The following is a 144,179-nucleotide window of genomic DNA, read 5'->3' on the forward strand; positions in this document are numbered from 1 at the left end:
CACAATGGTATAAGAGTCGATCCTTTATATGATAATCCAATTCTTCTACTCGTTTGCCTTGAATTAAAGTTGCATATACATCTTTAAAGTCTATATCTTGAGCATATTGTTTAATGTAGCTTTCATGTAGCACAAAATTATGCTTAAGTATAGTAGATGCATTTATAATAGGTTTAGATAACATGTCTGCAACTTTATTGTGTATGCCCTTTTTATATCTGATGACTAAATGAAACTGTTGTAGAAAACCCATCCATATATAGTGCCTTGATTGCTGCAACTTAGTTTGGGAGTGTAGATATTGAAGTGGTTGATGGTCAATATGTATTAATGTCTCTTTGCCCATTAATTAATGTTTCCACTTTTTCACACTCTGAACTAATGCATACAATTCTTTATCATATGTAGGATAGTTAACTACTACAGGATTAAAAGTCTCAGAATGATAACATATGGGTTTACTGTGCTGTGTCAACACTGCTCCCATGGCATAGTCACTGGCATCTGTTTGGATCTCAAATGGTCTTTGAAGATCAGGCATTGCTAGTACAGGTGCTGTACTAATCTTTTCTTTCAAGGTGTCGAAGCCTTTCTGCTGTTTGCCTCACTAAAACACCTTGTTCAATCCTGTTAAAGCATGTAAGGGAGCTGCAATTAAGGAAAAGTTAGAAATGAACTTCCTCCAATATTGTGCTGCTCCTAAGAAGCTTCTAACTTCTGTAACAGATTTGGGTTTAGGCCAGTTTACAATGACTGCCACCTTAGAGGGATCTATCTTCAATTCACCACCCCCTACTATATGACCCAAATAATTCAGAGATGTTTTGCCAAATTCACATTTTGAGAGTTCAACATGAAGTTTTTCTCTTTTCAAAACATCTAGTGTCTGCTTAACATGATTTAAGTGTTCTTCCCACGTTTTGCTAAAAATCAAAATCTCATCCAGATACATAATAACAAAATCATCAAGAAAAGGTCTGAGTACATCATTCATTAATCTCATGAAAGTAGCAGGAGCATTAGTTAAGCCAAAAGGCATAACCAACCACTCATACAATCCCTGCTTTATTTTGAAAGAAGTCTTCCATGCATCTTGTTCTGCAACTCTGGCTTGATGGTATCCACTGTGCAAGTCTAGCTTGGAGAAATAAACGACTTCTTTCAATTGATCTAAGAGATCATCTATGCGAGGAAGGGGATAATTATTTTTGATTGTTATCTTATTCAGTGCTCAGTAATCAATGCACATTCTCCACGAGCCATCTTTCTTTCTCACCAAAATGATTGGTGACCCACATGGTGATGTGCTAGGTCTGATGAACCCTTTCTCGAGCAACTCCTGCACCTGCTTCTTGATTTCAGCATTCTCTAAAGCGGACAACCTGTACATTCCAATGTTAGGCAATGGAGCATCTTGCTGCAAAATAATATCATGTACTATTTCCTTTTTGGGTGGCAGACCTTTAGGTTCTTGAAACAAGATATTATACTTTGAAACAACCTTTTCTAAATCAGCTTGCTGTTTAGCATTACAACCCCAATACATTGGTTTTATCAGGTTTCTTTTCCTTTACAACCATCAATAAGAATTGTTTGCATGAATTTATCATTCTTTTCATCTGCCCTGAGTTTATGAGAGTATAATTATTCTTGAGCTTATGAGCTCTTACAAAGTATTCGATTCCATCTTTAACAAGTAGATACTTGTTATCAGCTCTATAGAAAATAGCTTTCCTATCATACAAGTAAGGACTTCCTAAAACAATTCCACATATATCCAAATGAATTATGTCTAACTCAACCTCATCTACAAATGCTAACCCAAAAGAAAACTTGAGTTTGCACTGTCTAGTCACTTGTAGTTGTGCTTTATCATTTAACCATCCTAATGGGTATGGTTTCTTGTGAGGTGTAGTTGCTAATCCCAACTTCTTTACAATTGCTTCAGAAATCAAATTTACTTGTGAGCCACTATCAAACAAAGTATCAATCTTTTGATGTTTGGAAATAACTCGAATATGGAAAAGCTCATGCCTTTTTCTTCATCAATAGTAGATTGTGCAGAGTTACTAGTAGATACTTCATAATTCTTACCTCTTATACCTATGGCTGCAATGGTTGTTTCATCTCCCGAGTCTGACCCCAAATCTTTCTGAATAGTTGCAGCAATCTTCTTCTTCTTGCCCTCTAACTTCTTAGGCCTTAGATCTGGATGCAGAATCCAACAATGTTCATCATCATGCCCATCCTTTTTACAGTGAGTGAATGAAGCCTTGTTTTTCTGTGCAGTGTTAGCCTTCCTTACTTTCCACTTCTGCTTTCTTTTCTCCTTGTTCTTGCTTGCAGTGGGTTGGGATGATCCCCCAACTTCTGGACTTCCATTCTTTCCTCTAGCTTCTAGATGAGTAGCTTGTACATATACCTTATCTATACTAGTGGGACTTGTTAGTGTCAGTCTTTCCAGCCTTCCTCCAGTGATCAAATATGCTCTTACAAAGTGGTCTCAGAGTTTCCAAGTCAAATTTTGTCATTTCAAAGAGTTTTCAAGCAAAATTTGGTCACTAGGCATTAGGTCTAGGGTTTGCTTTAACTTCTTCTAAAGTTGTCAAAATGTCGGTCCATGTCATTATTCAGCTGAGTCTATCATCATTCATAGGGTTTTCATTATCATCTCAGTGTCTAATGAGTCATTGTACACCTTGTTCATGCTTCAGTTGCGCCTTGGCAAGGTCATTTCCCTCTCCTAGGGTTTTGAAAGCTAATTTCTCTTGGATGGTAAAATCACTAGCACAACTTGTATCCAGATGTTCATACACCTTCCCCTATCTTTCATGTACCTTATCCAACACTTCCCATCACTGAGATCCCCCAAATTCCTCATTTTTGCACAAACCCTAGTTTCTAGCTACAACTTGGCAATTTTCTAGGTTGGGCCTGTGTTTTTCCCTTTTGGACCCCTTCCCCTCGCTCAATCTCTGATATTCCACTTTCCCCTGCTTCCTAACATCCCTCCCCACTCCCAAAAATTTCCCCAAGAATTTAGAAGCCCCCTATCCCCTTCATTTCGCTTCATTTCGATAGAATTCCTTGTTTCACACATCGGGATAAGTTTCACTCAAAAGATGTTTTAGATAAATCAAAGATGAATTTTGGGAAACTGAGAGAGGTTTTTGTTCAAAAAATGCCAAGGAAGAAAAACCTCATTCACTTTTTACACAGGTGTCATGGCTTGACAGAAATATCAAAAATACCGTTGCCTTAGGAGAATCAAAGACACCTCTGAAGTGACCTTGGGAAAATCAAGTTTTTTCCTAGCTTGGTTGGCCAAATGATTTTCTTGATGGGAAAAATGATAACTAGACACAAATATATTTCCAATGAGCTATCATGAGCTCAATTTGGGGTTGAGGAAGGCATTCAAAAGTTGACTGCAACAACACTCTTCCTTGAGGTAGCCTCATTTGGCACTTTTGACCAGTCTTGGGAGATTTGATTTTTGATAGGTCAAATAAACTCCAAATTGAAAAATTCCAGTTGGGTTGGAAAGTAGACTCAAATAACTTTCCAACGAGCTATCCTGCACCCAATTTTGACACCGAGAAGGCCTCCAGAAGTCTCTTGTAAAAGCACGCGACCCGTTGAAGGCGCGCGACCCATCAGGACACATTTGCCAGTGCAAAAATTACAATGGCGCGACCCGTTGAGGGCGCGCGACCCGTTGGGGATTTCTCCACAGAAATTTTCCAGTGAGTCACAAATCAACTTCTTTCGCCTAAATTTCTTCAGGTAGGCCTCTAAATCATGGTGATTTTGCTTGGTAAAGAAAAAATGAGCATGGAAGATGTGTCAAATGCCATCAAGATGAAATGGGAAATTCATGTGTATTGTGCTTAAAAAGGTCAAAGTGCAAGTAAAGCTAGGGTTTTGTTTTGCTGTGCTCAAGGTCATCCTTTTCATCCCCACTTTTTCCCCACATTCCGTTATCACCTCCCTTATCATTTTTACCCAATCTCCCTACCAAAAATACTAAAAGCCCTAAAACCCTACCCCTACCCCTAAAAATCAATAACATAACCCTAAACCCTACTTCCCATAAAACCCTTGCATATTATGATTATGTGATGTTGTATATGTCATAATTTCTTCCCTAAATTCACTCTTACATATATTTTCCCTAAGTCCCCCTCCCTAGCATTTCCCTTGTGCTATTTGTCCCCTTGAAACAGCATCTCAAACAGTCAAAACAACAGGGCATCCCATGGGAGGAGTTTATCTCTCGTGAGTTTTTCACAGCGCCATCATCACCCCCTGAGATTGTTCATGAGGAGGGAGGACCATCACAGCAACATGACATCCCCGTCACTAGACATGTCAGCTCCTCACCTTTGGTTACTTATCGGAGAGGCCAGAGGGCCTTATTTGCAGCAGACAGGCGAGTATTATCTCCACACCAAGTGGAAGGGGTCTCGCCTTCTTCATCGGCTCAGCGAGTGTTATCTCCACATCAGGTGGAAGGGGCCTCGCTTTCTTCAGCAGCACAGGTACCAGGGAGGGGCAAATAGCCCAAGATTGATGAGGGACCATCAGGTGTTCCGGATATAGAGTTTATTGATCTTGATGTCAGTTCTCCTAGCCGAGAGGCAAAGGAGATCATTCAGCACCTCAGAGCTGAAAATGATGCCTTGCATAGGAGATTAGAGGGGGCACAATGGACCATCACATACCTCGAGCAGCGCAACAAACAGTTGGAGGATGAGCAAGCACTTGATGAGCTGTGGAGGATTCGTAGTGACCGCATTTTGAACCGGAGAAGACCCGGTGATCCATTGCCCGCTGACCGAGAGTCCATGCTCATCCGGGTAAATGCACACTTGGAGAGGCTATTGGCTAAGGCCAACCAAGAGAAGAAATTGCTGAAGAACATGAAGAACCATTACTGGGCAAGAATGCATGTGTGCAAGGCAAAGATGAAAATGTTTCAAAGGCGGTTGACTGAGGCACTAAAACGGAGAAAGAGGCCCAATCCCCTCCGTATCTTGGCTGAGGCTTCACTCAAGGATCAAGGCACTAAATAGCCTAGCCACAGCACAAATCCCAAGAAATTTTGAGAATTTTGGGTCAATTTTGATTTTTCAGGCAATTTACAGGATTTTGCTCATTAACGGGTCTCACCCCCCGCGCGACCCTACATCATGGCAACTCCATTTTGCAAAAACTCAGCATTTCCAGACTTGTCATGAGAAGTTACATATTCTCATCAATGGACTTGAGATTTTATGAAGTTTTGGACCTCCAGAAAGTCAAAAAACAAGCAAAAATTGATTTTCTGCCACAGTTTTGAGTTGCAGAAAGCAGTCTTGGGAGATTGCAATTTTGGAGGGGCAAATGACCACCAAATTCAGAATTTCCAGTTGGGTTGGAAAGTAGACTCATAGACCTTTCCAAAAAGCCTACTCTTGCTCAATTTGGACACCTAGAAGTTCCCCAAATGTGGTCCCAAAGGCGCGCGACCCGTCAGGCAGAGGCGTGCGACCCGTCAGGCAAACTTCTCCAGATTTCAGTGTACAGCCCAGAAAAACGCAGTTTGACCCTGTTTGACTTTTTGGGGTGGATTATTAGGCTCTTTGATGTAATTATTGTAATTTTATGACACTTTTACTCTTATGTACCTCTTATAGAAGATTCATTCATGAAAAGGGTGAAAATTAAATGAATGAATTGGTTTCCTAACTTATAGAGGCAAGTTGTTTTGACTGCCTAGTTTGTAGTGCTTTGTTTAGAAGTAGTTGAAACAGCTCCTAGAATAGTGAGCTTGACCCATGGAGGCAGGGAAAGAGGTTAGATCATCTATATCATGTACTTTCTTGCTCATTTTCATGGTTGGACTCTTGAGGGAGAAGCTATCATTGTATTATTCATTGTATCTCTGCAATTTTTGGCTAAGGAAGACCAGGGTTTTGCAGTCCTCTTTGGGATTCTTGTGGACTCATGTGTTGATGGTGTGTTTCTCAATGTACTTGTAAGTGTGTTATGTGACTCATTTCCTTTCTTTTACCTCTGCACATTAAACAAATGAAGTGTTAAAGTAAGAATTCATGCCTGCCATGCTCTGCTTTTAAGTTTGTTTAATTCCAATGTTTTCTACTATCTAAAGAGAATTCAAAGTTATTGTTTGCTCTCTTTAGCTCTTCACCTTTCATTCCTGATAATCCACCTCAATCAAAGGCATCAATACTGTCTCCTACCTCGCCCCAAAGAACCCCCTGCAGAAACTGTGTCCAATCCCCGCACCCAAAATTGCCCTCTCCTCAATTTGCCACCAAAAACCCAAAAAATCCCAAATCAAACTCTTTGATCAGTTTACTAGCCTAATATCAGTGTTACCTTATTGGTCATCTCATCTATTGAAGATTTTATCGAGATAGACCGGAGAGAGCCTTCTCCTGCCCCGTAGGGCTAGCTACGAGGCTAAATGGTTTGATGTTGCCTTGAGGTTTACCTTTCTCAGCCTGAGGTGAAATTTCAAGCGCTAACAGGACTAAACATGAGGATAGTATGCCTCATGTAGTTGTGTAGACCACCAATGTACTTCAACAGAGTCTCAGGTGAGTCTAATGAGATTCCTAGAATTAATGCTCTCTTTCTAAATTCTTGAGTGTACCCTTGCACACTTTGCCCTTTCAACTGTAGAAGAGTTTTCCAACTCATCATGGCTTTCTGCATGTAGGCCAATGGATAGAACTGCTTTTTGATTGCAGAAACAAATTCACTCCAGACATAGATGGTATTACCATGTCTTTTTATGTCAGCTTGGGTTCTGCCTTCCCACCAAACCAAGGCAGTGCCTCCAAGGCGTAGGCTTGCCAGCTGAATCTTGCTCTTGTCTGAGTCGATATTCTGCACTCTGCAATAAACATCAATTTGTCTAATCCAATTGTTCAGCTTTTCTGCATTCAACTCCCCATCATATATAGGTAGGTCAAATTTATCATCTAGTTTGATCAAAGATGCTTTCTTTTTAGGGCTATCAGGAGGTGTGAGAAAGCTTTCCTCTTTCCCTTTTCCTTTTGAGTGGTCATGGGAATGTGACTCATCTTCTCCTTTGTCTTGCTTAGAGCCTGATGAATCTTCATCCATATGTTTTATAAAGTCCCTATAAATTTCTTCTACCATGGAATTTATGGCTAGGAAACTATCTATGAATTGAGGGTTTGGCCCCTTAGAACCTTCCTCTGACACTGTCTTCTGAGGATAGACTCTCCCAATTTCAGGATTAGTTTCGACCAACTCTTCTTCTCCTAATTTGAGCTTTGATCTAGTTAGCATTCAACTGTGAAACCAACACAAGATTGTCTAACCTTAATAGCCTAAAGCTCTGATACCACTTGATCTGAAAATTGCTCTTGAGTGATCTTAGTTAAAGAATTATTAAATGAAGGTATTACAGACTCATGTGCTGGTGTGTGTCTATGTTATTTTTGGCAATGGATCGGTCAGATTGTAAAATACATAGACATTGGAAGAATGGAAAATAGTAAGAGGAACATAGTAAGAAAATGCGAGAACACAACAGATTTAATAAAGAGTTCACCCTATTCTCTAGGGCTACATCTCCAGTCCAACTTTCCGTGGTGGCCTTCTTTTATTGTGTCTTCAAAGCAGAGTTTTTTTTTTTTTTTTTTTTTTTTTTTTTTTTTTTTTTTTTTACAGTGAGGAGCTCAATTAGAGTCTCCTGAAACAGATGATGCTTGGTAGGGTGGTTCTTGGATTCCCCAAGCCACTAGAGTACACAGACTCTTTTCCTTACCAGATCTTGACCTCTCTGGTCTTTAATGGGAGAAGCCCAATGTGGTGCTCAATTCCTGACAGATCCTCTTAAGGATTGCTTGAACCTCTCAAGCTTTTTGTCTGCTCGATGCTGCCTTAGGTCAGCTCGGCTCTCTGTTTTCTGCTTTTTGCTTCACTGTCTCTTCTTTGCTCTTGCTCTCTTTGTCTTCATTCTCTTCTTCTCTGTTCTTCGTCATCTTGTTTTGTTTGATTCCTCTTCCGTCCTTCAGTTCGTCTGCTGCTGTTCATTTGGAGTTCCCTGCCTTTGCATCATCGCCATCATCCACAGGGAAGTGGCCACTTGTCCTCTCATGAACTACGCCAGCTCTTCTTCGACGGTTCGGTAATCCAATTGCACTATGGAATGACTCATCTGCCAACTCAGCGGTCAAATCGGACTTCAAACTTTTATGTCGCGGCTTAATTCCCTTGTCAAATTTGGTTTCTCCATCGGACGTGATCTCTGCCGTTAGATCTGGAGCCCCCAGATCTGATGTTATTCGCTCATTTCGCGTGGTTGACTTGCTCGATCGTTAGTGTGCGATGAGCGGTGATTTTCTCTCTCATCCACTGGACACGCGTCGAGCACTGAATGGAATCGCTTGGTTTCAACCAAATCCGCTTACCACTCAAGGGTGCCCCCGATATACCGCCGGTTTTGGAGCGCGGGTCTCGCCTTTCGCCTTAGCGCTTTTCCCACGTTTTCCCAGCTTCCCATTCGATCGAGCGCTCGGGGCCTTTCCTTCTTAAGGGGTTTTACGCGCTAATCATGCATAAAAAATGGCCTTCGTTTCCCGATCTGGGCTTCCCAAGTGCCAATTTTGCCTCTTGCACGAACTCCATGGGCCTCGGTCAGTGCCCTTTGACCGAGGTCCTCATTATTCCTTGCTGGCTACAATCTGCCACTATCCAGAGGTATTCCTGATCACTTCGTGTTCATAAATTCGAAGTCTGTCCTGTCTTGATACAGTCATGGCACTTTGATAATCTTCATGGATCCAATTTGGATCACCAATAGGTTGTTATCCATCCATAGGTAACCGAGTCTGCCACCTTGTATACTGTTAAACACAGAACACAACATTCGGGGAGATTAGTTGTCGTACGTTAAGTCCTTGCTTCACCAATGTGTATATTGTAGTTCACAGTTTCTTGGTAAACCTTTACGCCTAGTTACCGCTTTTTTATTTGGTTTTTTTAAAGTTTTAAAATCAATTAATTAACTACGGAAAAACATCCTTCATGTGGCAATAATAATTAGTAGATCTTAGGTTAAGACTAATGGCAACAATTCCTGAGTCTACCAACCACATAAACCCATTTGATGGGAATCCTACTCCTTTTCCTTGTTTTGGAAATGTTGGTGCTCCTTATATGGAAATGTTGTCACTTCCTGGATTTACCATTGGTTTACCAGTTTGGTTATTTTCGACGAATATCCAAACTTCTCCTGAACCGTGCTGTCCTCCACCTGAGCCATATCAACCTCTGTTGACCCTAAAGTTGACTCTTTCCCTTCTTCACCTGTTCGGTTTTCTTCTTCTTCATCTGGTGAAACCCTGCAAGCTAGTAACCGGGTGGATAAGAAGAAGGAGAGAAAGATTAAGAAGAAGAAAAATGAGGAAGGGGGAAACCCAACAACCATTACTACCGATGCAGTTGATGTTGAGAAACCTTTCAATCAACCCTGGAAAGTGAAATTCCCTTGCAATATTTGTATGGGTGACCACCTTCTTCGAGAATGTCCTGGTATTCCCAAGATATTAGAAGTGTGGTCCACATGTTCACATCGACCTTTGTCATCTGACTATGGAGACCATGTTGGTGATAAACCTTCAATAACTGATAATAAAACCGATGGGAAAAATGAAAAAGTCAAATTTACCTCTAGGTTATGTGAAAGGTATCATCCAATTTAACTTTTTCCTTATATGGATGAAGCCTCTAACGTGTTGTATAACCTTACCTCTTCTTAACGTTGTCTTCCGACTGGTTATTAGAGGCTTTCCCTTAATCCTCCACTAGTTGATCAAGCGAGTGATCAGAACTCATCTCTGATCAATCCTACTCTCTCTGAAAGTCAATCCCATGAATCTGTTTTCAACCAACCATTGGTTGAAAAAATGGTTGACCTGATTCTACTTTCAATTGATCGTATCTGTCCCATAGAGAGTGAAGTTCATACGACTCAAGTTCTTTTGGTTTCTTCAAATTCCAAAGAATTAGGGGGCAATCCTCTTGTTCCCATGATACAGGGGGATGATCCTCCTATTCACACGATATAGGGGGGGATCCTCTTGTTTCCGTAATGCAAGGGAGAAATTCTCCCATTCCGATAGCACCCCGTCAAAGTAGTTTAGTCACTTTCTTTGATTGGAGTTGATTGGCAGGATATCGTCTTCCTTCTCATGTGCCTTTTTCAGATCACAACACATGATTATCATATACCCATACCTGGCACAATCATAGATGAAGGTACATATGTTAGTATTCTGTCCCCAACTACTTGGAAAACTTTAGGTTCTCCGCAAATTGTTCCTGTTACCCAAAATATTTTAGATTTTAACAGAGGAACCACTCAACCATTAGGGATCCTTCCTAAGTTTCCTATTACTTTGGTAGGAAAATCGTCTATCTTGACATTGTTATCCTCCACAATATCTCAAGTCTGAGGAAGGAGATTGATGGAGGTAACCTCAAACCACTTAGGGTTCAGCTGCTAGCCCTGCTAAACCAGAGAGGGCTCTCTCTGTAAAGCTCACAACCAAATATGACTGGAGTGCGAAAAATATATTATGCAAGGTATGCTCAGCCCTAGGGTTTTTCTCAATCAAGAGTGAAAATCAGGGAACTAGGTCAAAAGATCAAAGGTTTTAGTTGTAAGAGATATAAAGGAGCATGGTAGGTATGCCTTTGTGATACTTTGGGGTTTTTTCGATGTAGTTTAGGGTGGAAAAGAAAATATCAAAATGAGCATGGAAAGCATGAATTCATTTATCAGAAGATAGGTAACATAAACATGAAGTTCCTAACAAAACAGAGCTTAAACTTAAGAATTATGTTTAAAACCTCTTAGGAAAATCACTAAAAGCATAGATATGGAAAGAAGATAAAATTATCATTCATATAAAATTATAACAGAGAGAAAACATTATTACAAACTCATAACACAACAATTCCTGAAAAATAGTTGCAAATTTCTTTTGATTTCTTGTAAAAAAAAGGTAATTGAATACAAGCTCCAAGAGTTTTACTCACTGATGTCCAACCCTGAATCTGACTAAAAACTAGATACAAATAGACCAAATAACCATTTCCCCTCTCTCAGGGTTGAATCCTTCAGTTTAGGAATTGATCACATGAAGTGCTCAACAAACCCTAATGTCTAGGGAGGTTAAAACAAATCCTCCTTTTAAACTTTGACCAAACTGCTCCTCATAAATGAGGCCTAAGATTACATGAAAATTACTCTAACAAGCTTATTTACCTCTTATTACATAATTTCAACTCATAAAAGAAGAATTGCATAAGAAAAAGTTGAATTGGACTAAGAAAACTGAGAAAAATGAGTTCCACGTAAAAACTTAATGAATTGCTTGAAAATGTAGCGTGCCTGCAGAAAACATAGCGTGTAGCTTGCAATAGAATTTTGGAGGGGTTTCTGTGCTCCAAATTTAGCTCATGATAGCTCATTTGAAAGACCTGTTTGTCTATTACACTAGAGAGTCCTCAAGCACTAAAAAATATTGATTCTAGCCCTCCAAAACTCAATTCTCCCACAACTACTCCAAAAACGTAGCATGCTGCTCAAAAAGAGGGCAAAAAGGTGTTTTTAAGGCACTTTTTTGACTTTTTGACCTGCCAAATCATGCTGTAGTGGAAGTCTGGTTTGCTAGGATTGATGTAGAGGTCAAAAGGCATCTAGAACACTAAGACATTTGTCAAATAGAGGCCCCCAACAAAAACGTAGCGCCGACCACGCTACCTTTTCTGGCCAAAACTTGCTAAAAACTGGAAAAATGTCCAGAAATTAAAAAAATTGCCAAAATTACTCAAAATTTGCTCCATTGACCCTTTGAAAGATAAGTCAAACTATTAAGGATGCATCAATAAGCAATTCCAAGTTATCCTTCTTCTTGAGCTTCTTTAGGGTTTTCTTGAGTTTTGCCTTCATGCTCTTAACCCTAATTTGACAAATCTTGTTCCAGGTGTAGTAATGCCTAGCCATGTGCCTTTGCAAGTTGGTGGCCCTGTTGGCCCTTTCAAGGAGTTTATCTAAGTGGCAATTAACTTTATCCAACAAATACTCCCTATCTTTCTCAAAATCCTGTTCAATGGATTTGTTAATGTCTTGCTACTCCAAAGGTGTAGATGGCTCACTCATTTGGTCTACTTTCCTCTTCATTCCCTTGGTTCTAGGCCTCTTTAGCTTGATTTAAACTTATATGTCCTACATTTTCTCTAAACCAATGACTTTCTTACCTTTGCCTGGCTCACCCTCTACACCAATTCTTAGGTCTAAGTGATTTCTGCCCTAGGTGTCTTCTTCACTGAAACTTTGCTGGATGAGCCAACCTCCCTTGGTTTGGATGATGCTAGTGGTGTACTGTGGCTAGTAGGCTGCCTAGTAGAAGTCAGAAATACTGTGGATTGCATAAAGGTTTCCCAAGAGATGTTCCTCTGTTCAAGCTGGTGTAGGACAATGATTTTAATTAAAGCATGGTGGTAGAGACTAACTTGGTGATCACCCTGTCTGTTTTACACTTTCTTTGCCATCTTAACTAAATTTTCATAAAGGTAATGAGGTAGGTTGAGAGGATTCACATCGGTGAAGTGCATCGACAATTGTTAGTCAAGGTTGTCATTGATGTCAATATGGAATTTTTGAAAATGGATAAAACCCTAATAGTGTCCTAACCCTAATATAACATTGGTTGAATAATCTAACATGAAACCCTAGCCGTGATATAGAAACCATAAACCTTGATGTCATTTTAAAGATGATGACTAAAGAAACCCTATTTCTTATCCTAGAAGCCTTATTAACATGAAACCCTAACTATGATGATAAAACCATAATGCCAAAATGGATTGCTAAAAGGATGGCATGCCTAATATAAAGAACCATTAAATTACTAACCTTAATCCCCATGTTTGACTATAATACCTAGTTCCAATAAAAGTCACATGAAAAACATATAACTTAAACTAGCTTTTCCTACCTAATTCTTGAAATCCTAATTCCTTATAAATTATAATTCCATATACATAAATTCTTTCCGTAACTCCTAATAATATATGATATTACTAATATTCTAAAAATTAAATCTATCTTAAACTCTCCGCATGTCCCATATTAAAAAAATAATAAATCCTTTAAATCTTTCGCTTGTCACTAGACTTTAAAATTACATAAAAACGGCATAAAACTCTCCTAGTCGGTTGCCTTTAAATAAAAACTTTAAATGCAATTCAAGTGGGCCCTTCAAAAAAATCGTATCGTTGAGGTTAAAAACACACATAATTCTTTCACTACGGCAATGGTCGGTTCCAGCAATCCTAGCCGCACAGGTTGGCCTTCTCATCCAACTGATGTCTCCCTTGGCACAAACAATGTGTATAAATAAAAAAGGGACGTTTAGAAATATCTAAAGTGAGAACTTGGACAAGATGACTAGAAAAATTCGATGAAGGAACAATTCAAGGACCCGTGAGGCAACAAGCAGAGATTGAAAAAAGTTTTCGTTGAGATATTTTTTGAGTAAGCGATATGGTTAAAGGGTGACATTGAGCACATTTTTTAGGTTTATCGTTGCCCAAATTGAGGTGAATCAACGCTAAATTAAGTGTGATATCCCTATGGCCAAGCATAGTTCGAATCTGCTTTTGATATACGCTGGTAATTCTTGAGAATTATCTTATCAAGGACCATTCTCGACTTTGCTGAGCATCGAGCTATTTTGGCATTTGTCTTGGAATATTAGTTTTGCTAGTTAATTTGAGCAGATTTATTATGAATGCATAAGATTGTCCAAGTTCAATGGAGCAGGTCCCATATCTCTGAATTGTTAACCCTGTGCACACAGAAATGAGGAGCAAGAAGTGTAATCTATGCTAGTAGTGTTTGGGTGGTGTAACTTCAGATATATTTGAATGCTTGTACTTTGACTGTGTTCGATTGAAGACCCCTTATTGTAGCTCAAACATGTGGCAGTATTCTGTGAAGGCTCTAGAAGCTCAAACCCCTGCCTGTGAATTGTGATCACAACCAACATCTAGTGGAAGAAGTCCAGGCCTCTGACCTGTAGCTTTACATTGCAGATTGAAGCTCTCACCTGGTCAAGACTTGTTGAAACTTGGACAACAATTCGTACTTCACCTCATATCAGTATGAAGCTCAGACTACATTGCAGACTTGTGCAAAGGAGCTCAGACCAGTGATGATTATCACTACAGCTAGGATACCACAATTTTAGGATTGCAAAAATTACAGTCTCAAGGTTATAACAACAAATTTAGGTGGTGAATATCTTTCAAGTTCTTAAAAAACTACTTATGAATTGAAGCTCGAACCTGTAATCATTTTGAAACAATGATCGTGAACAATGAAGCATTTAGACACTTGAATAGTCAAGTATTTGGAACCTTGGATGGAGAAGCATTTGGTGTTTTTTGACAGTGAAGTATTGGACTGTGAAGAATATTCATTGGAGATACTCTTGGAGTTGTTTTGAAGACCATGATGCATAAACCATCATAAGGTGACTTGGAGAATTTGATTGGGTACCATGAAGGACAATGGAGACACCTTCATGTGAATAGATCAAGGTTGTTATTGATGACATAATGTGGAGACTATAGTAAAGATGAATATTGACAAGGCTTGGTGAATAAGACCTTGGGAGCCGTGAAGTACAACTAAACATATCTTGATGAAGTGAAGCTCAAGGTTGGAGCCCAAGAGGTTGGAGCCTCGAAAAGACAAGGTTGGTGCCTTGAAGGATAGGGTTGGAGCCTTAGAGGATCGAAGTCCTCAAGAAACCAGGTCAGAGCCTATACCAAAGAAGGGTTGGTGCCCTAGAGGTTGGAGCCTCTAAATGCAAGTTCGGTGCCTTGAGAAGATAGGGTCAGTGCCCTAGAGGTTGGAGCCTCATAAAAGACCAAGTTGGTGCTTGGAAAATACAGGTTGGAGCCTGAGAGATTGAATATTGGTGTCTTAATCTAGGGTTGGAGCCCTACACAAATATTGTACTTGATTTATCGAGATTAATAAAAGTATTTATTCTGTTCATTTTGTGTTGTAATTATAAGTGATCTAACTAGTAAAAGTAACAATTGAAAAGGAATACTAATTCAGCCCCCCTCTAAGTATTTCCAACAATTGGTATCAGAGCTAGTACCTTCACTCAAAGCCTAACATCTCGAAGGTTGATCATTAGAACACAAATGTCGAAGCTAAGGAAGAAAGTCTCCAATCCTCCTAAAGATGTGTCTCCCTCAACCACCGAGAATGAAGTCAATCAATTTTTGAAGGCTCCATTGTTTAATTGAAAATTTGATATATGGGAGGCAAGAATGAGGAATTTCTTGAAAAGTCAAGGCATTGAAGTCTAGAAATCGGTGATTATTGATAACATGATGATTGGAGAATCCAAGGAGTACAATGAAAAAGCGATGAAGGCAATCTTGAATAGGCTACCTGATTCTATGAAGGCCAATTTTGAAAAATGTTCGTCAGCAAAAGTCATATGGGATAAACTTCATGGTCTTCACTCAAAATGAGAGTTGACAATGATCTCTAATCAAGAAAATGATGGAAAACAAGAAGGAAATCTGGAGCCCATCAAGGAAGGTGAAGATAAGAGTGATAACATCGAGGCTAAAGAAGACCTAGAAGATGAAGAGAATGAAAAATATTTTGAAGAAGATCTCCTCACTAAAATTATGGCTGCCATGGAAGAGATTAACAATTGGAAAATGGAAAATGAGGAACTTAAGAAGAAAGCACAAGTTGGTGACTAGGACAAGACAAGGAAGGAAGTTGAACTTGTCAAGCTTCAAGTACAAGAAAAATATGAGGAGCTCACCAAGGTTAAGGAAGAATTTAGTCAAAGCAAGAGAAAGCATCATGAAGAAGTCATATCCATGACAAATCAATTGGATAAGACAAAGAAATAGGAAGATACTTTGTCAAGCCGCCTTGAACAAAGGCATAAAAGCTTGAACAAACTTGAAGCAGAGATTGGTCAATACAAGGAAAAGGTATCCTCCATTAGATATCAACTAGAAGAAGCAAGGAAACAAGCACAAGGAGCTGAGAAGGTGATGTAAGCTTTGGAATTCATAGAAGGACAAGTTGATGAAGCAGAAAAGGAGAGAAACACCATGATATGACAACTAGAAGAAAAGGATGATGACATCACCAAGTTAAGATCAGAAATCACTTCTCTGAAGGCCCAATCGTGTGAGCCAACCAAGACGAAGGAATAAATGTAGATCATTCTATCATAGAAGGATGAAGAATGCAAGAAAATGAAGGAATAAATTGTCTTTCTTAAAAATGAAGTTGTCTTACTAAATAAGAACTTGAAAAGTTCTCAAACCCTAGATGACATCCTAAGTCATCAAAGGTATTCCCTAGATAAATCAAATCTTGGCTATGCAGGTGAATCCTGAAGCAAGAATGATGCAAAACCTAATGCTTCAAACAAAAAGGATGTGAGGAAGCCTGGAATACATATTGATGCTCCCAGTTCTAGCGAAGGCAAGGAGAAGAGTCAAGACAACAATGGACCAAATCCCATTCCAAGAAGAAATGTAGATGGTGTCAAGGATGAAAGAAGCAATGGTTATCATCAAAGGACCCCAAGGAAAAAAGACTTCAGAAGTACATCAAGGACACCTTCTTCTCCCAGGTACCAAAGTAAATTTCTTGGTTATTGCTATTCTTGTACAAACTTTGGGCACATGGAAAAAGATTATAGGGCATATCACAAAGACATATTTAATGATTCCCGTCAATCTTCGAGAAGAAATTTTGCAAGAAATCATGAATTCTTATTCACGAACAACATAGAGTTCTTCAAGTGTCATAACATTGGACATATGACACGTGATTGTAACTTGACTTAGGCCCCTACACAAGCTAGAACCATGCCAGAGAAGAAAGTTACACAAATATGGAGAAGGAAGCGAATTGAATCGAGAAGTCTCTTGAACACTCCAACCAACAACACATGTTGTTGATCTGATGATGTCATCCTTGAAATTTAAACTATTTGATGGTGAGACACTTCCAAAAGGAGACCATACAGTTAGGGGGAGTTTGTGATTCTTGAGCATTCTTGCAAAAGTTATCTGTGAAAGGGCCTTATGAAATCCTTGATGAGCTATATTGATAATCATACTTTGATAGATCAATTCTCAGGAACACTCCATTGAAGAACATGATCTCTTATCTATCCAATGGACTATTGTTGAAGATGTCTTCCACTTGATCATTAAGTAGGTAATCTTTCCTGAGCTAGAGGAGGTTGTGCAAACAGGGGGAGTTGGTTCATCATATAAAGGAATGTAAGCACATTTATCATGAACCACATTGCCAGAAAGAAGAGCACCGTGACAGGGGAGTAACATACGTATGAAGAACTACGATTTGTCAAGAAAGAAGCAGCTTGATAGGGGGAGTACTTGGGCACCCCATTTTCCATTGATGTCAAAGGGGGAGAGAATGTTGGAAGGGCAATAATATTGCCATCAATGACAAAGGGGGAGATTTTTAGTCAAGGTTGTCATTGATGTCAATATGGTATTGTTGAAAATGGGTAAAACCCTAATAATGTCCTAACCTTAATATAATATTGGTTGAATAATCTAACATGAAACCCTAGCCTTGATATAGAAACCCTAAACCTTGATGTCATTGTTAAAGATGATGACTAAAGAAACCCTAGTTCTTATCCTAGAAGCCCTAACATGAAACCCTAACTATGATGATAAAACCCTAATGCCAAAATGGATTGCTAAAACGATGGCATGCTTAATATAAAAAACCATTAAATTACTAACCTTAATCCCCATGTTTGACTATAATACCTAGTTCCAATAAAAGTCACATGAAAAGCATATAACTTAAACTAGCTTTTCCTACCTAATTCCTTATAAATTATAATTCCATATACATAAATTCTTTCCATAACTCCTAATATATGATATTGCTAATATTCTAAAAATTAAATCTATCTTAAACTCTCCACATGTCCAATATTAAAAAAATAATAAAAATAATAAATCCCTTAAATCTTTCACTTGTCACTAGACTTTAAAATTACATAAAAATGACATAAAACTCTCCTAATCGGTTGCCTTTAAATAAAAAACTTTAAACACAGTTCAAGTGGGCCCTTCAACAAAATTGTATAGTTGAGGTTAAAAACCCGCATAAATTCTTTCACTACGTAAATGGTCAGTTCCAGCACTCCTAGCCGCACAGGTTGGCCTTCTCATCCAACTGATGTGTCTCTTGGCACAAACAATGTGTACAAATAAAAAGGGGACGTTTTCATTCGAAAAGAAAAAAAAGCAGAAGAAATATCTGAAGTGAGAACAATTCAATGACTGGTGAGGCAACAAGCAAAGATTAGAGAAAAATTTCGCTGAGATATTTTCTGAGTAAGTGATATGGTTAAAGGGTGATGTTTTGAGCACATTTTTCAGGTTTATCATTGCCCAGATTGAGGTGAATCAACGCTAAATTAACTATGATATCTCTGCAGCCAAGCATACTTCGAATTTGCTTTTGATATATGCTGGTCATCCTTGAGAATTATCTTATCAAGGATCATTCTCGACTCTGTGGAGCATCAAGCTATTTTGGCATTCGTCTTGGAATATTAGTTTCGCTAGTTAATTCGAGTAGATCTATTATGAAAGCATAAGATTGTCTAAGTTCAATGAGCGGGTCCCAATCTCTGAATTGTTAATCATGTGCACACATAAATGAGGAGCAAGAAGTGTAATCTATGATAGTAGTGTTTGGGTGGTGTAACTTCAGATATATTCGAATGCTTGTACTTTGACTGTGTTCGATTGAAGATCCCTTGTTGTAGCTCGGACATGTGGCAATATTCTGTGAAGGCTCTAAAAGCTCATACCTTTGCCTGTGAATTGTGATCACAATCAACATCCAGTGGAAGAAGTCCAGATCTATGAACTGTAGCTTTACGATGCAGATTGGAGCTCTCGCTTGTTGAAGACTTGTTGAAACTTGGACAACAATTCGTACTTCACCTCATATCAGTCTCAAGCTCAGACTACATTGCAGACTTGTGCAAAAGAGCTCAGACCAGTGATAATTATGATTACAGCTAGGATACCACAGTTGTAGGATTGTAGAAATTACAGTCTCAAGGTTATAGCAACAAATTTAGGTGGTGAATATCTTTCAAGTTCTTAAACAACTACTTATGAATTGAAGCTCGAACCTATAATCATTTTGAAACAGTGAGTGTGAACAGTGAAGCATTTGAACACTTGAATAGTTAAGTATTTGGAACCTTCGGTAGAAAAGCATTTGGTGTTTTTCTGACAGTGAAGTATTGGACTGCGAAGAATATTCATTGGAGTTGTTTTGAATGCCATGATGCATAAACCATCATGAAGTGACTTGGAGAATATGATTGGGTACTATGAAGGACAGTGGAGACACCTTCATGTGAAGAGTTCAAGGTTAAGGAATTTAGACTTCTGTGATCCATAACTTCTGTGAGTTCAAGGTTGTTATTGATGACATAATGTGGAGACTACAGTAAAGATGAAGATTGACAAGGTTTGGTGAAGAAGACCTTGGGAGCCGTGAAGTACAACTAAACATATCTTGATGAAGTGAAGCGAGGGTTGGAGCCTCGAAAAGATATGGTTGGTGCCTTAAAGGGTACAATTGGAGCCGTAGAGGACCAGAGTCCTCAAGAAACTAGGTCGGAGCCTGTACCAAAGAAGGGTTGGTGCCGTAGAGGTTGAAGCCTCTAAACGCAAGGTCAGTGCCTTAAGAAGATAGGGTCGGTGCCCTAGAGGTTGGAGCCTCACAAAAGACCAAGTTGGTGCTTGGAAAATACAGGTTGGAGTCTGGGAGATGGAAGATTGGTGTCTTCATCTAGGGTTGGATCCCTACACAAACATTGTACTTGATTTATCGAGATTAATAAAAGTATTTATTCTTATTTTTCATTTTCGCTGAGATATTTTCTGAGTAAGCGATATGGTTAAAGGGTGATGTTTTGAGCACATTTTTCAGGGTTATCATTGCTCAAATTGAGGTGAATCAACGCTAAATTAACTGTGATATCTCTGCGGCCAAGCGTAGTTCGAATATGCTTTTGATATACGTTGGTAATTCTTGAGAATTATCTTATCAAGGACCATTCTCGACTCTACTGAGCATCGAGCTATTTTGGCATTTGTCTTGGAATATTATTTTCACTAGTTAATTCGAGCAGATCTATTATGAAAGCATAAGATTGTCCAAGTTCAATGGAGCGGGTCCCATATCTCTGAATTGTTAATCCCGTGGACACATAAATGAGGATCAAGAAGTGTAATCTATGATAGTAGTGTTTGGGTGGTGTAACTTCAGATATATTCGAATGCTTGTACTTTGACTGTGTTCGATTGAAGACCCCTTGTTGTAGCTCAGACATGTGGCAATATTCTGTGAAGGCTCTAGAAGCTCGGACCTTTGCTTGTGAATTGTGATCATAACCAACATCCAGTTGATGAAGTCCAGACCTCTCACCTGTAGCTTTACAATGCAGATTGGAGCTCTGACTCGTTGAAGACTTGTTGAAACTTGGACAACAATTTGTACTTCACCTCATATCAGTCTCAAGCTTAGACTACATTGCAGACTTGTGAAAAGGAGATCAGACTAGTGATAATTATGACTATAGTTAGGATACCGCAGTTTTAGGATTGTAGAAACTACAGTCTCAAGGTTATAGCAACAAATTTAGGTGGTGAATCTCTTTTAAGTTCTTAAACAACTACTTATGAATTGAAGCTCGAACCTATAATCATTTTAAAATAGTGAGTGTGAATAATGAAGCATTTGGACACTTGAATAGTCAAGTATTTGGAACCTTGGATAGAGAAGCATTTGGTGTTTTTTGATAGGGAAGTATTAGACTGTGAAGAATATTCATTGGAGATACTCTTGGAGTTGTTTTAAAGACCATGATGCATAAACCATCATGAGGTGACTTGGAGAATCTGATTGGGTACCATGAAGGACAGCAAAGACACCTTCATGTGAAGAGATCAAGGTTTTTATTGATGACATAATGTGGAGACTACAGTAAAGACGAAGATTGACAAGGCTCAGTGAAGAAGACCTTGGGAGCCGTGAAGCACAACTAAACATATCTTGATGAAGTGAAGCTGAGGGTTGGAGCCTATGAGATTGGAGCCTTGAAAAGACAAGGTTGGTGCCTTGAAGGATAGGGTTAGAGCCCTAGAGGATCAGAGTCCTCAAGAAACTAGGTCGGAGCCTGTAACAAAGAAGGGTTGGTGCCCTAAAGGATCAGAGTCCTCAAGAAACTAGGTCGGAGCCTGTACCAAAGAAGGGTTGGTGCCCTATAGGATCAGAGTCCTCAAGAAACCAGGTTGGAGCCTGTACTAAATAAGGGTTGGTTCCCTAGAGGTTGGAGCCTCTAAACGCAAGGTTAATGCCTTGAGAAGATAAGGTCGGTGCCCTAGAGGTCGGAGCCTCACAAATTACCAAGTTGGTGCTTGGAAAATACAAGTTGGAGCCCGGGAGATTGAAGATTGGTGTCTTCATCTAGGGTTGGAGCCCTACACAAACATTGTAGTTGATTTATCAAGATTAATAAAAATATTTATTCTTATTGTTCATTTTGTGTTCTATTTATAAGTGATCTAACTAGTAAAAGTAACAATTAAAAAGGAATATTGATTCACCCCCCCCCCCCCCCCCCCCCCCCCCCAGTATTTCCAACAACAATATGATATGATACTTATACACTGCTGAAAACCTACCCTCACATGTAAAATATTTCATGATGAAATTCATTAATGGTGCAAACTTTTCAAGTAATATTCCAAAAGGAAAAATACTCTTGGGAGCCTATTTGAACTGAATTTTGATGAAAGCCCTTTAATTTGAAGTGTCCAAATTTGAGTTTTTGAACCAATTTTCCCCACTGTTTGGTATCCCTGTGGCATCAACTATTGTCTCTGATGAAATGATGAAGTCCACCCCCGCAATCTTGACCTTATATCCTCTAAGGTTTGTGGTAAACATGCTGGTTAGTTTAGCATGATAACCCACTTGTTGGATTTGTCCACAAATCCATAGGCAACCAACATTCTGGAAACACTGGTTAGCTAATGGTGAGGAGGCCAACTCCTTGGTGTTAAGGGGTTCAAACCTTGACACTTTTCCTCCCTTGTTGTATGTTTTCTTTTTAGTTTCCATGTTCAAATGTTGCACAACAAACTAGGTTATGAAGAATGGAAAAAACAGAGTTTTAAATAGGGAAATTGGGGATTCAGGTTTTGTAATTTGAAGTGAGGGGAAAGAGGAGTTAGGGAGGGAATTAAGAAATGGGAAAAATTTTGGAGGTGGGTAGGGGTCTTAGGGACCTTAGGGAAGTGAGAAATAGGATAGGGAGTGATGGGAAGGGAAACAAATAATTTTTACACTGTCCACACTACCCTTTCTGCTGAAAATGTAGCATGGGGTCTAGGATTTTCCATATACGATATGGGGATGAATGAGAAGGGTTAGAAATTATAAGGGAAATGAATATCAGTGTGACGAAGGGTAGGAAATGTGGGGAAACTAGTTTAGCTATGTGCCAATTAAATCACGGAGTGAAAAACTGAAAATGTAGCGTGGAAACCCTAGGAGAGGGTTCCACACCCTCAAATTGAAAATTTCACTTTGTTGAGGTGGTGTTTGCCTTTGACATACCTGTATTGTGATGAGAAGACATTCACCCATTGAAGAAAGTGCTTGGAGATGCATTTCAAGCCACCCTTGCAAGATAATATAACATCGAGATGAAAACGTAGCGAGCAGGGTAAAAACGCAGTGTGAGAGTTTGAGATGCACAATAAGAATGAGATTCGATGCTGAATGAGTCTTTTAGGCTATGGATGATCAATTGGAGTCTTTTGTACATGTTAATGATGAAAACAAATGTTTGGAATGTATTTAAAACTTATAAAAACACCTTTTCTTGTATATGTCAAAGGATGACAATATACCCTTCCTTTTGCAGTAATATCTTCATAAATGTTACTTGATACCTTTTATTACCTTTATTTCCTAACATGCTATCTCCCTTGGTGTGAATACTTAAGACACATAACAATGATGGCTTTTTACTTTGAATTTGGACATAGTAATGACAACACTGCTGGAAATGCTATACCAAGACTTATATGCCGACACTTCAACTGATCTGAGACCAACAATTACATGACCATGACAACGAATGAGAACCATGATTACTGAAGGGAGTAGCATAGACCTGCACTCAACAACCAATGATCAAATTTTTTTATTTGAAGACATATTGAAACCATAAAAAAAATTGACCTATGACCCTAACAAAAACTTTGAAAGAGCATATTTGATAACTGGTGACTGGCAGGATTGACATACACTAAGATTGGCTCCAGATGGGGATGGCAACTCCTTTAGGAGGTGTCAAGAACACAACAGACCAAGTAGCTTGATCCATTAGGCTTCAAGTAAAAAACAAAAAGACCAAACTCAAAACTGAAAATTGACCGACAAATTGAATTGGCTTAACTCTAAGACTGACCACTGACTGAGCTTACTTATGACAATAGACCATCGAGATCTTAGGTACTTCACCTCAGGCTTCAAATCCTAATGATAATTGCCCACCTGTTGAAGATATATATATACAATCCAACAAATGGCTACTTATTTGAATCCTACTCACACTTTCCTTGAGCAGGCAAAAAAAAAAAAAAAACAAAAAACTAGGCAACTCCAAATATCCACTTAAAATATGCTCATGATCCATAAATAAAAGAAAATCCATCTTCCTTGTTGACTGTAGCAAATCAGTGTAAGGATCCTTAAAAATTTGAAATGTTACCTTGTCTTGAAATCCAACAAAAATACAAGTTCTCCTTTCATTTTGATTTGAAAGAATACTTTGTTGTTGATCCATAGGAAGGCATAGAGAAGTATGAATTTCTGCTACCTGAGTGTTGGCTATAAATTCTTCAAGCCTGAGAAACTCTGATTCTATCTATGGCATATTATCTATCTCATACTCATACTCTTCCAATTCATAGTCTAAATCATCCTTGAACAGAAAACACTCTCCAAGATTATTAAACATGCCAACCCTATCCTCCCTGTTAGCTGATCTCCTTGCAGGAAATTTATATCACAAATTGACTTACTCACAACAACTTCCTGTATAGTTTCATCAATCTCATGACTGTCATCATTTAAACCCATATTTTCATTTTCAATAATGGAAAAAATTTCACCCACACATTCTTGACTGTGTGAACACTGCAAACCTGCCTTAACTTGGGCTGTAACATGGCTTTTCAGGAGCTGATCTACTTCATCCTCAGATAGAGGAGAACGCTGAACTTTATATAAATCAACACTGGCTTGGTTATTTTCATTTTCAAGATCGGGAATAGGCCTTTCTCTATTTTGATCCCAGTATGTTTCGTCCAAAACACCAATTATTGGATTATGATGAACTTGAGAGGATTACTGCAACTTGTCATACATTGGTTCCAATGAGACTACATGATTTTCTACAAGTCTTCCATTCTTTGCTTTAGAGATATTATCAAAAAACTTCTTCAAAAAATGAAATGAATCAAAACTAAATGGTACAAAATTATACTGCTTTAATTCACAATATGTTTCAGATTCTAAACTTTCATCTATGATTTGAAACTCAATGTAATGCAGTGGCCGGGATTCTGGAGCGAAAGAAGATTCCATATCACAAGTGACATCCTCAACCAATTCATGAGAAGGCTGCCCATTTATGCTGTTGATAACTTGCTTATTTGCTTGCTTATAGTTTTCTCTTATTTTTTCAAATGAGGAGAAACAGAAGGGTAAGGAGTCTTGATAAAGAAGTTCATTGTCTTCTTTGTGCTCAATATCACAAGTGAAAGACTGTTGATTTCTAATCTTAGGAAAGTTTTCTCTCAGTAATTTAAGTGAAGTAAAATATAAAGGCAAAGTCCTTTCACCTGCTTCGAAATTTTTTGGATTCTCTTCATTGCTGTCATGATTGATATGCATAGGTTGAGTGCTATATTTTAGTTGTTGTAACTGAACTTCCTCCTCCAAACAACATGTCATTGATTTCCTTGAAGAGTCGGCCTCTATTTCAACAATATAATCATCATCATACTGATCATACTTGGGTAACTCATCAATATAAGGAATGACATCAAGCACACACATTATATCAGCAGATTGATCCACATGTTTATCTACAAATCCATTTTCATGATTGTCCATAAATGAATACTTAAAACAATCATTTTCTGATCTATGGTAACTAGAATTAGCAAGAAAATGATTAGGGCCAACAACCTTTTCTTCTTTTGCAATAAGTGGGACATGATGTTTCTGAACAACAAGTTCATCTCTCATGGTGATCCTTTATATCATTTCTGCCATTGTACTTACCAAAATGTCGAGCTTCACTTTTGAAGATGTAAGGTGTTCCTTCTTTATGTTCTCTATCTCTATTGCTTCTTTCAACTTTTACCTTTTGACCATTAGATTAGCTTCCATAGCTATTACACTATCCCGCATTTCTTCAAGTGTTGTAGGGTCCCTTTCTCTCAATTTAAATTCCATTTCCGGATCAAACGCATCTGGGTAGTGTAAGAGAGCTAAACCGGGTGGCAGTTTGATATCAACAAGGATTGAATGACATACTTGATTGAACCTAGTTCAAAAGTGTTGCACTATTTTTCCTGCATGTCTTTTCAAATGATATATTCTTTTAAAATCAGAAAAGGATTAATCTTGATCACCCATTTATTAAGGAAGACTCTCACAAACTGATGAAAATTGAAAATTCTTGCAGTTGGAAAGTTTTTGAACCATTTCTTGGCTTCACCTTGCAAAGATAAAGCAAAAATCCTGATACTGACATCATCTTATTCAACCTCAAAAAGGTCAAGAAAATTTTCAAAACTCTGAATGTGTTTTTCAACAATGATGTTACCATATTCTCCATCGAACCTAGGAAGATATTTGTAATAATTTTCACGGAAATCATGGAGTATAGGAGGTAATATGGGTGGCTTGTATCTATATGGAATTTTACAAGGTGTAGGAGTATGTACAAAAGTTGTAGGATTAGTCTTTACCTCTTTAGGCTCATCAAGTTGAAGATGATCAACATAAGATTCAGAATAAGGGTCTTGATCAAAATAAAAAAAATTATCCACAATCTTCAAAGTAAAGGAATCAAATGTGGGTCTGGGATCTTTTCTCAAATACAATATACTTTGGAAAAACTTATTGACATTCTCAGGAAAAGATAAGAAATAATTTATGAAAAAGAACATGAAGCATGGATGAAATTCCAATTTGAAGACCCGATCTTCCCATATTGTCCTTTCATTTTTTTGTTGGTAAGGTTCATCCTCCAGTGGAGTCTTTGAATTAAATTTGAAACTGATTTGGAGTCACCAGGTGAATGATTTAAGCCTTCATATGTGTTTTACCATTGTCCACCATCAACAAATTAGATTTGATCCTTGTCATTCTTTCCTAGGGAAATATGATCTTGTGCTCCTCGAAAATGAAGCCAAAATGTTATCCTGCACAATATCCCAAGGCTGAGAAAGGAGATCGATGGAGGTAACCTCAAACCACTTAGGGTTCAACAACTAGCCCTGTTAAACTTGAGATGGCTCTCTTTGTAAATCTCACGGCCAAATATGACTGGAGAGGGAAAAAGATATTAGGCTAGGTATGTTCAACTCTAGGGTTTTGAAATTTAGGGTTTTGCTGGATCAGGAGTGAAAATCAGGGAACTAGGTGAAAAGATCAAAGGTTTTAGTTGCAAGAGATATAAAGGAGTAGGGTAGGTATGCCTTTGTGAGACTTTGGGGTTTTGTCGATGTCGTGTAGGGTGGAAAAGAAAATATTAAAATGAGCATGGCAAGCATGAATTCAATTATCAGAAGATACGTAACATAAACATGTAGTTCCTAACAAAACAGAGCTCAAACTTAAGAATTTTGTTTAAAACCTCTTAGGAAAATCACTTAAATCATAGATATGGAAAGAAGATGAAATTATCATTCATATAAAACTATAATAGAGAGAAAACATTATCTGTTATGAAACCAGCTCACAAAAAGATAGAAAAGATAGTTGAACGCCTTAGAATTTAGCGTCTTCGAGGGGGCAACCTCCTTTACATTACACAAATGAACAATTTTTGGAAGATACAAATGACAAAACCTCCTTTCTATATATAGGAGTCTAAGGGGTCACAATATAACCAAGCCGACCTAACAATAATAATATAAAGGCACAAAAATAACAATAGAGGGATTCTATGGGGCACAATAATAACAGTATGGGGACAATAGGTGCACAACAATATTAATAAGGGATACAACTACAATAGTAATGGGGGCATCACTAGTATTATAGGGACCTAACATGCCCCTCTCCTTCAAAAAAGTGTTGTCCTCAACGCTTGTGTAGTTCTGGATGCTTCTATATAAAATTCTCATCCTCCCATGTGGAATCTTCAGCGGATAAGTTCTTCCACTTGATGAGATACTCTAAAATGGATCGATTTCGTAGCTGTCAAGTTCTTGTTTCTATGACTTCTTTCGGTTCCAATATAATTTTTCCTTCCCTGTCAAGTTCTGGCAATATTGTTTGAACTGGGAGCTTGTCGCCTATAACCTTCTTTATACATGAAACATGGAAAACTGGGTGCACTCGAGAAGCTGCAGGAAGCTCCAATTTGTATGCCATAGTACCAATCTTTTGCAACACCTTGTACAGACCATAATACTTTGGTGACAATTTATTATCCTTCTTAGCTTGCTCGAGAGACATTTGTTTATATGGTTGTAGCAGTAGGAATACCCAGTCACCTACATCAAAACTTCTTTCACTGCGATGTTGATCTTCCTTTTGTTTCATTCTATTCTACGCCAACACGAGGTTATCCTTTAAGAGTTGGAGAACTTGTTATTGATGCACAATGTGATGTTCCATTGCTTGAACCTTAGAATTTTCTCTTAAATATGATGTGATGGATGGTGGCTGATATCCAAAAAGTGCCATAAATGGGGTCATTTTTGTTGCAGTATGGAAGGAAGTGTTATACCACCATTCAGCCAGAGGCAACCATTTGACCCTTTGTGTTTGTTTATCAGATACAAAGCAACGAAGATATCCTTCCAAATATTTTTTTACTATCTCAGTTTGCCCATTATATTGAGGATGATAAGATGAGCTATGAGCTAACTGAGTACCAAGACAAGAAAATAATTCTGTCCAAAAATTTCTAATAAAAATGGGATCTCTGTCACTTACAATAATCTTTGGGTTTCCATGTAGCTTTTGAATTGTTTCCATAAATGCTGTAGAAACTGTACTGGCTTTAAATGGATGTGATAATGCACAAAAGTGTGCATACTTGGTAAGTCTGTCAACTACCACCATGATGACTCTCTTTCCCTCAGACTTGGGTAAACCTATGATAAAATCCATTGAAACCTCTTCCCAATGTTGGCTTGGAATGGATAAAGGTTGTAATAGACCTGGTGTCTTAATTGTTTCAGCTTTATTTTGTTGGCATACCAAACATTCCGTCACAAACTTTTGAATATCCGATTTAAGGCCATCCCAAAAAAATTCCTTCTTAACCCTGTGGTAAGTTTTTAAAAATCCTGAGTGCCCTCCTAAGGGAGAAGCGCGCAATTCCAGAAGAATCTTTTGTTTGAGTTGGGAATTCTTACACAGTTATAAGCGATCTTTGTACCATAACGAATCATTTTTCCAGCTAAATGTATCAGATGTACTAGAATCTTGTTGTAACTTTCGAATAAGTTCCCACACTTCTTCGTCATTCTTCCATTCCTCCGTTGCTTCATTTATCCAATCTGGTTGGATAATAGAAATGGCGCACAACAACGCTTCCACATCCACATCCTTTCTTGGGAGTGCATCTGCCAAAACATTTTTCTTCCCTTTTTTGTATATGATTTCAAATTCATAACCCAACATCTTTGTGACCCATTTTTGTTGTTCTTCAGAGGATAATATTTGTTCTAAAAAGTATTTAACGCTATCATGATCCGTTTTTACCTTGAAGTGTCTTCCCATTAGGTAGGGTTGCCATTTCTTAAGTGCATGTAGTATTGCCAACATTTCCTTCTCATAAATAGCTTTGTGTAAATACTTTCCCTTGATTGGACGACTTTTGAAAGCAATGGGTCTTTCATATTGCATTAAAAAAACACCAATTCCATTTCCGAAAGCATCACATTCTACAATAAAGGTTTTTGTGAAGTCTGGTGTAGCTAAGACTGGTGCTTGGCACATTGCCTCTTTAAGATGTTCAAAGGCCTTTGTTGCTTCTGGAGTCCATTAAAATGCATCTTTCTTCAACAATGTTGTTAGAGGTGCTGCTATTTTCCCATAATTCTTAACAAACTTGCGATAATACCCTGTCAACCCGAGAAATCCTCGCAAATGCTTTATGGATGTGGTGATTTGCCTTTCCTTAATGGCTTTAATTTTGCTAGGGTCTACCTTAACTCCTTCATGAGATACAATATGACCCAAATATTCACCTCTTGTACTCCAAAGAAACATTTGGATCTTTCTGCATATAATTGTTTCTCCTCCAATAGTTGTAGCACCTTGTCAATGTGTTCAACATGATCCTTCCAAGACTTGCTGTAGATTAGTATATCATCAAAAAATACTAACACAAAATTTCTAAGGAAGGGTTTGAAAATGGAATTCATCAAACCTTGAAATGTAGAAGGTGCATTGGTAAGGCCAAAGGGCATGACCAAAAACTCATAGTGACCCTCATGAGTTCTAAATGCTGTTTTCAGAATGTCTTAAGTCTTCATTCTGATTTGATGATATCTTGAACGAAGATCTAACTTGGTGAAGTAAATTGATCCATGCAATTCATCCAATAATTCATCAATGATAGGAATGGTAAACTTATCTTTAATAGTGAGCTTGTTGAGCTCCCTATAATTCGGACACATGCGCCATGATCCATCCTTCTTTTGCACCAATACTACTGGAGCAGAGAAAGAACTTTGGCTAGGTTGAATTATACCAGCCTCAAGCATTTCTGTAACCATACGTTCAATTTCACTCTTTTGGGCATAAGGATATATGTACGGCCTAATGTTTGGAGGAACACTTCCTGGAATCAAATGAATAGCATGATCATGATCACGAATAGGTGGGAGACCTTCGGGAGTCTCAAATACCTTGGAATGATTGTCCAAGACTTTTTTGAGATCTGGAGAAATAGATGATTTCGATGTGGAAACATCTAGTGAACATAATTGTGCAATTACACCTTGTTGTTCCATTTTTAGAATATTTGTCATACCGTTAGAGCTTCTTATCTTTCCCGGTTTCCCTGCAATACCCCTTAATTCAAATTCCTTTCATTCGGGATAAAATTTCATGAAAAGTTCTTGAAAGTTAAAAGCTATTGTACCCAAGTATTGTAGCCATTGGACTCCTAGTACAACATCAACACCTCCTATTGGAATGGAAAGCATTGGGCTATTCAATACATATTCTCCCATGGATAGCTTGATATTATGGCACTTTCCTGAGAAATTTATTGTTCCTCCATTTACAACCATCACTTGACACTCTGGTGCTGTATATAAGAAGAAATTCAATTCTTTTGCTATCTTACAATGAATAAAATTGTGGGTACTTCCTAAATCAATCAACACTATTACCTTTTTCTTCTTGATATGTCCTTCTATCTTGATGGTTTGAGGAGTGGTAATTCCAGCCAATGCATTACAAGATATGGTCAGATTCATTTCTTCTTTATCTATGCTTTGTTCCTGGAGTATATCCTCTTCTTTTGACCTTTCTTGTTCCTTTTCTTCTTACTCTTCACAATCTATGTAGAATAATTTCTTCTCAGCACACTTATGACCTTTAGTGTATTTGCTATCACAACTGTAACAAAGCCCTTTTGCTCTTTTTTCTTCCAATTTTTGTGGTGTCAACCTTATAGGTTGTGGAAGGCTAGGGGCAACAACACTTCCATCTTTATAGTTGTGAGTGGTAGGCTTCCTAGTTGCTATAATTTTGCTTTCCATTTTTCTTGCTAACCTGAATGCCTTCTCTAATGAATCAGGTTCCCAAAGGCGAACATCATGTTGGATATTATCCTTTAAAGTCCCTATGAACACATCAATCCTATGCTCCTTTGGAATATTTTTTGCCCTTATGCTCAATTTTTGGAACTTCTCAATGTGCTCCATCATTGAACCCTTTTGTTTGAGACTTATCAATTGGCTAAAAAAAGTGTTGCTTTTTGTATCCTCATAATGAGTTGTCATTTCTTCTGTAAAAATTGCCCAAGTGATAATTTGTTTACGAGAGCAAAGCCAATGATACCATAAAAACTTATTTGGTTCCAAATATAAAGTTGCAATACGTACCTTTTGTGTGTTTTTCACATTATTGAGATCGAAAAATTGCTCCATCTGTAGTATCCATTTTGCGGGATCCTTGCCATCAAACTTCCTCATATCGATTTTTGGAATATGGTGGGTCTTTGATCCAACATTAGAGTCTATGAAATCATGATTAACATTTCTTTTGTTCTCATCATGAGTTTCTTTTACTACCCTTTCACTATTAATGACCATTTCTTGTAGCAACTTATTCAAATTTATCTTCAATTCTTCCATCTTATCATCCATGCCATCCATTTTAGCGTCTATGCCATTCATCTTAGCTTCCATGCCATCCCTCTTAGCTTCTACGACTTTCTTTAAACAATCCATCTTAGCTTGTATGCCTTTCTTTAAACCATCCATCTTAGCTTCTACATCTTTCTTTAAACCATCCATCTTAGATTCTGTTACTTTTTGTGCAAGTGACATTTGTTGCACTTGGTCTCGCAATTTTGATATATCATGTTGCATTTCTTCCTCTTCTTCATGAGTCATGCTATAACTTTCAGGTTGCTTACTAGGTGTTTGCATTTTCTTTCCTCGGGGCATCAATTACCGATAATAATGCTTTACTATGCCCTTTGAATTCCTTCAAACTAATTTTTCAAACCAAGCTTACGCAAAAATTAAAAAAAAAACTACACACCTTTTTTCACTTTGTAGGAGCTCGATATTGAATCTGATGTATCTCTGTAATTTCAAATCATCCAGTTCTGAAATTGCGACATGCAGTAGCCCTCTGTGTCCTCTTTCCAATGCCACCAGTCTGATTGAATTTAGATTCTCCAAGGCAGAGTTATACGCAATCTCCCAAGATGACCTAATTATAGAACTTTCCAGAAGAGCGGACTTGTATGAAGTTCCACGTGTCATTGTTTTGACCTTAGTATTTGAAAAATATACACAAGAAACTACAATCCATTATCTTTCTGTAACTTCTTACGAAATTTCAATCTGATTCTCGAAACAAAAGTTATGACGATTTTCCCAAGGTCACCTGTTTGGAATGTAATTTAGGAGTCTGCAAAAAAGCAAACTTCCTCAGTGTTATAAAAAGACATCAAAGGGAAGGCCTAAGGGGGAGAGAAAAGAAGAGCAAGTTTATTATGCTGAGATTTTCCCCATAGACCAGGTCTGAAGTCCTTGGTGCCTTCTACACTTCCCCTATTTTGCATAGGAAACCCTTGTTTCCATGTGTATTTGTGATCATTCATCCTTTATATCACCATTGAGTAAGACTTGGAAGGAGGGGTTGCCCTAGGCCATGAGTGCAACATCACAAACCATAAGAGTGAGATTTGGAGCTATAACACTCAGATAATATCTCCACAAATATAGTGCGAAAAGCTCTAAAATTCAGACCTAAGGTTCAACGCGACTTAGTCTCAAATGGGTTTTTTGTTTCGCTTCTGAAACGTCGTAGAAAAAAGTTATAGCGAAAATTCCACGATGACCTATTTGGAGCAACGAAACCCTGGAATCCAAAGCTCTAATACCAAATGTTATGAAACCAGCTCACAAAAAGATAGAAAAGATAGTTGAACGCCTTATAATTCAGCCTCTTCGAGGGGGCAACCTTCTTTACATTACACAAATGAACAATTCTCAGATGATACAAATGACAAAACCTCCTTTCTATATATAGGAGTCTAAGGGGTCACAATATAACCAAGCCGACCTAACAATAATAATATAAAGGCACAAAAATAACAATAGAGGGATTCTATGGGGCACAGTAATAACAATATGGGGACAATAGGGGCACAACAATATTAATAAGGGATACAACTACAATAGTAATGGGGGTATCACTAGTATTATAGGGACCTAACATTATCACAAACTCACAACACAAGAATTCCTGAATAATAGTTGCAACTGTCCTTTGATTTCCTGTAAAAAAAGGCAATTGAATACAAGCTCCAAGAGTTCTACTCGTTGATTTCCAACCCTCAATCTGACTGAAAACTGGATACAAATAGACCAAATAACTATTCACCCTCTCTCAGGGCTGAATCCTTCAGTTTAGGAACTGATCACATGAAGTGCTCAACAAGCCCTAATGTCTAGGGAGGTTAAAACAAATCCTCCTTTTAAACTTTGACTAAACTGCTCCTCATAAATGAGGCCTAAAATTACATGAAAATTACTCTAACAAGCTTATTTACCTCCTATTACATCATTTCAACACATAAAATAATAATTACATCACAAAAAGTTGAACTGGACTGAGCAAACTGAGAAAAATGAGTTCTAGGCAAAAACATAGTGAATTGCCAGAAAACATAGCGTGCTTGTAGAAAACATAGCGTGCAGCTTGAAAGAGACTTTTGGAGGGGTTTTTGTGCTCCAAATTTAGCTCATGATAGCTCATTGGAAATATATGTCTGTCTATTACACCATAGAGTCCTCAAGCACTGAAAAAGACTGATTCTAGCCCTCCAAAACTCAATTCTCCCACAACTACTCCAAAAATGTAGTGTGTTGCTCAAAAAGAGGGCAAAAATGTGTTTTTTAATGCACTTTTTGACTTTTTGACCTGCCAAATCATGTTGTAGTGGAAGTATGGTTTTCTAGGATTGATGTAGAGGTCAAAAGACATCCATAAAACTAAGCCATTTGTCAAATAGAGGCCCCCAACAAAAACGTAGCATGGGCCACGCTACCTTTTCTGGCCAAAACCTGCTAAAAATTGGAAAAATGCCCAAAAATTCAAAAATTTGCCAAAATTGCTCAAAATTTGCTCCATTGACCCTCTGAAAGATAAGTCAAACTATTAAGGATGCATCAACAAGCAATTCCAAGTTATCCTTCTTCTTGAGCTTCTTTAGGGTTTTCTTGAGTTTTGCCTTCATGCTCTTAACCCTAATTTGACAAATCTTGTTCCGGGTGTAGTAATGCCTAGCCATGTGCCTTTGCAAGTTGGTGGCCCTGTTGGCCCTTTCAAGGAGTTTCTCCAAGTGGAAATTAACTTTATCCAGCAAATACTCCCTATCTTTCTCAAAATCTTGTTCAATGGATTTGTTAATGTCTTGCTGCTCCAAAGGTGTAGATGGCTCACTCATTTGGTCTCCTTTCCTCTTCATGCCCTTGGTTCTAGGCCTCTTTAGCTTGAATTTAACTTTAGTGTCCTCCATTTTCTCTAAACCAATGACTTTCTTACCTTTTCCTGACTCATCCTCTACACCCATTCTAGGTTTTGACATTAGCATTTGATTCACTTTGAGTTGCCTATTTTCCTGCTGCAAAAATGCAATCATGTAGTTGGCCTTAGCCAAATAATCTTTCAAGCCTCTAATATTAGCCTCTTTCTCCATGACAAGATGCTTTAATTATTTTCCCTGTTTTTCATGAATATGCTCATGGAATGATGTCTCATGGTGATATGGAGATGATTCCCTATCAACTGAAGTAGGCTTGGTCCTTTCCTCTTCTTTAGGAGCAAACATAAGCCTCTTCCCTCTAATGTAGGTCTGAGTGATTTCTGCCCTAGGTGTCTTCTTCACTGAAACTCTGTTAGATGAGCCAACTTCCCTTGGTTTGGATGATGCTGGTGATGTGCTGTGGCTAATAGGCTGACTAGTAGAAGGCGAAAATATTGTGGATTGCATGAAGGTTTCCCAAGAGATGCTCCTCTGTTCAAGCTACTGTAGGACAATGATTTTAATTAAAGCATGGTGGTAGAGACTATCTTGGTGATCACCCTTTCTGTTTTTCACTTTCTTTTCCATCTTAACTAAATTTCTGTAAAGGTAGTGAGGTAGGTTGAGAGGCTTTACACCAGTGAAGTGCATCAACAATTTGATATGATACTTATACACTACTGAAAACCTGCCCTCACATGTAAAATATTTCATGATGAACTTCATTAATGGAGCAAACTTTTCAAGCGACAGTCCAAAATGAAAAATACTCTTGGGAACCTCTTTGAACTGAATTTTGATGAAAGCCCTGTAATTTGAAGTGTCCAAATCTGAGTTTCTGAACCACTTTTCCCCACTGTTTGGTATCCCTGTGGCAACAAATATTGTCTCCAATGAAATGATGAAGTTCAACCCTACAATATTGACCTTATCTCCTCTAAGGTTTGTGGAAAATAGATTGGTTAGTTTAGCATGTTAACCCACTTGTTGGATTTGCTCACAAAACCCTATGCAACCAACATTCTGGAAACACTTCTTAGCAAATGGTGAGGAGACCAAATCCTGAGCATTAAGGGGTTCAAACCTTGAAACTTTTCCTCCCTTTTTGTATGTTTTCTTTTCAATTTTCATGTTCAAATGTTTCACAACAAACTAGCTTATGAGGAATGGAAAAAACAGAGTTTTAATTAGGGAAACTAGGGATTTAGGTTTTGTAATTTGAAGTGAGGGGAAAGAGGAGTTAGGGAGGGAATTAAGAAATGGGAAAATTTTGGGATGTGGGTATGGGTATTAGGGACCTTAGGGAAGTGAGAAATAGGATAGGGAGTGATGGGAAGGGAAGCAAATAATTTTTACATAGTCCACGCTACCCTTTCTACTGAAAACGTAGCGTGGGGTCTAGGATTTGCCCTAGAAGCTATGGGGATGAATGAGAAGGGTTAGAAATGATAGGGGAAATGTATATTAGTGTGAGGAAGGGTAGTAAATTTGGGGAAATTAGTTTAGTTGTGTGCCAATTAACTCATAGAGTGAAAAACTGAAAACATAGCATGGAAACCCTAGGAGAGAGTTCCACACCTTCAAACTGAAAATTTCACTTTGCTGAGGTGGTGTTTGCCTTTGACATACCTGTACTGAGATGAGAAGACATTCACCCATTGAATAAAGTGCTTGGAGATGCATTTCAAGCCACCCTTGCAAGAAAATGTAACGTCTAGATGAAAACATAGCGAGCAGGGTGAAGACTTAAGACACATAACAATGATATCTCCCTTGGTGTGAAGACTTAAGACACATAACAATGATGGTTCTTTGCTTTGAATTTGGACATAGTAATGACAACACCAGTGGAAACCCTAGACGAAGACTTATATGTTGACACTTCAACTAATCCGAGACCAGCAATGACATGACCATGACAACTAATGAGAACTATGATTACTGAAGGATGTAGCACTGACCTAGACTCTAAAACCAATGATAATTTTTTTTTATTTGAAGACCTACTGAAACCATAAAAAAATTGACCTAAGACCCTAGAAAAATCTTTGAAAGAGCATATTTGATCACTGGTGACTGGCATGATTGACAGATACTAACAAACGTGATGGTTATCCAAGGCCCTTTGGATTTTAATTTACTCCTCGGCCGTGACTATGTTTATTTCACAAGAGCTCTTGTCTCTTCTCTCTTGTGTCATATGTTTCCCTCGTGAAGGAAGAATTGTGGCCATTGATCAACTTTTGTTCGTTGGTCCTAATTTTACTCCCAAGCAACCATATTCCCTAAATGGTCCTTGTATTCAAGTGGTATCTATAGGTTTTAACCCTGTACATAAATTACCTGCATATGAATTCTAAAACACAGAAAATAAGCAATGCGGGAGCATAACACATAAAACACATATACACAGAGATTTTCCCATGGATCCCAAAACCGAGACTACCAGCTTGATTTTTAATTATGTTCCTTTCAATGTTACAAACATATTTATACATGCCGAAACATCCAATACCATGGACCGAAAACCATTGCGTCCAAAACCATGGACCGAAAACCATCGCATCCAAAACCATGTGCAAAAATCATGCACAAAACCATAGGTAGGTACGCCCAACCTAACATAGGGTCCAAAACCAAAATTTAGAGTGGGGTTACCTGCAGCCCTCAAACCCCTTGGACCCCCCTCGCTACCTAATCGACGCAACAAAGGGGGGGCTCTTCCCCCCTTCTAACCCCCCGGTTAACTACGTGTGCTAGTCGTGGAAAGAATATAACACAACCCAACATTCTCCCACTTGTTGTTTTCTTTCCACAGGGGGCCATAAGAGAGCTTAGTCATTTATCTAGCCCTGCAAAGCTCATTGTTTCTCTACACCAAGAGAACTTCTCAGAGCTCACAAATTTTTTCAATGCAACTGTAGTATTCTTCAAAGTGTCCACCTTTACCAGCAACACCTTTTTGTATTCTATCATATCCCTCAAAAAGTGATACTGAACATCAATGTTCTTTGTATTTGAATGATATGCAGGGTTCTTTGCCAAGAAAATTGCACTTTGGCTGTCATAGTCTATCCTTATAGCTCCTTGTACTAACCCCATACTTGAACACAATCTTTGCAACCAAACTACTTCCTTGCTTGCATGAGTGGTTGCCATGTATTCTGCCTCTGTAGTTGATCGTGCCACAACAAATTATTTCTTACTCATCCAACTGAATGCACCTCCAAATAGGTTAAACACATACCCACTTGTAGATCTTCTCTGATCTAGATCTCCAGCCCAGTCTGCATCAACAAAGCCACGAATATCCAACACTCTATCCAATCCTGGTCTTCCTTAGTAGCACAAACCATAATCATTAGTGCCATGCAAATACTTGAAAACCCACTTCATTTCTGTCTAGTGCTCCTTCCCTGGTTTTGACATAAACCTACTTAATACTCCCACTACATGTGCAATGTCTAGTCTAGTACAGACCATCGCATACATCAGGCTACCAATTGCACTTGCATACGGAACACGAGACATGTCCTCTTCCTCTTATTGTGTCCTGGGACATTGTTCAACATATAACTTTACACCTACAGTAATAGGAACCTTCACCAGTTTACTATCCTGCACATTAAACCTCTGCAATATTGTCTCGACATACTTCCTCTAGTTTAACCAGAGCTTCCTCTTTGTCCGATCTCTTTTAATTTCCATGCCCAAAATATAGTTTGCAGCACCAAGATCTTTCATGTTGAATTTGGAGGACAAATGGGTCTTCAAATCTTGGATAATTTCTTTGTCATTTCCAACCAACAACATATCATCCACATACAAGACCAGATAAATAACACGGTCACCAATTAATTTAAAATACACATAGTGATCTGCTTTGCTTCTGGTGAAGCCAAGTCCCCGTATAAATGTATCAAATTTCTGATACCACATCCTTGGTGACTGTTTTAACCCATACATAAACTTCTTTAACTTGCATACCAGTTCTTTCTTACCCTTCACCGCAAAGCCTTCAGGTTGCTTCATGTAGATCTCCTCTTCCAGATCTCTGTGAAGAAATGTTGTCTTCACATCCATCTGTTATACCTCAAAATCAAAAGTAGAAGCAACAGATAAAAGTAATCTAATAGAAGTTGCCTTGACAACAAGAGAAAAAATATCACCAAAGTCAATTCCCTGCACCTGGGAATAACCTTTTGCTACCAATCGAGATTTGTATTTCTCCACCTTTCCTTCTGCATTTGTCTTCTTCTTGAACACCCATTTGCTGCCAATGGGTTTCCTTCCAGCTGGCAACTCCACTAGATCCCAAGCCTCGTTTTTGTGAAAAGATGCCATTTCATCAACCATGGCCTCTTTCCAGGGTTTTCCATCCTCTGAATATACTGCTTCCTTCACAGTTCTAGGATCATCATCAGTAATAGATAAAGCAAAATTTGAACAAAAAGCAGATGGACTATACCTTTCTGGCTGCCTACTTTCTCGAACCAATCTTCTCACACCCAGAGTTTGTGGCTCTTCATCTTCTGATTCCTCCTCTGCTGTAGAGTTTGATTCTTCCGCCTTTAGCTCAAACTCTATATTCTCAGGTTCCTATGTTTGGACTTCATGTTTAATAACATCTTTCACCTCTCTGAACACCACATCTCGTCTGTACACAACCTTCCTTGTTACTGGGTTCCAAAGCTTATAACCATTTAAACCATCCTTATATCCAATAAAGATGCACTTTTCAAATTTACTATCCAACTTGGTTGTTTTCTCATTTGGAATATGTACATATGCATCACATCCAAATACCCTTAGATGTAAAAGAGAGGGTTTCTTACTAGTCCATACCTCTTGTGGAGTCTTATCCTCCAATGCTGATGAAGGTGATCTATTGACCAGGTAACATGCTGTCTCCATCGCCTCTACCCAGAATTCCTATCCTAACTCGACACCACTGAGCATGCTTCTTGGCCTTTCCATCAACGTCTTGTTCATTCTTTCTGCAACTCCATTTTGCTGAGGTGTAGATGGAGTAGTCTTCTGCCATGCTATACCACACTTCTTACAGAATTCTTCAAATTCCTTACTGCAAAACTCTCCACTGTTATTTGCCCTCAACACCTTTATCTTCTTCTCTGTTTGGTTTTCCACTAGAGCCTTAAATTCTTTAAACCTGTCAGAGACTTTAGATTTCTTCTTAAGGAAATATATCCATGTATTCCTTGAGAAGTCATCTATAAATGATTCATAATACACAAACTTACCCAATGATGGAACCTTCATAGGTCCAAACAGATGACTGTGCAAAAGCTCTAAGATCTGTTTCACCCTCTTACCACCAAAGGGGAAACTCACCCGATTTTGCTTCCCATATACACATTTTTCACAGAAATCAAAATCTAGAGAGCTATTACTCATACCTTCTACCATACCTTTACCATGAAGTATTCGAAGGCTCTTCTCTCCAGAGACCACTAGATTTTCTGCTCCACTTTCAGGAACCATAGAACTGTTGCACCCATCAACAACAATGTTGTTGAAAATGGCAACAAGAAATGCTATAAATAGCATCTCAAGTACCAGTGTTGGATATAGCAACAAGGAATGAAAAATGGAAATGCTAAAAATAGCATTGCTATAAATAGTATTCGAGATACCTTCCTATTTCAGTTAGTACCTGAACTAAAATAGAGAAGTAAAATTCGAATTTGTTCTTAGCATTTGTTTGATTAATAATTAATTAATTCATTTTGAGTTAATTAGTTGGAAAAAATCAAACATGAAGTCTATGTGAGGACATGCAATAGTTATCCCATTGATTGAGGAATTTATCCTTTAGTTAAAGAGATAAGGATGAGTTGTAATTAGTTAGCTCAGTTAACTGAGTTAAGTCCAATTAGATTAGTTCAAATAGTTTGTTGAACTAATTGTAGTTAAGTTAGTTAATGCATGCATGCATGTAACTACTGCACTTTAGATAACTGAATATTCTCTCATAAATAACTCATGCATGTCAGTTGAGTCAGAGACCCAGTTGAGATCAGATGATGGGACAATGTACTATTAGTTGGAGGATTTTTCCTATATAGGAAACTCATCCATGCAGAGGGCATTATCTCCTTCAAGATTGCACAGTTACTTATGAATTTAGTGAGCAGTGTGAGAGGTGAATTCACACAGGTGGCAGCATTTGACCCCAGGAGAAACTGCGAACGGAAATAGGTCACTTGGAGGGCAGAGGAGAAGGTTTGTGAGAGGCATTTGACTATCTATGAGCAGCAGAGGGATTGTACTGAGAGCTGGATAGCTTGTGAGCTAAAGCTTTGTGTAATCCATACATATTTCCACTTGTATAATAATACAGAGATCAGGGTTTTTAGCTGAGGCTTTCCCCAAAGTATTCTTCTGTGTTTCATGTGTATGATTTCTTCTTCTCTGTTATATGTGTTCTAATTGATCTAGCTCAAATTAATTAAGCTTCTGCAAAGTTTTATTGTAGAAGTAGATCTAGTATTTTGCTTTAGTATATTGCATTATCAGGTGATCTATAGTGGGAATTTCTACATGGTATCAGAGAAAAAGTGATCAAAGTGAAGAACAATATACAAAGAAGGGAGAAGTTCGAAGTTTCAAGTTCCTGATTATAGAATTCAAATTCTTATCACATCTCAAATTTCCCCAATGGTGTTCAACGGTTTAATACTCGAGTATGATCTTGATGGCAGCTCGAATTATATAGCCTGGAAGGATCACATCGAAGCAGTATTAGAGGACAACAATGTAAAGGACTTCATTGATTAAGAAGTCCCCAAGCCAGTAGCAGCTAATGCTACATAATTGGTGAAATGGAAGAAATGTGTGGCTAGAGCGAGGATAATCCTTCTGGAGGGAGTTCGAGACCACATAGTCTCGAGTCTCCATGGGAAGGAGATACCATTTTCAATGTGGAAAACATTGAAAGATCTATATCAAAACAAAAACGATTAGAGGAAGCTGGGGTTGAAAGACAAGCTTCGGAAAATCTAGTGTGAAAAGGGCGACACGGTCTCTACATATTTGAACAAGATCACCACCTATAGGGATGAGCTTGGAAGTGTAGGGATCACGACAGTCGATGATGACATGGTGAGTCTTGCTCTCCTCGGTCTTCCTAAGAGCTGGCATAGCTACCAAGACTCGGTAAATGGAAGAGAGAAACTGCCAGATTGGGAACGACTTTGGTCGGATCTGATGTAGGAGGAGATAAGGAGAAGCACCAAAGATGGTTCTTCATCCAAGGAGGATGAAGAAAATTGCACCTTAGCGAGTAAGGCAAAGAAAGGGAAGGAGAAGGATTCTCATCCCAAATCGAGTTCTTCATATGGTGAGAAGAAGTTTGACAAATCGAAAGTGCGATGCTTTCATTGTCATGAGGTGGGCCATTTTGCTACAAATTGTCCACTGAAGAAATCCAAGAAGGTATCCTTGGAAGGATTAGAATGTGAGGCACTAGATTCATAGTTGGATCAGAAGGTGATCCAACTTCTTCCATTCTTCATCAGACACTCTCGTTGGTTTAGTACCTGGATCTACTGTGACCCACTGATCTTTATCCACCAACAGATCCTCCATCTTGAGTTTCCATAACTCAAAACTCCGACCATTAAATTTGTTGATCTCTATCTTTCCACTGCTCGCCATCTTCTTTCACCACTAGAATCGATCCCGAAGATCTCCCACTGAACAGGGTCTACTACAGGCCCGAGCGAAACCGCTCAGCAACAAAGGTGTTCCCTTGAAGCCAAAACAACTCTGATACCAAATGTAGGTTTTAACCCTGTACAGAAATTACCTGCATACGAATTCTAAAACACAGAAAATAAACAATGTGAGAGCATAACACATAAAACACATATATACAGAGATTTTCCCCTGGATCCCAAAACTGGGACTACCAGCTTGATTTTTCATTATGTTCCTTTCAATGTTACAATACATATTTATACATGCTGAAGCATCCAATACCATGGACCGAAAACCATCGCGTCCAAAACCATGGACTGAAAACCATCGCGTCCAAAACCATGTGCAAAAATCATGCACAAAACCATAGGTAGGTCTGCCCAACCTAACATAAGGTCCAAAACCAAAATTTTTTGGGGCACTGCCCCAGACCCCATAGAGTGGGGTTACCTGCACCCCTCAAAAGCCTTGTGACACCCCCGTTACGCAATCGACGCAACGAAGGGGGGGGGGGGGGGGGGCTATGCCCCCCCTCTAACCCCCCGGTTAATTACGTAGGCTAGTCATGGAAAGAATATAACACAACCCAATAGTATCATCCCCGCCACAGGTTAATTATGCGGCCACCTGTTCCATGCCCGAGTCTACTGATGATCTAGTCAGTGATATAATGCATCATGTACTGGGGGAATTGGAACTTGAGCTTTCCATTAGATCACTTCACATGTATCCCTTCAAGAGCATTGTTCTCCCATCTGATCAGAACCTCTTGGAATCTATGACCTCTTATAGGTCGTAATCAAGGTTCCCATGAGGATATTTCTTTTACTATGTCAACCTTGTTAGAAAATGAAATAGGTTCCCATGAGGATAGTTCTTTTACTATGTCAACCTCGTTAAAAAATGAAATAGATCCCCATGAGGATAGTTCTTTTACTATGTCAACCTCGTTAAAAATTGAAATAGGTCCCCATGAGTATAGTTATTTTACTATGTCAACCTCATTAAAAAATGAAATAGGTCCCCATGAGGATATTTCTTTTACCATGTCAACCTCATTAAAAAATGAAATAGGTCCCCTTGAGGATAGTCCTTTTACTATGTAAACCTCGTTAAAAAATGAAATAGGTACCCATGAGGATAGTTATTTTACCATGTCAGCCTCGTTAAAAAATGAAATAGGTTGCCATGAGGATAGTTATTTTACTATGTCAACCTCGTTAAAAAATGAAATAGGTCCCAATAAGCAGAGTTATTTTACTTGTGTCAAGCTCGTTAAAAAATGAAACAAGGTGTCGGAGCAGAGTTCCTTTACTTGTGTCAAGTTTTTTAAAAAATGAAACAAGGTGTCGGAGTAGAGTTCATTTTCTTGTGTCAAGCTCCTTAAAAATGAATCAAGGTTCTTGGAGCACAGTTCCTTTTCTTGTGTCAAGCTCCTTAAAAAATGAATCAAGGTTCTTGGAACATGGTTCCTTTTCTTGTTTCAAGCTCCTTAAAAAATGAATCAAGGTTCCTAGAGCCCACTTCCTTTACTTGTGTCAATCTCCTTAAAAAATGAATGAATGTTCCTAGAGCAGAGTTCCTTTACTTGTGTCAAGATCATTAAAAAATGAAACAAGGTGTCATGAGCATGGTTCTTTTCCTATGTCAAGCTCGTTAAAAAATGAAACAAATCCCCTTCCAATTTGAGTCTTTGATTAGATCTCGTAAATTCCTAGTCGAGTCTTTCACTTGATCTCGTAAGTGAACCTTCATTCCATCCACCTATTAGTAACCAGTAGTCTTCTTAGGTGAATGAAATGAAGCTTGGGGGGCATGTACCTCAAATTGATTCATTATGTTGGGGGCATGCAAACTCATCTCAAGCATAGTTTTTCTTTGTTTCAAGCTTGTGTAAAAATGAAACCAATCTCAAGAATAGTTTGTCTCTGTTTCAAGCTTGTGTAAAAATGAAACCAAATCCAAGCACAAATTTTTCCCATGTATCTATCTTGTGAAAAAATGAAACCATCTTCAAGTATACTCAAGCATAGTTTCCCATGTTTCAAGCTTGTGTAAAAATGAAACCATTCCCACTTTACCTCTCGTGATTGCCATTTTTATCAGCTTGTTTTTGCTAGATGAGCCTTGGTTTTTTCATTCCATCATCACCATCTCTTTGGCTGATCATACACTTTCACTTGGTTGTTTTTACCTTACCTAAGGAACATCTCTGATGAATGGTCTTATTAGCCAATCTCTTGACCTTTACATGTTTTAAGCAGTTCCATCATCACCGGAACCAATTGCTAATATTTTATACCACTCGTTCCTCGAGGAGGAGTCATCTTTCATCTCTTTTCATACTCCAAAAATATGAAAATATTGTCGAGCAATTGTCTTTTCGAACTCGTAAAAGTAAATGAAATTACGTCTACTCAGTATAAGTTTAACCCTTTTCCGGAATGAGATATACTAGCTAGGAAAAAGGAATACCTTAGTCGAACATGGCTAAGAGGTTCTCTTGAGTATTGTTTTATACATTTTCAGAATTAAGAGACTATCTACGGAAAGGGATATCTAGAGTTTTCTTTTCGAACTCTTTTTAAAACTCTCTTAACATGAAAAAGATGTTGAGTTACCCCTTCGTCGGGCTCGTAAAACTTAAACGACGCAGGACTTGTCACCATGATGAGACTGAGCTACTCTTTCCTAGGGCTCGTTAAACTTACCAGGATGTATTCATTCGAAGGATGAACTTATATGACAAGCATATGGTATCCTCTTCAAGCTTGTGATTAAAAGTAAAGAGGTACTCGCTAAAAATAACGGGGGAAAATTGGAAGTAAATGTGTCTTGTATTTTGTATGAAAGGCAACATGTCACTCTTGAACATGACACTCATTTTCATTTTATGTCAGGTTTGGGATATCCTCTCTTAGTCACTTGGCTCTCTGGGTTTGGGAAAACCATTAGCCTCTCATTCAATTGTTAGATATCGTCATCATGACCATTGATCCCATTTTGAGTCAAATGCTACCAAACTCTAGAGTCATGCTGCAGATATGTTCAAGAGAAGTTTCGTCTACAAATTCAAAGCTATTATACTCCATTTGACCTTCTTTGCTACAATCCTGAATCACTCTCACAAAATTTACAAAGTCCTTTATTTCATGTCAATGATGTGGGAAACATTATGGCCCTCCTTCGATGGATCACTTCCTGTTGAATCCAACTCATTATCCTGGAAGATGATCTTGAAAATCCCTTTCAGTACCTTGGAGCTTGCATGCCTCAGTGGCAGGTGCTTCACATTCGATGATAGGTTCACATCACTGGACTTCGATCGAATGATTCTGCAAGTGTTTGACTCCACCTTCCTTGTTCACGCTTGTGGATTGTGATGTTGTACCTTGAGATCCATTGTCATTATTGGTGGTTTCTCTCATGCCTGTTAACAGTTCACATCATTGATCAGTAATGAGGTGGTTTCTACCATGTTCGATTTCAACACATCTATTCACATGTTTAGATTCGTACTTTGGTTGGATCAAAACGGAGATGAAGACCCTGGATTTCATCTGATAAATCCAGGCTACATGGAGTTATTTAGTATTCATGGTTGTATACATGATCCTTTCTAGTTGGATGGCTACGTCCATGCCATAGATCCATACATATGATCCTTTCTAGTCGGATGGCTACGTCCATGCCGTGGATCCATACACATGATCCTTTCTAGTCAGATGGCTACATCCATGTTGTGGATCCATACACATGTTCCTTTCTAATCGGATGGTTGTGTCCATGCCATGGATTCATGTATTTTTAAGTGCCTAGTCAGAGATGTCATATATGATGTATTATTTTTGATTTGCACATCTCCTAATGGTAGTTCTCCAAATTCCTTGCCTTGACTTGTAAATTATTAAACCATCACTTCCTGTTCTGAATTCATGCTTTAGGGGGAATTTTTTATACAGTAATTTTTTGCACTCCTTGACTCATACCCTGAGCTGTCGAGCTTTGCCCAAAATGTCGCAAAGCAACAAAAGTTTCCAATGAATTCACCATGAAAAACATGGATCAGAGCATCCCTGAAGAAAAGAAGAAGAAATGCCTTGAAGGAACTCTGGAAGAGCTTGTAAAAAAACCCTATTTTCAAGCCCAATGCTACTTTTAGCAGGAAAACCCATGCTGGAACCCTTTGGTCTAACTAGGGACTAGCCCTGGAAGTGCGACTTTCGATAGGAAAATCTGGCTAATTCTCTTTAGACAGTTTCTCCAAAAATGGAATAGAAGCTTCTCTTACTAGAAGCCTTGAGAATGGTGAGTTGGTTGTTGTCAATAAGGATATGGTCAAGTTCTCCCATTTTGAGTCCTTGATCCTAACTTTAGGGATCTTCCCCTCAAGATGCAGAACTTCTTCCCCCTTTTGTGGATCCCTAACTCCCTCTCCTTCCCTATAAATGCATTCCCTTACACACTCAAATGGTTGGTCAGACTAGATTGGTCATGTTGTTGCTAAATTAAGCCTAATTGTTGCAAATTTGTGAAGGAGAAAGGAGAGCTTGAGACTTCTTGGCTTGGACTTGGAAACCCATCCTGAAGGAGGCTTCTAACATCAAGGCAGTGGTTGTATGCTTCCCTCTTATGTTTATTATTAATACAATGCATGTTTACTTTCCATAAGCATGTAAACAATTACTTGATTAGTATGATGCTCCTTGATATCTCATATGGTTTACATTAGAATGTATATGTTATGCTTTTCCTTTGTTTTCTTTGTTTGATCTCTCTTGTACGTATTCGTTCGCAACAGAATAGCGAGGATGGATCTTAGAAGTGAGGAGAACGAGATCGAGATCGAAAAGCGACCGCATAGGAGTGAGGTAGGCCATCTTTCCTCTCTCATGTAATTCTGATTTAAACTAGGATATTTTGCATGTATTTGTTTCGGTTGTTACTAGATCCACTCATTGCACTAGAGGGATCGCTTCTATCCGTAGAAGGGATTGCCTAGATAACAATTGGCAGAAAAATTCGGCTTTCCAATTCGAGTAATTCCAACAGGCAGAAGGGCAACTATAGCTTAGATTTTCATTGGGCATATTTCTTGTTTGGGCACAAAATGGTTTTGCAGTAGTTTATGAGAGAATAATTAACATCGAGTGGAAGAGAAAGTGCACACATAGAGATAAATTACCGCAGAGGGTTTCTAGTTTAGAAATATGGTTTTCCAGTTGTAGTTGGTAGTAGTTGTAAGCAAAATTTTTCACTCTAGAAGGGAGTGTGAGTAGAAAATTCAACATCCAAGTAGTGGGAAGAGGGATATTTTTGTTTAGATTCATAGATGGTCACAACTGGGCTCAGAGATCAGGATAGGTTGGAGGGAGCCTCCAACTTTGTCATTTGGAAGGCCAAGATGTCCTTCTTGCTAGATGAATTTGGTCTAAAGACCTATGCAGATAATGTGGTGGGAGTACCTACAGATGCATATCAACTTCGAGAGTACATGAAGGAGATGGAAAAGACAAAGTAGATGATCTTAGATGGTGTATCAAACCATACATTCTCTCATATCTCTAGCAAGAATTATTCCAAGGAGATGTGGGACACTCTCTACCAACTATATCAAAATTATTTCGAGCAATAGAAGATGTTCCTGTAGGAGAAGCTAAGAAACATAAGGATGCAGAAGGGTGAAGGCATAGATCCCTTCCTCGCTAGGTTTAGGAGGTCTGTGATCATCTTGCAGCCATTGGGGAGGCACTTCGACCATCAAAGCTTGTACATTTGGCATTGAATAATGTCTCAAAGGAGTGACAAGTCTTTATCCAAAGTATCTTGGGCCGAGATAAATTGCCTAGATGGGACAGGAAATGGTCAGACCTACAATAGGAGGAGTTGAGGTGATCTCTAGTGAAGAGCACCATCAGTGGAAACAAGATCAAGGGATCGAAGGTTGAGAAGGAAGAGGAGACTGTGGCCCTTACATCTAAAGGTCTCAGTTAGGTACAAGGCGAGTGGAAGAAATAGAAGGACCTATCTAAGGTCAAGTGACTCAGGTGTATCGCATTTTGCCACTACAATAATTAATTTCCTCTTAGGAAGAAGGAAAATCAAGAGAAGCAGGACCATGCAACAACATCTGTAGAGATAGAAAAGTTTTCCTCAAGGATGGAGGAAGATTTCACGATGTTTGCAACTATACCTCTAGGAGTGAGGTGGGGTGATATGGAGTTATAGTTCCAAAGCAACACAATGGTTGGGCAGGGTCCATTGAGGTGTCCTCCTCATGGATCATTACCTTGCTACGGGGGCCCACAATATTCCGTATTAGGATGGACCAATGTTAGTTGATGCGGTTAGATTCCAAAGTGACAGTTGTAGAATAGTTGCAGTCAAGTGTTAAGGAGCGTAGAGCAGGAGGTTCAGTGTAGGGTCATCAACAACACAGATTCTCAGTGGACAGTGTAGAGGCTAGTAGCAATTAGATACTCAAGAGACAGATGCAACACAAAAACACAGTTGATTCATTATTTTGTATGCTTCTCAGTTGTAGTAGTTGCAGTTGTAGCAACAAAAAATGAGAGGGAGTTAGAGTGTAGATGTAGAGTTGACAATAGTATAACAGCCTTAGCAGAAGCATCCGAGTTGCACAGTGGTTGGTGAGTAGTGGCAAGCAGTCATAGTGGCCAGACATCAACAACATACAGAGGGTGATACAAAGATAGGGTGTTGTATAAGTAGTGTAGCAATATAACACCTTCCTCGCTAAGAGGGAGTGTTAGTTTTTAGAGAACCAGAGGTGTTGCAATCTCAAAACCTTATGGAGAGGCTAAAACATGAGAGTTATCCATAACCCATAAATCATTTTGGAAATTCCACCTAGAAGTGTCTCAATTAGATTATTAGCCTATTTTAAAATATTTCCTAAGTATAAACTTAGGAAAAGTGGTTAATTAATCAATATTAATTGAGAATGGTATGAATAATCTAGAAATTGGCACTAATCGATCCATAAAGAATCTCAACCATTGATTATGTTTTAATCTTGCCCATTGGAGTCCCAACTAGAGATTATAAGAGGAGGTCAATAGGTATATGGAGCGCACACACTTGAGATCGATTTCCTTGGGAAATTTGATTTATAGGGAGAAGAAACGTCGCCAGAAGAGTTCGATCCAGAGAAGGTAAACAAAGACATAGAGGGGCAGGGATAATGATTTGGAGGAAGATTTTCCAATTCTGGAGAGCACATTCTAGAGAGGAAAAAATAACAATAGAGAGGTTGCGCAAGTGTTGCATAAAAGTCTCTAAGTGGCAGTTCAATTTGTAGATTTTGGAAGTCGTTTTAGAGTTATGAAGGCATGAAAACTTCACAGAGGTTGGGAGAAATGTTTCCAGAGTTAGTAGTAGGCTGAAGAGACAACTCAGTGTGAGATCCAAGTAACATGAATTTGTGCCTGCGCAGAGCCTATGTAGAGGGTGACGTAGGGCAATTTGTGGAGGGGTTTTAGAAGCCTCAATGTCAAATTTCTCATGGGGTGAGGAAAATTCTTGACTATATATTTTTTTCTAGTATTTTCTCTGTAGGATTGCCGGATTTCAACATCGAGATTGTACTCAAACACTGCTGCATAACAGTAAAAAATATTAGCTACTACACTGGTTTTCCAAAGTTGGGTTTTTTTTCCAGGGACTTTAGTCCGAAAATAACCATGTCAAATTTGTGTGGTTGTGCTAATATTTTCTCAGTTTCCAACGCTTTTATTTTTTGTAGTATTTTTGTGAAGATTATAGTGTGATTATTTCGTTATTGTCATAGAAATAATGTAACACCCTCCTCCGACACTTAACCAAGCTTACTAGTCCATCGAGGTAAATCTGTGATGAAGAGTTACTATGATATGACTCAACTCACTAAGTAAAGTTAAGGTTGTGGAATCGACGAACTGAAACCTTACAGTTCTCCCTCAGGTGCTACAGGACCCCCAGGAGCTAACCAACCACTCCATGTGCCCAACCCTTGAGTTAACTTGCTTTTTCACTAGCCTGGGCTCTCATTCGCTCCCATGACAAGGCAAGCTAATGAATGTAATGCTCTAGTTGCTCCCACAAGCCTGATTCCCAGTGAATGTAGACTAATTTACTCAGTTCTGTGCCAGCGACCCTGAGATCTGAGCCATTGTTTCATGGCTAGGACCCTGACCTCTGCCCAGAACTTGAAACTCTAAAAAATGATAAATAACACAAAGAAAAAGCCTTTACTTCAAATCTTGATCAAGGACTTAACCTGACCCATCCTAACCATGAATTTTTTTTTGTGAAACACATCATGAACATGTAATCTATAGGTTAAAAATGCATATTTGAACATAAGGGTCTCATACTTATCTAAGAATCATCAAGAAGGTATGGTTGTTAATCAAGGTTTTAATTGATGTCAATATGACATTATTGAAGATGGCTAAACCCTAATTGTTTGGAAGCCTTAGCCTAGCATAGAAAACCTTAACCTCAACATTATTAATGATATCAAAACCTAACCCTTTGCTCTAGTCTTTTGATGAAACCCTAAACCCTAATCTTAAGAAACCCTTTGCACTAATATTTTGATGAAACTCTAACCCTAATCCTTTAAAGACCTAATCCCTAACACTAATTCCTAAATCCTAAAATCCTAACCCTAAGGCCTATAACAAATTTATCAATTTAATAAAACCTTACTTTTTAATATAAAGTTAATATTAAAATTTTAACTTTATATTATAATAAAGTTAAAAAATAACTTTAATTTTAATATAAAGTTAAAATTAACTTTATGTTAAAATTTACATGCCACATTTTTGGATGGCTACACTAATTTGCAAGTCGATTGCGTTATAAATTATATTTATAAAAGGACATGCCCCTTCAATTTCATGTTGGCTTATTTAAACAGTGACTAAATCTATAAATAAGCCATGTACCCTCTCATTTGAGTATTTTCCTGAACCTCAAATCTTGGATATAACAATATAACATAACACAAACTAGAGAACAAGACACAGAGAGGACAACTCAGATAGAGAAGACAAGGAGAAGAAAGAGAATAAAATTGGGATTAGAACAAGACCAGAAGAGTAAGAGATAATAGTAAAGTTCAGAATTGGTGGAGGCAAAGGAGACAAATATTGGGTGTTTATGTTTGATAAATCTATTTTTCTAATTTAGATTTGTTGAAGACTTATGCTCGGATTTGTGGAAAGAGAATAATGGACATACTGTAACATACTTTTGCAGTTGTGATCCTTTTCTCCTTAGACTGCAATAGCTTCTCCTCAGTTTCTCTTGTATTGTAGTGACATATCTTGATAGTGGTTGGTGCAACAATTTTGCTTGTTGTAAGCTCGAATTAGTGCAACTACCTAGGGATTGTGGAGCAGTATTTTCCCTCAGATAAATCTCGGTTTGTAGAGTCCTTAGATTTTATTCTATGGTTAAAGAATAAAGGATTGTCACGAGCTTATGTTAAGTGGTGAGCGAGGTTGTGATTGCAACATTAATACTCTCAGACTTTCAGTAAAAGAATGGCTACAGACAATCCAAAAATTTGAAGTATCAGAGCTTTACTGTTGAAGCAATTGTGGTGGCATCAAGGCATATACAGCCAATGGTGAAGAAATATAGGTTGAATAATATTGGACACTCAAGCAAAAATATTTTTGGAGGCCAGATTCGTGGGAGACAAACTTAGCACGGACATGTGACAAAAGGCACACATCTAAGCTTGGATCTATAACATCTTACAGGGAACAAAATTCAGACTGTTGTTTGGGTAAAAATTTGAAGAAGTGTTGAAGAGGACTAGTGAAAGAACAAACCTTGGATAGAAAATATTTTTTTTTAAAGAATTGACCTCAAAATAGTTGAAGAACAAGTAGCTAATATCTTATATCTGTGAATCTATACCCTTGGACATGTTAAGTTTCAATGGAACTTTGAGCATTGGATTTTTGTGATAGGGGTCTCTCCAATAACAATAAATTGTGACAATACTTGAAGAATATATAGGTATTCCTAGAGTATTCTTTGGACCAAATGTTGAAGGAGCATTGAAGACCATGTGTGAAACTTCTTGGAAGCCTTTCGTTGGAAACCTTAAAGAAGAAATCACTGAAGCATCTCTTAGTGTTGTTTAAGAACCTTTGAAGGTCATATTTGAGTATGCCTTGAGAAATATTGATTGGACCTTTTTGGAGCAGCCTATTAGAGACATCTCATTGGAAATATTTGTTAGAAGAAGATCTTGAAGTCATTTTTGGAGACCTTGATCATGATTGAAGCCCTCATGGAGTAACCTTGCAGATATTTTATTGGGTATGATCAAGAGAAATGATGACAACTTGTAAGAAATCAAGGTTGTCATTGATAAGATGAAGAGGAGACAAAGTTAAGGGATAAATGAAGATATACAAGGCTCATTGAAGAAGACATTGGGAGCCGTGAAGTATAATCAAATATATCTTGACGAAGTAAAGTTAAGGGTTGGAGCCCAAGAGGTTGGAGCCTCAAAAAGACAAGGTTGGTTCCTTGGAGGATAGGGTTGGATCCCTAAAGGATCATGGTCCTCAATAAACCAGGTTGGAGCCTGAACCATATGTAGGGTTGTAGCCCTTGAGGTTGGTGCCTCAAAATTGACAAGGTTAGAGCCTTGGAAGTCCAAGACGGTGCTTGGAAAATACTGGTTAGAGCCTGGGAGATTGAAGATCAATGTCTTCACCTAGGGTTGCAGCCCTACATATATTGTACTTGATTTATTGTAAAGAAAAAAATTAATAAAAGCATTTATTCTTATTGTTCATTTTGTGTTCTAAATATAAGTGATCTAACTGGTAAAAGTAACAATTGAAAATAAATATTAATTCACCCCCCTCTTAGTATTTTCAACAATTGGTGTTAGAGCCAGTACCTTCATTCAAAGCTTAGTAGCTTGAAGGTTGATCCTTAGAACACAAATGGCAAAGCCAAGGAAGAAAGCCTCCAATACTCCTAAATATGTATTTTCCTTAACCATGAAAATTGAAGACAATCAAGTTGAGAAAGTTCCGATGTTCAATGGAAACTTTGATGTATGGAAGGTAAGAATGAGAAATTTCTTATTGTCTCAAGGCGTTGGAGTATGGGAATAAGTGATTATTGATAACATGATGAACGAAGAATGCAAGGAGTACCATGCAAACGCGATGAAGGAAATCTTGAATGGGACACCAAATTCTATAAAGGCCAGTTTGGAAAAATATTCGTTAGTAAAGGTTATATGGGACAAAATTCATGACCTTCACTCAAAAGGAGCATTTACCACGACCACTAGTCAATAAGATGATGGAAAGCAAGAAGGAAATCCAAAACCCATCAAGGAAGCTGAAAATAAGAATGATGACATCAAGGCCAAAGAAGACCTAGAAGAAGAAGAAAGCAAAGAAGACTCTGGAGAAGATCTCATGACTAAACATATAGCTGCAATGGAAGAGATTAACAGTTTGAAAAAGGAAAATGAGGAACTTAGGAAGAAAGTGAAATATGGTGACCAAGACAAGACAAGGAAGGAAGTTGACCTTTTCAAGCTTCAAGAAAGAGATGAGGATCTCACCAAGCTTAAGGAGGAATTTCATCAAAACAAAAGAAAGCATCATGAAGAATTCATATCCATGACAAATCAATTGGATAAGGCAAATAAAATGGAAGAAACTTTGTTAAGCCGCCTTGAAAAAAGACTCAAGAGTTTAAACAAACTTAAAACTCAACTATAAGAAGCAAGGAAATAAGCACAAGGAGCCGAAGCTTTGGCATTCATAGAAGGACAAGCTGATGAAGCAGAAAATGAGAGAAACACCATGACATTCCAACTAGAAGAAAAGGATGATAACATCACCAAGTTAAGATTATAAATCACTTCTCTTAAGGCCCAATCCTGTGAAGCAACTAAGATGAAGAAATAAATGGTGATCATTCTATCAAAGAGGGATGAAGAATGCAAGAAAATGAAGGAAGAAATTGTCTTTCTTAAAAAAGAAGTTGAGTTGCTGAATAAGAACTTGAAAATTTCTCAAACCCTAGATGACATCCTAAGTCATCAAAGGTCCTCCCTTGATAAATCGGGTCCTGGATATGTAGGTGAATCCTCAAGCAAGAATGATAATGCTTAAAACAACAAGGATGTGAGGAAGCCAAAAAGAAATGTTGATGCTCCCAATTCAACTGAAGGCAAGGAGAAGAGTCAAGACAACTATGGAAGAAATCCTACCCCAAGGAGACTTGCAGATGGTGTCAAGAATACAAAAGGAAATGAATATCATCAAAGAATCCCAAGGCAAAAATACTTCAGAAGTACATCATGGAAATCTTCATCTCCAAGGTACCAAAGTATATTTCTTGGTTATTGCTATTCTTGTACAAATTTTTGGCACATGGAAAAATATTGTAGGGCATATCACAAAGACAAATATAAGGGTCCCCATCATTCTCCTAAAAGAAATTTTGCAAGAAGAAGTCACGATTACTCATTCATAAACAATATGGAGTGCTTCAATTGCCATAACATTGGACATACAACACATGATTGTAACTTGACTTGGGTCCCTACACAAGCTATAATCATGACAACCAAGCCAGAAAATAAAGTTACGCAAATATGGTGAAAGAAGCAAATTGGATTCGAAAGTCTCTTGGACACTGTAGCCAACAACACATGTTTATTTGATGAAGACATCAAGATGTGATATCCCAAGTGTTTTATGATGAGACTCTGCCAAAAGGGAGACCATGCATACTGTTAGGGGGAGCTTATGATTCTTAATCATTCTTGCAGAAGCTATTCATGAATGGGCCTCATGAAATTCTTGATGAGTCACACATTGACAATCATCTTTTGATAGATTATATCTTGGGAGAAACTCCATTGAAGAACATGATTCCTTACTCATTTGATAAACAATTGTTGAATATTTCTTCCACTTGATCACAAGGAAGTCATCTTTCTTGTATAAAGAAGTTAAAGGAGTTTATGTAAACATGGGGAGTCGGTTCATCACATGAAGAAATGAAAACACATATATCATGGACCACATTTCCAGAAGGAAAAACACCATGATAGGGGGAGTAACATATCTATGAAGAACTGCTATTCATGAAGAAAATAAGCAACTTGACAGGAGGAGTACTTGGGAAACCCATTTTCCATTGATGTCAAAGGGGGAGAGAATGTTGGAAGGGCAATAATATTGCCATCAATGACAAAGGGGGAGATTATTAATCAAGGTTGTCATTGATGTCAATATGGAATTATTGAAGATGGCTAAACCCTAATTGTTTGGAAGCCTTAGCCTAGCCTAGAAAACCTTAACCCCAACATTATTAATGATGTCAAAACATAACCCTTTGGTCTAATCTTTTGATGAAACCCTAAACCCTAATCCTAAGAAACCCTTTGCCCTAATATTTTGATGAAACCCTAACTCCAATCCTTTAAAGACCTAAACTCTAACACTAATTCCTAAATCCTAAAATCATAACCCTAAAGCCTATAACGAATTTATAAATTTAATAAAACATTACTTTTTAATATAAAGTTAATATTAAAATTTTAATTTTTTTATATTTTTTTTGTTAAGCTTGGAAGGACCCTCATTTTTGCTTTTTATATGTGCATTATTCACCCCGCAATAGGGGGAGGGTAGTACAAGATTCAAACCCAATATTTCTGATTCGGTGAGACTTCATTCCATGGCCATCACCACTTGAGCTACCCCAGACAGACAAAATTTTAACTTTATATTATAGTAAAATTAAAAGAACTTTAATTTTAATTTAAAGTTAAAATTAACTTTATGTTAAAATTTACATGCCACATTTTTGGACGACTACACTAAACTATATTTATAAAAAGACATGCCCCTTCAATTTCATGTCAGCTCATTTAAACGGTGACTAAAGCTATAAATAAGCCACGTCCCCTATTATTTGAGTATTTTCTTGAAGCTTAGATTTTGGATATAACAAAATAATGGAGCTCAGACCAGAGAAAAATTCGTAGAGAGGTCAACTCGAATAGAGAAGACAAGGAGAAGAAAAAGAAGAAAACTCGGATTAGAACAAGACTAGAAGAGTAAGAGAGAATAAGAAAATTCAGAACTCGTGGAGGCAAAGGAGACAAAGATTGGGTATTTATGTTTGATAAATATGATTTTCTAATTTAGATTTGTTGAAGATTTATGCTCGAATTTGTGGAAAGAGAAAAATGCACGGACTGTAACATAATTTTGCAGTGGTGATCCTTTTCTCCTCGGACTACAGTAGCTTCTCCTCAGATTCTCTCGGATTGTAGTGATATATCTTGACAGTGGTTGGTGCAACAGTTTTGGTTGCTGTAGGCTCGAATTAGTGCATTAACCTAAGGATTGTGGAGCAGTATTGTCCCTTAGATAAATATCGGTTTGTGGAGTCTTCAAATTTTGTGCTATGGTTCAGGTATAAAGGACTGTCATAAGCTTAGGTTAAGTGGTGAGCTAGGCTATGATTGCAGCATTAATACTCTCAGACTTTCAGTAAGAGAATGGCTATAGACAGTCCAACACTTTGAAGTTTCAAAGCTTTACTATTGAAGCAACTATGGTGGCATTAAGGCATATACAGTCAGTGGTAAAGAAATATAGGTTGAAGAATATTGGACACTCAAGCAAAAATATTTTTGGAGGCTAGATTTGTGGGAGAAAATCTCAGCACAGACATGTGACAAAAGGCACACATTTAAGCTCAGATTTATAACACCTTACAGGGAACAAATTTCAGACTGTTGTTTGGGTAAAAATATGAAGAATTGTTGAAGAGGACTAGTGAAAGAACAAACCTTAGATAGAAAATATTATTTTGTAAAAAAAGATTGACCTCAAACTAGTTGAAGAACAAGTAGTTGATGTCTTATATCTGTGCATATGTACTCTTGGACATGTGATAACGGTCATGCAAGGTCGGATATGGAGTAAGGCCATTATTATCAGGTGATGAGTTTTTCAAGGGAAGGTAAGTATTGGATTTCGGGAGAATTGTACCATCCCACATTTACTCCATGATCTCACATAAGGTGTACTTAGTACTCATTAAAAAGATAAGATTTCATAACCTAAAATATCTTTGTACTTAAACAATTTCTTCCTAATTTGGTAAATGATAAAACAAAGTGTTAATCATAATACAAATTGAATAACATGATCTGCAGGTGGTACAATTATTCTGCCTATACAAAAGTTCATGAAACAAAAGATAAGCTTCAATACACATTTTTGCACTAGGTGTTCCTGCACCAGAACATGTGTTTTTTTTAATTGGGTGCACTCAACAATGAGGATTCCTGTACTGAAGGTGCTTGAACCAACCATGTCTGCACCGAGCAATGCTTGCACTACCCATGCATGCACCAAATTTTCTTGCACTCGAACACACATTCCTGCACCAACGATATTTGTAACATAACAGGAACCAAAAGAAAATTTTGATAGGATATAATTCATAGGTTGGATTAAAAATTTGATGAATATACAAAGGATATTTTATTCTCCATTCTTTGGTGTTGACATATGCCTTTCAATATGATTTGTGAGTTCACATCAAATCCTGTAATCGATCCATGAGGGAAAAAAGAAGTGGGAAAAAAGGGTAAATTTTTATAATGGGAAGGAAATTACGACAAAAAATTCAAGAGCGAAACCACCAAGAGGGACAAATCGAAAAAGGGATTTTGGGGAAAAAATTTCAAGGGAAAAAGAGGGAAATACGAAATTGGATAGGGAAAATTTCTTTGAAGAAATGGATGGTAAACTTTATGGGATAAAAAGAAGAAAATAAGGTTTTTTTTTTTTTTTTACGAAAATGGGAATAGAAGAAGGGCAGAATTTCACCTGACATCTGCCTGTATAGTGCTGATCCATAAAATAAATGCAACGGGAATTGAGTGTTGCTTGAATAAAAATTTCTGTGCCAGCTATCCCAAACTTGGATAAGGGCTTGGTTCCTGTACTTGAACTTGCTTCTTCTTGGTGACAATTAACACATCTAAAGATCAAGCAACATTTCCATTTTATTAGAACTGATCTTCCTGCCAGCAAGCTGGTTTTCAGGTTGATCCTTTTGCAATCATGTCAGTAAACATGATCTTCACAATCATAGGATATATATATATATATATATATATATTTGGATTTTCTTTAAACTTTATTTCAAGAGAGAAGAAATCAAATTACAATAGGCTGGCATAGCCACCTACCAACTGAAGTTTAGATTGTTGCTGCACTTGCTACATGAAGTCTTTCTTTGTGATGGGCTAAAAATATACTTTAAGAATATGCCCATTCACAAGGAAAATTGAATCTCTTCCATCGATATTTTTGACTTCTACAACCTCATTGTCGAAAACTTGAATTACCTCATACGGTCCCATCCAACGAGTATGGAACTTCCTTTTAAAATGTTTAAATCTAGAGTCATAGAGAAGTACCCAATCACCTGGTTGGAATTGTTTCTTCCTGATAAGCTTGTCATGCCACTTCTTGTGTTACTGCTGCACCAAAATATTCTATTGAACAACATCCCTTCGAAATTCATCCAACTCATTTAGTTGCAATAGACGTTGCTGCTGTGCTTCTGAGAGATCTAGACCCAATTGAATTGAAGTTCTGAAATTCTTTATCTGAAATTAAATTGACAAAAGGGATTGTTTTCCATACACCAGCTCATATGGTGTACACCCCATGTTGTTCCTCCAAATGGTTCGATAAGCCCATAAGGCTTCAGGCAATTGGCTAGCCCAATCCTTCCTGTGCATGTTTACTATTTTGGTGAGGATGGATTCGATCACCTTGTTTTTGGATTCCACCTAGCCATTTGCTTGAGGGTGGTACATGTAGATTTCCTGTGCCGATTCTTGTACTGATTCATGACTTCCTGTACCAAGTTAGAAACAAACTACGGTCCATTGTTAGAAACAATTTCTCTAGGAACACCAAATCTAGTAAAAAATTCATTGAACAAAAAATCAACAACTTTTTTAGTGGTAAAAGAAACATCTTTAGCCTCTACCCATTTAGTAACAAAATCAATACAAACCAAGATATGCTTTTTATTTAAAGATGTGGGGTTTATGGGTCCTACAAAATCAATAGCCCATTTTTCAAAGGGCTCAATCATGACTTGAGGACATAAAGGCATTTCATTGGCTTGAACAGGTTGACCCATTCATTGACAACTATCACAATGCCTAACATATTGCTTGGAATCCTTAAACAAAGAAGGCCAAAAATAACCAGTGCGTAAAATTTTATATGCAGTTCGCTTGTCAGCGAAGTGGCCACCGCAAGGTTCATCATGGGAAGATTTTAAGATATCAAACATTTCTTCCTCTCTTATACATCTATGAATAACAAAATTTGGCCTATTGTAAAAGAGGTCTCCCTATATCCAAGAATATGAAGCACTTTTCTGAATAATATTCCTCTTTTCACGAGTGAATAAGTGAGGTGGTGTCTTTCCGGTGAATAAATAGTTGGCTATGTCAGCAAACCATGGAGATTTTTCTAACATAGCAAAATATGCTTGTCAGGGAAATCATCATCAATAGGAATTACTTCACCAGGATTGTTTAATCTGGAAAGGTAATCAGCTAAAACATTAGACTTTCCTAGTCTATCAATAATTATAACATTGAATTCCTATAATAGAAGTAACCACCTAGGCACTTTACTACTGTTAAAGGTTTATTCATTAAATATCTTATAGCAAAATGATCAGTATGCACATAAACTTCATATCCTCTAATGTAATGTCTAAATTTATTAATAGCAAAAATAACGGCTAAAAATTCTTTCTCAGCCACTGTATAGTTAAATTCGGCAGGTGACAAATTTTTGTTGATGTAGTAAATAACATAGGACTGTTTATTCTCCTCTTGTGCTAAGGTTGTGCCAATAGCAGTGTCTGAAGCATCGGAGGAAATATGAAATGGCAGGGACCAATTTGGTCCTCTCAAAACTGGTGCCTGTACTAGTTTTTCCTTCAATGTTTCAAATGACTATTGGTAAGTTGTGGACCAGGTGAATTCACTATCTATAGCTAGTAATTGAAAAGGGGGTAGAAATCTTGGAAATTTTTCAATGAATCTCCGGTAATAACCAGCATGTCCTAGGAAACCTCTCACTTCCCTTTGGGTTTTAAGAGCTTCATCAAATGAGTTACCAAACATAGAAAAATAATCCATATAAATATCAACACATTCAAGATCAACAAAAATATCCAACACAACCCTTTGATATGTAGCGGGTGCATTACACAACTCGAAAGGAAGCAAATGTACCCCAAGGGCATGTAAAGGTAGTTTTGTCTTGATCTGAGGGTGCGATCTGGATTTGGTTATACCCACTGAAGCCATCTAAAAATGAAAAGTACTTTTTACCAGCAAGGGTATCTAGCACCTGATCGATGAAAGGAAGGGGAAAGTAATCCTTGAGAGTGGCTTTGTTTAATTCTCGATAGTCAATGCAAATATGCCATCTCCCATCTTTCTTAGGGACTATCACTAATGGAGAGACCCACTAACTATCAGAAATGGGGTAGATGAAATTAACATCTAAGAGTTTTTGTAATTCCTCCTTAACAATATCTCTTAGTGTGGGATTCATTCATCTCTGGGGTTGTCGGATAGGTCGGGCTCCCTCTTGGATATAGATATGATGAGTACAAGTCTCAGGAGGAATGCCTTTCATGTCTTCATAACTCCAAGTGAATGCATCCAAGTGATCTCGCAACAAGGTAACAAGATTCTCTTGCTGAGAAGAATCTAGTTCTGAACTAATGTGTAAATGTTTGCCTGGACTAATTTCAACAAGAGTGGTCTTGGGCTCAAGAGTACAGGAAGATGATGCCACAATATGGGATAAGGAAGGTTGCAAATCAGAATTTTCTTGGAAATCTAGACTAAAGATCTCATGAAGTGTATCAAAACTAGGCATAGTGTCTAGATTTTTCAAGAAATCTCGTAATTCACCATCCTGGGTGGACTCGATATGATGCTGAATCGAAGAAATAGGCCGGGTCTCCTCATCACTACTGTCATAATCTAACCATAAAGTATCCTTGAGTTCCCGATTAGATCTAGTAGGTGGGTATAAGGTGACCTTTTTCCTAGAGTCTCCATGCGAAATGTATATATCATTGGAGCGACATCAAATATAGGCATCGATAGTGGCAAGCCATGGTCGTCCAAGAATCAAAGGATGTCCTCCCACTAGATTCTTTGGCTAAAGCACAATGAAATACGCGGGGTATTCCCATGAATCTATAGAGACAACCACGTTGTCCAATACTCCATCGGGCTTGATTTTAGATCTGTCTGCAAGTTCAAGCACGGTGGATGTAGGACGAATATGGCCCAACCCATGTTGTTCCATGTTTTGCCTGGTCATCACATTGATGGTCGCCCCTAGGTCTTTTAATACATTAGAGACAAGGATATCACCTATCTGGACAGAAACAACTGTGTTTCTAGGATCTATATATTTCTCCATTGATATGCATCCTATCACCAACTCAGCTGCTCTACCAACAAATTGAATGGTCTGAGGTTCTACTCTCTTCCTCCTTGGCTTTTTAAGACATAATTCCCAAATGATCTTTTTACAGATGGGAATTTCTCAGATAGCTTGAAGTAAAGGGACCTTTATACAAAGATTCCTTAATTCAGAAGCCAGAGTGGACTCGGGGTCACTCTTCTCCATGACCAAACGCTCTAGATAGGGGGGCTGGTTTGAAGAATATGGTGAATATGAAGGTACATGGATGGGCTAAAGGGTGGCATTGTTTTTCGAATGATCAAGAGTTACCTCCTCATTTTTCTCCTCAATAATCACCGTGGACTGTTTTTGTTTTTCTGGTTTAACTACCCTTCTTGATCTCAATTGAAGCTCATTTATCCCAACTAGCAGGGTTCAATAGGTAGGAAGAGGGGATAGTCCAACCGAATGAATTAGTTGTACCGCCTTATTATTAGGATTCGGTATCGGTTGAGCAGGTAGTTGAGGTGGTCTAAATGGTGGTGGCAAAGGCAATGGTGGCAATGATTGACTTTGTTGAGGTAGAGAGGGAAAATATGGTTGTGACATATGGTGTGGTGCATAGGAAGGAGGATATGATGGCATCTGAGCAAGATAGGAATGATATGAATGGTTTGGCCCTCTCCATCCTTGTTGCCAAGGTTGAGAGGACTGTCCATGATGAAAATGATTCCCGTGCTGCCAATGTTGAGAGTGATTATTATTATTATAATAGGAATATGGAGGTGCATTATAGCCATAAAAATGTGGTTCAGGAGCCATACCTGCACTTACCTGTGGCCAGTTTCTTCGTGCTCCCATGGCATGTAATGGCTCAGGTTCAAAATGCTCTCCAAGTATAGATTTTAATCCATGTATGGAGGGGCACTCCTTAGTGGCATGGTTCTCTGCACAAATCACACATTTATTAGCACCTTTCATATCAGTAGGACACTCTCTTAAAGGATGTTTTTTCCTACACTTTGGACAAAAAATAGACAATGACTCTTGTTCCTTTTCTAATTTTTGTTGAAATTTCAAAGAGTCTATTTGTTTGCTAACAGTATTCATTATTTCAATTTTCATGTTGTCCATTTTATTCTCCAAGCCAATGATCATAGCATCTGTAGATCCCAGTTTGTTAGTTTTGCTTCGACCTCCTCTAGTGGATCTAGATTAATTTCTGGAGAACTTCCTGCACAAGTCACAAATTTGTTCAAAAGTTTTATGAGCAATGTCTCCTTGTCCTAAAAATTCAGATTATGTCTAGAATCCTCAGTAAGTCCTTGTAGGAACAAGGTTCGAATAGTACTTAAATCAAATTTGTGTTTGGACCTTTGGAGTATATACAAAAATCTCTCTAAGTAATCCTCCAAAGTCTCATCATCACCTTGTACAATGGTGAAGATTTCGTCTTGCATTTCTCTAGTTTTATAATATTCTTGATATTTATTCAAAAATTATCTCTTCATTTGGTCCCAAGAACTTATAGTGTTTCCTCATAGTCCCATGAACTAGCACAAGGCTGAATCCTTGAGAGTTGCAGGAAACAACTTTAATTTCTGGGCATCAGAAGAATAATCATAACTCTGACACAATATATCAAACTAAAAAAGAAATGAATCTGGGTCTTCATGCACCTTACCATGAAAGTGTGGAAGAGATGAAGGTGAAATATTCTTCATTTGTACATTCACTTCTGAGTTCACTATTGGAAATCCAAAAGTGGACTGCTCTTCATTTACCTGGTTCTCGCCAGTCCCCTCTGCATGGTCTTCATGATCAGCCATTGTTGTGCCTCCAATCGGACCACTTCTAGAAGGTGAAGGTTGACTAATGCTGAATTTAACTTTCTGATCATCATTAGCCTCCTTCTTCCCCTTTTCGAGTTATGTCACACTTGAATCACTGTTTCTAGAATCCAAGCGAACTGTTCTGGCGTGATGAGTCTGGGTTTTCTTCGACTTTCTACCTGCAAAAGAAGGTCCAATATGAGAAGAGTTTTCATAATTTTCAGTATTTTTTCGGCCCTTATTGGGATTCGGACCCCTACCTTTCTTAGGCATTCATTTTAAAAAAATCAAATCCAAAAAACAAAATTCAAATGCTTATAAAGAAAAAGAATATGTTAATTGTTGTAATGAATAAAAAAACAACACTCATAAAATCCTCAAAACAATAGAAGCATATTGCAAAAAAAAGTAATAGTAGACTTACCCATATTGCAGAAAATGGAAAGTTCTTACCAATTTCAAATCGCCTCCCCGACAACAATGCCAAAATGTTGGGTGCAAGAATTACGGTTAGGCAGAATCCTTCAACACTTAATTGTCAACCCGGGGGTTTCGTAAACTTAGAGACGAAGCAAAGGAAATGCTAGAAATGATATGAGCTATTCCTATCTCTATTCCTACTTCTTTAATTGTAATCTTGCAGAATCAAAAAGAAAAGATCACCCGACAATTTACACTAAAGATATTCTAGTGTTGGAATGTGAAAGAAAGTACTCTTGCAGGAAAATAAATGAAAGGAACTCTCAAACTTATTGCAAACAATCTTGACTAATGAAAATGTAAATCTATGTTTATCTTCAGTATAGTTGTGTGCTAGGTTAATAATTGGACCCTTGAAGATATCCGACTTCTTATAGATCTTTCTCCCTACACTAAGTTATTATTCTTGTACTTCTGCAATGTTCTTGCACTAGTACCAGAACAAAGTTTAGGTGCTGAAAGTATATTTTACACATGTACTGAAGATTTATGTCTTCATGCAGGAGCTCTAAGCCTCAGGACTAGAGCACTCTGTTCTTGTATCAGGATATTGGTTCCTGTACCAGAACAAATATTCCTGCACCAAGTTTTCCTGAAACAAAAACTTCAAAATAAATTCCTAAAACAAAAAGTTGCTTTAACCAATCTTAATATCTAAAATAAAAATTAATATCCAAAGTCAAAGTGCACCCTTCTTTAATCAAGGAACTCTCTCATGCAATCTAAAGAAATTATATAATTGCGATTGCATGCTTCAATCCTGTAATAGTTATTCACACGAACTGATATGCATTCATAACCTTCTTAACTCAGAAAGATTCTCTTTGAAAATAATTACACATAGAGTCTGATCTTTCCCTAAATAGTATGAAGTACAGGTACATATTAGTGTGCACAATGGCGTTCAATTTCAAATTACCAAAATCATGTTTAGTTCGAGATATCAAGAACACTTCGGAATGAAAATCACACACTGTAGAAACACATTAAGGCTCATCAATCATATAAGAATAAAAGACTATTATTGTAATGAACCAAAGGAATCAATCTGCGAAACTATAAATGCACTAGTGCAGGAATGCATGCTTGCACGATCCAGGTAGAAACAATATTAAACTTTGAAGAAAATAAATCATAAAATTAAACTTAGTCGAGAATACACACCACAGATCCATCACACAATGATGAAATCAAATATAAGCTTTGCAGAAGGATAAATACATCTATTTAATTCACACTTTGCATTAATTGAAATTAACACACCTTAATTGAAAAATAAGAATACGAGGGAGAACGAGCTGGGTTGGCTGGGCCCTAGCCAACCAGCTCGTTTCCCTGTTTAGGAAACGTAAAGATTCAGCTCTTAATCAATGCATCAACACATAATTACAACGCAAGATTGAGAAATCATGGCGCAGTCCCTTTCTATTAATAATCAACAAATGTACATCATAAGTTCGAATCCGGCCCAGAACGAGGGCGATACCAACAAAATTACAGAAGAATAGAATTACAATATCCTTGGTATATCTATCGCTCGTTACTATTTTCTATTTGAATCCTATATTTTATACATCTGTTCAGGCCTGCGGCCATAACCAAATTACATCAAGCGTTCCAATCTGAGCCTTTCAGCTATAACAAAATAACAATAACAATTCATACTAAGCCTTTCGGTTATAACAAAATTCTAATATAAGTATTCGGTCGATGACTCAATCTCCACCATATCCTTGACTTTCTCTGCTCCGAGCCCAACTCGAGTTGATCGTTCTGGAACAAGGTGTCCGCATGAGGTGGTGAGTTGTCACAACAGTTAAGGATTCGCCAATGGTGCAGGAATCCTACCTGAAGTCGACCATTCTAACGGGATGATCAATACATTTCCTATCAAATACTTCAGGAAAAGAAATATTAGTTGCAAATATTATTAAAGGTACAAAATCTATGAAAATGATTAATTAAGCACATTCGTAACCATTAAACATGAAATATAAAGCTAGTGCAGGAAAAGGAACGATTCTTGGACTAGTGCAGGAATATGGAGGTTTGCAAGGTTAAAACAGAGGTCTAAGGTTATGGTTTTGAAGGGAAAAAGGGGTTAAAACTGAAGCAATTTAACCTACCAACACCTTGTTGATAATTTTTTATGACCATAATCTTTGTTATATGATTTAGGGGCTTATGAGGAGGTTGCAGTGATGTTGAAGTATATGGAATTTGTTCGAGATGAGTTTTATGTGACCAACTTGATGAATAGGTTGGAACAAAGTTTGGATAGGGTATGATGGGTTGTTGACGTCAGTATCACAATGTTAGGTTTTTCAATTTGAAGATTTATGTTGTTTAAAGAGAAAGTGGATCTAGTTTGAAATATTTTGACAACAAGTTGAAGAAGGAGGTTGGTGCCTCAATTAGGTTGGATCCTCTGACAAGTTAAAGCTTGCATATTATATGTTGGTGCTTCAATTAGTTTGTAGCCTATATTGAGTTGCTACTTGCACATTTTCAAGGTTGGTGCCTCACTCAAGTTGTATCTTACAATGCATTATTTCTTGCACATTTTCAAGGCCGGTGCCTCAATCAAATTGTAGCCTATTGCAAGTAGCATCTTGCATATCTTGGGGGTGGGTGCCTCCAGTAGGCCGGTGCCTATAAATCTATGTAATGAATCAAAGAAAAATAAGAAGAAAAATTTGTGGTTTTCTCCCATATGGGTTTCCACATAAAAGTTCATATTTCCTTATGTTGATGTGATGATAACTTCATGGTGTATTGTTCTATTTATTGATCCAGGAGGATCCATGAAGGCTCAATTTTATAAGTCCTCAAATCTTAACAAAATTAGCACGAAGTTGTAGTGCTCTTCATTATGATTCCATTAGAGCAAACGACACTCAAATTCGAGTTCGTATGACTAACTTATCGTAGTTTGAAGTTGATAGGACAAGCAGGAAAAAGGGGGCCTACAACATGCCACATGAGACCCACAATATATATGGCAACCAACTAGTGGCCTACCAGTCAATGAAATTTGTCATTGGATCATTGGTTCCTTCGACCCTACAAAAATATATATTAAAAATCCCATACACACACACACACACACACACAAACATATATATATATATATAACAAAATTCATAACAAATAAAAACAAATTATATTAAAACAAAATATATAAATAAAAGTTCGTTGGTTTGTTATGGGTTAAAAGTGACCATATGTTAACAAGCATACCATATACATATGGTCCAACAAATAAAACCAAAGTTCATTATGCCATATGCTTAGTATGAAGGCAAACAAATGGAAAGGAGCGAAGAGGGCCTGTGGGTTTGACCCTAGGACTCCTTTAATCAATTACTCTGCTAACCAATTTCCCAATGGGTTGATCAATGTTAAAGCCTCCATGTAAAATTTATTTAAACCTAGACTTTGTTGTAGAGGAGAGGAGGAGGTGCGGGACCACAGAGGGACAAAACGATGCACAGTCGAAACTAGGAAGGTCGATGACGAAACCCTATGTGAAGGAACCAGGTGGGGGAAATTCCAGGCGCATATTCCATAGGAATATTCCCTAGAACATTCTATGTAAAATCCATGAGGAATCTAAAAGTTTGCTTGAGGGGCCAGAATTGACAATGTCAGAGTGGGGCCAACTTTATACTCATTTTAACCAAAATTTCTCAAGGATTGCGATGGTGTGGTCTATTTTTTCATTTGAGCAATGAATCTCAGGGGTCATGGCAGAAACCCACATTCTTCATTAATTGTTGGGCATGAAGTTCGAGACAACAATGCATCTTTCAAAAGTGGCTCATGTTTATAGTCGAAAGTTTCATGAGGATGAGACAAACCTATTGGTGTTGTGATTGTGGAGTTTTGAGCAGTCAAATTTCAAGTTACTCCCAGGATTGGAGGTATAATGATGTATTTTTCCATGTACTTTCCTTTCTTTAGCTGAGATTAATGAAGTAGACTCCCCACTACTGAAACAAGGCCCAAAGACGGAGTCCACACTGGACGAACTTTCGTTAACAAACATTGTGTGCATTGTCTTTATGGTCTCCTTTATGTTGATTCTTCTTTAAGTGTTTGCACATATGGTTTTTACATGCTCTTTCATGCAATTTTACTAACATCAACCGAAGAAAAGATCTTGGATAATCTCGGTAAATCTAAGATTCCAAATCTGATATGCTACAAATGGTTATGGTTCATTGCTATATAATTGTTTAGTGATGAAAAGTTGTGAAATGGTAAATTGTTGCCACACTAATTAACCACCCTCTAAGTGTGTTTGTTGGTCTAAAACATCCTGTGCAATAGGTTATCCTCAACCCCCCTCATTCAATAATCACCTTCTCCAATAGAAGTTTAATATGCCAATAAAGATCAATAGAGTGGAGATAGTGATTGTATCACCCCCTTGTATTGCTAATGTTGGGAATCCATGTAGTTATTCCCTCCAATACCTTTTAATATAGAATGTGTTAAAGTTCTTAGTGAACCTATGCTTCTACGTCATTAATTTCCTCCTACATTTCAACTAGGGTGTGTTCCTGATAGTGACTTGTTGATGACTCATCCCAAAACCGAGTATGAGAGCCACCATTGAACCATGACCTCCGCCTCCTAATATTTAGTCTAGGTGATGCCTGGTCATGGTGGTTGGGGCAAGGAATGCATGAAGAGAACAAAAGATATGTAAATATGAGGCACTAAATAGGCAACAACTCCATAGGAGAAAACAATTTAGCCGCAATAACCAAATCCAAAGAATTTCCTAATGAGTCTGACAATGGCACCATATACAAGACAAAATCCAAAGATTGATAAACATAAAGAAATATTTATGAGTGAGGCCTATGATAGAGATTCATTGCAAGGTGAGTAAGGCCTTATAAGGGGAAGGGACCAACAATGAGTGAGCACGAACTCTTGAGAAAGGAACAAGCCCTATTCGTAAAGGCTCCAGAACTGCCAACATGAGCGAGTATAATGGCCACCTTGGTGCACAAGTGATGGCACTCATATTGACGAGAGTGTTTAATCCAAGGTTGGGGGTTCATAAGCTAAGGAACCGATGATTTATGTTTCCAATCTAGAATATGCATCCAAATTTTTTGCGATGTGTGGTGGCACCCCGATTGGGGAATTTATATAACTCTTGTTATATCTAGTGGATTTTTCAATGAAATTTAATTGTCTCAATTTTGTATATTGGTTTTGAATTATGTTGGGACCTACATTTTTTACCCTTTTTCCACATCTTATCCCACTGTTTTACTATCATTTACCTTACTTTACTCTTTTTTTGTACTCTAAAACCAATCCACACCAGTTAAATTGTGTTACTGTACAATGGAGGTAAGATTTATTAATAAGTGTTATTTTTGTATGTCTTTGTTTGGTTTAGGTAGATGTTAAATATATTTATAACTCTTGATTCAAATTGACTGATCTATAAAAGGACTACGTGGAAAAGTCATCAAATGGTCCAACACACAATCCAACAACGTATCAAGCAACCATTTTTGGAACCAACATTATGTACTCAGTTTTGCACTTAATTCAGTACTCTACTCAACATTGGCAACCAGTTAACCATCGACATCCCAAAATCTTCTTCTTCTCGAATATGGAATTAGTTTCTTTGGTTCAAGGATAGTGCCACGATTGGGACAAGTTTGGTTACAATCTGGGAGAAATAATCTTGAATATTTCACTTGACTTAATTTAGTTTAAATCCCTTATATTTTACTCTCCTTGGTCAGTTGGTTGTAACTATTTGATCGTCCTGAACTATTTAAAAGGCCCAATGTTTTATATGTAAAGTTACACACACACACACACGCACACATATGCACGCAGAGATACATGCTTAGGCTGAGTTGGTGATTGTGGCACAACACTCTTTGATTCTGTTATGTTAAGACTAAACTCTTGAACTGATGTTTTATTGAAGTTTTAATATAATTATTGTCTCGGCTTTTACTCTCATTTAAGCGTTCATGTCTCTTTAATATACAAGTATTGAATTGGATTAGGATTTATCTAGGTTGTGGCAAGGGTCCACCATGAACCTTGATCGAGTATTGTAACCATTTTAGTGTGTGGGAAGTGTGTTTTGATTCAGTAGACAAAACTACACTTAATTTCTCATTTGCTTTTGTTAGTGAATTACATAATTCGTGCACTTAATTTCGTACTTGAGTGTTTTTCAAATCTTTTCGTAGATCTGAGTTAACGATAACAAGTGTAATGTTGTTGAATCTTCACAAGTCATGGAACATTTCTACGAGAATAATCTGTACATGTTAACTCTGTGAGTGCTCTTCCAAATTCGTGAATGCTGGAAAAGGAAATTTCGATTTAAAATTAATTTCTAAAGGAGTAAATTCTTATGTTTTAAATTGAATCTCTTGTCTTGAATGGAAGTGTTTCATTGCTTATGAATTTATATATCAGTGGCATGATACTCATGTAGCTTATTCTTTGTTTGAATATTCATAATCGATTAGAGACATAGTATCATTTTTAGAATAAAATGTGTGTTAATGCTTCAGGAATTGTATGTCATTTGTAGTATAGTTGTTTGATTTCTTGTGTGAGATTTACTTGAATCATAGTGCAATAAACATTTGAATATATAGTTGATTATTTGTTTGATTTCATAAGAAGCTTTAATTAGATTTATTTATGTTCATCATTAGATAACTTGAAGTTGTGTGTTGATCGAAATTAGTTCTAAGTTAGGAAATCGTCAGTTATGTCTTTTAAATGATGAGTTTGCTTTGAATTAAGTAGCACATAAGGATTAATTTGAGTTATCATTGAGTTTAATCTTGGTTCATAGCACCTTGGGTATTAGCTTATGCATAAGTTTTGAATAGGGTTAATGTTAAATTGGTTTGAGAACATAATTAATGATAGTTGTCCATTTTATTTCCGAATGAGTTTTTGAGTTAAATACATCGTAGTTAAGAACATAATAGTGATTTGATTTTTGAATAGAAAATAGATCTCATTAATGGTAATTTAGGTTACAATGAAATAAGCTTCTTCACTTCAAAAATTCTAGGTGTGATTATTAGACATAGAGTTGAGCATTTCATACTTAATTTCGTAGTAGAATTGTATAGGGTAAGTTTGAATACGAAACAGAATGCATTGCAACCCAAAGTTTATGGACTCCGGTTGAAAATTTAATTTAGGGAATCCAACGACATATAAAATTCCTAACAAGTTATTAATTTTAATTTCCATGCAAGGATTTATAATGAGGCGAGACACAATAGTTTTTTTTCTATATTCTCAAATAGATTGAAAGGTAATGAATGAAAGTTGAGATTTATATCTGCCAAATCTATTAATTGGAAGGAAGAACAACATTGATATACAATGACTAGACTAATTTGTCACGTCTCCCTTTTTCATCCAATGGTCAAAGCTAACAAAGAGGATGATCAAGCCATTCTAAATGAAACATATGGACATCATTTAGTTGCATCCTAGGATAATTTAATTTAAATCCATTTCATTCTTGTCTAATTGCTTGCCTAAATGTTGTCTAATTCATCCCTATATTCTAGGTGTAATGTAAGTTATTAAAGATTTTATGGTTGAATTATTTTTAAACCATAATTGCTTCATTTTCCTATCTAAAATATAAAATGGGGTTTTCCTTTCTACTATTCGCATGGGTTTGGGTGGAGGATTTGAGCATTTCTTCAATCAAAGATTGGAACTGAAGTATGGTCTCCGCAAATTATAAGTTTTATATTTTCAAAATGTTTTACATTTGAATCGTTTTCAATGTATGATTGAGTTGTATGGTGTTATGCAACCAGCTCACAAAATAGAAGAAGAAATAGATCAACGACTTCAAAATTAGCCTCTTCGAGGGGGAAACCTCCTTTACAATACACAAATGCACAATTCTTGGATGATACAAATGACAAGACCTCCTTTCTATATGTAGGAGTCTAAGGGGTCACAATATAATCAAAGGCTACATAAAAATAATATTGTAAGGGCTTCTATTGGGCACAATAATAACAATATGGGAACTACATGGGCATAACAATATAATAAGGGGGTTGCACTAATAACAATAAGGGGTTACACTAGTAGCATAGGGACCTAACATGCCCCTATCCTTTGAAAAAGTGTTGTCCTCAATGCTTGAGTAGGTCTAGATGCTTCTGTATAAAATCCTCATCCTCCCATGTGGAATCTTTAGTGGGTAAGTTCTTCCACTTGATGAGATACTATGAAATTGATCGATTTCTTAGTTGTCGAGTTCTTGTTTTCGTGACTGCTTTAGGTTCCAATATGATCTTTTCTTCCTCGTCAAGTTTCGGAAATATTGTTTGAACTGGGAGCTTGTCACTTATCACCTTCTTTAAGCATGAAAAATGGAAAACTAGGTGCGTTCGGGAAGATGCAGGAAGATCCAATTTGTATGCCTTAGTACCAATCTTTTGCAACACCTTGTAAGGACCATAATACTTTGGTGATAATTTATATCCTTCTTAGCTTTCTTGAGGCACATTTTTTTGTATGGTTGTAGTTGTAAAAATACCCAGTCGCCTACATCAAAACTTATTTCGTTGTGATGTTGATATGCCTGTTGTTTCATTCAATTCTGCGCCAAAGTGAGGTTATCCTTTAAGAGTTGGAGAACTTATTGTTGATGCTCGATGTGATCTTCCACTGCTTGAACCTTGGAAATTTCTTCTAAAGATGATGTCATTTTTGCAACCATACATTCAATTTCACTCTTTTGGGCATACAAATATCTGTAAGGCCTGATGTTTGGGGGACCACTTCCTGGAATCATATGAATAGCATGATCATGATCAAAAATAGGTGGGAGACATTTGTGAGTCTCAAATACCTTGGAAAGATTGTCAAAGACTTTTTGGAGATCTGGAGAAATAGTTGATTTCGATGTTTGAACATCTAGTGAGCATAATTGTGAAATTACACCTCGTTGTTCTTTCTTTAGAAGCTTTGTCATGCCATTAGAGCTGATTATATTTCCTCATTTCCCTGCGATACCCCTTAATTCAACTTCCTTTCCTTCCCAAAAAAAAGTTCTTAAAAATTAAAAGCTATTGTCCCCAAAGATTGTAACCATTGGACTCCTAGTACAACATCAACACCACCCATTGGAATTGAAATCATTGGACTATTCAATACTTATTCCCCCATGGATAACTTGATATTATGACACTTTCTAGAGAAATTTATAGTTCCTCCATTTGCAACCATTACTTGGCACTCTGGTGCTAGATATAGGAAGAAATTCAATTCCTTGGCTATCTTACAATGAATAAAACTATGGGTACTACCTGAATCAATCAATACTATTACCTTTTTCTTCTTGATATGTCCTTCTATCTTGAGAGTTTGTGGAGTGGTAATTCCTGCCAATTCATTACTCAGATTCATTTCTTCTTTCTATGGGGTTGATTCCTGGTGTATATCCTCTTATTTTTATGTTTCTTAACCATTTTCGTCCTCCTCTTCACACTATATGTAAAATAATTTCTTCTCAGCACACTTGTGACCTTTAGCGTATTTTCTATCACAATTGCAACAAAGCCCTTTCGCTCTTTTTTCCTCCAATTGTTGTGGTGTCAACCTTGTAGGTTGTGGAAGGCTAGGAGCAGCAACACTTCTGTCTTTATAGTTGCGAGTGGTAGACTTCATTATTGCCATAATTTTTCTTTCCACTATTATGGCCACCCTGAATGCCTTCTCCAATGAATCAGGTTCCTAAAGGCGAACCTCGTGTTGGATTTTATCCTTTAAAGTCCTTATGAAGATATGTATCCTATTCTCCTATGGAATATCATTTACCCTGATATTCAATTTTTTGAAGTCATCAATGTGCTCTGCCACTGAACCCTATTGTTTGAGTTTTATCAATTGGCTAAAGAAGGTGTTTCTCTTTGTATTCTCATAATGTGCTATCATTTCCTCTGTAAAAATTTACCAAGTGACAAGTGGTTTATGAGAATAAAGCCATCGATACCATACAAATTGATTCGATTCTAAATATAAAGATGCAATGCATACCTTTTGTATGTGTTGCGCATTATGGAGATCAAAATATTGCTCCATCTATAGTATCCATGTTACTGGATCCTTGCCATCAAAATTTCTCATATCGATCTTTGGAATATGGTGTGTCTTCAATCCAACATTAGAGTTTATGAAATCATGATTAAAATTTCTTTTGTTCTCATCATGAGTTTCCTCTACTATATTTTTTCCATTAGGGAGAATTTATTGTAGAAAATTTGTCAAGTCTTTCTTCAAATCTTCCATGTTGCCTTTCATTTTTTCTTCTATACCATCAATATTAGCTTCTGTTACTTTTTGTGAGAGAGAAATTTGTTTCACTTGGTCTTGCAATTTTGATATATCATGTTGCATTTTTTCCTCTTCTGCATGTGTCATAGTAGAGCTTTCGGGTTACTTACTAGGTGTTTCCATTTTCTTTCTTTGGGGCATCAATTAATGATAATTATGCTTCACTATTCGCTTTGAATCGCTTTAAACTATTTTTTCAAACAAAAGTTATGCAAATTTTAAAACTACACACCTTTTTTTTCTTCTTTGTAGGAGCTCGATATTTAATCTATTGTAACTATGTAATTTTAGATCTCCAAGGTCTGAAATTTTGTCCTATGTAGCCCTCTGAGTCCTATTTCCAATCCCACAAGTATGATCGATATTGGATTCTTCAAGAAAGAATTATGCCCAATCTCCCACAATGATTTGATTATAGACTGGTTCAGTAAAGCGAACATGTATGGAGTGCCACGTGTCACTATTTCAACCTTCGGCCCTGAAAACAATACCAAACAAAATGAATTCCGTCCTCTTTTTGTCACTTATGACAAAATTTGAATCCTATGCTCAAAGAGAAAGTTATGATGATTTTCCCAAGGTCACCTATTTGAGACGAAATTCTGGATCATGCAGAAACCCTAACTTCATTGGATCATATCTTCGAAAATATAGTGAACCAAGATCTGAAATTTTACACGAAGTTCATCAAGATTTCAGCTCCTTGTGATAGTTTTTTTAGCTTTTGAACCTTCGTAGAAAAAAAATTATATCGAAAATTCCATGATGACCTGTTTGTAGCTGTGAAACCCTAGAATCCAAAGCTCTGAAACCAAATGTTATGCAACCAACTCTCAAAATAGAAGAAGAGACAGATCAATGACTTCAAAATTAGTCTCTTTGAGGGGGGAACATCCTTTACATTACACAAATGAAAAATTCTTGGATGATACAAATGACAAGGCCTCCTTTCTATATATAGGAGTCTAAGGGGTCACAATATAATCAAAGCCTACATAACAATAATATTGTAAGGGCTTCTATGGGGTACAATAATAACAATATGGGGATTACATGGGCACAACAATACAATAAGAGGGTTGCACTAATAACAATAAGGGGCTACACTAGTAGCGTAGGGACCTAACATATGGGGACCCACAAATACCTAACAATGACCAATAATTTCTCACTAATCCAATGGTTCACAAAAATAAAAGGGATGTGCAGTAGTATAAACCACATATGATATTATATAATTTCCTCTTTTTGGTGGAAGTCAAGAGACTAAGATGAAAAATAAATTCCCTATGACCTTATGGAGTAACATATATGTTGAAAATACAAATCACATTCTTACTCATTAAAAAAAGAAAAAAGAAAAGTAAAGAAAAACAAAATAACCTCAATTAAATGGAAATGGTGCGTCTTGATATTGAATATTTGGAGTCCCTCAATAAACATGCATTCAAACAAAATGAGGGTTTTTCTTCTTGGTTTTGATGATGGGAGATTAACTTGAGGGATGGCTTCCAATTGATTTACAAATTTCCTTTACAAAGTCTAGCTTCTCTTTCTCACATTTAGAGACATAACTAGGGAGTTAAATGCCTCTATCTTTAAGCATATGTCCTCTCTCCTTATTTCTTGGGTGAAAGAATAATTGGGTGTAGAAATACCCCTCAAATTTGGATCTAGATGCAATGAATGTTATAAACTTGCTAAATGATGCCAATGCACCTACTATAGCTTGGCTCATGTCTAGAAATTCTAATGACCCACTATGATGACACTTATCCTGCATTTCGTGATGAAGGTTGATGGTAGTGCCATAATGCATATTGTAATTTGTTGATGACTATGGTTTACCCTATTTTCTTGCTTTATGTAGCGAAGGATAACAACATGGCTTCAATTTTCAAATCTAAACAAATTATTGCAACCAATTACATGTGCACTAAATAAGAGAAGAAAAAAATGAAACTATATTAATCAAAATATAATGATAATAATATCTCTCTCATTTGGTGGTTTGACTTGAATTAATAAGATGTTCATACATCCTTGCCAATCCATCCCTATGTAGGGCTACTGTGGAAGTTCGAGGACATGATCATCCTCATGAGCTATCAAATACAATACCTTTAAACTAATTGGCCTACAAAACCCCTCTTAGTCCCTCTTGGGAATCTTTTACCGCCACATGCGCACACACACATTAGTTGTCATCTTAGGAGGGATGAAACCAAATATTGGTTAAATGACTAGAAATCTCTAACAAAATAAAGTAAATAGTTTTGAAGCAAAGAGGAAGATATTCATCCCATCAAATATAGAATTAGTTGTATGGGCCTCTAAACTAATGTATCTACATAGTGCATTAGAGGGAAACTATTGTGTTTCCCTTAGAAATATAATGTTCCAATATTGTGACCATATGTGATAGGTGACTAACCTTCTCTACACTAAATGAATGTAAATGAAATGAGCCACCAACAACTTGGAAGCCACTAGGGTTAGTGATATTCAAACCAATATACCCCTTGGAAAATGCAAATTGACTCTCTCCCACAAAGCCATGTAATAGACAAGGGAACTAAGGAAAATCCTCTCCTGTCCTAAACAACTTTATAATGAAAAAAGTATCCTCCTTTATGGGATAACACTATAGATTATGATCAAACTTAAATGATTTATTGGCACGATACTACTTATGGATTAACTACATCAAGAATCATGTTCCCCATCAAACTTTAAGAGACCATTTTTCCTCATAAGGACACAATTTTGTGTTAGGCTTAGAATAAATATTCCTCTCACTCTAATTAGGCTTCCCGCTCAAGTAAAAACTTGTATGTGTCAATCCACTACTGTTGTTGTTATCATTGTCACTATATTTGATTCACATAAAAAATTTCATTAGCCACACACATGTGCTCACACATACAACATGAAAAATATATAGTAAATTACCAGTTGTGATATTTATTAAAATTGAAATGAATCATGTTCGCAAAAAAATTATGAATGACACACCAATGTACCTTGTATATATAGATTCATTGTCTAAGAGTGGCAAAGGCCAAGGGGATTGTCCATGATCTCAAAGGAAAACATGATGCAAGTTCTGAGTGGGATCTAGGTGAAGTAATCAACTACTAAGCGTAGGCTCTAGCTCCCTATCAAGGAGTCAAGATCCATGATTTAGGAAAAATCATGATCCTTTTAGTTATCTAATACTAATAAATTATAATCATGCATGTGCATATCTCAACAACATCCTCCTTGTCAACTTTTGTGAACATACCTATTGCTTCATTAGCATATTCTTGTTGTCTCATCGAATTTGGGTACATGTTCTTTTCTTTCCTTCCAAGCTTCATTGACTACAAAAGTGCATCCTTCCCATTTCTTGCTCCTAATTTGGTGAAAACATTAATATTATTGGAATTCAATGCTTCATATCTAAGTATGCTTTGTAAAACATTTACATTTCATTGATTCATTATCTTTTCTAATATTTTCAGGAAATCTTCTAAGGAATGACCTTGTGACCCACAATTGTTGCAACATTATAATTCAATCATATATTTCAAGGGATCATTGGGGCTAAAGTGGTTTTATTTATAGTGAGTAAAGAAAAACCTTCTTTAGATACCACCCAATCCTCCATATTGACCACCATGACTAACTCTTATTCCACAATAGTTATCTCCTCCTGGCTATTCACCCTCTCTTCCACCTAGAGCACCTTGGTCTTGATTCATTACTTATGTGATATATTGATAATAATCAAGCTTGTTTCTCCCATTATGTTGACACTCAGATGTAGCATGGGTATTTTATTCATATATGGCACACCGGTTTTGCTTGTAAATCCTTAGATTTTGTGGACAATCTTTTGTTTTGTGATTAATCACAGCCTCACAAATTTCATAAGAGAAATCTTTAGAATTTTTAAAATTTTGATGTATATTAGTCAATTCTTTATAGTTATGGTTTTCCTTTCTATGGACTTAATTCATGCACATAATGCACCATGAATCCAATTTCCTTGACTGTATTGTAAGGTCTTGCAATGATTTTTACATTTTATTCAAAATTTCCACCATCATTTTGTCTATTGATGAATTCACCCAATCTTTGTTGGTTTAAATTTGATATGCATTGTTTGGGGCTTCTTTTCATGTGTTTGATTTTGTGCATTCTTAGAGATATCCTATTTTTTGATAACAAAACATCAAACAACCTCTAAATTCAAAGCTGTTATTAAAAAATACAAGGAATCTTGTTGAGAAAATCCCTAAATATTTTATCATAATCCCTTATCAACTCATTTGGAATTTGGTTTATTTCTTTAGATTATGGGCTATAGGATGCTTTTCATCTTATCTTTTGAAGAATAACACAAATTGAATCTTTATCTTATCCCTTGTTATATTGTGGTTTTCTATAAATTTCATAAATAACATGAGAGCCCTTATTCTTTATGCAAAACAAATCACACCATTGCCTAACCTCACTACTAACATCCATTGTGTCTTATTTATTTTCATAGATGAACTAGTGTCTATCTTCATCCCCTTTATATAAGGTAGGTTTCCATTACTAAGAATGTGTCAATTAGGTTTATCTTAGGTGGTTGAGAGGAATGATTAGGATCCTCTCCACTCAAGTTCAATTCCCGCAAATGACATGATGAAATTATATGTTGAGAATGAATATTCCTTCGAGGACTAGAACATGTATATTCCTCATATGGAATATAAATATAAAAATAAAAATTATTTGTTGTTCACTAAATTAATGGTAATCTTAATGGTCTTCTCAATTTTTTTACTCGTTATCTTCTTTTAACTTGGTCTAACACCCCCAATATTTATACTCAATTATGTCTTGTTTCTTCATTAAGAATACCATCATGACTTTCAATTTAAGGAATATGGGTTTCTCAGTAATCAGATTTGTTAGTGAGGGTGCTCCCCTGAGATCCTCAATGTTGATTAATAAGTCATTTTCCCTTTCTTTGGGGATAATGTTTAATAATTTGTATTCTACTCATGGAATTTGAATCCATATTCTATATGTGACTTAACCATCTATATATATTCAACTCTATATTGATGTTGGACTAGGTTCAATATACAAGGGTTGAGAAAGGACTTCATTTGTATTAAGACTGTGTCTCTTGTTTTATATGTTCTTGTCATCATAGGTTTTGATTCGTTGATCTCTATGATTTCAAAATTGTTTGTTAAATGTGGGGTTCCCATTACAACCTTTACATGTCCAAACTCTCTTCTAAAACAAAAACCATTATGGTTTCTTTCCACTTCCACATTTGATCGACCTTCACACCTCAACTCATATAAGCTTAGCATTAAATCAACATAATAATCCACTAGATATGTAGCCTCAAGAACCGTTGTAGTTGCTTCCTCTTCCACACTTGGTTAATCTTCAAAACGTGGCTTAGTGATTCGTAAACTACCATGGATATTCCACTGGACAGTTCTTCACAACATAAATTATAAATTATACTTAAAAATCCTAAATATACATATGAGGGTTTATTTCCCTTTAGATTTATGGATCTTTAAGCTATTGTTTATTGCATATGCATGTAAATTATAATTACATAGAAAATAGAGAAAAACAAAATAAAAACCCACAAAACATGATTTGACACAATATTTAAGTTGGGAGACCATTTCGAGAGAAAACCTAGTTGGAAGGTGAGGTTGCTCTACTCCATTTCTCTGAATAGAAAATGACTGCAAGTATAAATAAATTGTTGGATAGTGTTGTCATTGATGTCAACCCATGGAGTTGAATGGGTTTGACTTTGACCAAAAACACTAGTCATTGATGTCAAATGGTTAATGAATGCTTCTTAGTAATTGTTGGATTACATCAAGATGGCAACTATATTGTTGGATGGTTAAAAACCGAAGTCCTAGGGTTTGTGTTCCTTGGACTGAGGACGTGATGCAGCCTAAGTCGCATATACCCACAATATGCAAATAAAATTGCAAGTCACACTATGTGTCTGTCATGTCCCAAGATGAACACCAATATAAATGGTGAAACCCTCTTAAACCAAAGTTTAAGTCTTTTAATTGAATATCTAAGCGGAAGCTATCAAACTTTACCATAAAACATTAATCCCGCTTATTTCTATTATAATTTCCATATAATAGAAATATTTCGTAACCCACACTTAAACCTTACCTTTCCGCCATTCCAAAAACCTTTACACATATATCGACACTCAACATGTGCTTCAAAACTCCACCGTTAATCTGTCTCATTCGATCCAACGGTTATCGTGTCGTCCGCTCACCAACTAGCTTGGCCAATCTCCACCGTTGATCAATCCCACTTGATCCAACAACTATTGCGCAATCTCGCGTGAAATCTTGCACGACCCATATCAGGTCAAGAGCGCACGAGAAAAGTAGTTTTCTCGTGCTATGTGTCAAGCGCTAAGGGAAATCGCATGAAATTTAGGAATATCACTTCCCACCTTCAGGGCGCGTGATATACCACTTACCATATTTTCAAGACCGCTCTATCCTTCTGCTAACACGTGGTGTAAATCTCTGCCATTCGTCTTCTTGACTTTATTTTGCGGGACTTAATCTTATTCCTATATCGCACACAATCTCGTCCGTTGATCTGACTGATCCAACAGTTCCTGTGCACTGTCACTCTAGTACTTCTTCCTTTCACTGATTTCAATCTTTAATTGATCTCCCACTTGACTCCTTCTTGAAATTTGTTCTGCGTATATTTAAACGCTACCACTTCTGAGCTTTGATTTGGTTATTCAATTAGACTCCAACACTGGATCATCGCAATACTCCTCTGAGCACTGTCCTCTCTCTCAAATTGTTCCTGAATTCCTTGCACACTTATGTTATGCAGAATTACTCTAATCCACACACAGGTTATAATTCAATTACTCAATACACACCACACAAACTCAGAAATCGAGTTATCTGTATTAATAAACAAACATTTACACAATGAAATCCTTCTCGGCCTGATCTTCTATATCAGTGGCCTTTCCTTTCCTGCCCGTAGGCTTACAGTCAAACCCTATCTAACTGACTAACTCTATGCCTTTTAGGCTTACATTTATACAAAAGATTCTGTTAGCCAATTCTGGTTCAGATCCTTAATTTTTTGAACTAAATCCTGAATATCCTCTAAGTCCACTTTTGACTCAAGTGATCCCTAAGGATCCTCTCTAATCCCCAAAATCACGAAAACAATTCCTAATCTAAGACTTACAATTGATTTCCAAATCTCTCAATCCCTACTAATCACTCATCATCACTCATGTTCTTCTACATTCGAGAGCATTTACAAATATCCTCACAATATCTAATTAATTCCTATTTCAATCACTCAAAACGTTAATAATTACATTAATTTGATACATAGGAATCCAACTTCATTGAAAACACAAGACCCCCTAAGTTAACTAGAATATAATGGAATTGTTGAGCTGGATGCTCCTACATTAGGATGTGCCCTGACTTTGTTGAGGGTTTTTGGTAGGTGAAAACATTGAGTTTGGATTGTAGATTTCCATCATTAGATTCTCCTTGAAAATATGTTTCTGTTGATATGTGGTATGCCTCGAGAGACCTCTTGGTTTGAGAGATATTCACAATTGAAGTTAGTGACCACAGTTTATGGGCTAAAACCCCAAGGGGTAGTGACATGACACCTCCTCCTACGATTTTCAACATATGACATTGTTTATCACTGTAATCTCACCCCATATAAGTTACATAACTTCAAAACCAAAGACAATAAATCAATCATTGACTTAATACACTCATGTGTCACCTACAAAACACACCAAAGAGGATTAGTGTAAAATTACTTGGAGTTTAATAAACAAGTTATTTACAATTACTAAATTGAATTAAATTGATTAAACATCTAACTTAAAGAATAACATCAAACTACATTCACTCACAAGGAGGGTCCCTTCCTTGATTTACAGGTATGATCTAATCATTTTAATGGCAGCATTAAATTACAAGGCTTACAAAATCATTTTTTTAATAATTAAAGCCATGTAACGTCTACGTTAAAACCCCTTCCTAAGTTATCCAGTGGTCACTTAGAAGCCCCTCCTAACCTAAAAACAAATCTATAAAAGGGAGACATATTCACTCTCAATACATATCATATCTCAACGATTTATCTTGGTGTCTATCTTTGAAATAACTTCGACCTACCTGTGGTTGGGACGTTTAAGGAAGAAAATGAATTCAGACTTCCTCAAGTACATGGACAAATTTTAAGACAACAAAGTCATTCCTCTTCTATTCAGTTTATTTAGGTAAGTTATTTTTCTTGTTTATCTCCTATTTCATGTTTGGTTAGCCAACTTTCTTTGTGTATATAGACCATGCAGTCAAGGCATACTTTTAGGAATAGCAAAATATATGAGTTGGTTAGGATTCCTTTGTTTCCTTTTACTTTGGTGATTTTTTGACTTTGTTTATTGGGTTTCGGTTGAGAAGAATAACTTCAGGACCTTGGTCCTCATACAACAACAAGAAGGAATCCATTTCATAACCTTGAATAAACTAATTTAGGATTCAGACCTATGTAGTAGGACATATTTCTAAGCACATTACATAGACCTATTGAAGGACAACAAGACATGGCATGATCATTAACTCCATGACCTTGGTTCTCTGTTGAAACATCACTTATAAAATCCTGTACGAAGTATTGTGATTTAGGAATTTCAGTCCTCAAGCAGACCTAAAACTAGGGCACAATATAGTGCCATTTTGTCTCTAAGAATTCACACATCATTGTCATCAAATGTTTTGTCATCCTTGTATAGATCATCATTGAGGTACTTTATTAATGCAGCCATTTGAGGGTTCAGGTAGAAGTCTTATTATTTTATCATATTAGCCACAATAATATGTTCTTCACGGACATAAAGAGTAATCTACAACAGAATACTCTTGGTACCATCTTTTAATAATTATTGAAGCAAATGGTGTGGAAGAAGGGTACTTGCAAGGGTTCTTATCAACGCTTACTATAGTTAGATCAAGTGTAGTGACATACCCTTAAACAATCATTGTAGCCTTCAACAACTAATAGAGCTTATTGACATAGAGACATTCTATAACATATTAGCAATGAGAAAGTAACTAGGGCAGAGGAACAAGTGAGAGGATCTAATTTTGACATGATAGCTTTTACAGTGAAGATGACTATGTAACTATCCTACAAGTGACTTAGTATATGAGAGTATAGTTATGGGCTAATTACATAAGATACTATAATTCTAAATGACATGTTAATCATCTATATGACAACATGTTTGATATGTCACCTTGAACAAACATAAGTACAACATTAGTGAAACTTCTCTTAAGAGCTTGTTAGGATTTGCACTATTTATATCTGGTGATATAGTGTTAAGAAAGTGATGTGATTATATGTAATGGGACAACAATGACATTGATACAATATATTGACTTTGACTTAACACAATTACATGACTTTGACATCAAGTACGTTGATTATGATGTGAAGTATTGATTGACTTAGTGAGCATTATATGATGAGAGACTTGACTTGATGATCTATTCCATGAGACTGTATAATATATTATAGTAGTGCTAACAAATCTTTGGTGAATTGACACACATTTAGTGACTTGATACATTGAATAGTGAAATGAACATGATCGTGACAATGACAATAACATCATATGAGCTTATTGGCATGACACATATTGACACGTCGATATATTAACTTGACTCATAGATTTTTTTTTTTAATGTATAAACACTTGTCATAATGAAGTTGACCTTTGACTTTGACTTGATATCAATAGAACTATAACGAATGTAATCTGACATATTGACATACAACCATGACATACTTGATATCGATTTGTATTATGTATCTTATAGTGATGACCTAGAGGGTTTACCGTCATAATGACATGAATTTACATGGTAGCAGGTCTTTAAGGAAAATCTCATTTTGTTATACAACCTATTGGAGAAGGATGGATAACAGGGCTTGAGCAGTCAAATAACGGTGTTAATTATATGCTAGTAGCTCTTTGCGGAGATAGTTTGAAAGCACTGATTTTAGGGCATCAAGATGACATGAGGCACCTTGGCTTGTGCCATCATTTGATAACAATGTCAGATGGTTGTAACATTGTAAGAGATTTGGAATAATGAAGCAACGTGAAGTATGATTGTCTGCACATGAGCCTTGATGCTTATTCATTTGTGATGTGCAGTGGTTGCCAATGTTTTGAGCTCTTGACGTTGAGCAGTGATCAGATGTGCAATGATCTATGTGTGCAGCACTGCAGTGACAGTGACGTGCAATTAAGCAGTGACAACGATGTGCAGTTGAGCAGTGACTTTGATGTGCAACATTGTGCAGTGATCTGTTTGATTTTTCAGTGATCAGTGGCTATCGGGATTTGATTGATATACAACATCTTCTTTATAGGTCTACTATATTGATTCAAAGCACAAGGGGATCTAGTTTGAAAATTGTGAAACGTGGTATGTCGACTCTTCAGGGTGGCAGGGTGGTGCAAGGCAGGTGATTGGAGTCACCTTTAGGTTGTGGCCTGAAAACACTTCAGGGTGGCAGGGTGGTGCTAGGGAAAGTTGTGGCTTGCATAGGGTGTTGTGGCGTCCATTCAGTTGTGGCTGATAAAACAACACGACAACGAAGCATCCTTTCCGACAACAACTGGTAAACAGAGTGTTGGGGCATTCATCAGGTTATGGCCTAATCTACAGGGTGATAGGGCGTCCTTCTGGTTGTAACAGGATATTAGGGTCTAGTAGCATCCTACATGTTGTAGCCTGTGAATTAGGGGCTTGACGTCTCCCTTAGTTTTAGATGGAATCTTGATGTAATCAATTTTATTTTAACAGGGAGAAGACAATTAATAAAGAAGCGTTCGATGGTTTTCGACCCAGAGGGGGTTTTCCACCTAAAAATCTTTGTGTCCTTTGTTTTATCATTTTGCATTGTTGTATGGTGTTGTCTACTATTGATTATTTTTTATGATCATCTGAAGAAGAACAATAATAATAACTAAAGATTAACTAATGCTATGAAAAATATTAAAAAGTGCTAATTGCTAAGAAATATTTATTCACCCCCCTCTCAATATTCTCAACAATTGGTGTCAGAGCGTGGTTCCTTCAGTAACAACTTAACTGTTGGAAGGCAGTTTTCAGAGCATAGAGATGGGAAAGTCAAAAAGGCAGGTTACAAGGATATCAAAGGAAGGTACAGGTACAAAAAAATCTAAATAAAGTGAGTATTGTGTACCAACCCCTGATTTTGATGCAGATAATTACTAGATATGGGAATCCAAGATGGAAGAACATTCGCAGGCACATGAAGTATGGGAATCAATTGTCTTTGGGGAGACATCTACCGACGAATATAAAAGGTACAATTCAAAGGCCATGAGTGTAATTTTGAATGTTTTGCCAAATTCTGTGGAAGCAAAAGTTGGTCAATATTCAACAACTAAAGCTCTTTGGAAAAGGCTTCATAATCTCTATTCAACACAACAATTAGGTAAAGATGTTATTGAAACTTCAGATCCTTCTGATCATGATGAAGAAAATGGAGAAATGAGTAAGACAGAGTTTCAAAATCAAGTGATCAAGGTGATAAAGGAACTCAAAAGTCAAAAGGAAAAGACAAGACTTTTGAAAGCATAATTGAAGACAACAAAAGAACTCATCAAAGAAAATGAAGAGTCTAAGAAGATGATTAGCAGTCTTAGAACTCAATTGGAAGAAGTCAAGAATATACAAACACAAGACCTCAAGAGAGAAGTCCAACATAAGAAACAAGAACTCGACACAACGTTTGCAGAGATTAGCGGGCTCAAACAACAGATGCAGGAAGCAGAAATTGAAAGGAAGGAATCTGACCAAAGATACATATTCGCAGTTGACCAAAAGCAAAAGGAATTGGAAACCTCTTGAGTTGAATTAAGCAGGCTCAAGATTGAAAATGAGGAGCAGAAGGAACGGATACAGGCTCTCAACAGAGAAGTAGATAAGACCACTCTTATCAGGCTCAAGATTGAAAATGAGCAGAAGGAACGGATACAGGCTCTCAACAGAGAAGTAGATAAGACCACTCTTATCAAGCTCAGGGAAAATTTTAAGAACCCCCCTAAATTTATAAATATAATAAATGGGCGAATATCCATGGTATATAGGAAAAATGGAAGGCGATTTTATCAATAATATAATATGTATATATAATTTTTTGGCGAATCTCTCACCAGGCATGGCGAATATTTTACTCAATTATAAAATCTTGTAAGATCTTGGCGAGTCTTTCACTAAATAATAAAACTTTGTAAAGTCCTAGTGAATCTTAGCATAGGCTACATGCTGGTTTAATTCCCCCATTTAAATAGGCTACATTCCAGGTGAATACCATGGGTCAATACCATGTGCCATTTTGGTGAATACCATGGGTCAATACCATGTGCCATTTTTATTTTTATTAATTCTAATATTAGGGTTAATAATGGTTTTTTGCATGGTATTAATAACAATCTAGTCCATGGTATTTGTCCCATAGTATTTTGGCCATAGGTTTCACCTAAATATAACCCATTTTTTGAGTGTTCGTAAATATAAGGTGACTTATGGAGTAAATATAAAAAAAAATGTTTTATTTGTTTACCATACCTCTCGTTTATTTATATTTTTATTAATTTACCATACCTCTTTTACAAATATGGTATTTGGCCCATAGGATTCACTTAAATAAAACCTCTTTCTTGAGACTTCATAAATAGAACGAGGGTTATGGACTAAATATAAAAAGAGGTTTTATCTATTTACCATACGTCTAGTTTATTTATATTTTTATTTATTTACCATACCATTTGAGTAAGTATAAAAAGACGTTTTATTTATTTACCATACCTCCACTTTACTTATATTTTTATTTCTTTACACCGTTACATGTATATAAGGTGACTTATGGAGTAAATATAAAAAATGTTTTATTTATTTACCATACCTCTCATTTATTTATATTTTTATTAATTTACCATACCTCTTTTATAAATATGGTATTTGGCCGATAGGATTCACTTAAATAAAACCTATTCTTGAAAATGGGCGAATGGATTCACTTAAATAAAACCTATTCTTGAAAATGGGCGAATGGAAGGTTGTAAGTCCTAATTTCAAGGGCTAAATGTACCTTTTTTACCCTCTCCCTTAAAATAAGGTGGGCTATTTGAGGTGATTTGTAAAAATGTACTATGATACAAAATATTCGCCCACTAAAAATTTAAAACCCCTTAATTTCGCCAAAGGGCGAACATTCGCCCCTAAAATTATCCTTGATCAAGCTACAGGTTGAGGAGGCAGAAAAAAGAAGGGAGATCTTGAAAATATGGTTTCAATAAGATCTTTCTCAAAATAAAGAAGAACTTGATGTGGAACTTGATGAGATCAACATGTTAGTGTCGGTCTTGAAAGCCCTCCATCAGTGATCAAAGCTCTTTGCATTTGCATTAGTAGGTGTCTCATCAGTGTCAAAATTTGCATCCCGTTAGGCATGCCATAACCCTGATGGAGGAGCTGGTCTATTCATACCCCTCTTGGCTTTGCTGGATCAGGTCATATCAGTCATTGAGTTTGTCAAGCTGCTCTTGTTTGGTCTTAATGTCAAAATTCTAGGTCTAGGGTTTTGGTCAGTTGTCTTAGCAAGGTCATGTCTCTGAAAGTCCTTGAGTGACCAGCAAGCCAGAGGGAGGATGGTAAACATGTTCCTTTGAAATTTTCATCATGTACAGTTCATTTTTAACCTTGGATTTAAAAACCCTGTTTTTAAAGCCAAGGTCATGATAATTTTTGTAAAAAGAATAAATTTCCAAAATGTCTTCAAAAAGGCAGCAACAACCCTGGTCCCCTTGCCACAGTCCTTCAGATGATCTACCTGCAAAAAGAATTAGGTCAAAGCACTCAAAAAGTCAACTTCAGGATAAAGGAAACCAAGAAAATCAGTGTTTTAAAAAGTGTCAAAATAGACTTTATAAAGTGGGTTTTTGGATGAAATTTTTTAAAATGAGATTATAAAAGGTAATGTTCCCTCCTTTCACTCTCATTGTGCATTTCAAGCTTGCAAGAGAGATTGTGAGAGAGTGATAGGCGAAGGAGGCGAAATTGCAACGGTTTCGGGCAGTTTCTAGGTGCGCGACCCGTCCAGGCTTGTGCGCGACCTGTTGGGCGGTGCGCGACCCGTCCAGCGCACTCCAGCAGTGTGAAATTATAACGAGCGCGACCCGTTGGGCTGTGCGCGACCCGTTGGGGAGCGTGCGCGACCCGTTCAACTGTCTGCCACCAAAACTTCAATTGAATTCCTCCATTCCACTTCAAATTTGCTCAATCGGTCGAGGTAGGCTCTTAATGCATGGTTGTTGATATTGGTAGTGAAAATATGGATGTATGCTATGATTTCATCTTCTAAATTTGCAAATGAATGGACTAATATGGCTGCTTGCTAATGTTTGTAAAATGCTAGGGTTTTGTGACTGTTTCAAGTGTTTTTGTCCCATTTGGTCCCTTCCCTCTTTTCCTCTTTCATTCATAGTCATGCTTGCATCTCTGTCCCATATTATTTGTACATAAAATGTTGATTTTTTCCCCCATCCCTAAGCTATAAACCCTACCCCTCTCACAAGCACATAAAACCCTAATTCCCTCTACCATACACATGCAAAAAATAAAACAAAAAGAAAAGATACATTTGTAAATAAAGAATGAGTCATGTGAAAATAAATGCTGCTGTATATCTAGAGGCATGTACATAACCTCTATATACCCTTGACATCCCCTTGTACATGAAAACCTCCCCTCTATGTGAAAACAATGTGCATGTACTCCTTAAGAACAAAAAGAGCAAAAAAATTTGCCTTATGACACACATGAACTCCTATAAGCAAATTTGGTGTATGGTGTCCCTATGTCCCTATTGATACATATATGCCTCTTCCATGTTCATTATCATACATGTTTTGTCCCATATGAGATGTTCTTTGCAAATGATTTCCCAATGTTAAAATGTGTTCCTATATGCATGACAATTTGTAAAGTTTCCCTTGAAAATTCCCTGTTATTTTCATATATTCCCATTCCTCGTTAAGAAGTTCCCTCCCCTAACATTCCCCTCATGTTTTTTCCCCTTGAAACAACATAGAGTTCAGTACTTTTGCAGGCAGAGGCAGCAGTTCAATTTGTCCTTCAGTTTGCTCACCTTGCTCCAAAACCATGTCAGATACCGAGACTTATGAGCAAGGTGATGACCATTCATCATCTACAGAGATTGAGGAACAGAGGAGGCCTCGTAGAGGAGGTAAGGGAGGCCATCATAAGAGGGAGGAGCCTACTTCTTTGGCAGAGTTACAGGCTTGTCCTTTGGCAGTGAATTGTTTCCGGTACATGTCATGCTATCAGTTTTGTGAGAGGCTCTCTCAGATTCAGCATCATAGAGAGTTGGCCCGCTTGTTTGTCTTACACCTCCATGATGGACATGTCACTCTTGCAGGGGTGAATTTCATATTGACACCCGAAGTGATCTCAGAGGCTACAGGGATACCAAATGTGGGTGAGGTGTGGCCTAAGCGCAGATTACTTGATTTTGTTCACTTTGAGCCTTATGTCCGGCCATCATTTGTGAAACTGTTGACGGGTGTTTTCCCATTCAGATTTCTTCGGTGTGAGTATGCCCCCCTCATGAGACTTATCATGCATTATTTTACATGTGAGGGCAGATTTTCACAGGTGTATTCATATCACATTCGCCTGTTGATGCATTTCACCCGGGTGAGGATGATGAACCTCCCGATCTTCCTGTTTCAGAACATTCAGAGAATGGTGCCCATGTTGCAGAGGAAGACCCCGGCCCAGCAGTACAGGAGCCTTTGTCACTATGGTTTGATCCAGCTTATAGTCTCTCATCAGTTGACTCAGCAGGGTATCTCATGGGAGGAGTTCATCTCCCGTGAGTTTTTCACAGTGCCACCTCAGCCACATCAGGAGGCTATTCATGAGGAGGGAGGACCATCTCAGCAGCCTGATGCTCCCATCACCCGACATGTCAGCTCCACTCCTATGGTCACCTATCAGAAAGGCCCAAGGGCCTTATTTGCAGCAGCTAGGCGAGTATTATCTCCACAGCAGGTGGAAGGGGTCTCGCCTTCATCTTCAGAGCAGCGAGTGTTATCTCCACAGCAGGTGGAAGGGGCCTCGTTTTCTTCGCCAGCACAGGTATTGCAGAGGGGAAAAGAGCCCATGGTTCATGAGGATCTGGTGATTGATCTTGAGGTCAGTTCTCCTAGCCAAGAGGCAAAGGAGATCATTCAGCAGCTCAGGACCGAGAATGATGTTTTGCAGCGGAGACTTGAGGGTGCCCAATGGACCATCACATATCTAGAGCAGCGGAACACACAGCTGGAGGAGGAGAAGGCACTTGATGAGATTTGGAGGATTCGTAGTGATCGAGTCCTAAACCGTAGGAGGCCCGGTGACCCATTGCCTGTTGACCGGGAGTCATTGCTTATTCAGGAGAATGCCCACTTGGAGAGGCTGTTGGCTAAGGCCAACCAAGAGAAAAAGCTGCTCAGGAACATGAAAAACCACTATTGGGCTAGGATGCACGTTTGTAAAGCAAAGATGAAAATATTCCAAAGAAGGTTGACCGAGGCTCTTAAGAGGAAGAAGAAGACCAACCCCCTCCGTATCTTAGCCGAGGCTTCTCTCACTCATCATGACACTCACTAGCCTCTTCACAACACCAAGCACAAAAATTTTTGGAAGTTTTGGCTCATTTTTGGCATTTTTGGGCAATTTACAGGTTTTGGCTTCTCAACGGGTCTCACCCCCGGTGAGACCCTTTGTCATCGTAGCTCCGTTTTGCAAAAACTCAGCATTTTTGGATTTTTCATGCAAATTTACATATTCCCATGCATTACCTTGAGTTTTCATGGAGTTTTGGGCCTCCAAAAGGTCAAAATACAGCCAAATTTTGACTTTCTGCCCCTTTTTTGAGCTGCAGAAGTAGTCTTGGGAGAATTGACTTTTTACTGGGAAAATGACCTCCAAATCCAAAAATTCCAGTTGGGTTGGAAAGTAGACTCAGAGACCTTTCCAACGAGCTATCCTGCACCTCATTCTGACACCGGGAAGGCCTCCAAACAGGGCTCCAAAGTGCGCGACCCGTTGAGGATGATGTGCGCGACCCGTTGAGGAATTTGTGCCAGATTTGACCAGTTCAGCCCAGAATTTGCAGTTTAGCTCCAGTTTGACTTGCTGAGGTCGATGGTGGTCCTTTTGACTGTACTTGTGGCACTTTTTGGATACTTTTACTCTTGTTTTACTCTTCTAGAAGTTTCTCTCATGTAAAAGGGTAAAATTGACTGTATGAACTGGTTTCCAAGTTTATAGAGGCAAGTTGTTTTGACTGCCTATTTTGTAGTGCTTAGTTTAGAAGTTGTTCAAACAGCTCCTAGGATAGTGAGCTCGACCCATGGAGGCAGGGAAAGAGGTTAGATCATCTATATTATGTACTTTCATGCTCATTTTCATGGTTGGACTCTTGAGGGAGGAGCTATCATTGTATATTTTCACTGTATCTCTGCAATTTTTGGCTAAGGAAGACCAGGGTTTTGCAGTCATCTTTGGGATTCATGTGGACTCAGGTGTTGATGGTTTGTTTCTTCATGTTATTGTAAGCTTTTTTATGTGATTCATTTACTTTCTATACTGCTGCATATTAAACAAATGAAGTGATAAAGTTAGAATTCATGCTTGCCATGCTCTACTTTTAAATTTGTTTAATTTCTATGTTTTCTGTTGTCTAAAGAGAATTCAAATCCATTGTTTGCTTTCTTTAGCCTTCTTTTCTTTCTTCCTAATCATCCACTTCAGCTAAAGACATCAATACAGGTTCCTACCTTGCCCCAAAGACCCCCCTACAGAAACTGTGTCCAATCCCCGCACCCTAAATTGCAGCTCCTCAATTTGCCACCAAAACCCCCAAAAAAAAAACCCCCAAATCAACCTTCAAATCAGTTTACTAGCCTAATATCAGTGTTACCTTGATTGGTCATCTCTTCCTATTGAAAATTTACCGAGATTGACCGGAGAGAGCCTTCTCCTGCCCCGTAGGGCTAGCTACGAGGCTGAATGGTTTGATGTAGCTTTGAGATTTGCCTTTTCAGCCTGAGGTGAAATTTCAAGTGCTAACATACTGGCGACCATACTGGGGAGAACATCAAATTTCTTGTTCATAGACGTGTTATTTCATAAGTCTTAGACGGAGCCTGAAGTTACGCCAGGTAGCCTTCGAAAACGCTCTTGTTTTACATCAGCGCAAGTAGATAAACGCTGCTTCAGTCAATCTCCGTGAGCTTGTGAATATAGCGCTTCTCTGACATCTTATCCCCATGTATTTGTTAACTCTTAGCCGTGGATGATAGGTTGAGAGTTTTCACAGGCTGAATGCTTTTTCTTTCCTAGTTATTCTGAGAAAACAAGCTGGCTACAGATCCTAGACCCATTTTCAGATCTCATTCATGCCCAGCTATTTTTGATTATCTTGAAGATTTGGATTTTGACGAAAGCTTTGAGTTGTCTCTGTTCAAAACTAAATCTGAAAGTGCACTTGCAACTCTAGTTCCTAATCCTGATTTTGCAGCTGCTATTGAATTTGAGAGGCATAATAAATTAGTTGAAAACTTCATTTTGAGGAATCTCCAGACACGTGTACAAGCTACTACTCTTGCTGATTTCCTTGAAAATATCTCTGGTCATATTGGATCTTCTATCACGGCGCATGAACAGACAAATCCTCCTTTTATTGTTATCTCTCCCATAGTTACTCATCCTCCATCTACAGTTGTTTCGCCTTCAGCATCACATACTGCTTCTCCTCCTCTTACTCCTCATACCGCTACACCTACTCCGCCTGCTACTCCAAGACCTACCTTACCTAGAAAAATGGCAGCCCGGTTTGCCCCACTTGCATTGCCTGCTAATCTTCATGATATGCCTGCTGATTACCAAAGTAAAATCCCCATGTTTGATGGCACTCCACAAAGTATTACAGCTCAGCAACATATCGATAAAATGTCCACTTTCTTTGATCTATATGAGTTAGATGAAGAAGATGTTACCATGCGGTTGCTCGTGCAAACATTTGCCGGAGAAGTAAGAAAATGGTTCAGAGGGTTAACAGCTAACAGCATTGCTACCTTGGAAGCACTTCAGAATCAATTCTTACATCGGTGGGAAATCAGAAAGGATCCGCTTCAAATCAATGCCGAATACAACAACCTCAAGCATAATCCGGGTGAGTCTGTTCAAGATTATATAATCAGATTCAATACAGTTTATAATGCTATTCCCGATGATTTGAGGCCATCTAGAAAATCAGCACTTCTCAAATTCCCGGATGGTTTTGATCCGGAGATGGCTTATTCACTAAGAGACCGAGATCCCCCTACCTTGGAGGATATGCAGAAAATTGCTGTCAGCGTTGAGGCAAATTTGAATGATAAAAGAGCAAGAATGAAGGCAGAAAAGCGAGTCACCATCAAGGAGGAGGCATCCACGTCAAATCAGGTTCTTCAGCAGGTTGAACAGGTGAAGAGGTTACTTGAAAGGGTCACAATTGACAAGCCGGAACCGCAGATTCGTAACCCAAATTTCAGAGGTCAGCAGCAACAATATAGGATCAAGCAGCGTGAAACAAAGGCACAAGACACAGCAGTTCAGCAGCAAATGAAACCGCCTTTTCAGCAGAATTTTGTTAGTCAAGAGTCTGAAGATGAGGGTGATAATGTTGGCGAGGAAAATCATTTCTTTACCCCTGATGATATGCCTACATATATCACGGAAGAAGATGAGTTGGTGAGTAATTCTGTCTTTCCCCAAGATGAGCATTATATTTTGTCAAATGATATGATACTTGAAGAAGAATCTGAAGAATATCAAAGAGGGTATTTGAATGCATTATCAGCTCAGCAAGGACAGCAAAGGCAATTGAGAAGCCGGGCTATTCCTATAAATCCCATGCAGAAAAAGAAAGACATTGCAGCAAAGAATGATTCGGTTTTTTCAAAAGGTAAAGATATAGCCGGTCCATCATCAACTCAAACATCATCGGCAGCTAAAGTAGATCAGCCATCGAATGCACCAAAGGATAAAGCTGAGAAGAGAGATAATCCGGCAAAGGAAGGTGAGAAGTTTCCAGTTTTCAGTTTGGAGAATGAAATTGCAAAGGTGAAGATATCTATTCCTTTAACGGAGGTTATGAAGAATGCTACTTACCGAGGCCAAATTTCCAAGTTGCTGAATTTTGACCCAATGCTAGACATGGTGAATGTACAAGATGATCAGCCGGAGTTAATCTTTGGGCTAGCTTTGAATGGTGAGTCTCCCGAGAGTGACATTCCTCCATTTTATATTAGTTTGCGATTGCATGAGTTTGTGCTGCACAATGCTATGTTTGACTCGGGAGCTTCACATAATTTGATGCCGAAAACAATCATGGAGAAGCTGGGGCTTGACATCACAAGGAAGTACCATGATTTGTATTCGTTTGATTCTAGCCGGGTAAGATGCATTGGTTTGATCAAAGACTTAGTGGTGAGTCTAGATCAAATTCCAGCGAAGAATGTTTTAATGGATGTGGTGGTGGCGGACATTCCTCCACGATTTGGCATGTTGTTGTCGAGGTCATGGGGAGCCAAACTCAAAGGTACGATTCAGCTTGATTTTTCATATGCTTCAATTCCAGTTTTCGGTCAAATGAGGAAATTATATCGGGAACAGAAGATGAAATACATGATCACTAGTAAGGAAAAGCCCGTGAATCATCCTGTAAATTATGTACAAACAGATTTAGAATCTTTTGTTTTGTTTGCGGAAAATTTCAATGAGGTAGATAGTCAGTTAGTTCAAGTAGAAGATATACCAGACATTTCAGAAAATTTCAGGGATGTTTTGAGAAAGGAAAGTGAAGAAAGGTCTGTTGTCATAAGGCCAATTGCAGAAATAAATGGGCAGCAAACAGAACATGAAACAAAATCAGACTTTCAGCACCTAGAAGATGATGAAGAGGGTCTTTGGACTATGGATTTTGATGGTGCAGTGGGCAGCGATGGTGCTGGTATAGGTGTGTGGATCCGAAGCCCATTCTCAGCCCAAGATCAAGTTCCAAGCAAGGTACGAGTATGTTCTTATAAATTGGCTTTTGATTGTTCGAATAATGAGGCAGAATATGAAGCTCTTATTGCTGGTTTGAAAATCCTTCTGAAGTTAAAGGCAAAGAAAATAGCAGTATATGGCGACTCCGAACTAGTTATCAAGCAAGTGAAAGGTGAATTTCAGGCCAAACATCCTCGCATGAGAGCTTATAGAAATGTTGTTTTAGATATCTTGAAAAGATTTTCTGAACATACTTTGACATGTGTGCCCCGGATTCAAAATGGTGTTGCGGATGCATTGGCTAAGGCAGCAAGTAATCTGAAAATACCCATGAATTCCAGCAATAAGTTCGAGATATATGTGAAGCATCGTCCTACAGTTCCAGATAACCAAAGGTGTTGGCAAGTGTTCCAAGATGACGAAGAAATTGAAGATTTTCTGCAAGTTAAGGGTAAGTTTGAAGACATCTCAATAGATACGGAAGCTGAAGGAGTGAATCAGATGGATGTATTGCAGCTCAAAGATAATCACATTCCAAAAGGATTGATTCCTTTGGAGGAATTGTTTGATCAGGATGATGTGGCCCGCAAGCCAACTTTGAGGCCAACAGCTGAAGGAGTTGAAGATGTGAACCTTGGGATAGCTGCAAATCCAAAAATGGTGAAACTTTCAAAAGCATTGCCGCCTAAGGTAAAGCATGAGTATATCAGATTATTGTCTCTGTATTCTAATGTTTTCGCATGGGATTATTCATATTTGAAAACTTATGACACAAGCATTATTCAGCATACCATCCCCATAAAGCCAAATCAAAAGCCTTTCCGGCAAAAGTTGAGAAGAATTAATCCTAAATTGTTGCCATTGATTGAGAAGGAAGTCAACAGGTTGTATAAGTCCGGAATCATAGTGCCAATCTGGTTTTCCGATTGGATCTCAAACTTGGTGCCCGTGAGGAAGAAAACCGGTGAGATTCGCTTGTGTATAGACTTTAGAAATCTGAACAAAGTGTCATTAAAGGACAATTATCCGCTGCCCAAGATGGATCACATATTGCAGCGGGTTGTGGGGGCATCTAGAATGTCATTGCTTGATGGTTACTCCGGATATAATCAGATTTTAGTGCACGAAGATGACCGTGACAAGACAGCATTTACTACTCCATGGGGTACATTTCATTATGCCAAGATGCCGTTTGGATTGAAGAATGCGGGTGCCACATTTCAGCGGGCAATGGACATGGCCTTTGCAAATGAGAAGGATGTCTTTTTAGTAGTTTATCTTGATGATTTGACCGTGTTTTCTAAATCAGATGAAGAGCATTTGTTTCATTTGACCAAGGTGTTTGAAAAATGCAGAAAATATGGCATCTCATTGAATCCGAAGAAAAGTCTTTTTGCTATGAGTGAAGGCAAGCTGCTAGGCCATATCATTTCTAAAGATGGCATTCGTATAGACCCTGCACGAGTGGAAGCAATTCAGCAATTGGAGTAGCCCCGTAGCAAGAAAGAAATTCAGTCCTTTAATGGTAAGTTGAATTTTCTGCGTCGTTTCATTCCCAATCTTGCTGAACATCTCAGAGAGATAACCAATATGCTCAAGAAGGACAGCGAACTAAGATGGACCGAAGAGGCGGTGAAATCTTTTAATTTGATAAAGGTAATCTTATCTTCAGCCCCAACTTTGATTAGCCCAGATTATACTCAGGATTTTATCTTGTTTTCATTCGCCTCTGAGCATACATTGGCGGCCGTGTTAATGCAAAAGAGAGATGGAGTTGAGAGGCCCATAGATTTTTTCAGCCGCATCATAAGAGACGGAGCGCTGAATTATAATATCATTGAGAAGCAAGCATTGGCCCTGATCAAAGCATTGAAAGATTTCCGAGTTTACATATTGAATTCTCATGTATTAGCATGTGTTCCTAATGCAGCTGTGAAGGATGTTTTAGTGCAAACGGAACCGGAAGGAAGAAGGGGTAAGTGGATTGCTGCACTCTTAGAATATGATGTTGAAATTAAGCCGACCAAGTTGATTAAAGGTCAAGGCTTAGCTAAGTTGATGGCTGAAGTGAACCTTCATGTCCTTGATATAAATTTGATTGCTGCCTTGTCCGATGAAGATGAAGAAAATTCAGTTCTACAGGTGTCCGATATCTTTGTGTCTTCCCCTTGGTATGCTGATATAGTTTATGTGCTTCAAAACTTATCTGCACCTCCTGGAATGCCTAGAAACAAAGCTAGAACATTGAAGCTAAAGGCTGCCAAATTTTGCATTATCAAATCTGCACTTTATTGGAAGGATCCCGGTGGCATCTTGCTGAACTGTTTGGTCGAAGAGGAAGCAAAAACAACAGTAGATGATTTCCATAAAGGTGACTGTGGGGGTCACTTATTTTGGAAAACCACGGCTAATAAGATTTTGAGAGCCGGTTTCTATTGGCCTTCTTTATTTTCTGATGTGTATAAAGCGGTAAAGAGCTGTCATGAATGTCAAATTTTTCAAGGAAAACAGAAATTACAGCCCTTGCCTCTCAAACCGGTGGAAATCAGTGCACCATTTCAGCAATGGGGCTTGGATTTTATTGGCGAAATCCACCCTGCATCTTCCGGGCAGCATCAATGGATCTTGACGGCTACAGATTACTTCACAAAATGGATTGAAGCCATTCCCACCCGGCAGGCCACAGATTTGGTAATTATTTCCTTTCTTGAAAATAATATCTTGTCACGTTTTGGCTGTCCACAAAAGTTGATTACTGACAATGCAGCTGCATTCAAATCAAAGAAGTTGGTTGATTTTTGCTTTAAATATAACATCAGTTTGGGGCATTCAACCGCTTATCATCCGCAAGGTAATGGGCTGGCCGAATCTTCAAACAAATCCCTTGTGAATATTATAAAGAAATTGCTGGAAATAAACAAGAAGAGCTGGCATAAGAAGTTAATAAATGCACTATGGGCTGATCGGGTAAGTCAAAAGAAGTCAATTGGTATGTCACCTTTTGAAATTGTTTACGGAGTAGATGCAGTGTTTCCTACTTCACTTAGTGTCCCAGTAGCCAAGTTGTTTCAAGAAGCTAGTGGTGAAGAGGATCCTATGCAACGACGGATCAGTCAAATGATTCATTTGCAGCAGACACGAGAAGAAGTTCACCAGAATTCCCTTAAGTTGCAGGAGCGCATAAAGAGAATCTATGACAAAAAGGCCAAGGCAGATGAGTTTCAGATTGATGATGTTGTGTTACGGTGGGATGCCCGCAATGAGGATAAAGGGAAGCATGGAAAATTCGACAACTTATGGAAGGGTCCTTATAAAATTGCAGCATACCGTGGTCCAAATGCTTTCCTTCTCAAAGAAATGAACGGAGATGAATGTCTTGGAGGGTCGGTGAATGTCCGGCTGCTCAAAAGGTATCATGCTTGAGCATTTTCTGCTATAATCACTCTCATTGTAAATACCATGTCATTTTCTTTCTGCAGCAAGTGTGAAGTTGATTTCCATCTTCAGTTTGGGGCCCGCGGTGAAGGCTATAATTCTGAAAATGGTGATTAGTTGGTGTGAGTTTTACAAGTTGTTTCATGTCAGTTCATTTTCTGTATAGAGTTAGTGAGTTAGTGTCCAAGATAGTTTTGAATTTCAGTCAATTGTCTAAGTCAAATAAAGTTGTTTTCAAGTTGGTCACATGTGAATAAGTTGACTCCATTGCCCAATGATAAAGGCACTGGTCTGCTCTCCCAGAGGTCTGAGGTTCTTGGTACCTCCAAGGAGCTACCATCCCCATTGGAGCCAATGTTAGTGTCGGTCTTGAAAGCCCTCCATCAGTGATCAAAGCTCTTTGCATTTGCATTAGTAGGTGTCTCATCAGTGTCAAAATTTGCATCCCGTTAGGCATGCCATAACCCTGATGGAGGAGCTGGTCTATTCATACCCCTCTTGGCTTTGCTGGATCAGGTCATATCAGTCATTGAGTTTGTCAAGCTGCTCTTGTTTGGTCTTAATGTCAAAATTCTAGGTCTAGGGTTTTGGTCAGTTGTCTTAGCAAGGTCATGTCTCTGAAAGTCCTTGAGTGACCAGCAAGCCAGAGGGAGGATGGTAAACATGTTCCTTTGAAATTTTCATCATGTACAGTTCATTTTTAACCTTGGATTTAAAAACCCTGTTTTTAAAGCCAAGGTCATGATAATTTTTGTAAAAAGAATAAATTTCCAAAATGTCTTCAAAAAGGCAGCAACAACCCTGGTCCCCTTGCCACAGTCCTTCAGATGATCTACCTGCAAAAAGAATCAGGTCAAAGCACTCAAAAAGTCAACTTCAGGATAAAGGAAACCAAGAAAATCAGTGTTTTAAAAAGTGTCAAAATAGACTTTATAAAGTGGGTTTTTGGATGAAATTTTTTTAAATGAGATTATAAAAGGTAATGTTCCCTCCTTTCACTCTCATTGTGCATTTCAAGCTTGCAAGAGAGATTGTGAGAGAGTGATAGGCGAAGGAGGCGAAATTGCAACGGTTTCGGGCAGTTTGCAGGTGCGCGACCCGTCCAGGCTTGTGCGCGACCTGTTGGGCGGTGCGCGACCCGTCCAGCGCACTCCGGAAGTGTGAAATTATAACGGGCGCGACCCGTTGGGCTGTGCGTGACCCGTTGGGGAGCGTGCGTGACCCGTTCAACTGTCTGCCACCAAAACTTCAATTGAATTCCTCCATTCCACTTCAAATTTGCTCAATCGGTCGAGGTAGGCTCTTAATGCATGGTTGTTGATATTGGTAGTGAAAATATGGATGTATGCTATGATTTCATCTTCTAAATTTGCAAATGAATGGACTAATATGGCTGCTTGCTAATGTTTGTAAAATGCTAGGGTTTTGTGATTGTTTCAAGTGTTTTTGTCCCATTTGGTCCCTTCCCTCTTTTCCTCTTTCATTCATAGTCATGCTTGCATCTCTGTCCCATATTATTTGTACATAAAATGTTGATTTTTTCCCCCATCCCTAAGCTATAAACCCTACCCCTCTCACAAGCACATAAAACCCTAATTCCCTCTACCATACACATGCAAAAAATAAAACAAAAAGAAAAGATACATTTGTAAATAAAGAAAGAGTCATGTGAAAATAAATGCTGCTGTATATCTAGAGGCATGTACATAACCTCTATATACCCTTGACATCCCCTTGTACATGAAAACCTCCCCTCTATGTGAAAACAATGTGCATGTACTCCTTAAGAACAAAAAGAGCAAAAAATTTGCCTTATGACACACATGAACTCCTATAAGCAAATTTGGTGTATGGTGTCCCTATGTCCCTATTGATACATATATGCCTCTTCCATGTTCATTATCATACATGTTTTGTCCCATATGAGATGTTCTTTGCAAATGATTTCCCAATGTTAAAATGTGTTCCTATATGCATGACAATTTGTAAAGTTTCCCTTGAAAATTCCCTGTTATTTTCATATATTCCCATTCCTCGTTAAGAAGTTCCCTCCCCTAACATTCCCCTCATGTTTTTTCCCCTTGAAACAGCATAGAGTTCAGTACTTTTGCAGGCAGAGGCAGCAGTTCAATTTGTCCTTCAGTTTGCTCACCTTGCTCCAAAACCATGTCAGATACCGAGACTTATGAGCAAGGTGATGACCATTCATCATCTACAGAGATTGAGGAACAGAGGAGGCCTCGTAGAGGAGGTAAGGGAGGCCATCATAAGAGGGAGGAGCCTACTTCTTTGGCAGAGTTACAGGCTTGTCCTTTGGCAGTGAATTGTTTCCGGTACATGTCATGCTATCAGTTTTGTGAGAGGCTCTCTCAGATTCAGCATCATAGAGAGTTGGCCCGCTTGTTTGTCTTACACCTCCATGATGGACATGTCACTCTTGCAGGGGTGAATTTCATATTGACACCCGAAGTGATCTCAGAGGCTACATGGATACCAAATGTGGGTGAGGTGTGGCCTAAGCGCAGATTACTTGATTTTGTTCACTTTGAGCCTTATGTCCGGCCATCATTTGTGAAACTGTTGACGGGTGTTTTCCCATTCAGATTTCTTCGGAGTGAGTATGCCCCCCTCATGAGACTTATCATGCATTATTTTACATGTGAGGGCAGATTTTCACAGGTGTATTCATATCACATTCGCCTGTTGATGCATTTCACCCGGGTGAGGATGATGAACCTCCCGATCTTCCTGTTTCAGAACATTCAGAGAATGGTGCCCATGTTGCAGAGGAAGACCCTGGCCCAGCAGTACAGGAGCCTTTGTCACTATGGTTTGATCCAGCTTATAGTCTCTCATCAGTTGACTCAGCAGGGTATCTCATGGGAGGAGTTCATCTCCCGTGAGTTTTTCACAGTGCCACCTCAGCCACATCAGGAGGCTATTCATGAGGAGGGAGGACCATCTCAGCAGCCTGATGCTCCCATCACCCGACATGTCAGCTCCACTCCTATGGTCACCTATCAGAAAGGCCCAAGGGCCTTATTTGCAGCAGCTAGGCGAGTATTATCTCCACAGCAGGTGGAAGGGGTCTCGCCTTCATCTTCAGAGCAGCGAGTGTTATCTCCACAGCAGGTGGAAGGGGCCTCGTTTTCTTCGCCAGCACAGGTATTGCAGAGGGGCAAAGAGCCCATGGTTCATGAGGATCCGGTGATTGATCTTGAGGTCAGTTCTCCTAGCCAAGAGGCAAAGGAGATCATTCAGCAACTCAGGACCGAGAATGATGTTTTGCAGCGGAGACTTGAGGGTGCCCAATGGACCATCACATATCTAGAGCAGCGGAACACACAGCTGGAGGAGGAGAAGGCACTTGATGAGATTTGGAGGATTCGTAGTGATCGAGTCCTAAACCGTAGGAGGCCCGGTGACCCATTGCCTGTTGACCGGGAGTCATTGCTTATTCAGGAGAATGCCCACTTGGAGAGGCTGTTGGCTAAGGCCAACCAAGAGAAAAAGCTGCTGAGGAACATGAAAAACCACTATTGGGCTAGGATGCACGTTTGTAAAGCAAAGATGAAAATATTCCAAAGAAGGTTGACCGAGGCTCTTAAGAGGAAGAAGAAGACCAACCCCCTCCGTATCTTAGCCGAGGCTTCTCTCACTCATCATGACACTCACTAGCCTCTTCACAGCACCAAGCACAAAAAAATTTGGAAGTTTTGGCTCATTTTTGGCATTTTTGGGCAATTTACAGGTTTTGGCTTCTCAACGGGTCTCACCCCCGGTGAGACCCTTTGTCATCGTAGCTCCGTTTTGCAAAAACTCAGCATTTCTGGATTTTTCATGCAAATTTACATATGCCCATGCATTACCTTGAGTTTTCATGGAGTTTTGGGCCTCCAAAAGGTCAAAATACAGCCAAATTTTGACTTTCTGCCCCTTTTTTGAGCTGCAGAAGTAGTCTTGGGAGAATTGACTTTTGATTGGGAAAATGACCTCCAAATCCAAAAATTCTAGTTGGGTTGGAAAGTAGACTCAGAGACCTTTCCAACGAGCTATCCTGCACCTCATTCTGACACCAGGAAGGCCTCCAAACAGGGCTCCAAAGTGCGCGACCCGTTGAGGATGATGTGCGCGACCCGTTGAGGAATTTGTGCCAGATTTGACCAGTTCAGCCCAGAATTTGTAGTTTAGCTCTAGTTTGACTTGCTGAGGTCGATGGTGGTCCTTTTGAATGTACTTGTGGCACTTTTTGGATACCTTTACTCTTCTAGAAGTTTCTCTCATGTAAAAGGGTAAAATTGACTGTATGAACTGGTTTCCAAGTTTATAGAGGCAAGTTGTTTTGACTGCCTATTTTGTAGTGCTTAGTTTAGAAGTTGTTCAAACAGCTCCTAGGATAGTGAGCTCGACCCATGGAGGCAGGGAAAGAGGTTAGGTAATCTATATTATGTACTTTCATGCTCATTTTCATGGTTGGACTCTTGAGGGAGGAGCTATCATTGTATATTTTCACTGTATCTCTGCAATTTTTGGCTAAGGAAGACCAGGTTTTTGCAGTCATCTTTGGGATTCATGTGGACTCAGGTGTTGATGGTGTGTTTCTTCATGTTATTGTAAGCTTTGTTATGTGATTCATTTCCTTTCTATACTGCTGCATATTAAACAAATGAAGTGATAAAGTTAGAATTCATGCTTGCCATGCTCTACTTTTAAATTTGTTTAATTTCTATGTTTTCTGCTGTCTAAAGAGAATTCAAATCCATTGTTTGCTCTCTTTAGCCTTCTTTTCTTTCTTCCTAATCATCCACTTCAGCTAAAGACATCAATACAGGTTCCTACCTTGCCCCAAAGACCCCCCTGCAGAAACTGTGTCCAATCCCCGCACCCTAAATTGCAGCTCCTCAATTTGCCACCAAAAACCCAAAAAAAAAAAAACCCCAAATCAACCTTCAAATTAGTTTACTAGCCTAATATCAGTGTTACCTTGATTGGTCATCTCTTCCTATTGAAAATTTACCGAGATTGACCGGAGAGAGCCTTCTCCTGCCCCGTAGGGCTAGCTACGAGGCTGAATGGTTTGATGTAGCTTTGAGATTTGCCTTTTCAGCCTGAGGTGAAATTTCAAGTGCTAACACAACAAACTCAAAGAACACTTACAAGATAAGACAGATGAAGAAGCAAAAATGAAGGCATTAAAGCTGGTAAGGCTCCAATTGATGAAGGTACAAGCTCCAAATCTTCGCACAGTGAAATTGAAAAGACAATTGAACCAAAGAAGAACGTTGTAACTCTGAAGAATGATGTCAAAGTAGTCAAGGATAAAGGAAGACAAATGACTATAGCACCGCCTTCAAAGAAGAATGAAAAATCTTCCAAGTATGTTCGTTTATTTAATGGTTATTGTTTTTCATGTGCAAACTTTGGTCATATGGCTAGGAACTGTAAAGTTGTTGACATATACAATTATGAAGGACCACTGCCTCTGAATGAATTATCCAAGTATGCACTTCATTTGATAGTTATTTCTTTTCATCTGCTAACTATGGACATATGGCTAGGGATTGTGAATTTTTCGACAGGTACAATCATTATCTGCAGAACCCTAGAAGCAAGTTTGTAGGATCACAAGGCAGGTTCCACAATGATTTTGCATAAGAGCATACATGATAGATGGGCCAAACATTGAATGTTTGAAATGCCATAACTATGGCCATAGCGCTCGTGATTGCAGATATCAGATGGAATCACCTATGGACAACGTTGAATGCTTCAAGTGTCATAACTATGGGCACATGGATCGATATTGCAGGAACAAGAAAGTCTGGAAAATAAAACAAGTACAAGATGAGGAAGCAAACTAGGAAGGAAAGAAGGTCTAGCAGTTATTCTTTCAGGGTTCATAATAGATCACAAGGAATCAACAGTTGCTTCAGTTAATGATTCAAGTCAAGATGGTCCATTAGATGACTCACTATTCTGAATGATTAAGCTCATCAACTCCTTCAAATTTGAAGAGGAGTCATCTATGCAGCAGTATATGGAACAAGTATACGATTGACAGGCATATAGTTTGAACAAAATGGCACTTTCATTACAGGTTCAAAGGAAGCAAAACAATTGAAGGATTACAGGTTCACAAAGGAAGGTTTCTCTTCAAGGGAAGCACATACAAGACACAGGTCCACAGGGATCGTCACTGATAGACTAGTACAAAAATACTTCTCATTATGGGGAACACAAGTAGATAACAGGTCCACATGAAGCAAAGAAAATTCTCAGGGGGAGTAACCCTTTGCCACTGATGTCAAAGGGGGAGAGAAAAACTTAAGAAGGAGATTGAAATCTTGAGAAGGAGGTCAAGCATGAAGGAAGGGGGAGTTGTACTCACAGGGGGAGTACGTGTGTTTGCATCAATGAAAAAGGGGGAGATTGTTGGATGGTGTTGTCATTGATGTCAACCCATTGTGTTGACTGGGTTTTACTTTGACCAAAAACACCAGTCATTGATGTCAAATGGTTAATGAACACTTATTAATATTGTTGAATTACATCAAGATGGTAGTTATATTTTTGGATGGTTAAAGCCCAAGTCCTAGGGTTTGTGTTCCCTGGAATTAGGATGTGCCCCGGCATTGTCGAGGATTTTTGGTAGGTCAAATAATTGATTTTGGGTTGGAGATCTATGTCATTAGATTCTCCTTGAAAATATGTTTCTGTTGGTATGTGGTACGCCCTGAGAGGCCTCCTGGTTTGAGAGATATTCACAATTGAAGTTAGTGACCACAGTTTATGGGCTAAAGCCCCCAAGGCTAGTGACATGACACCTCCTCCTACGATTTTAAACATATGACATGGTTTATCACTGTAATATCACCCCATATAAGTTACAAAACTTCAAAACCAAAGACAATAAATCAATCATTGATTTAATACACTCATGTGTCACCTACAAAACACACCAAAGAGGATTAGTGTACAATTACTTGGAGTTTAATAAACAATTTATTTAGAATTACTAAATTAAATTAAATTGATTAAACATCTATCTTAAAGAATAACGTCAAACTACCTTCACTCACAAGGAGCATCCCTTCCTTGATTTACAAGTCTGATCTAATCATTTTAATGGCAGCATTAAATTACAAGGCTTACAAAATCATTTTTTTAATAATTAAAGCCCTGTAACATCTACCTTAAAACCCCTTCCTAAGTTCTCCAATGGTCACTTAGAAGCCCCTCCTAAACTAAAAACAAATCTATAAAAGGGAGACCTATTCACTCTCAAGACATATCATATCTCAACGATTTATCTTGGTGTCTATCTCTGAAATAACTTCGACCTACCTGTGGTTGGGACGTCTAAGGCAGAAAATGAATTCAGATTTCCTGAAGTACATGGACAAATTTTAAGAAAACGAAGTCAGTCCTCTTCTACTTGGTTTATTTAGGTAAGTTCTTTTGCTTGTTGATCTCCTATTTCATGTTTGGTTGGCCAACTTTCTTTGTGTATATAGACCATGCAGTCAAGGCATACTTTTAGGAATAGTGAAATATATGAGTTGGTTAGGATTCCTTTGTTTCCTTTTACTTTGGTGATTCGTTGACTTCGTTTATTGGGTTTCGGTTGAGAAGAATAACTTCAGGACCTGGGTCCTCATACAACAACAAGAAGGAATCCATTTCATAACCTTGAATAAACTAATTTAGGATTCATACCTATCTAGTAGGACCATTTTCTAAGCACATTACACAGACCTATTGAAGGATAGCAAGGCATGGCATGATCATTAACTCCATGACTTTGGTTCTCTGTTGAAACATCACCTATCAAATCCTGTACGAAGTATTGTGATTTAGGAATTTCAGTCCTCAAGTAGACCTTAAACTAGGGCACAATATAGTGCCATTGTCTCTAAGAATTCAAACATCGTTGTCATCAAATGTTTTTTCATCCTTGTATAGATCATCATTGAGGTACTCTATTAATGTAGCCATTTGAGGGTTCAGACAGAAGTCTTATTATTTTATCATATTAGCCACAATAGTATGTTCTTCACTAACATAAAGAGTAAACTACAACAGAATACTCTTGGTACCATCTTTTAATACTTATTGAAGCAAACATTGTGGAAGAAGGGTACTTGTAAGGGTTCTTATTATCACTCACTATAGTTGGATCAAGTGTAGTGACATACCCTTAAACAACCATTGTAGCCTTCAACAGTCAATATAGCTTATTGACATAAAGAAATTTTATAATATATTAGCAATGAGAAAGTAACTAGGGCAGAGGAACACGTAAGAGGATCTAATTTCGACATGAAAGCTTCTACAGTGAGGATGACTATATAACTATCCTACAAGTGACTTAGTATATGAGAGTATAGTTATCGGCTAATTACATAAGATACTACAATTTTGAATGACATGTTAATCATCTATATGACAAGAAGTTTGATATGTCACCTTGAACAAACATAAGTACAACACTAGTGACACTTCTCTTAAGAGCTTGTTAGGATTTTCACTATCTATATCTAGTGAGACAGTGCTAAGAAAGTGATGTGATTATATGTAATGGGACAACAATGACATTGATACAATATATTGACTTTGATTTAACACAATTACATGACTTTGACATCAAGTACCTTGATTATGATGTGAATTATTGATTGACTTAGTGAGCATTCTATGATGAGACACTTCACTTGATAATCTATGCCATGAGACCGTATACTATATTATAGCAATGTTAACAAATCTTTGGTGAATTGATACAAATTTAGTGACTTGATACATTGAATAGTGAAATGAAAATGATTGTGACAATGACAATAACATCAATGAGCTTGTTGACATGACACACACTGACACGTCAATATATTAACTTAACTCATAGATTTGATATGTATAGACACTTGGCATAATTATGTTGACCTTTGACTTTGACTTGATATCAATAGAACTATAATGAATGTAATCTGACATATTGACATACAACCTTGACATACTTGATATAGATTTGTATTATGTATCTTATAGTGATGACCTAGAGAGTGTACCATCATAATGACATGAATTTACATGGTAGGAGGTCTTTAAGGAAAATCTCATTTTTTTATACAACCTATTGGATAAGGATGGAATGACCAGTCAAATAATAGTGTTGAATTATATGCTAGTAGCTCTTTAGGGACAGAGTTTGAAAGCATTGATTGCAGGGCATCGAGGTGACCCGAGGCACCTTGGTTTGTGCCATCATTTGATAGCAGTGCCAGATGGTTGCAACATTGTAAGCGGTTTGGAACAGTGAAGCAGTGTGAAGTATGATTGTCTGCACATGAGCCTTGATGCTTATTCATTTGTGACGTGTAGTGGTAGCCAACTTTTTGATCTCTTGATTTTGAGCAGTGATCAGATGTGCAATGATCTATGTTTGCAACATTGCAGTGACAGTGATGTGCAATTAAGAAGTGAAGTGATGTGTAGTTGAGCAATGACTTTGATGTGCAACATTGTGCAGTGATCTGTTTGATTTTTCAGTGATCAGTGGCTATCGGGATTTGATTAATATACAACATCTTCTTCATAGGTCTACTATATTGATTCAAAGCACAAGGGGATCTAGTTTGAAAATTGTGAAACACGGTCTGTCCACTCTTCAGGGTGGCAGGGTGGTGCAAGGCAGGTGATTGGAGTCACCTTCAGGTTGTGGCCTCAAAACACTTAAGGGTGGCAAGGTGATGTTAGGGAAAGTTGTGGCTTGCACAGGGCATTGTGGCATCCATTTAGTTGTGGCTGATAAAATAAAAGGGCAACGAAGCATCCTTTCTGACAGCAATTGGTAAATAGAGTGTTGGGGCACTCATCAAGTTATGGCCTGATCTACAGGGCGTTGGGGCGTCCTTCTGGTTGCAACAAGATATTAGGGTTTAGTAGCATCTGACATATTGTAGCTTGTGAATTAGGGGGTTGACGCCTCCCTCAGTTGTAATCGAAATCTTGATGTAATCAATTTTATTTAAAAGGGAGAAGACAATTACTAAAGAAGCATTCGGTGGTTTTTGACCCGGAGGGGGTTTTCCACCTAAAAATATTTGTTTCCTCTATTTTATCTTTTTGCATTGTTGTATGGTGTTGTCTACTGTTGATTATTGTTTATGATCATCTGAAGAAGAAAAATAATAATAACTAAAGATTAACTAATACTCTGAAAAAGATTAAATTAATTGCTAAGTAATACTGATTCACCCCCCTCTCAGTATTTCCAACAGAAATTTGGTATGTGGCCCATGGGATACTGTAATGCACCAACACACTTAGTGTGATCTATCCCTATTCCTCTATGTATCTCTGCTCGTCTATGGAACAAGATACACTCCAAAAAAATGAAACCGCTTTTGCTTCTAGTGGCTCGGTTATGACACAACCCAATAACTTACTAGTGGTTAGGTTTAACTCCCTTAACTCTTAACCGAAGTTAAAATATGGATTCTTCTAGAGTCTCCTTAATCATGATCATGAGGATATCCAATTTTCCATAAAAAGATGGAGCTAATGTGGCATCCTATTGAATTATGGCGACTAAAACAAGAAGGTCAACATTTGAGTGGCATAACTTTTGCATACGAACTCTCTTTGAGGCAATTCTTGTGCCATTGGAAAGGTCTATGTGTGTAGAATATAAAAAAAAAAGATGTAGGCTAAAGTAACAAAGTTTACCCCAAAAAAACGCCATTTGATGCCTCTAAATGCTCCTAAAAGGTTTCAAATCCTAATTTGTCAAATTGGGTCTCACTGGTAAAAATGGTCTTGTAAGTCGATTCTTCCATTTTTTCCACTTGGAAAGAATCAACATGGATGAAAAACAATATAATGATCTAATTCAAATCACACTTATTTGTGAGGATTTTGGTCCCCAAAAGTTGTGGGTGTACCATTTAACTTTTCTTGGAAGTTGTCATTTCAATCCAATCTACAAAAGGTGATGTTTCCCCTAACTTGTAGTTTTGGAAATCTTATGAAAAAATGTATATTTTTTCAACTTGAAATGAGCATCTGGGGCAAAATCTACTATAGAAGTTAGGCCCTATTCCTCTTTCTGATGTAACATAGAAGGCTCATAGCGCTTCAAATTATCCACATTCACAACTAAGTAAATGTGTATATATGGGGGTAGACTGAGTCTATAACCATTATCTCCCACCTTTTCTAGTATCTAAAAGGGACCATACCACAAATCCTTGATTTTATTACTGGGAGCATATAGCCTCTCCTTTTTCAACTATAACCATACTATGTCTCCCACCTTGAACGACTTCTCTATTTTGTGTTGATCATGCCTAGTCTTGTATTTTTCTTGCGACTTATATAGTTTCTCTTGTACCTATATATGGATTTGCCTAATATTTTCTACAATTTTTTTATCCCTAGAGGCATTTCCTAAGATCCTCCCTCACTCCTTCTTGTTTCCCATATGCAATATCCAAAGGTGAAGGAAACAAATATCCAAAACAAGTTTCGAATGGGAACTTAATGTTAGACGCGTGGATTGATATATTATAAGAGTGTTGTCTTTATACCATATTTTCATCCCAGGTCTTTGGATGCTTCTGATTGTAACCCCTCAAAAGCTACACAAAATTCCAATTGAATACTTTTGTACCCCATCTGTATGAGGATGGAATGCTGCAAGTCTCTTCAACTTTTTGTCCATCTTCCACAATGTAGTCCAAAACTCTTTGAGAAATCTTGCGTCCCTATCTGAAATGATGCTCCTTGGTATCCCAAAGTGCACTCATACCTATTCAAAGGACAATTTTATTTCTTCTTCCCATTGATGGTCTTTTTACAGGGCATCAAAACACACATCTTACTGAACCTATCAACTACCATGATTCATGTCCCTTCCTGGTTATTGGTAAACCTCCCACAAAGTCCATGGAAATGCTTTCCCATGGATGAATGGGTATAGGGAAGGGATGATATGGACCTTGTTTCCTATTTCTAGGCTTGTTGGTACAACAAATCATGCATCCTCTTATGAACCTAGCTACATGTTCTTACATCTTAAGCCAATGCACATGCCTATGCAAGTTGGCCATTATCTTCCCTACACAAAAGTTCCCTACAACCTTGGAGGTGTGAGCCTCTCTAATTAGCTACAATCACTCACCTTTAGGAACACATAACTTATCCAACCAGTAAAGTAACCCATCCCAGAGATGATAGTCAACTGTGCGTTCACCATCATGCACATGACTCTGACTTTGGAACTTCTGAAACACCTCCTCGATGTTCTCATCCTCTGAATATGCCTCTCTATATGCATCATGGGTGAATGGCTCCATGTGCATTAGAGTTCCCAAATCTATCATATTTGATGTGGGTGGCCTTGAAAACATGTTGTCCAAGCTATCTATGTTTCCATTCTTATACTTGATCATTAAATGAAACTATTCTAGAAACCCCATTCACTTGTAAAACTTGATCTATTGCAACTTACTATGGCCCTACAGATACTGTAGTGGCTAGTGATATGTGTGTATTACTATCTCATTTCCCATTAGATAGTGCTTCCACATCTTCACAACTTACACAAAGGCATAATGCTCCTTGTCGTAGGTAGGGTAGTTAACAACTGGCCCATGAAATACTTCAGACTGGTAGCATACAAGCCTTCCTCCCTGCATCAAGACCGCTACCATGACATACCCACTCACATCTATCTCCACCTCGAGGGGCTACTACAAGTTTGGTAATACCAAAATTGGTGCTTGACTGGTCTTCTTCTTTAACTCCTTAAAGGCTCGCTAGTGACCCTTTCCCCATTGGAAATTCTTGCCACTTGTTGTTATGGCGTGGAGTGGTGCTATTACTACTGAAAATGAGGCTATGAATTTCCTCAGGTACTGTGTTTTCCCAACAAGAACCCTAACCTCAAAAACATTAGTAGGTACCAACCATTTCATGATGGACTACATCTTGGAAGAATCTATCTTCAACTCTCCTCCACCTATCACATACCCCAGATACACTAAACATTGTTGTGCAAACTAACACTTCTTAAGATTTGCTAGTAGTTGGTGCTCCTTCATTATCTCCAGCACCTATTCAAATTTGATATGTGCTCCTCCCAAGTAGTAATGTATACCAATATATCATCCAAATATACAATAAGAAATGAATATCTAAAAGGGCACAATATATCATTCATTAACATCATTAATGTAGTTGGTGCATTGCATAGGCCAAATTTCATGACTAACCACTCATACAAACCTTGCCTGGCTTTGAAGGTTTCTAGGTATCTTCTTTTTGAACCGAACATGGTGATATCCAGACTTAAGTACAAATTGGTGAAGTATTTTGCTTATTGTAACTCATCTAACAAATCATCAATCCTAGGCAGGGGGTACATATTCTTGAGAATGATTTTGTTAAATTCTTTGCAATCTATACACATCTGCCAAGTCCCATCCTTGTTTGGCACAATGATGATGGGTGACCCACATGGCGATGTACTTAGTCAAATGAAACCATATTCCAATAGCTGCTACAAGAATATCTTCACCTCACTTAGTTCTATAACAAATTGTCTTATATCCCAATGTTTGTCAATGGGAAGTCTGACAATAGTTGCATCTCATGCTCCAATTCACTCTTTGGTGGTAGCCCTTTAGGCTCTTGGAACACATCCTTGTATGCCTATAACAACTCTTCCAATTGTTTTTTTTGTTTCTTATTACAACCCTCCACGAATGCCTTTTCTCTTATTGACTCTTTTGCAAACTATTTCTCTTAAATATAGTAAAACATACTTCTTGTTAGTAACTTATCAGTTTCTTGCTTGGTTGGTACTTACTGGTGAATATTTCGACTTGCCTTTGTGCACATTGATGGTGAATGATTTTTCATCCTTGATGAGTTGGTATTGGTTATCTCTTTGAATTCATATTGCATCTCACATGTACATGTAGGAGCTTTCAAACACCACTCCACATACATTAGGGGGAACTACATCTAGTTCTACTTCATCAATAAAATCAACAGTAATAGCAAATCTAATTTTGCATTGCTTTATTACCTTTACCTTTGCATCCTTATTTACCCATAACAATGGAATGGGCTTGGATGATCATGAACTTCCAATCCAATTTTGTTGACCATGTCTGCTACAATGAGATTCACATGTGATCCTGAGTTAAGTAGAGCATCAATATTTGCCTTCATAACTTGTATCTTTATGTGGAAGGGTTTGGTCATTTCTTTCTCTCCCTGTTGCTGAAGGTTACTTAGATTCACCTCCTTTTGCATTGACATACATACGATCTTCTCATCCACGTACGAGGTACTGTCAACCTGGTTTCTTAAATCAATCGCCATGAGATTCTTCTTATTATATTTCATTTTGTTCTTCGGGATAAGCTCAAGATGCAACTTCCAACACTTCTTCTTTGTATGACCGTCAATGTTACAATTTTTGTAGTGGTTATTGGGCCCTTGCATTAGTGTGTTGTGGTTGCCATATTTTTATTGTTTCCCTTTTTCCACTTCTTCTTCCCCTCCTTAGAAGCATCTTGTTGCTCCTTCTACTTTGATCCACTTGATTTCCCTTTCTTCTGGCCTATGTTCTTCATGTATTGTGCCTATACACAAGACATGTTCACTATTATAGGCTTTAACAACATCACTTACTTCCGTAGATGGCTTTGTATATCTCTCAAATACTCAAGGAGTTCATCTGAGTTTTTTTGGGAGATACTCAACATTATGGCCACCTTTTTGAACTTTATTGTGTACTCTTATATGGTTTTCCTTGCTTTTGCCTAGATTAGTGTCATTGGACCCATTGGTCCTCTACATAACTGATAACGTAAAATAGTGACTTTATGGGGGCTTTGAAGTCCTCCCACTTAGTCACTGGAGGATATCCTTCTAGCCTCAAGGTCTCTATGTGGATTTCCCACTAGATCAGGGCATGACACTTTAATTTTAGCCACACAAATGAAATATTTTGTTCTTCCTCTATATGATGAACACTAAAATATACTTCTAATTACTACGACCAATGATTTAGCTTCATATTATTGATCTCACTTTGAGATGACTTGATATAAACCTTCACTTCAAATTTGAATAGGGGTTGTGAATGGTTCACGACACTTGAACTGGTTTAATCTCTTTTGGGTCCTTTCTTCTACTCATTCTTTATTTTCTATCAATCTCTCGATCCCCCTGTGATCAGTTCTCTATGTAGGTCCCCCATATTCATCAAATATATTAAGCTTATTTCTTAGGGCTAACATGAGGAGATTCACATTACGATTTATATCTACAACCTGTGCTTCCAATAGTAAAAATCTCTCTTCTACAAGATCGCAAGGGTTTTTTAGAGATTCATTGGAGATGAATATTGTTTTATAAATTTTGGCTTAGTCAATTTATATCCCCTACAAATCACCATAATACACCTAAAGAAACTTGCTCTAGTACCATTATGATCTGTAAACTTCAATGGATATGCAACTAGACACTTTGTCACAACAGATTTGATAAATCATACTTAAAAATATGAAATCTACACTATGAAGGTTTATTTCCCTTTAGATTTAATGAATTATTGTTTATTGCATATGCATGTAAATTATAATTATGTCAAAAGTAGAGAAAAATGAAATATAAACTCAGAAACCATGATTCAACATAAGGTATAACTTGGGAAACCCTTTCAATAAAAAACCCAACTAGAAGGTGAGGTCGCTCTGCTCTCTTTCTCTAAATAGAAAATGGTTACAAGTACAAATAAGTATGGCACGTGGCCCATGGGCTAGTACAGTGCACAAATCCTCTTTGTGTGCTCTCTCCCTATCCCTCGTGGCTACTCTGTTCCTCTATGGAACAAGATACCCTAAAAAGGAATAGAACCCCTTTCCCTCCTAATGACCCGGTTATAACACAACTCGATAACCTATTAGTGGTTAGGTTTAACTCCCTCAACTCTTAAAGCGACAAATATTTATCCCCAGAAAACATCATTTGATACCCCAAAATGCTTCCAAAAGGTTACAAAACCCAATTTTCCATATTAGGTCTTGCTAGTAAAAATGGTCCTGTGAGCTTATTCCTCCACTTTTTCCACTTTGAAAGCCTCGACATGGATGAAAAATAATGTAATGTTCCAATCTGAATCACTTAGCTAGGTTTAACATATTATCGACCTAATGTTTTACTATTACTTCTTTTCTTCTTGATTGATGAGGGTCCATGAATTCTCTTAATTCAACCTGCTTTTCTTGTCTTTTGTCTCTTTCAATTTTCTATAAGTTAACTAAAGAATTATAGTATTTCATTCTTCTTTACATTATCTTAACTATTTATTCATCCAACATATTCTCTATTTATCTCTTAGATTTTCCTTGCTTACTTTCATCCATCTATGTACTTGAATTATCTGTTGGTCTCTTCCCTTTTAGAATGAGTCAACTAGGGTTTATTCTTTATAGAGACACCACATGGGTAGCTACCCACGAATCAAGAGCTCTAAGTCTAATTTTAGTAGATGAGCGTGGAAATACAAATCATGTTAATTTCATAAGAATTATTCACACTTTGCTAGCTTCCTTTTCTAGTTAGTAAAAACTAATGTTCATAGCGACCATCTTGCAATGAAAACATGTTCAACTATTTTTTTGGTGAGGAACTTGTGGAATAAATTGTTTAAATAATAGAATAAATTGTTGTTCATTATCATTGATAATATTCTTTTCATGTCACCCAATTATTCTCACTCCTTAATTTCTTATTCTTCACATAGTTCATCGATAATCTTTTCGACCCACTCATAAAAAAAAAAAAAAAAAAAAATCCCCATGTTTTCATTGATTTTTCGTCTTCTGTTAAATTGATTGTTAACTCATATAGCCCTATTTACTTTGAAGGATGGCAAAGTGTCATAAAGCCTTATCCTATGTGAAATAAGAAGCTAAAGTAGGCGAGGTCCCATAGGAAAAGTCTATCATCTATGGCATAATATTTACTTTTAGTATGTGCAATGATGGTTGGATGATTTTAATTTTTGCATCACATGTGCTATTGATATATAACTTTATGCTAATTATGAAATTGGTTTTATATATAGGGTTGTATATGGTATTAAAGGTGAGAGAATCCTATGTGAAGGTGTGTCTAAGATTTGAAAGTAAGTTATCATTTCCATTCCTTTCCCTTTCTATGTTTTCATAGAACTAAACTATCTTATTCATATCATAGGACCTCTTGAAAGGCAATGAAGAAAGATATATTGGCAATTTTTTTAGTATTCTTCAAGGTTGATTACTTGATTTGAAATATATTCATATTTAGAAGTTCTGTTTTATTTAGTGCTATTTAGTTTTATGTTTGTAGTGCTTAATGATATTTTGGCATTAGTTGAAGTGATCCAGTGCATATTTTATTTTTACTTATCTCTTTGGGCACCTAGTTCCCATTGTAGGGGTCCATTTTACATCTTTGGGTTCTAAGGATCTTCCCTAATCTTGATCATCGCAAGTTTGAAAAGGAAGATTTTGGTTGTAACTTAGATTGGTCTATATATATATATATATATATATATATATAGATACACACACAACATTTGTTGATTGATTTCTAAAATTATGGCCTCTTGAAGCATTGAATTGATATTTACAGATTGTTGTCCATTTAAGTTTTTGAATACAATTTTAATTTATTCTGTTTATTATATATTTGCTTTACTTGCTAATCTAATCATGAAAATATAAAAACTTTACAATACTCCCTACATTGGTGAGACTAGTCACTCGATTAATCAAAGGATTCGTGAGCATGCTGTTGACATCAAGCATGGTAGGACCCACTCCTGTGCTTTTGCAAAGCATGCAGATAAATCTAAGCATCACATCTGCATTGAGGAGGCCCAAGTTGTTGCTAGGGTTAGTCATTTCCATCATCGTAAATTGAAAGAGGCCCTAGAAATCGAAAAAAGATCCAATAATTTGAATAGAGACAATGGTTGGATTATTAGTAAAAGTTGGGTCCTTGTCCCGTCCTCCTAGTTTTTTAGGTTTCTTTTTGGGATTCATTTTTTTTGTTTATTTATCTATGTAGGTATTGGTGTCATTTTTTTAAGTATTTGTTGTTGGTTTATTCTTCATTAGAGTTTATATTCTTGATCCTTCTTGTTTTCTTAAGTATGTTGTCATCCTATTCATTCTTAACTCCTTTTAGTATTTTTGTTATTTGTTTAATGGGCCTCAGCCCCGCATTTTATTGTTGACCATGTTTTATTTATTGATTACTTTTCTTTGAATATCTATATATATATATATATATATATATATATATATCTTTTGAATTGTGTATATTTTTGTTTTATTTTATTTATTTTCTATTATTTATTTTTATTTCCATTAATTATTTTTATTTATTAAATGATCTTGTCTCGATTGGGGTCTTGAATCCTTTTTATAATTTTTGACTTCCCTCATTTGAAGTTTGACTTTGATTTTTTTCCTCGATTATTTCCAAGTAATAGATTTTTTAATAATATTTTATTTTAATAAATTAATTTAAATAGTATTTTTCAAAAACTAGCCATTTAATATAGTCGTTACTTATTAATATTTGTTTTTAATAAATTGATATCATAATTTAAATATTATTTTTCAAAAACTCGCTGTAGTTGTTACTTAATAATATTTGTTTTTAATATATTAATAAATGAATATCATAATTTAAATATTATTGTTCAAATATAGTCGTTACTTGAAATTATGGTCTCTACATTGCTCTCTATTTAAGCCTTTGCCATGGTCTGCCTCTTCATCAAGTCCTGATGGTAAACCACACTTGTTGGTTCGAAATGCATCAACCAAAAATTTCTCTTATGTGATTTCTACTGAAAGACTTTTCTTAATTAAATAAAACAAGATTTCAAATTGAAAGATCTAGGCCTTAAATTATGATTGTATAGTTATAAAGACTATAAACCTAGAGTGATAATCCTAACTATCTCGCCTAGCCTATTGATATTCGACAGTGTTACATGAGAGGCATAGAAAATTCTCATTGTTGACATATTTTTGGGTGACCATACTGCAAAGTAATAATACTCTTTGGTTTTTTTTCTCTTATTTTTATTTTTCTTTTATTTTAATGACTTTGCCTAGCTAGTAATAACTGGATTTTAGATTGCATTTTCCGGATCAAAGAAGAATTACTTCAGGTTTATTTTGATCTTATTATTAAAATTGTTGTGTCCCTTGAACATCTTGAACAATCTTGGAAATTTATTACCAGAGATATCAAGATCCAAAAGTGAAGATAAGAGCTTATGTTTATGTCATTAGTAGGTGTTTATGTCCCTAGATAACCCTAGATAATCATAGTAGGTGTTTATGTCCTCACAATCTCGAGAGTCATGGAGAATGAAAGGTAAGTCTCCTAACTTTGACCTCTTAGTAGAAGTTGGAAGAAGAAATAAAATTATTAAAAAATTGAAAAGACTCAAAGCAATCTCATTCTAGTTCAGAAATTAAAATTACAAGTGTATTAAGAACTCTTTATCATAAAAAGGTCATTATGACATCCTCTACTAGTTCAAGCACAACCTCTACTTCTTAGACATCTTCTTCTACTTTAATTGGAAGTATGTGTAGTATTTTTAATCATGTTCAATCAACAACAAATATCGTCAAAGTAATTAAGCAATATGGATTGTTCTTACTTAAAGAAGATGAAAATGCCACCCCACGACCTATACTTTCCCCTCTCTATTTAGCTCTAGAAATAAGCTCTCTTCCTAAATTCAAAGGCCATTTGCCTAAATTTTCTATTAATTGAACTATTTCCATAAATGAAAATTTGATATATTTTTCCAATGCTTGTCATAATATTAGAGCAAATGATAATGATACTCACATCATACTATTTATTAATTCATTGGAAGTGAAAGTTTCTACTCACTTTTTTGAGTTACTACCTAGAGTCTTCTCAACTTTGGTTGAATTGTATTACTAGTTCAAATCAAGTTACAAAAAACAACAAAGCGCTACATATTTGCTATGGGAACACAATAATATTATCTACCAAAAGGGTGAAACAATCAATTCCTTTAATTTACTTTTAATCAAATTCTCGACATTATTAGGCCTCTAAATCAACCTGCCCCATGCTGAGAATCTAGGGGCATCTGGATTAGGTGGTTTCTCTTCTTTGATAACTGCTTGTGATGTATTTTTACTTAACTTGATAATATTTTTCTTTCACTTGATTATTATTAATATTCTCTTCATCAAACAACCACCAAACCATAAAGAACAATGAGACAACAGACACAAGATATGGGTGATCAGCTAGGGCCAAAACCTCTCTAACTGAGAGAAAAACCCACAAGAATTATGTTGAAAATAACAACAAGAAATGTTAAAAATAGAATCCAGAAATTCCAATTTAATTTGTCCTTGAATTAAATTGTGAACTAAATTGTAATTCTTTTCTCATAGCAACTTGTAAATAGTTAATTAAGTTTAATTAACTTAGGAATTTCGAGTTGGAAGTCTTTCTGAAGTCATGTATATGTTCTCCCTATATTATAGGGGTCCAAGATGAATTAAATATGAGTGGCAATTAGTTAACTCAGTTTATTGAGTTAACTCCAGTTAAATTAGTTCCAAACTGTTTGAGGAACTAATAGTGAGTTAACAGTTATTTGATGCATTAGTGCATTCAACTAGTGCTACTCCAGTTAACTGAATATTTACTCATGAGAAACTCATGCATGTCGATTCTCAGAAAGACCCAGTTGAGACTAGAGTGCAAGGACAGTGTACTATTTGTTTTAGATATTTCTGAGTTTCATTGATAGTGCATGCAATCAAGAACCGATCCTTAAGGGGTTGTGTAGTTTTTAGAGGCTTTATTTCCCTTTAAATAAAAACTATCCTCCATAAGAATTACGCATTGGAATAGAGACTTGGAGAGCTTGTGAAGAGGTTAATATTTGGCCTTGAGATTTCTTATGAGTTGGAGATTGAATTTGTTGAGTGTTGGGATTGTTCTAGAGAGAACAAGAATTACAATTTCATCTTGATTTTCTGGATTAATACAAAACAAATAATGGGGTTTTGAGTTGTGGCTTTCCCCAGATATTTATTGTGTTATGTGGCTTTTATTCTCTTCCTCTATTGATTATTGTTTGCTCGACGTTTATGGGATTCCATTGTAAAGAGTAGAAGTAGATTCTTGTCTCTTGCTTTAGCAAATTGCATTAGATTGTGAATCTACAGGATTTTATACAAATTCTTCTCTTCTTATAGAATTTTCAATTGATGAATTCCAAGACCTAAGACCCTTGACCAGGACCCTCTAATACCAAGTCAAACCTTTCTTCCTTAAAGAGATTTCCTTCCAGAAAATTCTGCAATTTCGACCTCCCAACAAATTCTTTTGCAACTTCACCTGTGTTAAATTGGAAACTAGGGACAAACTCCATGCGAGTCATCTTATTTATGGAAGATGATAATTTTATTGGATCCCTCTCATCGAGAGGTGTAGGATTGATAGAAAGATCATCTGATTCTGATAAGTATTTATGAAGTTATGAATTTATTTATGTTATAAAATAAATTGTCAAGTCGGCCAGCAACTTGAGTAGGCTCAAAAGCCCAATAGACGTGTCTATTCATCATCCACATTTTAGTATAAATTGGTGAGGACTTGAAGTAATTTTAGACATGTATTCTTGAGGTGATCTCCTCTCCACATCTTAGGTTATTGGAGAAGGGGAGAACTAAAGAATACACTGGCCTAGAAGGAGCGCTAGCTGCAGATGATGCCCTAACCCTATCCTCTGTAAATGGAGACATATTCGTAGGCATATGAGGATGATCTACACTATTAAAAAGGCCTTATACATAGGCCCTAATCCACGCAGTCAAGGAGGATCCTATAACGCAGTGATAAAAGGTAGCTGATTGCACACGCGGTCATGGTGACACCTTGACACGCTATAACCGCAGTCAAGAGCCGCAGTCAAAGCTTGAAGCTACAGCCAGATATGCATGTTGTTCATGTGATATCTTGACACGTTGTTCATATGATTATACACAGTCATAACCGTAGCCAAGAGCCGCAGTTAAATCTTGAAGCTACAACCAAATATGTACGTTGTTCATGTGATATCTTGACACGCTAACCGCAGTTAAGAGCCGCAGTCAAAGCTTGAAGCTACAACCAAATATGAGGGTATCCGGAATGAAGTATTAGGTGCAGTCATCCTCAGATAACTAAAGTGTATATATAATCTCGACATTCAAGTATTGGGTTAATCTCGCATGAATAAGAGCAGTCTTTCGGATGGAGATAGAATAGTAAGACAATTATGCCACAAAAATGATCTCGGTATTGTAGCGAGGAATATTAAAACTTGTTATTTAATAGTCTCGACATATGTGTCTCGATGCTATACACTCAATGGAAGCATAGAGATGGTCCTAATCTCATGTTAGATAATCTCAGCATAATGAGACTACATGTTGATGGATAAGACAGCATGAGGATGCATGAGTAGCATAATGTTGCATGATGATAAACAAGATCATGGGCAGCATGATGATGAATGAGATCATGGACATGGGCAGCATGATGATGAGAGCAGGAGTAGCTCAGTCATCAAGGTTCAACACATGTGACAGTACAACATGGTGTCACACAGTTATGTGCAGCAAATGGACGATAGGTAGTGCTATGATAGGTGAAGGAGTCACCTTAGAGAATCAGTTGAAGCAATATGTCTTCAACTGATCTCATGCGATATCGAAAGTCAAAATATTGATTTCTATTGTAAATGTACTATATCTCTCTCTGCTGAAATTTGAAGAACATAAAAGAAGAATTAATCAAGGGTTTCCACACATTAGGTTTTGTCCCTAGCTAACAGCACATCTTGTGTCCTCTTGTCTTGGATTGTCTTTTGCGGTTTATATTTATGTTCTATCTGTAGTTTACTTTAATGCTGATGTGATTGCTAACTATGAAAATTTAAATAAATTGCTCTAGCATAGAACATACCCAAAAGTTAACATGGTATCAGAGTTGAGGTGAAGACAATGCCCAAGCAAGAGTGAAAGAGCAATCACCAAAGACAATAGGGACAAGACAAAAGGATCAATGGGTTCCACATCTCTCTTCTAAGTTCACAAAGGGTGAAGTTGAAGCAGAGCATATTATTAGAATGGCGTAGCGGAAGTTTTTGATGGCCCATCTAAAGATCACTTCATTGGGAAGTTCGGATCTAAGGGTGGAAGGAAAGGCGGATGCCTTGGTTGCAATAAGTTCGACCATTATGAGAAGGAGTGTCCAAATGGTAGGGACACATCACTTGATGATCATTCCAGGGACATCTTCAAAAGAATGACAGGTAATGCAGTTCATCAAGGAAAAATGGTCGACTCTTCAAAGAAAGCAAGGAACCCCAGGTATGAAGAATCAAATATTGTTTCTGATAAGATAAAGAAGTGTTATCTTGTATTGGCCCTCTCCTTCAGATTCTTTGGGAATCTGGCGTATTAATTGTAGTGCTTCAAGGCACTTCATCGGATAGAAGGGTGCACTCTCTAATTTGGTAGAGATTGAAACAATCATGGGATTACACTTGGAGCCGATGCCACCTATCCTGAAAATGGAATGGAAGTCAAAGTTTTATGGTGGCATTCGTCGATGGAAAGGTACGTGTTTGAAAATAGAATTTTCGAAGATGTTTTTGAGTTCAGGGTTGTATGAAGTCCACTGGGACCATGTCCATTGACACGTAGCACCGGAGGTCTATGAGTCAGATGGTGACAGGGAAGCCTGAATTCAAAAGGAGCATGAAATTACATGTCTAAGATGTACCAAAGGAAAATATTACAAGGGGACCATTCCCCTCATGTAGCAGGGCCATAGGTTTGGAACAACCCATGGAGTTTGAGATTCATGAACGGGAATCTCATGTATACAGGTGGAAGAAAGCCCCCTATGGCTTGAAGCAAAACACCCTATGCATAGTATGAGAGGATTGATAGCTGTTTGATGAAGCTGAGATTCAGTAGGAGTGAAACGGATCCAAACCATCCGAAGGTTGTGGATGATAGACCTCTCATACCAACACCTTATGAGGACAACCTACTTATAACAGGTGCAGACCCTCTCATTTGCAGAAGTAAGAGGGAGTTGGATTCTAGATATGGAATGGTGAACTACAAGTCTGTGACTACCTCGAGGATCTTAACTTTCAGAAGTTATATGGTAGTGATGTCAAACCAGATTTGGGAAATGCCTTTGAGTTTCATAAACTCATTTGCGTTGATGTTCTTGGTGAACTTCCGTCCGAACATATGTTTTACAGTTAGCACGAGGAGCTCATATTTGGTTGAGCCTCACTAGATTGGTGCCAAGAATCTTCTGAGATGTCTTCAGGGCATGATCTCTCATGGATTGAGATACACTGCTAGAAATATGAAACTGCATGATGCTAAGTGGGTAGGCAGTATGGAGGATCACTAGAGTACTTATTAGTGTTGTTTCTCTTTGGATACTGGTTCGATATCATGGATGAGCAAGAAGTAGAAGTCGGTTGTTATAAGCACTACCGAGACCGGATACATATCTACGAGTATGATCTCGTATGAAGCTGCCTGGTTGCGGAAGCTCTTCAAGTGAGCTGTTTGTACAGATGATGAATACCACTGTGATTCTTTATGACAACCAGAGGTGGGATTCGATTATTGAGGAATCCCGTATTCGACGATTGCTCTAGCAGATAGACATTAGATACTACCTTATCTGGGATATGGTAAGTCAATGAGCAAGGAGGATCCATCGCAATGAGATGATGTACATGTCGCTACACTTTGTCAGAGCCCCGGGGAAAGATCAAATTTGTGATTTTCCTGAACGACTTGGAGTCGTCGAGAGACCCTTGTAAAAGGGTCCTGCATGTTGCATACATTGAACTCTGGGAGCTCTGGGGACTTGCGGTTCTCATTGGAGCAACATACGACCACAGGGTGACTCACACTCCCCTGGTGGTGCGCACTATGGGCAGGATGATTCGCTCTCTTGTGGCCAAGATGATTCGCTCTCTTATGGGACAGGATGATTCACTCTCTTGTGGATAGGATGATTCGCTCTCCTATGGACAAGATGACTCGCTCTCTTGTGGGACAGGATGATTCGCTCTCCTGTGGACAGGATGATTCGCTCTCCTGTGGACAAGATGATTCTCTCTTTTGTGGGACAAGATGATTCGCTCTCGTGTGTAGCAAGATGATTAGTTCTCATGTGAGGTCTGGATGATGTGTTCTCCATGACGATTGTGTAGCAGGATGATTAGTTCTCCTATGAGGTTTGGATGATGTGTTCTCCATGACGATTGTGTAGCAGGATGATTAGTTCTCCTGTGAGGACAAGATTGATTAGTTCTCTTGTCGAGGCATCCTACCCATGTAGTCTGGGACTTATGGGAAGTACCTCTCATCTAATTAATGAGTAGGGAAATGAGGATAGGGACCATAGTAGTACCGATGGATGCATCATTGTATCTACCGTACTCCCCATGGTAGGATGACCTTCATTGATCTGGGATCAATGATACTGGTTTGGGACCAGTGGTAGGAGTTGTACCCACTATGACATTGACTTCAGGTCAGTAGAGGACTGGTTTGGGACTAGTGGTACATACTCTAAGACTGACTTCGTGTCAGTGGAGGACTGGTCTGGGACTAGTAGTAGGAGTGGTACCCACTATGATGCTGACTTTGGGTCGGTTGAGACTGGTCTGGGACCAGTGGTACGCACTCTGAGACTGACTTCGGGTTAGTGGAGAATGGTATGAGACATTCTCGATTAATTCTTCTTCTTCATGGTTTAGCAGAGAAGAGCTGAGCACAACAGAGCCGAGCAGAGCCAAAGGAGCTGAGCAGAGCTAGCAAAGTTGAGGAGGGCCAACAGAGTTAAGCAGAGCAGTGCAAGGCACTAATGGCAGAGATAGTACAGTCGGACATATGGATCAGCAGATGGAGTTCTCCCTAGTTGAGAGGGAGTGTTAAATTGGAAACTAGGGCCAAACTCCATGTGGGTAATCTTATTTATGGCAGCTGATAATTTTATTGGATCCCTCTCATCGAGAGGTGTAGGATTGATCTAGAGATCATCTAATTCTGGTAAGTATTTATGAAGTTATGAATTTATTTATGCTATAAAATAAATTGTCAAGTTGGCCAGCAACTTGACTAGGCTCAGAAGCCCAATAGACGTGTCTATTCATCATCCATGTTTTAGTATAAATTGGTGAGGAGTTGAAGTCATTTTAGACATGTATTCTTGAGGTTATCTCCTCTCCATGTCTTGGGTTTTTGGAGAAGGAGAGAACTAAAGAATATGCTGGCCTAGAAGGAGCCCTAGCTGCAGATGATGCCCTAACCCTATCCTCTGTAAATGGAGACATATTCGCAGGCATATGAGGATGATCTACGTTGTTCAAAAGGCCTTATACGTAGGCCCTAATCCATGCAGTCAAGGAGGCTCCTATAACGTAGTCATAAAAGGTAGTTGATTGCACACACAGTCATGGTAACATCTTGACACGCTGTAACGCAGTCAAGAGCCGCAGTCAAAGCTTGAAGCTACAACTAGATATGTATGTTGTTCATGTGATATCTTGACACGCTGTTCATATGATTATACACAGTCATAACCGCATTCAAGAGCCACAACGAAAGATTGAAGCTACAGCCAGATATGTACGTTGGTCATGTGATATCTTGACACGTCAGTCATAACCGTAGTCAAGAGCCGCAGTCAAAGCTTGAAGCTACAGCCAGATATGTACGTTGTTCATGTGATATCTTGACACGGTGACCGCAGTCAAAGCTTGAAGCTACAGCTAGATATGAGGGTATCCAGAATGAAGTATTAGGTGCAGTCACACTCGGATAACTGACGCGTATAGATAATCTCGGCATTCCAGTATCGGGTTAATCTCGCATGAATAAGAGCAGTATTTCAGAAGTAGATAAAATAGTAAGACAATCATGCCACAAAAATGATCTCGGTATTACAACGAAGAATATTCAGACCTGTTATTTAATAGTCTTAGCATATGTGTCTCGATGCTATACACTCAATGGAAGCATAGATATGGTCCTAATCTCATGTTAGATAATCTCAGCATAATGAGATTGCATGTTGATGGAGAAGACAACATGAGGATGCATGAGCAGCATAATGATGCATGATGATAAATGAGATCATGGGCAACATGATGATGAATGAGATCATGGACATGGGCAACATGATGATGAATGAGATCATGGACATGGGTAGCATGATGATGAATGAGACCATAATGATGAAGATGTAGCATAATAATGAGCAGCATGATGATGAGAGCAGGAGCAGCTCAGTCATCAAGGTTCAACACGTGACAGATTAACATGGTGTCACACGGTTATGTGCAGCAAGTGGACGATAGGCAACACTATGATAGGTGAAGGAGTCACCTTAGAGAATCAGTTGAAGCAATATGTCTTCAACTAATCTCATGCGATATCAAAAGTCAAAATATTGACTTCTATTGTAAATGTACTATCTCTCTCTCTGTGCTGAACTTTGAAGAACATAAAAGAAGAATTGATCAAGGGTTTCCCCACATTGGGGTTTGTCCCTGGCTAGCGCCACATCTTGTGTCCTCTTGTATTGGCTTGTCTTCTGCGATTTATATTTATGTTCTATCTGCAATTTACCTTAATGCTGATGTGATTGCTAACTGTGAAAATTTAAATAGATTTCTCTAGCATAGAACACACCCAAAAGTTAACAACCTGCCCAACAGATTCTTCTACAACTTTGACCTGTTGAGCAAATTCTTTTGAAACTTTGACCTGTCGAGCAAATTCTTTTGCAACTTTGACCTACCTAGCAAATTCTTCTGGAACTTCAACCCAATAGTTTCTTCCTAGCACTTTGACTTGCCCAACAACACTTCGACTTTCCCAGCAACACTTGACTTGCCCAATACTTCGACTTGCCCAACAACTTTCTAGCAATTTGATTTGCCCAACAAATTTCCAACACTTCAATTTTCCCAACAAGTTTAGAAACCCTAGCATGAGAGAGAGAGAGAGAACCAAAACTTTGATCTTTCTCTTCTTCTTATTTTTCATCCTTTTCCAACCACTTTCTTGAGGAGATCAAACTTCCTTGAGAGTGTGTCCAAATGAGGTCGAGTTCCTTCTTATTTATAGGCTTTTGAGGGGTGCAAATTGATATATTTAGGTTGACTTTTCCCTTCATGTAGGTCAACTTGATCTTTGCACCATGACGAGGTCTTGGAGGGCCTTTTGACTCAAATAAATTTTCTTTACAATATGTAATATACCCAAAAGGGTCTTTCATACATGACAATGACTCAAATGACTTGTAGACTCAATCATAAGCCATAGAATCACTCAATGGGTGATTGACCTAAAAATAAATTTCCCTTGAGCATGAAACCCATGCCTCAATAATAACAATAATAAATTAATTTTCTCATTCATTCAAATACATAAAATCATGATTACATATGTCATTATGAAGACCGAACCTAGTTACATATTTCAAAGGGAGGTATTCATAATCCATGCAAGATACTTGGAAATTCTCAATATGAAGAATTCTCATAGGAAGAGTTAGATTGGTAACCCATATGTTTAGCATCATATCATCCATCATTGTCATATAGCAAGGCCTTGACTAACAACTCTATCTCTCCACAAGATCATAGCACAATGCTGGTGAGACCAATGACTTATAGACACCATCATCATTGTCTCTCAAAGTACATACCCCACCCAGGTGTTCAAAGAGTATGTCCTTCCAAGACTATTCTTATCTTGGATTCCCAATCCTCAAAGAATATTGGTCCTCTTCGACTACTCTTATCTTGGATGCCCTACCTCATACTCAAAGAGTATTAGATGCTAGATGCTTATCAAATACTCCATTCTTTCTTCCCAAAGCGAAAACAAGAATGACATGTCTATCTCTCCCTCTCAACTATGGAGGATATACCCATTCATATAAAGGAATATACCTATTCCTATAAAAGGAATGTACTCAATCTCTCTCTTATTCAAGGACTTGTCCAAACTCCCTCTTAACAAGGGACTTGCTTCCAACAACTTTATCTTCTAGGTGGAGATCATGGGGATACCAGCTACTTGTGGGGTTCCTTATTTCAATGTCATGAAGTTCATCTTTTGACATTATGGAGACTTCACCTTTTGTAGGGCATCGACCATCCATCACTTTGCTTCATGAACCAAATCAGTCATGTCATCCTTCTTTTCATCTAAAAGTGATCTTCTAGTCCACATCTTGTTTTTCTTCATACTTAAACCTTTCTAACGTCATGTTTAGGATCTTCCATCCAATCTCATGAGTGCTAGTTGTAGCTAACATCTACAACCCTATTTTTGTTAGCCTTGTATCAACCCATCCAGATGTTGTTCAAAAATAAAAAATGAACATCAAATCAAAGTTACCTTTTGTGATGGCCTTTTATCATGACATGTTGCTTTCTTGCAACATCAACATCCTGCACATTCATAAACACATCTCTAATACTTCACGTGTCAATGGTCTTATTTCTTTTACAAAGCTTATCAAGGTCTTCATACCTTCTATGGATATGTCATGTCTAATTCTTTTAGTAATCGGATTTTTGTTTCCTTCCCTTATGAGACCATAGTTTCAACTTTAAGGATGTCTTCTTCCTTTCTTCACATATTGCTTCCCCATGAACTTCTTTAACAAAGTTCCTTCATCAGGATTGTCAACCACCTCATATTCCATATGAGGACATATTATGTTGATTTCATCTTGTCAATATGTGAACCTTGCTTTCATGCATTTTTCAAAGCAAGAGATCCCTGATCATGCTTACAAGGTGGAGCATTTACACATGCTTTTAACAACTATATGATGACATGACTTAATATATCAAATATATACATCTTTTCTCCTTTTGGTCATCTAGAATTTCTTCGACAAATTCCTTTCCTTGATGGAAAGTACTTCAATCAACTTGACCTATTTCACTCCTTTGTCACCATATCATCATCCTTCTAAACAATGTATCCCACACAAGGTGGAATAATCAACGAGATAATTTCTTCTTCCAAGTAGAGGTTAAACTTCTAATGAAGATTCCAACAGAGGATCTAGATTATCCTCATCCTATAGAAGCTTCTTTCTCATGATGATGATGTATGATGAATTCCTTCTATATGCTAGATGATTTTCTTTCAACCATATGAACTACACATGCGTTAAGTGAGGTTTCCATTAGCTACCTTTTTAATGTGATGATTTCTACATCCATGTAGACTTGTGCTTTTTCTCTCCTTTTTAAGCTACTATAATGATCCCTCTCTCCAATAATATGCTTTTACCATCATGCCATCTCCTAATATGATGCATCCTTACAATGCTTCCTACGAGCTTTCATTCCAACAACTTCTGCAATTTTTACCTATTGGCGGATTCTTCTGCAACTTCAACCTGCCCAAAAAATTCTTTTGCAACTTTGAACTGCCTAGCAAATTATTATGTAACTTTGACTTGCCTGACAAATTCTTCTTCAACTTCAACCCAACAGTTTCTTCCTAGCACTTTGACTTACACAGTCCTTCACTTGCCCAACAACTTTCCACCACTTTGATTTTCCCAATAGCTTTCCAGCACTTCAATTTGCCTACTAATAGTGTAAACCCTATCACGAGAAAGAGAGAGAGAGAGAGACCCAAAACTTTGATCTTGCTCTTCTTCTTCTTTTTCGTCCTTTTCCAACTACTTTCTTGAAGAGATTGAACTTCCTTGAGAGTGTGTCCAAATGAGGTTGAGTTCATTCTTATTTATAGACTTTGAGGGATACGAATTATTATCTTTAGGACAACTTGTCCCTTCATGTAGGCCAAATTAATCTTTGCACCATGGCGAGGCCTTGGAGGGTCTTTTAACTTTAATAAATTTTCTTTACAATATGTAACATGCCCAAAAGGGTATTTCATACATGACAATGAGTCAATTGACTTGTAGACTCAATGATAAGCCATAGAAGCACTAAATGGGTGATTTACCTAAAAATAAATTTCCCTTGAGCATGAAACCTATGCCTCAAGAAAAAAATAATAAATTTATTTTTCTCATTACATCAAATACATAAAATCATGATTACATATGTCATTATGAAGGCCGAACCTAGTTACATATTTCAACACCCCAATGCATTATTATAATTCGTTACCTACTTCCTATCAACATGGATTGGAAAAAAGAACACAAACAATTTAGGTTTAGCTCTACAAACTTGTTTGGAATATGAATAGCAGTTGACAATAAATGGCCTTATTATTGATGCTATAAGTAAACATATTGACATGTCTACGATTTTGCAAGTTTTTCAAGACACGAGTAATAAGATAGTAGCCTTTGAAAGAAAAATTGTTGCTTCAACCTCCATAAAGATAGCTATGAAAGGGACTTTAAGAATTTAGAGAGATAATTTCCATCTTAGAGCTATACTTTCAAGATTCATTGTGTACTTTCTGTGGAGATAACCATGATGAGGATACTTGTGAAATAAGGAGAAATGCTAGAGAATATGTTTTTGGGAAAAAAAATATGATTCAACAGTTGTTGTTCTAGCCTCGGAATATGAATATGATACATTGTTAATGGATACAAGGAATAAATCTAATCGGAATAGACATAAAGGTGGTTCTTAGAAAACCCCTTTTGCTCAAAATACAACTTCATAACCATTTGATTATTGAAATTCTCCTAACATAAGAAATCAGGCCGTTGGGGGTACTTATAGACCTTATATAAACTCAAACCCTTCTTCTCCATCTTTGTCAAATATAACATATTGAAACAAATGGCTACTATTAAAGTCGATGCTTCATTATTTGATATGCGTATTATTCTTAAGAAATAGAAATATCATAAAAGCTTCATGGAAGGCAAGGCTTCCACTATTTCTAGTGCGATAAAAATGTAAGATAAGGAAGACACATATATAGATAAATTAAGTTACCATAATTCTAATAATATAAATAAAAATCCTCCTTTCTCTGAAGTAATGAAGATCATGGATAAGATTGCACATTATCACGTAATTAATGGTGGTTTTGGCCCAAATGTGATGTCAAAGATAATTTTGGAAGGATTGGGTCTCTCTTTCCCCAATGAAAAATCATAATGTATGCTATATTATAATAATCAACAAACACATACCAGTTGTCAAAACAACGATGTGACAATAGCATTATGTGCACATAATTATGAACACTTGTAATATTCAAGTTATTGATATTTTGGTCAGTATTTATTCCATTATTTTGGGAAGAGACTAGCAAGCCTTAACTGGTGGATACATGTCCATGGATGGAACTCATATATCTTTGCCAAAAGGAAATAATAACACCATTGTACTTCATGAAGGGTGAATTTCACCCTACATTGAAATTATACCTCAACCACATGTAAGTTATGTTGAAGAGTACATTGGTGTACATTCTATATTCTTAGAAGAAGATGATAATTCCACTCCACCTCCCATTCATCCAAATGATGGAATTTGGCATATGCATTTTGATGGAGCATGTTATAATGAGGGAAATGGAGATGGTATAGTACTTTACTCCCCCATGGGTAAAATATACAATTTTTCTTATAGACTTTGATTTTTATTGCACTAACAATGTGGCATAATTTGAAGATATTTTTCTCAAAATAGAAAATGCCTTTAATTTAGGTTGTTATCATATTTTTGTATTCAGAGATTCATAACTCATTTTCAAATTGGTAAAGGGAAAATTCACTCCCTCCAATAACCTTTTTAAAGGGTACACTCGAACAATTTGGGAAATGATTTCTAATTTATCATCTTCTATTATCAATCGCATTCATAGGGAGTTGAATTCAATGGAAAATAGGCTTGTTTTTTTTGCAGCCAATCCTACAAGATAATTACTCCATGTTAGAAAATCAGAAAGGCAAAAATATTTTCTTATCTTGATAATTACTTGTGATTTCTTATTATTCTTATTATCTTCTTTTACCTTCTTATCATCAATAATATATAAAAACATAAATGCATGAAGATCAAAACAAAAAGGAGATGTGATGTAGGCTCTTAGCCAGGGCAAAACCCTTCTTTTAGGGGAAAACCCAAAAAAAATATTTTCTTTAAGAACCATATCAAATGAGACAACCAAGACCCTTTGACTAAGACAAAGACCTCCTCAATTCCACCAAGTCATCCTTTTGTTGACGGTGTTGGACTCGCCAACATTCAAGGGGTCTCCCTGGTATGTGGTCCCAATTAGACCTCACACCATTTGGGATAAGAGCCCCATCCAAAATATGGCCCGGTTTCCAAATGCTTAAAGATTTTCCTTGGCTCTAACTATTAGCAAGAGAGAGGGGTGAAATAGTACCTTCAAAAAGTAAGAAGGTGTGGCAGGTGAGTATTTGGTTTTAGATGTGTCAAAGTTCTTCTACTGTGAAGGGAAAGAGTAAACTTAGCCTCTAAGAGATCAGTAATAGTACCATCCTAGTAGAGACACACACAACCAAGAAGAATATGTCTAACGTCCAACAGAATATTTCACAAATGATGTGACGGACATTACAACCAATCAATGAGAAAGAACTGTCTAGTATCCTGCGGAATATTTCATAAGGATGGGACACCAATAACAACCATTACAACACATTCTCAATAAGATAAGTACTAAAATAGCCAAGATAGTTCAACTAATTTAGCACATATGAAAGCAAACATGAAATACAAACATCTGCAGACTAGTCTTACAAACATTCATAATCCATGCATGAAGAACGTGCTGGCCATGAAGGCTTATGTTATTAAGTAAAAGTTCTAAGATTGTTATGTGGAATTTTGCATCTACGGATAAATACAATTTCCCTAGGTGGGTAGCTACACCTAGAACAACAGATTTAAAGCGTTTATCCTTTTTCTATAGAAGATAAATAAGGAAAGGGACCTACTTGTTATCTTTCACTTCCCTCTGTCTCCTTTGAATAGCTCCCGTCGCTCCTTCTTGAACTAAATCTGCTTGATTAGTACCTGCAATCATAAACAGAGGATAAAAACAAATCAAAGCAAGAGACCTATCTACTATAAGCAAATGGAATCGAAATAATTTACACATATAATCATCATACATAAAGAAAAGAATATGGGAAAAGGTGTAAACAACTTTATTAAGTAGAAGGAAGAGTTACAACCATAAAGTCCGATCCAATGTCACTCCTCCAGCTTGAGTTCCATCCAACATCACATCAAAATCACAACACTATGGCAGCATAACAATACTTGCTTACAATCTCAAACCTCACACCAACAATATATCCTTGTAAATTCTCAAAGTCCAACACCTAATCACTTAGATGAGTGCTCAATTTATAGGAAAATGGAGGAGGTTTGGTCATAAATGAGGATATTGAATGGCCTTCCAAACTTAGAGTTAGTTTCCATGGAGGAAGGGATGAGAGGATAGGATGTTACTTAATTCATTCCCTTTCCAATTTCGAGCTCATGGGAGATGATAAGTGTGGAATCTTCTAGAAGGCTTCAGAAGATAAGAATATTCCCAGAACCCTATGAGGATTTCACTCAATCTCGCCTAGTGTGGGTCAAAGTGGGCCTAAGTGCTCTGAAATGCACCCTGACATGGGCCTACCTGCACTGAAGCACATTTACCCTTGACCAAGATTGTGTTGGTACCTCAAGGATATATTTCTAGAGGGCTTCAGGTCAGGAAACTTTCAGGGAAGGAGGCATTCAAAGTGATGACTTGTCTAGGTCATGTAGCAACTGGATTAGGGTTTTATGAGCCCTAATAGTACTGATCTGAATGTTGGGAGTGATGTTCCCAAATGGATTTGTAACAAAGACACATGTATACAATGAACACCATGTTGAAGGGCCTCAGATCTCTGCTGCCCCAACATGGGGGATAAATACTCGGTCCAGACCTTAAGGAAACTCATTTTCCGTTTAAAGTGGTGGCTCCGACTGGGGATAATGGGACCAGTTTCCCAGTGTGGGTTTCAAGATGATAGTGGGTGGTTCATGAGCACTTGCAATAGAATAATGATAATCTAAATAACCTATTCTATCATGCAAATATTCTAACGAACTTATTCTAATGTAAACCTGTGTATTTATGTGTGGTATGCGATCTACATAGATATCTACTTAACATGTGATAATAAAGATTAATCACGTATAAACAGAGATGATAAAGTATAAGATAATTTTTTTGAATAAATAGTTAGTCAAAGAAATTTATAAAATATATCACATATATGATGAATTATATATATAAAAATTAACAATTTCAGCTAGGCATCATACAATAGTGCAATTAACGCTTAACAAAAAGAATAAATCTCGCATACAATTCATGAAAGTAAAGTGTTTTCACTGATTAAAAGAAAACAGAATCAATCATACAAGATATTAGTACCATATGTGCGAAGTTATGCTCATTTAACTAATGACATGTATCGACTCCTTTCTTCAAATCAAATTATCTCCCAAGAACACAATAGTGCATCAACAAAGGAAAGTAGTCTGATATGAAAAAGAAATTATCATGTTCCATAATTTCACCAAAGCATTCAAAAACTTACAAAAGTGCATTTTTTGCAAATGCTTTTGATAAAATTCTAGAACCTTCTCTAAATGCATGAGAAGGGTATAAATATTATTCTAACTAATGTGCAAAAATATATTGTACAAAATTTTGAGGAGGTTTCAAACAACCTTCCTCTTAACTAGTTAACTAACTCTAAAAATAAACGGTGGCATGACGAGCAGAACTAAGATGATGATTTGTTGTCTGTTAGCTTGTTCTTCAAATCACATATATCGATCATTGGTTTGAGTTGAGGAGGTTCCCAAAAATGTGTCCTGAGTTGTCCTACGAAAATCGCATCAGTGAGAGGTGGCAACATCCGTTGAGTCGAATGAAGTGAGTAGTTAAGAGTCATGATATGGTTGTGCGGTTTTATGAGGTATTTCCAATACGACTCCCAATTGGTCTTGATCAATTTTGTGATTGCCTCTCTTTGAGTCTTTGCCTTTTCCTACCAGCTTTTATGCAAAGCACCCAAATCATGCATTTCTTTTACGATGCCTTCCTTTAGTAGGTTGGTGACAAACAGAGTGTGGTTCACCGCCTTGATTATATTCTTTGATACCCCATCTACCCTTGCCACTGCTATCTCAGCTTGCTTGATTCTCGCATCCCAATTTGTGAAAAGATTGTCTTTGTGTGTCTCCTCGATTTCAGGTAGATTGGCCTTCCTTCCATCTTTTGTTTCCTGCCATTTGATGAACTCTGATATTCTGGGGTTGAGATCAGTAAAATCAGTTCTCTATTCGATCGCCTTATCTGTTAATTGGTTGCTAGTGATTAGATAAGGAGTAATGTGTGACATCTTTTGGCAGAAATGCTCCTGCTGTTTCATTAGGAGGCAATTCAGTTCCAGAGCCTCTTTAACGAACTCCTTGGTAGTAGGAAAATCCTTATATCTTTCCATGGCTAGCTGCAGTTCTTGGAGTTTCATGTTTTTAGCCGATATATTGGCTTCGTGGCTTATTTTCAGGACCTCCATGTTTTGTTGCAATTGGGAAAATTACTCAGCTGCTTACTTGTTCACATTTTCTTTCTCTGTTTCAAGTTGTGAAATCCTCTCCTCCTTTTCTCTCAACAAAGTAGAGACTTTAGTGGCTTTGTCCATGGTAGCCGTTGCATATGCTCCCATGAACTGTGACAATCTAGTCAAGTTCTCAGTTGGGTTGAAAGAAATTCCCCTCCAAACTATGTCCACTGGCTCGTTTCCAGGTGGGAGCTTGGGTGTTTATACCCTTTTCCTTTTTCTCTATCTTCTTACTACCACCTTGTGGAGCGGGTTGTAGAACACATCAAGTGGAGGGATTTCGGTCACTTTCAAGACGATCTCTAATGTGGGCAGAGCAGGGATAATCTCAGTCTGCTAGGATGTTGTCACCTATTCATCCATGGGTTTGTACTGCTCGTCCATAGACTTGGACTATGTATGCTCCTGAATATGTAGAGGAGTTTGACACTCCTTTGTCTCTTGGGTATCTATCGTTTTGGGAGTGTCTTGTAGTTTCTGATTAAACTGATCCCTATCCTGCTCCAAACTCTTGCCTTTGACCTCTGAATTGATTTCTTTAGGTGGGGTGCTCAGAACCTCTTTCTCAGCTGACTTTCTGCTGGACTCTCCTGTATTATCTGTCTCTTGGGCCTTCTGTGTATATGGTGTTTTCGTATTCACTTGAGACGTTGTGCGAGAACTAGGTCCTTCACTATTAACAATCACACTTGGGTAGGCTTATCTTTGATCTTCAACAAGTGCAGTGGGATTACTTTGAGCCTTTCATTTCTGAATTCTCAAAATCTTTCAAAATTTTCAGGACTCAGGTTCACTTTAGCCCATTCGAATGCTTGTTTGAAGGACTTGGATGACTGTAATAGGTCTTCAAAATCATTATCCTCATGGTTGTATGGCTTGAGATTTACCGTATTAGTGATGTTATGTGCTACCTTGTCTAGATCGAATTTCCTTTTCGACAATGTATGAACCCTGAGGGCTTCCATGTTTGTTGTCTCCTTAATGGCATGATCAAAATTTGAAAAAGAAAAAGAACCGCACTTGACAGGAAAAGAGGGACATAATAACTTCTTGTTTTTGTTGAGGACTTTAGTTAGGCCTTTTCCCACGGTCTAGTGGGCGATTTCCCTTGCTAACAATTTATCAAAAACATATAAAGGAAGGACATGTTGTTTGGTTGCTACCGAAAACCGTAATGTAGGTGAACCATTATTCAATAAAATATTTGCCGACAGTTAGAAGGTCTGTTGTGGCTTCTTGGGAAAACCTGGGGCCTTTCTTATTGAAAATTATTTGATGCAGGGGCAAAACAACATAATGACATATCTTATAGAAATGGGGTATATAATGGGATTCCCATATTTTCTTATGACTAAGGTGGATAGGGTAGGGGCCCTGTAAGGTCCATTTCCAACCCATGGTCGGAAATGCAGTGCAAAAACAAATGCCATCCATAATGTAGGCACTAAAATAGAAGGGGGGAAGGTTCTCTGGAGAGGAGGCTCTCTTATGTAGATATTCGATAATGATGGTGGCCAAGTTATCAGATAGGATGGTGGCCCAATTCATGATGTGGGAATTAACGCAGGCATCAATCAGAGGAATCCATTCTATGGAAAACTTAGAATTATTAGGCAATCCGTATAGTCTACATAACATAGCAGTTACATAGTTATAGGGGTTAGACAAATAGGCTATAGCATAAATATCCAATTTGTCAAATTTGAATTTGTTGTCTAATACTCTCCAACCCTAAATCAGCTTGAAGGGGTCTAGGTTCTTCTTTGCGAAGCTAGCCATGTATGTCTTATCATATATATCCTGAGGATCAGGTATATGATACATTTTCTTCATGTCCTCTACTCTATATGATCCCATGAGTTCATTTATTGAATTAATGAATTGCCTATCTTCAATGGTGAGGTTTTCAACCACCCACCTGATCATATCCGTGTATGGGAGGATTTTAGCCCTCACTCCTATCCTATGCAGGAAAGAACATGCAACATCCTTGAATTGAAGCCCCAAAGGTCTTGTTGAGTCAGTTGTTGCTCTTGTAATAGTAATCTTGGGATGCTCGTCCTCAAGCCTATTGTAAATGACCTCCCAAGTTGTTGCTCCTCTGTCAGAGCTGCATACTATATCAGAGAATATAGGAGCCATATCTGTAAACTCGGATTCAACAATGCTCTGCTTTTTCTGTTTCTGCATCACCTTCCTCAATGACATGTCTTTTGTAGCTTGCCTGAAATGGACAAGATATATCAGCGCAAACAATATCGAGCAATTAATATTGAAAGCATTTCTGAAATGACCTTGGATCGTGAGAAAGGTTTAATGAGATACTCAATGTTAACTACCCATAACTTGGAAAATGATTAGCTCTCCTCGAGCCGCTAAATATTTATTAACCTGTCAATTCATTTGTTTTTGTATTTAAAACGCAATTATTTCACACGCTTACCGCTCTTATTCGCACATCTCAATTTTCAAACGGATAAAATATAGCGTTGTGCTTTCTATAAGGCAAAATGCGATTGTCTCAATATCACATTTCGCAGATCGTTAATGTGCATTTTGGTGGCATAGCTTAATTACTTGAGAAGTTTGCGAAGTGCGATTTGCGAAATGAAAAGGTGCTTATAATCGGGATATCGCAGTGGGAGGTTTGATCGCGCATCACAAATTTTTAAAGGTGTTTTATGATAGTCACATGGAAAATTGCGATTTGCGATTTGCGATAAGGATCTCATCCTTGGGTTGTTTTGCAAGATTTTTCAAGGCAATTTCTTAGAGTTAGGTTTTATTATCCTAAGACTAAAATTTTAAAAAGGGTCCCCATTTATATCTCTAACCTAGCTATTGTTATTCATAAATGGGGGCGGGGAGGTTGTTACATAGTACAACATACCACTAGCTTCAATAGTGGAGCATTGGAGCCACTCCTTGCTCCTAAAAATAACTATATTATCTCTCTAATGCCTTGCGAGAAGAGCCAAGGTGAAAAAGTAATTTTCTCATACAATGACGGTGTATATATAACCAATGAGGTGATGCTTCACCTTCCTTGTGACTCTTTGACTTCCTATGAATTTTTTACTTCACATGACTCTTCATATTTTGAATGTGTCCTTTGGACTTCCACTTTACAATACATTTCGAATAGATAATTTACATCATTAAAAATATGGTCTATCATGTGATAACTCGTGGCATGACTTGACATGACATTGCTGACATGGACTACTTGATAATGAGGCAATGTCAAGCCACTCTTGTTGTTGTGTGTTGAGTGTCTTCTTGAGAATTCTCTTCTCTCCACCTCTGCATGGGTTGGTGATAAGGAATATTTGATGATCTCCAATCTTGAGTTGTGATCGCAAACTGGTGTACCTTTGCTTTCTCTTAGTTGATCAACTTGCATATTAAGGTACAAAGATGTATTTAAGCATGTTTTCCTTCTTCATCATCTAGTCATGGCATGATAAGGTACCTGCATATGTAATTCACTCATGACGAGATGACATTAGTATGAAAAAACCATAGTCTAAGATAGTGCATATTGATCCTTGGTTGAGTCAAAACTGGGTGACAAGCTAGGAGAGGGGTTCAGTGATTGCATAATTGTGTAGTTCAAGTAGTCAGGGGTGAACCTTGAGCCTTGAGATTGCACAATGCACAGTCCAGGATGGACTTGGGAAGAAATCTGCACAATTCTGGAGGTTAGTGTCATAGGCTGAGGGGATGGGCACTGGATCAACACATTACGTAGTTCCAGGAGTCAAAGGAGGATGGGCCATTACGCAATTGCATAGCTCAGGGGATAAGGAGATGATCTTGAGGCTAGAGATTATGCAATGAGCAGTTGAGGCCAGGTTGGGAAGATGGAATACGCAATTCTGGGAGCCAAAGTCAGGGCTTGAGCACTAGAACTGCATAGTGCATCAGTCCTGGAAGGCACGAATTGCACAGTGTTAAAAGGAAATGTCACAACTAGAGGAATGAGACTGCACAATGCAGAGTTCAGGGAGGCTGGGTGAAGCTAGGTTTCCTGGTCGGGAATAGTTTTTAGAAATTGGCTAAGTGCAGGATCAGTGAGGCTCATGTGAATAGTGATAAGAATTCGATTGTGATCGCACACTTAAAATAATTGATGAAACAACAACATATATCATCCAGGACACATAAGAAATGAATTTCCCTCAGTGTGACAACTTTACGACAACTTACGACAAGTGCGACACTAAAGATACACTTTACGACAACCGTGAGGACACTTGTGTGATAGTGCTTGAAACTTTGGAAATGAGTGCCAAGGATGTTTCCATGGTTATATTAATTCATTTAAACAAATGTATCCCCTTTAAACTACTAGAATAGGCTTATACACATTGTGTGATGACTAACATGCGAAAATGCGACATTTTGCCTATCTTGCAAAAGGGACCAAAACACCTAAAGAAAACACATGGAATGAGTTTCAATGTTTGCGATGACAACATACAAGACCAAGGAAGGCTCCTAAATTGAGTGTATGCCAAAATTTTGGAGGGTATTGTAGCAACGACAACACTGGGTGACACACTCATAGAATTCCAACTTCTCTCCTTTGGTTAACTATTCTATGCAGGGTCTTGGTTCTTCGAGGAGTATTGATTCATCATGCAGATTACTTTGGTGTTCCCACTTACCCAATGAATAAAAATGGTCCCCTTTGTACCATCTTGGTTGAACACAACACAAGATTCAATGATATCGCAATGTAAGTGTAGTGTAGTTCACAAGCTTTATATTTTCGGAGTATGATTTTTAATCTCTGGTGTTGCTCCGCTGGTAGCAGGCTTAGACAATACCCCGATGGAGACACTTTAGGAACATAAATATTGCTCCACTGCCATTCAGCCTGGTCAGTACCCCAACAGAGTTGCTTGCTTCACCTCTCTAAATTGGAAGCCTTTCTCTTCTTTTGCCTTTATTTTTATTTTTTATACGACTATGCATTGGCACTTATTCATTTTATGGGTAGAAGAGAGATATCAACTTATTCAGAGCAGGAGAGGTTCCTTCAGAGAAGAATACCAAGACCTCTGATTTAGGTTTTCTTGTTTGGATTTTTCCCCTTCTCCTCTTCTACTAATTGGATAGGCGTGAAAACACCGAAACATAAAAACTGAATATAGGCATAAGGTTTCCTGAATAGACACGAGTTCATGGTTTGACCAAAATTCTCCCTACGGACGGATCGTATTTTCTGTCAGAACTTCATCGTCCAACATAAGGAAGACAGACAGAAGGTTATCCAAATATTGAAGTGTCACAAGACTCTTTTAAATTCAGACACATACTAAAAAGCCGAAAATAAACGTTCACGCACAACACTTATTTACATGATGAAACAAAATAGAAATCAAACAAACAAGAAAAACTATGTACATAGTGTAGGTCATAGCCCTAAATCATCATTGAAAATAGTGTTTTAAGTCTTGGCCATTAACAGGGAGAGGTTTAATCTTCCCATCTAGTGATTGTAGACGATATGTGTGTTGGTCAAGCTTTTCATGAATAGTGAATGGTCCAATCCACGAGGATTAAAATTTGGTGTGTTTTCCTTTGTTCTCGTGGGCTTTGTCCCATTTCAAGACTAAGTCACCCACACTAAAGTTATTCTTCCCTGCATACTTCTTGTCGAACCACCTCTTGATACGACTCTAGTGAAGGGGAAATTTTTCTTTTGCTTTCAGCCTTTATTCCTGTAGCTTGTGAAGAGTGTCCATCCTGCGTTGAACTAATAAACATGGCTTGCCCTGGGATTCTTACAAAAGTTGGAGAGCAAGAAAGTAGATGTTAGGAGAAAGGATGGCTTCTTTTCCATTTACTATGAAGTAAGGAGACGTTTTCAGAGAGGGCTTTGGTGTGACTCGGTGAGCCCATAAGGCATTGTGGAGTGTCAGTTCCTTTGTTCAAAGAAGATGGTCTTCTTGATGATACATATAAGGTTCTTATTTTTGGACTTAGCAAGACCATTTCCCTGTGGATAGTAGTTAGTTGATTGTTTCAATACAATTCCATTTTCTAATGCAAAATCGTATAATTTTAACAACGAAAAATATGTTGCATTATTGAAAATAAGTGAAGTCATAATGTCGAACCTGTAAATGATATTCTACTTAAGGGAGTTCATGACTTCCTAATCATTCACCTATTTAAGTGGAAAAAATTTGATCCACCACCTGAAGTAGTCTGTAGCAGTGAGAATGTAGTGGTGCTGCTTTGAGGAATGCAAAGATTTATCCAATGGCATCCAAGCCTCACTATTGAAATGGTTCTTCCACTGCGATAGGATACAATGGGGCGACTGACTTCTTGTTTCGGTCAGTGCACCTTTGACATAGTAGACACTTGCAAGAATAAACGTGAGCATCTTTGAATAATGTAAGCCAATAGAAAATGGTCTGCATAAATTTATGTGCAACTGTGTTACCCACTAAGTGTCCCCCGACTGGTCCCTCGTGGAGATCAGGCAATACTATCTCTGAATCGTGCACTTCTAGGCACCTGAGAAATACTCCATTATGATGATTTATGAAAATCACCCCATGCACCAACTGATAAGATAACGCTTTAATTCTGAGTGCCCTCTTCTGTTGTGTAGATAAATGGGAGGGCATGATGTCGTGCTAAAGGTATTGGCGCACATCTGTGTACCAAGAGTTCGTGATGGTAGTGGGAGAAGCTTGCCCAACATTATACATTTCGATTTCATGATCCCAATTAGACAAATGTTCTTCTTTCAAATCTACTGCTTCTAGTGCTAGCTTACAAATACCATGTGATCAGGCGCTAAAAAAAATAGCTCAAAATTAAAAGTTGTCGGATCGGTGTGGACCTTGAACGACCGCATAGTGATCATTATCCTGAATCTAGCACAACTTGTTTCGTGTGAAATAAACATCGTATGCTCCCAGAATCATGTTCTCTTAATTTTCCCAACCAAGTGATTTTTTGCAAAATGTGACAACCCTCTCAGTAGTCCGTACTGCTGACGTGGCGTTGACTGTGTAGGCTGAGGTGGCAGGTTTGACTGGTCAATGGCCTTCAGTGAATCATGTTGTGCCAAGTGACACATTCTCATTGGGTGAAATTTGGCAGTTTTTGATTGGGTGGTTGGTGGCCCACCACGGGTTGACACATGGCCCAGCCAAAGGGCGCCACGTGGTAGCCCTAGGGCTACCAAAATTTTGGGTCAAGGTTTGGGTAGCAGCAGCGGGGGTCGAACCTGCGGCCACCAAGAAATGAGCCAAGCATTCTACCAACGCGCCATGCAAGAAGTTATTAACGTGTTATGGTTGTGGTTTATATTTATTGTTGATGTTTGCGCCAATTTGGGAAGGGCCCAATCCACGGGGATCGAACCTTAGACACGCCACCACCATATGAACACCAACAGAGTGGTGTGGGGGACTTGACCAACGGCGAAGAGTCGTTGGCCTTAGCCTCTGGTGCATGACTCCCATATGGCCACAAAATTCAGATTATAGGCGTTAGAGGGCATTTAAAGTGTTCGACAATTTCGCCCAAAAATTGGCAAAATTGTCACTCTGTTAGCGCAATTTGGGGCGAATTTGTAGGATGGTGCCGGATTTTGGGGAATTTGCGATGCGATTAGCAGAAAGACTTGGGGGAGCCATAACTTCTTCAGTTTTTTACCAAATCAGGAGCATAAAGAGTCTACACATGCATTTTTCGGCATTCTGAAGCCATTGGAATAGGTTTCAGAGATATTTGAGCATTGTAAACTGATGTATTCACATTTATTAGCATAATAGAGAGGGCTAAGCCATTGAAAGCTGGACCAAGGAGACGTAGCCCAAGAGGGGTGAACTCCTTCATCATGTGCTGCTATGATATTGTTTTTGGGGATGTTCATGTTTGTTATATGCTATTGTTCAGCCATTTGTTTATGTTAAT

The sequence above is a fragment of the Pinus tabuliformis genome, chromosome 2_1 (genome assembly GCF_031772625.1).
Source record: "Pinus tabuliformis cultivar Carrire ecotype Pingquan chromosome 2_1, CPIR1, whole genome shotgun sequence".
Classification (NCBI taxonomy): Eukaryota; Viridiplantae; Streptophyta; class Pinopsida; order Pinales; family Pinaceae; genus Pinus; species Pinus tabuliformis.